Here is a 121,896-nt window from a genome sequence, read left to right as displayed (position 1 = left end):
ACCTGAAAGTCCTTACCCCTGCGTAGGAAATTGAATCCAGCACTTTCCTGAACAGCGTAGAAAACATCTGGATTCTGGAAAAGAACTCGGGTCATAGTAACTTAAATATTCGCGAGCACAGAGAAGTAAGATATATGTGCTTCGTATTATGTATGTGACTACTCTGAGTTCGCGATTTATTTATTATTTGAGAGCACATGCTTCACAGCATGTGAAGCATGTGCTCTCAAATAATAAATAAATAAAATAATAAAATAAAATAAATAAAAATTAATAATTATAATAATAAAATAAATAAAAAACCTAATTCTCATTGACATCTCAACTTGCTTTTAGCGCCCTCTATCCACCATAACAGAATTGCGTGCTTTTCTTTAAGTATGTAGTTTGTGGATGTATTTACGGTCAAGTTGCTTTCAGTTATGGCTAGTGATATCGAAATTCCTGAGGATTCTGTTATTGAAGAAGTGTCATTTAAATCCTTGGTACGTATTGATTGTACACTGTCAACAAATTATCATGATGTGCAGATAAAGTCCAGTATTTTAGAAGTTTTTTTGCAGTTATGTGTAGTATAAATAACACACGTGTATAAAACGTTTTCGAGTAAAATTTGCCTGTCAAATTATGGGGACTATTTCCGGTTGATTTAAGTTGAAATATTTAAGTGGCTATGAGCATACGTGTTTCGTTCGCGATACCGTATTACATATATGATCTCATTTTAGGTGACCCCAACTTTTCTTGTTGACTGAGCACGATATATTTATTTTTGAATGATCCGATATGTTATTATTATTATTAGCCATACGGTGCAAGGAAGCCTGAGGCTTTTGCTGCACCAGCGAAAAAAAAAAAAAAAAATTCGGAGTTACCCTGAGAGAGAGAGAGAGAGAACAAGACTCAGAAGTAGAAGGGACTCACCAGGAAAGAGAAGAATGATGATATCCTGCTCAGGACCCTGGGTGTGCCAAGCCCACACCCACCAGACATGGGCGAAGCATTAATTTTTTTATTGGTGGCCCGTTCATTCACTCTCGGGAACTGTTTTTAAATTTTTAATGGAAGCATTTAGGATGTGCAGCTTTGCATTATGTGTAATAATTTTAATTTTGGGATTTTATATAGTGGGCAAACATAATACTGTATATGGCATTATTATATATGATCAGGTTTTAATTTCTATTTAATATTTTTAATTTGTTTCCCCCCCCCCATTTATTTATTTTTTGTTACCTTTTCGCAATATAAATAATTTTTTCCAAATATATACCTGACTTTATGTACCAACTAAGAAATATTGTTCAAGGTTTAGGCCTAAATTGATGTCAGATAAACTAATCAGACATGGCAGAGAAGAAAAAAATGCATGGGATGCATATAAATTAACACATGACACAGAAGCCTATGATAGATATAAGTTGATCTGTAACCAAATTACAAAGGCGGTTAGGCAGGCAAAGGCAGATTACGAGAACTCCTTGGCAAAGAATGCAAAGAAAAACAGAAAACAGTTCTTTACTTATGTAAACTCGAGAAGGAAAGGGATGAATCAGATTGGTCCACTTGATATCGATGGTTCAACTGTTGATGATCCTACTCAGGTATCTAACAAACTAAATGAATATTTTGCATCAACATTCACACATGACAAGTTATTCAGCAAGGGGAATGCCAGAGGTGTATTCAACTCTGGCAGTAAGCTAGATAATCTTGTAATAACTGAGAGTAAAGTGGAGGAGAAATTGTTGAAGATAAACACAAGAAAGGCACCCGGGGTGGATGGGATATATCCAGTTATATTAAAGGAGGCAGCAAAGGAAGTAAGCAAATCCTTAGCCATAATTATGAGAGCTTCCTTGGACTCAGGGGAGGTACTCATAGACTGGAGATGTGAAAATGTGACCCCAATTCACAAAGGAGGATCAAAGGCTGACACAAGTAATTATAGACCTGTCAGTTACTTCTGTTCCAGGAAAATGAATGGAGGCACTGGTTAAAGAAGCACTGCAGGATCATCTAGACAAGACTTCAGTTATAGCTTGGACACAGCATGGTTTTGTTAAGGGAAAGTCTTGCCTGACCAATTTGATTGGATACTATGATGTGGTCACAAAGGAACTGGATGCAGCGAATAACTTTGATATCATCCATTTGGATCTTAGAAAGGCTTTTGGTACTGTTGCACATGGAAGACTGCTGCACAGATTGGAGCAGTGTGGCATTGGAGGCAAATTGCTGCTATGGATAAAGGGGTGGTTGAGGGGGAGAAGGCAGATAGTGGTAATGAATGGACACTGCTCATCGTGGACTAATGTTATTAGAGGAGTCCCTCAGGGTTCAGTGTTGGGTCCATTATTGTTTTCTGTATTTATCAATAATATTGATGATGGTATATCAAGCTTAATGTCCAAGTTTGCAGATGATACAAAGGTTGGCAGGGTTGTTAAGGACACTACTGATGCTATGCTGCTGCAACAGGATCTGGAAAGGTTGAGCAGATGGGCTGAGAGGTGGCAAATGAAGTTTAACATTGACAAATGTAAAGTACTACATATGGGAAACAGCAACCCCAGAGCATCGTACCAACTCTGTGGTACTACACTGACAGTGGTAGAGAATGAAAAGGACCTGGGGGTAATTGTGCAGGCAGATATGAAGTTCTCTGAGCAGTGCAGACGGGCTGCAAGAGTAGCTCATGGTGTCTTATCAATGATATACAGGAATTTTTCTAGCAGGGATAAGGAGGTGATTATTCCCTTGTATAAGGCAATGGTCAGGCCACACCTTGAGTACTCTATACAGGTCTGGAGGCCTCATTTCAAGAAGGATATAGAGATGCTGGAACGAGGACAGAGAAGGGCAACAAGATTAGTGAATGGAACAAAGGGTTGCTCTTACGAAGAAAGGCTTAAGTTTTGCAAATTACAGTGTCTGGAGACTAGGCACCGGCGAGGTGATCTAATAGAGGTGTTATAAACCCTTGAATGGTTTGAGCATGCTGAATGCTGATGGGATTCTACCTCTTGCTCAGAATAATCACCTGAGAGGGCATAAATTCAAATTGAGGAAAGAGATGTGGGATAGATGTGTGAAATTTGCCTTTAGCCAGCGGGTAGTTGGTTGGTGGAACAGACTTCCATCCCTTGTTGTGGAAGTTGATAGACTAAATAAATTTAAGGCTCAGCTGGACAGGTATTTGGAATGAATGGAGGGGTGAAGTGGAAGTTTTTTTTTTTTTTTTTTTTTTTTTGGCTGATGCTACATAAGCTTGCTTTCTTGCATCATATGCCTCTACTAATGCTAATATTAGGTAAAGTACCCATCCCCCAATCATATCCAAGGACTTTGTGTGTCTGCCTTCTTTTTAAATGGCCCTGTGTACACAGGGCCATTTAAAGTCCACTGCATGACACTGGACTCTAGAAAATTTTAATTTTAGATCCTCTTATAATGCTATTTTATTATAAGAGGATATAAGTTTATACTGTGAAAGTGTACATTTTTAAATTAAAGACAAAATTAAAGCATAAATAAATAAAAAGACTAAAGACTTGTCAATCTATGCAAAATCAGGTAAATCTCAGTTGTTCAGAGCTGTTTGCCCTGGATTAGAGAGAACCAAGTAAGGATGCATATAGTTGTACTACCATGAGATTGAACTCAAAGTCACTACCAGATGCAGTCTATTTTAGAAGTATAGAGATAATGGGATGATTAGGATTATTATTAAATAATTTTAATATTAAACAAAAGTAATGTTATGAATGTATATTGAAATAATGTATATAATCGATTCTGATCTTGGTAGGTGCCTCTGTAGCCAGGTGGGCAGGAGCAGCAGTGCGTAGCACACGCTTCTTGATAGACCGGGGTTCGAGCCCGTGACCACCAAATATGGAGGATGCGGAAAGGTCAGGGAATGACCACCGCATATCCCCGAAGCAATATGGCCTTAGTTGCTAATGCTCCTAAAAAACTAAATGACAAACAAACATCTGATCTTGGTTTATAACATAAATATAATATCTGCATTTCCCCTTTTTTAACTCTAGTTCACTGATCTTTCCATTTATTAGTAGACTGTGTGGTCAACCTTGAGTTCATTCTTGTAGTAGTAGAGCTATAGGTGTATCACTGTATAATTATAAGTTCTTGAGTCCCTCTCTATCCCTATTCCCTTTTACTCAACTGCTCTCATTGACACATTCTTTAGCTAAAATGTTCATTATTACAGGCAGTGTTTGAATTCCATCCACCAAAAGACAAAAAGGAATTCATTTACAAGATCTACTTATGTATAACTCTCAGAGGTAAAAGGAAAGGATTTTGCTGTAGTAAAGGTGACTACGGTGGTCTCTGACAGTTTTAAATTATGTTCAGTGGGACCAACTGATGATGTTACCAGTTGCAAATTACAAATGGAAGCATTCAGGGAATTAATCATACAAGCTATCAGGCTTTTCATATCAACTAAGAAATACCATTCCAGGCTTAGACCTAAATGGATGTCATGAACTGATGAGACCTCTGGCAGAAAAGAAAATGCACTTGATTCATATAATTTATCAGCTGATACAGAAGCTTATGGTAGATATAAACTAGGCTGTAATCAAGTCACAAAAGATGTCAGGCAGATTATGAGAAGGCTCTGCCAAAGAATGTAAAGAAAAGTAGCAAAGACTTCTTTACTTATGTTCACACTAGAAGGAAAGGGATGAATCGTATCGATCCGGTAGATGTGGATAGCGTAACAATTGATAATCCTGTTCTGGTTGCTGAAAACTGAATAAATATTTTTCATTTACATTTCACACTTGAGGAATTTTTTAGGAATGGGAATGGCAGAAGTATATCAAATTCTAACAGGGTGCTAAATAATTTTTTGATTACTGAGAGGCAAGTGGAAGAGAAATTGTTGAAGCTAGTGTAGTGTATAAGGAACCTGGCACAGATGGAATATATCCGTTTATACTAATAGAGGCAGCAAAAGAGGTAACCTTCAGCCATAATTACGAGAATGGAAGGAATGGACAGGTGATATGGGAAGTGTTTTGTTTTTTTTCTGCTGATGCTCTATAAGTCTGCTTCCTTGCTTTATTTACTGTGTTAATACTAATACAGAGACAAGTATGGCATTTGCACCATAAAACATAATTTAGATGAATGTACGTGTATGACCTTGAATTTTGAGTTCAAATTTTACATGTGTAGAGTACACCTTTTCACAAAACTACTATATATGCCTAGTGTATGTATGTGAACATATTTCACTGTATTTGATATAATTAAGTGAAATCTTTGTTTATAATTTACAGAATTAAAAATGTACTATTCTTTTTATCATTTATTGAATTATTTTTATTTTTATTCATCAACAATTTGATGAATTGTTGATTGAAAAATAAAAATAATTATAATAAATATCACTATATTAAATCTGTATTGTTAAAACTGTATCTGAATGGCTATCAGCCATTCTGTGTACTGTATATATGAATATCTGAAAGTTAGATTATAACTCCTGTAGCATTGAATAACAAGCATTTTTACCCACTTGATGTGTTTTAAAAGAATTGTCATTTTTTTATTTTGTATTTACATATTTGTAAATATAATAAAAATAAAAAAACAGAAAGAAAAAAAATTGTAATTCAATTCTAAGAAACGTTTAGGTTTTGATCTGAACCTATTCAAAGCTGAATGGATCTTTGATCTAGTCAATAAATTTTAAAATATATATTAGGGATATTTTTAATTTTTGATTATTAAATAGTTAAATATTAGAATTATATTAATTTCTTTTGTAAATTGATGTAGGCAAAATAGAACATAAGAAGGTTAACTGTTTCAAATTTAATTGCTCTAATAAAATTTACCTTGCATATTTAATAATGATTTGTAACAAATAGGATTTCTTTCAAATGATTAAATTAAAATAAATAAAATAACCAATTGTATAAATATGTATTTTTGTCCTTTATTCCTATCAGATTATTAAAAAATAAATAAAACTAAATAAAACCTAATCTCTAGGGAGTAGTTGATGTGTTATGTGAGGCCTGTGAACAGTTGAAATGGAAGACACCAACAAAAATTCAACAAGAAGCCCTACCAGTTGCATTGCAAGGTCAGTATAATATAATATTCACATGAAAAATGTATTTACATTTTGTGATTTCATGAACAGTAACAGTTAAAAATTGACAAATGAAAGAAATATATATTTATGGCTTACAGTAAGTTACAGTGCATACTGATGGCTATATTCTATGTAAAAACTTTTTTAAATAGCAGCTTAGCTTCACTGCTGGAGAATAGTTATTTACCATATACTCTATTAGATACACTTTTGTGCAGTTTACACACCAAAACCAGAAAAACTTAAAAATTAAAATATCTGTTAGAATTTGTCATTGTGAATTTTAGGATTCCACCAGTGTGCTGTTTTCTTTAATTAGTAACATTATTTTTTAATTGGAGAAGAGTAGTGCTAAAAAATTCTTTGCATTTTGGTTTTTGTACATGTACAGTGTGCCTACGCATCTGCAGATTTTTCTAGATCTTAGCATTAGTACAGGCATATCATGCAAGAAAGCAAGCTTATATAGCATCAGTCAAAAAAAAAAAAAGGCCTTTCCATTTTATCAATTCATTCAGTTCAAATGTTTGTCGAGTTCTGCTTTGAACTTATTTAAGTTGCTGACCTCCACTACAACAGATGGGAGGTTGTTCCAACTATCAGTCACCCGCTGGCTAAAGGCAAATTTCTGCACATCTATTCTATAATCGTCTTTGCTCAATTTGAATCTATGTCCTCTCAGGTGAGTAATTGGAAGAGGAGGAAGAATCCCATTAACATTGAGATTGCTCAAACCATTCAAGGCCTTATACAGTTTACTTAGATCACCTCGCAGGAACCTAATCTCCAGAAGCCGCAATTTGCAGAACTAAGCCTTTCTTGGTAACACCAACCCTTTGTTCCACTCGCCAATGTCGTTGCCCTTTTCTGTACTCGTTCCAGCAACTCTACATCTTTTCTAAAATGAGGCCTCTAGACCTGTATGCAGTACTCAAGATGTGGCCTGACCATTGCCTTATACAAGGGGACAATCACCTCCTTATTATCCCTGCTAGCAAAATTCCTGTATGTCATTGACAAGACACCATGAGCTACTCTTGCAGAACGTCTGCACTGCTCAGAAAACTTCATATCTGCCTGCACAATTACCTCCAGTTCCTTTTCACTCTCTACCATTATCGGTATAGTACCACACAGTTGATACGTTACTCTAGGGTTACTGCTTCCCATATGCAGTACTTTTATATTTGTCAATGTTAAACTTCAGTTGCCACCTCTCAGCCCATCTGCTCAACTTTTCTGGATCCTGTTGCAGCAGCGTACCGTCATTAACAACCCTACCGACCTTTGTATCGTCTGCAAACTTAGACATTAACTTGGATATACCTTCATCAATATCATTGATAAATACAGAAAACAACAATGGGCCCAATGCTGAACTCTGGGGGACTCCACTAATAACATTAGTCACAAAGAGCAGTGTCTATTGATAACCACTCTGTCTTCTCCCACTCAACCATCCTTTTATCCATTATAGCAACTTGCCTTTAATGCCATACTGCTCCAATTCGTACAGTAGCCTTCCATGTGCCACAGTATCAAAAGCTTTCCTAAAATCCAAGCGTGTGATATCAAAATTATTTTTTGCATCCAGTTCCTTTGTAACCACATCATAGCATTCAATCAAATTTTTGTCAGAGAAGACTTTCCCTTAACAAACCCATGCTATGTGTGAATTATTACTGCAGCCTTGTCTAGATGATCTTGCATCGCTTCCTTAACCAGTGACTCTATTATTTTCTGTGGAACAGAAGTTAGACTAACAGGTCTGTAATTACCTATGTCACCCTTGGATCCCCCTTTATGAATTGGGGACTCATTTGCACATCTACAGTCCATGGGGACCTTCCCTGAGTCCAAGAAAGCTTTCATAATTATAGCTGAGGGTTTGCTTACTTCATTTAATATAACTGGATAGATCTTATCCACCCCAGGTGCCTTTCTAATGTTCAATTTCAACAATTTCTCCTCCACTTTGCTCTCAGTTATTACAAAATTATTTAGCTCCCTGCCAGAGTTTGATAAGCTTCTGGCCTACACTTCCCTACAGACTTCCTCATGTGTGAATGTATATGCAAAATACTCATTCAGTTTGTCAGCTACCTCAGCAGGTTCATGAACAATTGAACCGTCAATGTCAAGTGGACCAATCTGATTTATCTCCTTCCTTCTGGTGTTTGCATAAGTAAAGAAGTCTATACTGTTTTTCTTTGCTTTGTTTGCCAAAGATTTCTTGTAATCTGCCTTTGCTTGCCTAGCATCCTTTGTGACTTGATTACAGACTGTCTTATATCCACTATAGACATCTGTGTCTCCTGATAATTTGTGTGTTCCATGCATTTTTCTTCTCTGCCATGAGTCTCATTAGATCATCTGACATCCATTTAGGCCTAAACCTTGAACAGTATTTCTTAGTTGATATGAAAAGCCTAGTAGCATCCAAGGTTAATTCCTTGAATGCTTCCCATTTAATCTTTAGTTTCAACTTTGTTTTTGCTCACTTTGTGGCACTGAGCATTGGAAGTGAAGTCAGTAGAAAATAATTTTTTTTTTTTTTGATAACAGGACTGCTATTAGTAAAGATATTATTTGACCTTGTAGGCTTTATTATTATTCTGTCCCTCAGAATAAATAATAAAATATAAAGGGCATCATTTTTGATTGTTTTTTTGCCTTTTATCAAAAAAAAGTTAAGTGGTGTATAAAATTTTCAATGTGCTGCTTTTGGAATTTTTTATGTGGTTGTTAGCAGATTAAATTTATGTGAATAATGAATACTAATAAACAACATGTTTTTTTTTTTTTTTTAACCAAAATGGTAATAAGTGATTAAATAGCAAAATTAATTCCATTAAAAATTAGTTTATAAATTGATACAGGTTTTTTTTTTATTATTAAAACTCCAAGCATGAGAAGTATTAGAACCTATAGTAATTAGTACCATGCGTGGATTGAAGGTTGAGAAGATGAAAGAAGATATTTGTTGACATTAGACTTGAACTTCTGTAGATTTTAAGCTTCAGGAAATTCATATGAAGGAAGGTCGTTCCAGAAAACGGAAGTTGAATGAATAAATGAGGAAGAAGAAATGTTGGTTCTGTGAGTTTGAAGTTGGACAGTAAAAAAATGCTGACTAGTTGCGGCGCATGTTCAGACTGTTTTGAAAAAGAGAGAGAGAGTGGGAATTATAGAAGCCAATTCAGAAGAACAGTGCCCATGAAAATATGTACAGAAAAGGCATGCAGCAGCAGTAGTAGAGCTTTCTTGCATGTGATGCAAGAAAACAAGTGTATGAGCTTATGCAGCATCAGCCAAAAAAAAAAAAAATCACACCATTCCCTCCAAATGCCTGTCCAGCTCCTCTTTAAATGTATTCAACCTATCAACTTCCACAACGACAGATTGAAGTTTGTTCCAGCAATTAACCACCCGCTGGCTAAAGGCAAATTTCCGCACATCTATTTTACATCTGTCTTTTCTTAATTTGAATTTATGCCCCCTTAGGTTCGTAATCTGAACAAGTGGAAGGATCCCCTCAGAATTCAGCATGCTCAACCCATTCAAGGCCTTATACACCTCAATCAGATCACTGTGCAGGTGCCTAGTCTCCGGCCACTGCAATTTGCAGAACTTAAGCCTCTCTTGGTAAGTGGATCCCTTCATTCCCCTCACCAATCTTGTTGCCTTTCTCTGTACACGCTCAAGCAAATCTACATCCTTCCCAAAATGAGCAGAAACAGAACATTTAGTGAGACAGAGAGTGGAGAGACACTGTTAGAGATGAGTCATTAATATACAGGTAAAAATTAATGAAAGAGGTAAAAATAGAACAGAGAATGTCTGTAGTCATCTTGTTGAGTAGGAGGGTTTGTTGTATATATTGTGATTTGTGCTAAGATAAGAGTACTAATTTCCATCCTGTAACAAAGGGAAACCCGTATGCCCAGGTTATGTTTTTGCAGGCTCTTTGTTTGACTCTCACAAGACTATTAAATTTTAAATTATTTACTGAGTTCCACAATGTATGGTGGAACTTCAGCGTGTTCATTGTAATTATACAATTAACAGCAGTTAGTAAACTGCTGTTAATTGTATGGTGGCACACTGAAGGTTGAAGCTAAAAGTGTTATAAATAGGTGTTAGTTCCAGCTGCGTACACTTCTGCAGGCATAATGGAGGATGATAATTTGAATTGAGAACCCATGAAAATGTGAATAACTTTGGATAAAAGAGTGTTGGAAACATAGTTAACAGCTCTGTTCTAAGATAATATTCCATCACAAACACATTCTCCTCTGTTGGACACCATGTTTATTTACTGCATGCACTATACATGTGCATTCATAGTTTTACAGGTTTTCAACAAACGGTAACACCATGCACAGAATATCAGTCACTTTTTAGGCACTGATTTAATTATCACTTATGTAATTAATTAACCCTTGATAGATATGGTACTTTTACTCAAACCAGTTAAAGTGTAATTACTGATAAAATAAAATACAATCTTTTGAAATAAAACATAGTCATCTCACCTTTTAGAAAATTACATATTCCTTTCATCAGAGACATTGGGATTTGCTGCATCTGATATTTTTATCTGCAGTAGGCACAAGTAAATGATAGTATACAAGATGTGGCAATGAAGTTCCCAGACTGGTGCTGTTGTGGTTATGTTCAATGAGTTTGAAAATAAACAGAAGTGGCATGTGGTAGTTCAAACTTCCTCCAACAGATGTGGTACAGAGATTGTTCAGTAGGCTGACAGGTTGCAAGTAACAACCAATTTCATTAGTAGTGTTAATATTCAGTGTTGCAATTTTGCGGTGGAGCAACAAACGAATATAAAATTTTACCCTAAACTGGAAAGATATGACATGTTAAAAACTGTTTCTGGTGATGAACTGTTAAGTTGTACCAATGTGTTTGAATGGTATAAGCGATTCAAAGACAGACGTGAGGATGTTTACGATGACCTAAGAAGTAGGCATCTGTCAACCTCTTGAAATGAGGCCAGAGTTGCAAAAGTTTGGGCAATTGTGGCAAGAGATTGTTGTTGGACCCTCAAAATGATGGCTGATGAGTTGGATATGAATAAGGAGACAATTATTCAAATTCTGCATGAAGATTTAGGGAAAAGGAAAGTCCATTAAATTTGGACTTTCCTTTATGATGACAGTCATGTGATGACAGTAATGTCATCATATGAGGACTTTCAGACTTGTCAAGACAATCCTAATTTCTTCAACTGTGTTGTCACTGGAGATGAGTGTTGGATGTTTCATTATAACCCAGAGACGAAGCATCAGGGCATGCAATGGACTTCAAAATCATCACCAAGGGCTAAAAAGTTTTGTTTACTCCAGGGTCAAGACTATGCTGATCATTTGACAAATGGTGGATTCACGTGGAATTTATACTTGAAGGGGAGAGTTAATGCTGAATTCTATGTACAGGTGCTTCAAAGACAATTGAAGTGCATATCCCAGGTGAGGCTGTAATTTCAAGAGAAAGGCAGCTGGTTCTTGTTGCAGGACAGTGCCCCTGCTCATTCTGCACTGGTTGTGAAGACATTTCTGATGAAACATGGCATTGTGCAGATCGACCATCTACCCTACTCTCCCGATCTAGCACCAGCAGACTTCTTCCTCTTTGCCAAGGTGAAAATTACCCTCAAAGGAAGAGATTTCAGAATGTTGAGGACATAAAGAAAAAGTAACCAAACTGACACCATCTCTTTGTACACCTTTTATGACTCTTCTTGGAAACTTTTTAGAATAGTGTAATTAGTGCATTCAATATGGTAGTGATTACTTTGAATAAAAATAAAGCCATTTTTGAACTCCACTTTGTGTTCTTTTTATTGCAATAGTCCCAGAACTTTATTGCCTCTTGTGTGGGCTTTAGTTAACATTGTATGAGATGTTGTACATTGGGACATCTTGATAATTAAACTACTTGATAATTAAATCTTGATAATTAAACTACTTAAAACAAACATATTTTAAAGACAGTGTGATTGAATTTATAGTGAAGTTTTTATTTATTTTTTTTTAATACTTATTTTTTGACAGGAAGGGATATTATTGGCCTGGCAGAAACTGGCTCTGGAAAGACAGCTGCTTTTGCACTGCCCATTCTGCAAGCATTATTAGAGAATCCACAGAGGCTTTTTGCTCTTATATTAACTCCTACACGTGAATTGGCCTTTCAGATTTCAGAACAATTTGAAGCATTGGGTTCAACAATAGGTGTGAAATGTGGTAAGTTTGCAGTTTATGTTCATTTATTATGATTCAAGTTGTTTTTCAAAATATATAGTGCATATTGAAAAAGTTGGTAACAAATTAGTACTTTGTAGTGTTGAAAATATGTATGAATTATACAGCTACAACAGGACAAAAGGTAGCTTTAACTTGTTGTCTATCCTACAACAGCAGTAGTATGTTAGTTTAGCTTTCTTTTGTTTTGACAGAGGGATTCTTACTAGGGTCCTGCACATATAAGAAGTTTGATATGCAACTGTAGATGTTTGTTGAATCAAGCAGTAGCTAATATCAGAGTATTTTCATGCATACAAGCATACTTGGTTTTTTGCTACTCTGCAAATAACTACTACTGGGTGTTTTATATTTCTTTTATTGGTTATATAGCTGACTTTAAGCTTAATTGATTAATTTTGTGGCCCAGACCAAATCTGTTATATGTTATGAAAACTATTCTTGAATATAAGATTTTCCATCATCTTACCCTTGAGTTTTTTATCTACAGAGCTTTATTATTCAAAAGGTCTAGATTTTTAATTACAAAATTACATAATCGAATAATCCCTTATTTCCAAATTGTGTGATATTCTGGCATGACAGTAGATCTCATTATGGTATTATAAGGTTTAATAATAAATAAAGCATGGCATGGTGCATAAATGAATTTTGTGATTCCATTGTTTTTAGATAAAACTAGGATGACATTTTATTTTACTTATTCCATTCATTTTTTAAATTTATTTTCCCATTAGTGTGATGCAACTAAAGCTTTGCTTCCTTTCATCATTCTGCCATTTTAATGCTAATTCTTCATATTATTGCCCACCCAGGTCAGTGTTTATAGACATATGACCAAAAGTATTTGGTCATATAATGTCTATAAACACATTTAATACCTTCTGCCAGAGTTTATGGATGTTAATAGCAATACCATTTGAAACACTGTTGTGCATTGGTACTCTACCATTGAAACCATTATTATTCAACTTCCAGTGGATGGGTTACATACTGGTACATGTTCCTGTGACCTCTTAGATGCCTGATGATGTTTTTTGCAAATGATGTGTGAGACACAAACTACCCTTTTTATGTTTCATCAAGTGAGGGCATCTAGACCTTTTTTTCATGAAGATATTACCCACTTTATGAAATCTGTCATAGTGGATTATGGGAAGTTAAGATGAGTTGGAGTTGTGTGCACAGAAACATTGCTGATGTAGCATGCAATCATTATCACATGTTGAAAGTGTGTAATTTTCAATATTTAACCCATAATTTTTCAAAAATGCTGCTATTGTTACCTAGGCAGATCTGCAGGGAGAAGGCTTTTGGTGGTACACAATATTCGTGGAGGAGTATCCAAACACTGTGTATATAGAATTCAACAGGAAGGTATTCGGTTGCATATTCAGACAAAATGTTGGAACAGTATTCCAGCACGATGACAACTTTAACAGTAGCACCATGGCTAACATGACTTCTTTGGTTGAAATCTGGTGGGAAATTTGACCTGTTCACATTGTTTCTGTGGATCTTAGGAGTCAGCATCCTAGGTTTGGTGGTGATTTGTCTAGCAAACACACAAACATAACAGAGTTGAGCAAAAGTAGGTATGTATATAGTTGCTTATTTATTTATAGGTTTCTTGTTTAAGTTTTAGTATAGCATCAGCCAAAACACTTAATTTTTAAAAAATCAAAATAAAACTATCAGAGTGAAATCAATGAGAATTTTTAGAATTCCTTCAGCATTATATATAAGCATCTTCCCTATTTAAAAATTGTAATTGGATTTATTCCTCAGCAGAAAAAATAAAATAGGAGTTATTACTTTTATTCCAATCTTCAGATTTTCTGGAATATTTAAAAAAAAAAAGATCAAAAATGCTGTTAAGCTTAAGTCATCCATTCGTATTTGTATGAATTTAAACTAGCTTATTATTATTTTTTTCTTGCTTCTGTCTTCAGCTGTACTGATTGGAGGGATAGACATGATAACTCAAGCATTAACCCTTGCAAAAAAGCCTCATATACTCATAGGTGAGTTCCTTTGTTTTTAATTTTTTTTGTATTATTATATATACAATATCTTTTCTTTTTAAATAAAATAAAAACATATATATTAATTAGAAGGAAATAATACTGTAGCTTAGATGTGCCCAGCCTGCTTTATGTGCACCATTGATGACAATGCTGATATGAAGTGCTACAAAAGAGAATAAAAAATGGTAGGATAATATCAGAGGTATTATCCTACCATTATCCAGGAAAAAAGGTAGGATAATAATATTATATAATATATAATAAGTAATTTATCCTGTTTAAAAAAATTTATAGCACAAGAAAATAATTTTTTTTAATATACACTCAGTAATCACAGAATTACGACCACTTCATCCTTAATGGACTGTGCTGAATAGTTCAGAGTATAAAAAGCTGAACAGCTTTTTATACAAAGCACAGTATAAAAAGCTGAACAGCTTGAATAATTGGACCAGTTCCAGAGGGTCCATGAAATGGACCCTCTGGAACTGGTCCAATTAAACCCAGTGTTCATATATATATATATATATATATATATATATACACACACACACACACACACACACACACACACAGAGAGAAACATGCATATACAGGTAGTTCTAGACTTTACGAGTTAATTCATTCCTAACGCACGCTCGTAAAGCGGGAATTTATTTCCCATAGACAATGTTAAAAATAGGGGTTATGTTCTAAACAATGAAATTAGTTAGCTAATTAGTTTGTTTAAACAATGATTGATTTATCCAAAGAAATGAAAACGTAGTAAAATTTAAACTTGTAAAAGCAAATTATAATAATAGAAAAATTATTTACGACTTACAATTGTTAAAGAATGTTTATTCTTCATCATTATCGACTAAATGCACACTCGTTGATCACTCATTATTGGCTCGGCACTCGTTGGTTTGTTGCACAAGGAGTAGTCTTCAGAAATGTTTTAAGAGGCATTTGTTTTCCAAGATAATCTCTTTTAATTATAAATTTCACGATTCCATGCATAAGCATTTTTTAACGGCACACACAAATTGCAACTAACACGATTCGTGTGGAGTAACAAGTTTATGAAGCTTAGAAAAAAAAGGAATGAAGAGAAGATTCTGAAAATTTATTTGTTTTTTTATACGATTGAAGATTTCACATTTCACCATAATAATGTAAAAAAGTACACAATTCCAGCTATCGTATTTTCACAAATGCAAGAAGATCGAGTTTACTACCCGTTTATAATTGCTTACAGTAGCAGAAAAGCCCAATAAACCGCAAAGTGCAAATTGTTTTTGTTTTATGGTCATGAATGTGCTTTAGAAAAATATCACAAAGGCATTTAAAATTGATTCTTATAACAGAACATATGATAACGATGAAAGTGTAGTGCATTTTAATGATTTGAATTGGTAACTAATACAATTTACAAACCATGCTCACGACCTTTTATATGGCTTTAAGGTCATGCTCGTGACCTTAAAAGTGACATTTTAGAGAGATAAATAAATAGCTTAGTTATACAGCGAAAATTGCAAGTTCCGAGATCTTGAAACGAATTACCAAAAAACAATGTGTTATTGGCTTCACGTTACGATGCTGTATTTTAACGATACGATGGTGTTTCTGGAACGGATTAATATCTTAAAGCTGGGTACACTGTATTGTATAGCTACGCATGTGGTTTGGAATGCGGTATTTATGAATGTTTAACATTAATTTTTTGCAATTTAATGTTCATATTTTCGATTTTGTTGATACTTGATACTTGGGAGAAAAAAACTCGTAAACCCAAGAACTCGTAAAGCGAGAACTGCATGTATACAGCCAGGCCTCACATAACGTAAGTTTGATTAACACATTTTTCAGTTACCGCTATTTGTAAAAATTATACCACTTTTCACTTTACATGATGCAAATTTCCAGTTAACATGATTTTTTTTATGTGATAGTTGAAAAAGTTTTGAATTGTGCTCTAAGCTTATCCCATGTCGGATGGGCAATAAACAAGCGTTTGCCCGCCTCATTGTGTTCCATGAACCATTGGAAGCAGACATGTTACTTGTTTGTCTCCTGCTAATAAAGTCACATGCAGACTTGCATTTAAAAATTCTAATTTTTAAATGCAAAAAAAATTTTAAATTTTAAATGAGCCAGATGAAAATGTTACCACAAAGGGGATAATGGTAAATTTTTTAAATGAGCCAGATGAAAATGTTACCCCAAAGGGGATAATGGTAAAAGAACTAGATGAAATCTTTCGTATTGCAGAGAACTTCAAACAAGAGGTTTGAAGTTCTCTGCGATATTTATTTCGCCAGGGCCTAGAGAAGATTGTTGTCGGCTGTCGGAAATTGAGTGATGAAAAAAATGCAAACACTGTTCAGATGACCCTGTTCAAATATTTCCATAACAAATAGTTTCTTTATTGTGTATTTTATGCAATAAACATTTAATTTTATAATTATTTTCATTATCTTTTACATGGTATACAGTTAAAAAATTATTTAAAAGGTATTTTTAAAATTCTTTATGGAAATTTCTGAAGATCACATACCTATTATAATTTTTCCTATTGATTATTATATTTGATTAACACGTTTCCGTTTTGCTAGATGCGCTCGCGGGACGAATTAATCACAGCAAGAATTGAGCTTTTTTTTTTTTGATTTTTGAAGGAGCCCGTAGATCTCAGTAGTTTGTGAACCATTGTGCTAGAGCATATAAATTACCTCCCTAATTTACATCTTGTCATGCCAGTCAAAGTGATAAAGTAGCAGTTATGAGATGTGCTAAAGATATTACAGAGTTCCAAAAGGGCATAATTGTGGGAGTGTGTGCATCAGGTGCTTCCATATCAGAAACAGCATGTCTTGTTGGTTGCTCAAGTCCCACTGCAGTTAAGGCATACAAAAATGGTGTTGAACAGGTCAAACCACCTCCTGCAGACAGAACTGCAAAAGATTATTCAAGGTGGATGGTTGTGGTGAGCAAAGGGTGCAACATTTTGTATGAGCTCAACGGCAGTCATTGTGTGACAACTGACATTGCAATACAATATGGTGAATGCAAGACAATATCTCAAATGATGATGCACTGCACACTCAGATGTATGTACTTATGAGCTTTCATTTATTTCTATGGGCATTTATTTCTATGTGCTATGGTACTCTATGGGCTTTCATTTATTTCCACTCAGTGGAAGAAAGTCATTAATATACAAGAGGAAAAAGTATGGGGAAAAAGAATTGAACTTTGAGGAATACAGCATTGGTTGAGAAGTTTGAAAATGCAATCATCTACTGTGACCTGCCATGAGCAGTCTAAGAAAAAATTGCCTACCCAATTGCAAAAAACAGTACACAATACAAAAGATTGTTTAGAATCCCTTTATGCCAATCCAAGGTGAGTAATATTAACCAATAGAACACCAATGGATTGACACATACAATCCTTATTGGTGATTGTTGATCAGGTGGAAGGTTTCTGGATGGTTTAAGGTTTAGTGGTTAATAGATTTCTTCATTACTTTGGAAAATATAGCAGGTGATAATTGGATGGTAGTTGAATGGGAGAGATTTGTTTCCCTTTTTAGAAACTGGCTGTATATCAGCAAATTTCTGTGTAGAAGTAAAAACACTAGTGGAATAGCCGACCAAGCTAGCCAGGTGGGTAAAGTGCCTGCCTGGCAACCCAAAGGTCGCGGGTTCGAATCCCGCCCCGGGCTTGGATCAGAGTAAAATGCAAAAACTTTGGGAGGTGCATTATGGCCACAGAAGCCGATGTGTCAACAACTAACAAAAAAAAAAAAAAAAAACCCCTAGTGGAATAAGAAATTGTAAAAATTGCAACACAAAACAGGAGCACAGGTTTTGAGAATAAGGGAGGGAATTGCCATCAGGACCCAATTATGACTTTCACACAGTATGAGAGGAAATATGTACTATATGAGGAATGCCAAATATGATTTATTATACCTTTTGGCATCTCTCATGTAGTGTGAATAAGTCACAACTGGGTCCTGCTCTTGCACCTTTGGTACCTATCCACCCAGTGATGAGAATTAAGTCAACTCTGAACCAGTGCCATCTGGGTGGTGGTAGTACTGAACCAAGAATAAGTAATCATAGACCTCTCTATTGGGAAGTGTACCTTATTTATAGTGTAAGAGATGGGCAGTTCAATGTGAAATCCTTCACATTGAGTTGCCTATTATTAGTTCCCATGATGCAAGTCAGGCAAGTCAAAAATTTGATACAATTTAGTTACTATATTTGCGAAAAGTTTGCCAGTAGTTTACCATTCTTAACGTTAACCACCAGCAAATTTTTTTTACAAATGTGGCAGCTAAATTAGGAAGTAAATAACCTCTTTAATACAACTTTCTCTTCATGCACGCATTGAACCAACTGATGAAATTTGCACAAATTCTGCATGAGAGAACCAAATTCTTGGTTCTCTCATGCTTCTTAAATAATCTTATTTTGGTTTTAAGATCAAATAAATTTAGAACCTTTGGAAGAAGATGCACTTTCTCCAGGGAATTCAGAGTTCTTAGTTATTTAAAATTTTAGTTTATTTAATTTTTCCATGTAATTCATTCTCAGTTTTTCATGCTTTAACCTAAACAGCAAGGAGGTAAGTTTCATTTCTTAAAAGTTATGCTATTCCAGAATTTAAAAATGGTGGTTAATATTTTATTAGTTATGAGCAGAAGCATGTTACAAGAAGATAACCTGATAAAACTTGTAACTAATGCTTGTTGGCAGTGATGAAAGAAGATAGACCAAAGATGGATAGGAAAAGTCTGACTTGATCTGATGAGATAGGAAAGTAGACAGGGAAACTAAAGATGGCTCTTTAGTTTTCTGTCTTACTGAGTGGTGAATTATCAGTTTACAAAAAGTTTTTGAGTGTGAAAGAAGCAGGGAATAGGTTTATTGAGCAATACTATGTCCTTTAGTAGACAGATCCTGCAGTTTGAGCAAGATGTTTATATACTTGTAATGAAACAATTACTTGAAAGAATTTTGTATGTTTAAACTCAGTAAATAGTGTCATGTTAATTACTGTAGCTACAATTACTGGTCTTCCACACTGTATGGAAAATGCTTGGGTTCAGATGCCATCTTAGCAGGAGGAACTTTTTTTTATGGGCTTTTTTTTTTTTTTTTTTTTTTTTTTTCTCATGCACCATGACCAACTTGGTCAGGTGAGGGAAAGTTGTGTGTTTTTTCTCCTAGAAATCAGAGTTATTCATCCCATAAAATGAACTGACTTAATATACACGATTTATGGACATTACATACTGACCCTATAGCCTTAAGTTCACTTTATTCTAAACAGTCACCACTGTTTAACTATTGATGAGGTTTCTGTTTATACCGTAGTAGAGCTGAAGCCATAAATTCCTTGGGGTTACAGTGTGCATGTGTAAGCTGAAGTTGTACCATAAAGCTTCAAAGACATGTGATAGCCATGTCATGTTGAGTTATATTTTATTCATATGTCAATTAACTTTTTAATTAGAATTAAATATCAGATTTGTAACTCTGATTTGTTTTGGCAGCTGTTGCATTTTTAAAATTATCTTAAAAAATATTTTAAGGTAATTTTCTAAGGTTCAAAGTTGATTTTATATTGGTGAATCTTTTTTTGATATTTAGCTTAGTTTCAATGTATTAATATTTTTAGCAACTCCTGGAAGATTAGTGGATCATCTTGAGAATACTAAAGGATTTAACTTAAAATCATTGAAATATTTGGTAAGTAACTTGATGTTTTATTCATCTTTATGAAACTGAATGTTAAATGCAATGTATTTTGCACTGTGCATGATTTACTTTAATTAGCATTACCATTAGTAGAGGCATATGATGCAAGAAAGCAAGCTTATATAACGTCAGCCAAAGAAAAAAAAAACCCTTCCCATTTCACCCATCCTTTCACTCCGGATGCTTATCTAGTTCTGCCTTGAACTTATTTAAGTTGTCGACCTCCACTACAGCAGATGGAAGTTTGCTCCAACATCAACCGCCCACTGGTTAGAGGCAAATTTCCACACATCTATTCTACAATTGTCTTTCCTCAATTTGAATTTGTCTCCTCAGGAGTAATCTGAGAAAGAGGAACAATCCCATCAGCATTGAGCTTGCTCAAACCATTCAAGGCCTTATATACCTCAGATCACTTCACAGGTGCCTAGTCCCCAGATGCTTAAATTTGCAGAACTTCAGCTTCTCTTGGTAACAGAAACCCTTTGTTCCATCCACCAATCTTGTTGCCCTTCTCTGTACTCGTTCCAGCAGCTCTACATCCTTCCTAAAATGAAGCCTTCAGACCTCTATGCAGTACTCAAGATGTGGCCTGACCATTGCCTTATACAAGGGGACAATCACCTCCTTATTATCCCTGCTACCAAAATTCCTGTATATCATTGACAAGACACGATGAGCTACTCTTGCAGACTGTCTGCACTGCTCAGAAAACTAACTTCATATCTGAGTGCACTATTACTCCAAAGTTCTTTTCATTCTCCCTTACCCTGAGCATAGTACCACACAGTTGGTATGTTACTCTGGTGTCACTGCTACCTGTATGCAGTACTTTACATTTGCCAATGTTAAACTTCAGTTGCTACCTCTCAGCCCATTTGCTCAACTTTTCTAGATCCTGTGCAGTAGTGTACTGTCATTAACAACCTTGCCAACCTTCATATTGTCTGTAATTTGGACAGTAACCCTGATATACCTTCATCAATATCATTGATAAATATGCAAAACAGCAATGGGCCCAACACCAAACCCTGGGGAACTCCACTAATAACATTTGTCCACAAAGAGCAGTGTCCATTGATTACCACCCTCTTTCGTCTCCCACTCAACCATCCCTTTATCCATTGTATCAACTTACCCTTAATGCCATACTTCTCCAATTTGTGCAGTAGTCTTCCATGTGCAACAGTATCAAAAGCTTTCCTGAAATCCAAGTATATGATATCAAAATTATTTTTTGCATTCAGTTCCTTTGTGACCACATCATAGTATCCAATCAAATTGGTCAGACAAGACCTCCCTTTAACAAACCCATGCTGTGTCTTAACTATTACTGCAGTCTTGGCTAGATGAGCCTGCAATGCTTCTTTAACCAGTGATTCCATTATTTTCCCCAGAACACAAGTTAAACTAACAGGTCTGTAGTTACTTGTGTCACCTTTTGAACCCCCTTTGTGGATTGGTGATACATTTGCACACCTCCAGTCCATGGGGACCGCCCCTGACTCCAAGGAAGCTCATAATTATGGCTAAAGATTTGCTTACTTCCTTTGCTACCTCCTTTAATATAACTGGAGAATGCTTAAGTACAGGCATCTTTATATGTGATACTAATGTAGACAACTTGTTTCACAAACTAATAAAAAAGCATAATTTGTTTTTATACTTTTTTATATATACATGTTGGAGCCTTAAAAAAACTGATATATATTTGCTTCCTAGCTGTTGACCAGAATCCTGTTTTGGAATAGAAAATTGACTAAATGGGTCATTAATTTGGCATCATTTTCAGAGTCATTGCAAAAAAAAAAAAGTATAAAAATGAACTGTAGTCTTATTAAATTTTTATTTAGTAAAATGTCAAAATCTGAATTACAAATTATGTTAGTGTTGAAAGTAGTGAAGCATTTTAAAAATAACAATTTTTTAGTAAAATGAAATGGGTAACATGGCAAATTTAGTAGGCTAGTCATCTGTGCATATTTTTTGATTGCAATCAGAATGGTCTTATCAGTGGTTATCTGGTACATTGTATTCAGATTCAGTGATTGCGGTTGAGAATCCATTTCTCTGTTGATAACACAGAAAAAGATTACAAAAACACAAATTTAAAAAAGGCACAAAACTTAGATAAACACAGACAATGTGTCTCACAGGTGACTAACAAACTGTTTTATAGCTGACATTCATATAAACTGCATTACCCCACAATAAGTGATTGGAAACAGTATAGCCTAATGTCATTTGAAGATAATAAGGTGGATTTAACTCAAAAACTAGCAAAGAGCAAGAGTGCAAAAAAATAACAGATGGGTAGTCTGTGAAATGACAGCAGTTTAGGGTTAATACACCTTCAGACTTACTTTAATAGGAAAAGGGAATAATCGTTTGAACATTAGTTAGCATAAAAAAAAAAAAACTGATGTTCTGTATTTACTTTAACTTAGCTGTTCTGTTCTTTTGAATACATTGGTTGATAAGTTATAATTATTGGCTATTATATTTAATTGATTTTAATTTTTGTGATTGATTTATATATAGGTAATGGATGAAGCAGACAGGATATTGAACATGGACTTTGAACAGGAAGTGAACAAAATTCTTAAGTCTGTTCCTAGGGAAAGACACACTTATTTATATTCTGCAACCATGACTAAAAAGGTAGAGAGTAGAACTTTTATATTGATTTAGGTTATAAAACTCTTAATCAATTCCCCCACCCCTGTTTTCATCTTGAATGTGTTTAACTATGCTAAGTATTCCGTTAGTTTTGATCACCAAATAGTTTTTGGTTATACTGCTTTTATTCATTTCCATGGGCGCCTCCATAGCCAGGTGGACAGGAGCAGCAGTGGTAGCACACACTTCTTGATTAGACTGCGGTTCGGGCCCGTGACCACTAAATACGGAGGATGCAGAAAGGTCAGGGAATGACCACCGCATATCCCCGGAGCACTATGGCCTTAGTTGCTAATGTTCCTAAAAACCAAATAACAATAACTCATTTCCATTTTTTCATGAAACTTTTTCAGTACCATATATGTAAACACTTGCACATCGATTGATGCTCATGTCAATGAAAGAAATAAGATAATTCTTTGGACCTTGAAATTATTTATTTTTATTTTAAAATAAATTATTTTTATTTTAACTTTGTGATAGCATACTTATGCACTTTGTTCATATTCAGTCCTAACTGTAATATCATGCTGATTGATTTATTTGGTTTATATATGGTTGTCCAATTTTGTGCTGAATTAAATATTTCATTATTTAGGGCAAAAACTTCAAGCTTTGAAAGCTATAAAAAGTCATTGTACATGTTAGAATTAGTCTATTTCTGCTCATAGCTATGAGCAAACTGACTTTTCTATTTAGTGCATTGGTCTCATGTTGTGGAGTTACTTTTCCACAAGTTTCTTTGGTGTTTCAATACTATAAATAAAATTCACTGCTCCAGTGAGTAAGTATAAGTATATTGCAATATACCGGGTGGCTATAAAATAAGTTAGGCTGTGTCTGACATGTACAATGATATTTCACCATCTTAAAAGTCACTTTTTATCACACTGATATTTTACTTCATCTTAAAGGTAATGCAACCACTGGCTTAGAATCATTAAACATGAACTAATTTTAGAGCCAATCAATGTATTAAAAAATATAAAATTTTTATATTTAAATATAAAATTGCATAGAATGCACACTTAACTGTAAGTGGAAGATGAAGACCCTTTTAAATGCTACCTGAATTCTTTATCAACAATGACTAGACATTAAGTGGAAAGCTGTGTGGAAAAGGTCTGGGTTCGTTTCTAATTGGAACCATAAACTTTGATGATATTAGTAAATGATACAAACTTCAAACTTGCATTATATCAGACCATGCGATTTTCCCTCTCTACTTAGGAAAATTCCCAGTTTGTGTGATCATTATATGAGATCTTTTTAAATCAGGGCCGAGAAGTTAGTCTTGAGAAAGGGTATAGGATTCCCCTCCTCCCCCCACACACTTTTTTTCTTTTTTTTTTTTAATGTTGCCAGAACACAATTTTAGGTGTAATACAGTTATTGTATATATTTGACTCTTTTTTTCAGACAACCCCTTCATACTATGGGCAAGGTAAGGTCAAAGGTCATGTAGTTTTTTCATGAAAACTCAGGTTTTTATTCATTCACCAAAACAAGCAAACTGATCATACAATATATCTAGTGTTTATAGACAGTACACTGATATATCTCATGGTATTAGTTGACTTGGCACAAAATCAGAAACAACCAGCAATCTGCCAAGTAGTCTAATAATTTAACCACTTATTTTAAGCATTCTATATTTTTGTGTAATGTCATGGTGTTTTGTTGAGATTCTAAACCATTATAATTATTCGTACTTTATTATATTGGAAACTATATGAAAAATTAAATCGATAACAATTACTTGTGTGAGTGAGTCACCATAATAATTTATTATTCACTAACAAAGTTAACAAGTAAAAACTTGCTGTATAATTTTTAAATAGCTGAGTTAATTTTCTTTACTCTAAATTTTTGTTATCATAGGTGCAAAAATTACAAAGAGCATCACTTCAGGATCCAGTTAAAGTTGAGGTTTCAAAAAAATATCAAACAGTTGATACCTTGCAGCAGTATTATCTTTTCATTCCTCTAAAACATAAGGTAATGTTTATTATTAATGAGTTTAATAATGACACCTCTGTATCAATTGAAATATGAATTTTATCTTGCACACTTTATTTCATTAAAAGTTATTAACTTTTAAGGATATATGTAAAGCCTTTGACACACGTAGAACATAATTTCTACACAATTTATTCATTTCTTGTAAAAAAATTTGTTACAACATTTTAGTATTCAAAATTGCATGTGATTTTGATTACATATGAGAATTCTGTGTTGGTAGGGAACATTCGAAAATAAGGATACCTGAAGTAACTTTGGTGCATTTATTCCAGAGTCTTCAGCTGTTCATTATTTAGATTTATAAGCAATGAATTATCTTCAAAGAAGTACAAGGAATTCCCTAATTTAGAGATTGAAAGACATTAATGTAATTAACTGAATGTTAATTCAGACAACACTAGTCACTGTGTTCAGGAACTAAGTTTATTTTGCATTGAAACAAACTGTATCATCATCATCCAAACATGTTACATCTAGTGAGTATGGAGGCACTGTAATAATAAATTAAATCTAAATGAATTTTAATTTTTTTCTACTACATGCTATTTTCCTGCTCATTTAGACTCGATGCATTATTCACAGTTTGGCATAAGGTTGCTAATAAAGGCGCTTGATATCTGCTTTTAATGCTTTTTCAAAAACATTAGGCTGAACTAAAATGTTTTTGTAGAACTACAAGAGGTACCTTTAATAGTCCTACTACAAGTTTTGTGTTTATTATTTCTTTTTCATTAAGTATCTGCAATTTCTTTCTTTATAATTTTGATATATTAATAATTATTAATAAAGAATTCTTATTTAAAAAATAACTTTACAAAATATACACTATAGTTTCTTAAGTAACTTTTTGAGCATGCCTTTACTACTTTTCTGGTAATAGTGGTAGTAGTAGAGACATGTGATGCAAGGAAGCAAGCTTATGTAGAATCAGCCAAAAAAAAAAAAAATCACACATCCATTCCCTCTAAATGTTTTGTCCAGTTTCTCCTTGAATTTATTTAAACTATCAACTTCCACAACAACAGATGGAAGTTTGTTCCAGCAATCAACTGCCTGCTGGCTAAAGGCAAATTTCCACACATCTTTTCTACAACTGTCTTTCCTTAATTTAAATTTATGCCCCCTCAGGTTCATAATTTGAGCAAGAGGAAGAATCCCGTCAGAATTGAGTCAGTTCAGCCCATTCAAGGCCTTGTGCACCTAAATCAGATCACCTCGCACATGCCTAGTCTCCAGAACTGCAATTTGCAGAACTTAAGCCTTTCTTGGTAAGACCACCCCATCGTTCCTCCTCACCAATCTTGTTGCCCTTCTCTGTACTCGCTCAAGCAACTCTACATCCTTCCTAAAATGAGGCCTCTAGACCTGAACATAGTACTCAAGGCATGGCCTGATCCATTGCCTTATACAATGGGATAATCACTCCCATTTCCCTACTAGCAAAATTCCTGTATATCATTAACAACACCCTATGACCGGCTCTGGCAGCATGTGTGCACTGCTCTGAAAATTTCATATCTGACTGCACAATTACTCCCAGGTCTTTTTCATTTTCTACCATCCTAAGTGTAGTGCCACACAGTTGATATGTTTCTCTGGGGTTACTTCTACTCGTATGCAGTACTTTGCATTTGTCAATGTTAAACTTCAATTGCCACTTCTCAGCCCATCTGCCCAAGTTTTCCAGATCCTGTTGCAGTAGCACACTGCCATGTTTTTGAAAAAGCATTAAGAGCAGATATAGAACAATTCAAAATTGATTATAAAATTTGGCATAAATGAACACCAACAAGGGAGCTGAACTGATTAAACATTTAACTAAAATGATTATCACCACTCCAGTTTAGAAAAAAAAAAAAGAGAGAGAGAGAGAAACTATCCTTTTCTTTCATTAATGATTATTCATAACTTTTGGATATCATATTGTATAAACTGTTGAATTTTTTCCGTTTTTTTTTTTTTTTTTTTTTTCTCCTCCAGGATGTTTACTTAGCATACATCTTGAATGAATTAAGTGGGAACTCCTTTATGGTATTTTGCAGTACATGTAACAATACTCAAAGAACTGCACTGATGTTAAGAAATTTGGGATTTACTGCAATTCCACTTCATGGACAAATGAGCCAGGTGAGATCAAAGTAGCTTAGAAAAATTTTGTTAAAAACACAGTGAAACTTCACACAATGTGGATTCAGTGTTTTGTGCAATATCCTAACATTGTGTTATGATTCACTTTTTTGCAGATATATGTTAAAATTTGTCTGAGCAATGAGTATGTACTTGAAACAGCAAAAACTGATCCAATAGTCTATTGAATTAGGAACAGAGAACTTTATTAGATCTTAAAGCTGGAGGAAGGATTATTCTCTCATAGATGTCACAGCTGAAAGTTGCTGATGTGTGTCCAATCATTTTCACATTGCATACAGCATTTTCCATCAGTCAGAATTGAGAGCCTTTAATACCCATAGATTAGATAGTATGAACCAGAGCTGTGATGCTCAATATGTTCTACGTTGATATCAATATTTGTAAAATAATAAGAGAAGTTTACCTCAATATAGTACGTAGAACACTTCCATATGATACTCTCCAGAAATTAAAAGAAAAAATCGAAAACTCTTACATTAGAGTAACAAATAATTAAAAAATAACTAGAAATCAATTTAACGCAATAAAACTCAATTTAACACAATTAAAAAAAAAAAAAAAATTCCTTCCTGAAGCTGACAATGCTTTTCGATCCTATGTCGTGATCACAGAAATGAATATTACTGAATAGGATTGTGCATGAAACTTAAATAGGGATTATTAGTCTTCGCGCAGGTGCGTAAAAGCCCACGAATCGGAAATTAGATATGGCCGACGAACATTAACAGAATTTTTGTGTAATTTAATTTCTGTGGTTTCTGCAATTAATAGTCGCGTATAATTATGTTGGACACTAAGTATTTTGGCCTCGTTAAATAAAAAAGTTTTTCGTTAACAGCGTGAGAGGCTAATTCTGACACTGCTGAATGAGAAGCACGAACTGAGGCCGCATGTTGATTAACACGAATATTTAAAGGAAAACGCGTCGAACCCTGGTAAGACGAGTCGCAATCACTGCAAGAAATGTTGTATACCAGGTCATTAATTTGTGTTGCGAACGAGGAAAAGACTGATCGATTGTTCAGTATAGTGTGTAATTTCTGCATTGGCCTGGCCACAATTTTAAATTCGGTATCTTTAAAGAATCTGTTAAGCTGTTTTTGCCACTGAAGTATTTTTTGATATTACTATTATTGGTTGGTGTAGTATTTTGTATCCTATCCTTAGTTTGTACCCTAATTCAGTTTATTGTAGCAAGGGGATAACCCCTGCTTAAGAATCTGCTGGTTAATATTTGTATTTCTGAGCCCAAAGCAGATTCCGTTGTTGAATATTTGTAGGCATTTAGAAATTGATTAAAGATAATCGATCTTTTCTAGATGAATGGGTGATAGCTGTTATAATGTAGAAGCATTCCAGTGTTTGTAGGTTTTCGATAGATGTTAAATTGGATTTTATGCGAGTCCCGAGTAAGCGTGAAATTTAGAAAATTTAATGACTTTGTATCTGTATCCTCCCTTTCCAATGTAAATTTGAGTCTAGAATGAATATTATTAAACAAATGTAAAATGTCTTGGATAGTACTACTATCGGTAATAACTAGAACATCGTCTAAATACCTCCCATGGTATGTGATACGGGTTTGGAAAGTCGTCAAATGTATATGCTCAATTGATGAGATAGATCTCCGATATTAAGCCGCTGAAGCTCAATCCCATTGGAAAACCAGATTGAGCCTAAGCGGCTTAATATCAGAGATCTATCTCTCATCGATCGAGCATATACATTTGACACCTTTTCGAGTGTTCTACGTACTATATTGAGGTAAACTTCTCTTATTATTTTACAAATAACTATAGATGTAGCAAATGCTGTTGTACATTGTTGGGGAGAGGAGTGTGCTTTTGGGTGGCCTGTTTGCATAGCTAGTATTGTGTAGAATAGTGTTCAAATTCTGATTCCCAGAATTTGAAGGCATGTAAATTTCTGGATACAGTATCATATTTATATCTTTCAGCAGTTGTACAATAATCTTGTTTGCAAAGAAGGTGCTGACACACTTGCCATCTTAAGCAGCCAGCCTTCACCGGGAGACACTTAAGCTTTGGGTCAAAGACCAATCCCAGCTCTGTGTTTCTTGACATCTGGAATAGCCATTCATCAAAAGCGGGCCGAATAAAAAGCATATACAGTCCCAAGGGAAAACACTGTTTATGAAGATTTGTGTAGATGAATTCTGAAATTAAATTATGATTTTGTGGGAAATGTACCACTATCATGCATAGGATAAGTTTGTCAGTAATGGTATTGCAATTTTATGTTGGTTTGATCTGGATGAGGAATTTCATATCGTGTCAGCATAACAGAGCAAATTTACAAGAGAAACTCTAATTTCATAATATAATTAATATTCAGTAAAAAGGTATGTGCATATAGCACATACTATATTTTTACTGAAAATTTTGCAAAAAATTATTTTTATTTTCAATCTCTGCCTTTTATAGAATAATTTCTCAAAGTGATTAGAAGCAATAAAAAACAATACAGGAACTCCCCGACTTATGTAAGGGTTGCGTTCCGTGGAACGCTACGTAAGTTGGAGAATTTCCCCCATGCTTGTGCAGCACTCGCAACTGTGCTCGCTGAATTTTTTGAATCAAAAAACAAATGTTCGACGAACATGTAAATAGAATTTTTTATTGTATTTATTCAATTTTTTATTTTATGCGCAGGAAAAATTACCAAAGCGTGCAATTTTTAAGCAAATTTCAAAATTATAAAATTACAAAAAAAGAGAGGAAACAGGCAGTTATGCCTGTAAGATTTACCTCTCGAGCATCGTTTCCAGAATTGATGTCTTCAACTAATAAGTACGCCACTGTGGAGATTTAGAAGGGGTCGGCCACTCAACGTTACGAAAGAACATATTAATGGATGACTGGATGGTGGCTTTTTTTCTTTTCATCATAGATTTATTTGTAGCAAGCAAGCATATCATTCACCCCTCTGCTAACTTTTAAGAATCGTTCGCTGTCAGGATCCATCTTCTGAAACCTTGCTGATGCCATTGCCATCTCTCTGGTGATGAAGCGTCTTGGCTCCTCATTTGGTTCATCTTGAGCTTAGGCCTGAAGTAGCCGAGTGGTCAGGAGCGAGACTGCATAGCACACGTTCCTTGAGTGGACTGGGGTTCAAGCCCATGACTACTAAATACGATAAATATTTGTATTGACGATTTATTGTAAACTCTACTGACTTGGTTGTCGTACTGGAGTATAAACAGAAAATCCTGAGATTCATCAGCATTTTCTTCTTTCACTATCCCTGCCTGCAAGTCAATAAGTTCTTCGTTAGATAATTCCTTCTCTAAGTCATGTTTGGCGGTAGAAATAAGACCCTCACATTCGAATTGAAATCATCTAGATGAGTAGGATATCCAGGAGCATTATCTAATAGAAGCAAAATCTTGAAAGGAACGTCATTGTCTGTACAATATTTTTCAACCTTGGCAATGAAGCAGCATTTGAACCAATCCTCAAAGAGAGATATTGTTATCCATGCTCTGTGGTTCGATCGGAAATGCACGGGTAGGGTGGCTTTATTGATGGCCTTAAATGCACGAGGATTTCCAGAATGGTACACGAGCAGTAGTTTTAATCTGTAATCTCTCACTGCATTAGCCTCAAGAAAGAGCATGGTCCTATCTTCTGACACCTTGAAACCTGGCAATGTTCGTTCAATCCGGCATATTTTTTCAATACAGAGCAGTCTCGTCAACATTAAAAATTTGCTGCATTGAATAGCTGCCTTCATCATTAATTTTTTCCAACACATCACAATTTCTCTGCAGCTGCAGAATCGGCACTGGCGACTTCACCGCATACTTTAATGTTGTGAAAACCAGCGCGATGCTTGAACCTATTAAACCACCTGTTGCTTGCCACGAATTTGGGTTGGGGCTCGCCATGCTTATCCTTAATATATTTATAAATGCTTGTTGCTTTTGCTTGAATGGCCATTGGGATTCAGGGGCACTTGCTTCTGAATCTGATTTTCCATCCATATTATTAACAGCTGTTCCAACTTCGATATTGCACCCGAATGCTGTTTTGTGGTCACTCTTGATCTTAAGTGCATTGATCCTTTGACATGTTCTTTTATACGCACACTGTACTTTAAAATAGTATTCACTGTTGAAGCAGTGAGACTTAATTCCCTTGCAGTAGATGACAAACTTTGTACTTAATCATTTTCATCTTCATTTCTAAATTAATTTTGTTTTGTTTCCTGGCACTGCCACCACTTGCACTTTTCGTTGGTCGCATAGAAATGAAAAGAAGTTTCAGAAAATTTGTTTTTTATATGATTGAAAATTTCGGTGAAGGAGAACTCATTTCGCCATAATACCATAACGTAAAACCCACAGAATTACAGTTATTGGTATTATTGCAAATGCAGTAAGATCGAGTTTGCTACCCATTTATAATTAGATGCACGAACAGAAAAGCCCAATAAACCGGAAAGTTCAAATTGTTTTTATGGTAGTGACCTCCAGAAATGTGTTTTTGAAAAATATCACAAAGGCGTTCAAAATTGATTCTTATAACAGGAACATACATGTATGATAATGATGAAAGGGTAGTGCAATTTCCATTATAAATATGACCTTTTAAAGAGATAAAAAGCTTAATAATATGGCGATATTTTAAAATTCCTAGGACTTAGAATGAATTACAAGAGAAAAAAAAAATCTGTGTTATTGGGTTCGCGATACCTCCATTTATTCCTACGGAATGCAAAATACGTTTCCATGATTTTTTTAAGTTTTCACCGGCCGGCAAAAACTTACGTAAAGTCGAATTTCCGTAAGTAGAGTATTGCGAAAGTTGGGAAGTTCCTGTAGTTGCCTTGCTTAAAATGATGTCATAAGCCTCATTACAGATGACAGTACTGTGGTTAGCAGGATGGTATTCATTTGAATTTTTCGATTTATTTATAGTACACGAGGAACTCGTATAAATATGAGCGGCGCCTCCGTAGCCAGGTGGGCAGGAGAAGCAGTGCGTGGCACACGCTTCTTGATTAGACTGGGGTTCGAGCCCGTGCCCACCAAATACGGAGGATGCGGAAAGGTCAGGGAATGACCACCGCATATCCCCAGAGCAATATGGCCTTAGTTGCTAATGCTCCTAAAAAAAAAAAAAAATCAAAATATAAATATGAATTAATACATAAAATATTTTAGAATGCTGAAATTTAGAAAACATTTCCTTCACCTAGCACCTTCAACATACAGTCTGTCCTCGTATAGCACGATAGTTGTGTTCCTAGAAACCCTCGTGCAATGCAAAATCGTGCAATATAAACAACAGGCCCTATGGGAAAAGTGGGGTTAGGTGCCGACTACCCAAGATTGAACACACATTTGGAACCAAAACATTACCAAACACAATAAATAATCGGGTAATTTTAATCGTTATAAAATACTTACGTATTTTATAACGATTAAAATACGTAATAAAAAATATAATATTTTTTATTATAATATAATAAAAAATAAATATTATTTATTATATTATAATAAAGTATTTTTAGTATTTTTAATACTAAAAAAGTATTTTTTACGAATAAAATACATATTTTATTCGTAAAAAATTTATTATATTAAATAAAATACTTATGTAATTATAATATGTAAGTCGTAATAAAATGCTTACATATTTTATTACTATTACGTAATAAAATATTGCTAATACTTTTGCTTCTATCGTAAGCAAACTTGTTTTTTGTTTGATTTTCTATCCAAACAGATGACAGCCGTTCCATCTCTTCCAATTCTTGTGTCTTAATCTAATGGATTTTAATTACACTTTGAGTTGTTCCTGCTATGAAAGTTGTTTTTATTTTCTCCGCATTCTTTGTAATTCTAGGCGTTGCCTCATTTTGGTCTGTAGCACGTGCAATATCACATGGTCTTTCATTTCGCTCAAAGCGTTTCACAATTTCATATTTTTTCTCTATCGACAGAGGCGGACTGGCCATAAGCCTTACCCGGGAAATCCCGGTGGGCCGAAGGCCGGTGTGATTTTGGCCATAAACCGTAGTATGAGGCCACTATAAATTTTCCCGGGTAAGAATTTTTGACCCAGTCCGCCTCTGTTTATCGATATTGCTTTTTTTTTTTCCTCTCTCTGAATCTGCAGTGTCTTCGCCAGGACGCTTCCTTTTCACACCTTTTAAGTATTTTACTAATTTTTAGGGAATAAAGCGCAATTACAAAACGAGGAGGCACGCTTAATACACATAAACAAAGCTGCTCGAGTGTAGCAACTGAATAAACAACACCGTAAAGGCTGAGATACACTATTAACACCTCACATTTTACTAAAGCACATTTCTGGGGGTTACTACCATAAAACAATAAAAACAATTTCCAGTTTCGTTTCTGCTAGTGGAATCTGTTATAAACTGGTAGTAAACTCCATCTAATTGCATTTGCGATTATACCGATAGCTGGAATTGTGTTGGTTTTTACATTATTATGGCGAAATGTGTTTCCCCTTCACTGATATAAAACACATAAATACATTTTTAGAATCTTCTTCATTCCTATCGTGTTGCGTTCAATTGGGGTGATTCCGTGTTCGACTGCCATTTCTTGTAAACACAAAGGCGAATCGTGCATAAGCGAATTCGGTTCGTGTTATATAAGATAACGTTCCCCTATTTATAAATCATGTATGATCGAATTCGTGTAATGTAAACACGTTATACGAGGACCGACTGTACTAACTTATTTGCTTACATAGACAATATTTGTGAAGATACTTTGGGATTTTGTCATAAGGTCTGAAGGTGATATGCAGCCAGCTGTAGTGAGGAAAGTATAAGAAAATAGATGTTTTATACTGTATAGAAATTGACACTATTTTTATTTGTGAAAGCTGATTGCATATCACTTTCAGACTTGAACAGAACTCCAAATGACATAAATTCTGTCTGTGTAAAGAAATAATTAAAATTGAAGGGTCTGGATCTTTGAGAAGTTCCCCATATTTCTTACTCAGTAAATTTAAATTTTTGCAGTATTTGTGGTATGCTTATGCTAGGAAACATTAGAATTTAGGGTTATTTTCCTTCATATCTAATGAAGATATCTAAAAAAATGTATGATATCTAAAATCTGAGTATTGAAGATGAGCATGGGAGCTAGACTTTGTTTTGTAAAAAATAAGACATGGCTGGCTTTTAGAGAATTGAACTTAAGTTTTTTTTTCTCTGCACTGGACAGTTTCAGAGTAAGACAGATACGGCAAACTTAATCCAATTTTTATATTAGGTAAGTATTATAGTCCTTAAGAAAGTGCTATATTAAATAATCACAGTTAATAAACTTTTTTCAAAAATGAGGTTTTGTGGTCAAAGATTACATTTTTGAATTCATAGTTGGACTGAAATTTTTTTTTAGTTTTATTATTTGAATTTTAATTATTGTAAATTATTATTAAAGAAATAAAATTACATTTAATAAGTATTATTCCTTAAAATTCTGCTTGGTACACTACAGATAGAATTTTGTGTGTGTAATTAATAAGTTTTGTTTCTTTTTTTTCCATTGAAAATAACATGTAAAAATATTTTTTAATTTTTCATTAAAAACAAAATTTACATTAATAAGTATTTAAAATAACTAAACGCACAAGGCATAATACGTTAAGAGTTTATTATCTATATAATATCGGTGTATTATATAGATAATAAATAGACAACCATAGACAACTCTTAAGAAACTAAGAAGTAGTTGTTGTAGGCAACATTTGCTCTGTTTCTCATATTGTGCTCTGCCTTCACGACGAGTTGCCATGATATTGCACTACCTCGAATAAGTAACGCTTCAATAGTGAAGACTGTTGTTACTTATTCTCGGTGAGTACCACCACCCAGACGACACCGTTTCAAGGCTATTGGCCTATCATCAGTGGATGGGCAGGTACCCTGGTTTTGCAGACATGATGACCCAGTTGTGAAGATAATCACACAATATGAGAGATGCCAAAAGGTGTATATGACAACATTTAAAATAACTAAATGCACAAGGCATAATACGTTAAGAGTTTATTATCTATATAATATCGGTGTATAGATACACCATAGACAACTCTTAAGAAGTAGTTGTTATAGGCAACATTTGCTCTGTTTTGTTAGTTTCTTAAGAGTTGTCTATGGTGTATCTATACACCGATATTATATAATTAATAAACTGGACTGTTCAGAGATGCATCTAGTTGTACCAAGCATGTCACTGGATGTGTAACAAATATCTAGATGATTTCAAACAATCAGCTTGGAATGAGTGCTGGAGCAAGCTGTTTCCTGATGTGGTGAAAGACCTGTAAAGCATTGGTAGAAGTGATGTGGAAGGAGAAGGTTACTAGAATCTCAAGAAAACAAAGTGAAAGCTCGAGGAAAAAGAGTGATGTAATTCAAAAACTTCAGCTGTCACGTAACACTTTCACTGCCAACTTTTCCAACGACCTTCTTTACCTGGGATTGAGTCAATCTGGATTGAAAAGGGCAGACATTTTTGGGCTTTCTTCTTACTATGACTGCCTTCTAGTGAATTAATCAGCTGCCAGTGAAGGTTGCCTAACAAAAATATTCGTTTTTTCTTCTTTCAAGTTGGAAAAAAAAGTTCTAAAAGTAGGATAATTTCCCTCCAAGTGGATTAAAATCCGAAGCCACATACTTGCTTGAGAAAACAGTGAACGTGTTAAGGCACATGGAGATTTTATACATGTCTAAGGCTCTGGCTGACATTGTGTTTGAAATGGACTCTCTGTTAGAGTATACTCTAAAATTTAAAAGAAGATTGGACTTTACAGCCCAGTACATGGAGATCTTCAGGAATTTTCAGTGAAAGATAACACAGACGTCTATCCATAAAGTTCAGGAACATTGCAACTGCACCTTCTTCCTCTGCAGACACTTGTAAGTTGCCATCATTCACCTTCCTAGAAAGGCCTTCAGGAGGACCCTAATCTGTAATCCATCATCCTGTTCACCACCCTTATTAACACCATTAACATGGTATTTATTTTTATTATAATAAGCATGGTTATTGCATTTTATGTGTTATTTCTTATTGAGAAATAATATGTAAAGCGTGCCTTGATTTTCAGAAGAAAGAGCTGCCTAATCCCCTTTTTCCCATAAGGCTTTGGTTTAAATATTTGAGTGATTCCTAGGAACATATTCCCTACAAACATGAAGGATTTACTGCATCACAATTCTTTAGCAAAAAGCTAAGCATTGGTATACTTCAAGAAGAATTCAAAAAAACCGAAAACTTTATTTAGAACTCAAAAATAAAACCAAGAAGTCCGACCTGTTGCCAGTATCTTTTTTGAGATTGAGAGTGCCAGTACCACTGGGTTAAGAACCAGAATTTACCTATATTTTTTAAATTCATTGCTCAGTTTTTTATCGATACAATTAATTTATAAAAAAATTTAAAAACATTTACCGCTTTACATATCTTTATCTCTGTTTTCAATTTTATTCCAGGCCAAAAGGTTGGGGTCTCTTAATAAGTTTAAGGCAAAAGATAGATCTATACTTATTGCAACAGATGTAGCTAGCAGGTATGTTAAAAGTTTATTTTGATTTAATGATCATAGTGGCTTTTAGTTCTAAACTTAATTGGAAAACCAAATATGGAAGATTATAAGAATATTTTATGGTTGCAGGGGTCTTGATATTCCTCATGTCGATATTGTCATCAACTTTGAAATTCCTACACATTCCAAAGATTACATTCACAGAGTTGGGAGGACTGCCAGAGCTGGTCGAAGCGGAAGAGCCATCACATTTGTCTCCCAGTAAGTTTTCCAATTTTTTAAAAAATATTTTATTGCTATTGTGTGTACATTGTTAAGAGACATAGGATACAAAATTTATTAAGAAAGAAATTGGCATGTTGTTCTCGTGTACTGGTATATAATAAAATCTTGGTACCTGTAAAGTTTAATGATCACTTATTAAGCATGTCAGCTTATAGGTGCTACAGAAATAAATTCTAAATTCTTCCTTCTCATACAGATTAGATAAAATTGCTGGATTGGCTACGTAAAGCTTATTGTAAATGCAGTGCATATAGTATGCAAGGTCAAACTAATATGCAGAACAGTTAACATAGGGGAAAAATGGGCGAAAGTAAAGAAAGACGACATGAAAAAAGTCGGATAACTTATGCGGAAAATTAGTTTCCCTATACGGCACTCTAGCGCTGCTCGCTCGGTAAACAGACGGTAGGTGTTATTGGTCTGAAGCAAAGTCAAGAATGATATATTGATTGACAGGTAGGCATGGCAAATGATGTGCTGATTGGTGCGCGAACACAACACATGATAACATCATTTTAGTAGCACTAACGGTAATTTGTCCTAATAAACGCTTTCCATAATTGTGCAAAAAAGATCAGGTTACCTCCACTTAAATCCCATGGGAGCTTGAACCCCTCCCGAAGTGAAGGGGGTAACCTAACCTTCTTTCTTTAGAATCACAGTCATATTTAGAAATAAATTTTTTTATGACTATATTTTTATTTTCTTGTTCAATAATATGCCCTAATGGTGAAAAGGGGTCGTTTTAATAATGAGAAAAAAACATAATGAAGAACATAAAAATGAATGGAACGAAACTTTTATTTAGTTTTCATCAAAAAATGAACCAACGTTTTATTTTCCTTACAAATTTCTTCCATCCTTAAAAGATTCATTGCTGCTATTACCTGTTTATCGTTCATCACAAAACTATTATGCACCGTTCTTTACTCATAAATACACATTATACTGCCAACCAATGACTACACAGTAGCTTGTTGTCTGTCGCGCCCACCACCAATTATTTCATCGTTTGTCACGCCTACCTGTCAATCAATATATTTTCTCGATTTCGGCTCCAGACTGATAACACCTACCGTCTGTTTACCTAGTGAGCAGTGCTAGAATCCGGTGTCGGGAAACTAATTTTCCGCGTAAGTTATCCGATGTTTCTCTTCGTTATCGTGTTGGCTTTCTTTACCTTACCCCAAAAAAAAAAAAAAAAAAACTGTAAATTACAAAAAAATAAAATAAAATAAACCTATAAAAAAGGTAAACTGCAGCCATTATCAATCCACTGCAGGATGGAAGCCTCCTCGGCAATTCATGTTGAGGGAAATGGACCACACTGGTCCAGTGCAGGTTGGCAGATTGACCATATTTAGTAGTCAGGGGCTTGAACCCTGGTTGACTCAAAAAGCGTGTGCTACTGCACTCTCTCTCCTGACCACTCAGTTGCGGGGACTGTTCGATAAACCTATATTGTGTGTAAATGTTAATAATAAGATCCAATTACATATTTTTGTAGAAAATAAGGTTATGTTATTTTAGTAAGGCATGGCAAGTCACAGCAAGCAATATACACATAGTTAAATTAAAATGGCCACTGACTGAACAAAAGAGATGGTGACAGTATGCATAGCAACAGAAAGTCACGAACCAAATTAAAAGGCAGTCATCTGTCTTGCTCAATGATTTTTAAAGTAAAAGCAGTATTACAGGCAAAAGAGTATAGAAAGGGAACTGTATCCAGACTTGACTGTAGTGAATTTTGTAAAAAGTGATGTTGGAAAACATTTATGCGTGTAAATTTGAAGCATTGTTGTTGTATTAAAAAAGATTATTTTTGTTCTCTGAGAAAATTGGCTGACAACCTTAGAAAAACAGAACAATTAGGCAAGCTGTTACCAGCACAAGCTCCAGACTTCTGTTTTACTTGAATAAAACTTATTATACAAATATGACTTGTCTTTCAACAGTTGGGGTATTTCAAGTTTGATAGTACAAAGGTTGGTACAGTGGTTAATAACAGTAATAACCCATCTTACCACAGCAACACACAACACCAGTGGCCAAAGCAATGAATTCAACCAATTTTCAACCCTAATGCATTAAAGAACTGATTTTCACCATTAAAATGATAGCTGGGAGAATCTCGGTGCCCAACATTTGGAACTTCATTGTGCTAGAGGTTCCCCCAACCAGCTCTCTACTCCACTTGCAAACTTCTTGCTTTTCCTTCTAGATTACACTTAATCAATCACTTCCTATCTTATCAAAATCTCTAACCAGCTCAATCCTTGAATGTTGACCTGTGTAAATTCATAGATGACAAAAAGTATAGGCACCACATCCTTGATCCACACACATCCTCCAGAACCATCAACTTCAGCTGATCTGAGATCATTACCGGCTTGGCAACAATTTGTCAGGAAACTGTTATGTCCATTTGCAGATTTGTTTGGACTTTCATTTATTTTTTTTAAAAATTAACTTACTCTTATTTATTTTTATTTATACGTTGTTTTTTCTTTAATTTTATTTTATTATAGCTCTTATATGTTGCCTGTGTAATACTTCTGGTGCAGTAGCACTGCTGCTGCTGTGTTTGTTAACCCCTGGCTTGCTGCTATGAACGGTTTTGGGAAGTCATGGTACTTGCACGTATCTTTGTACCTATGAAGATCATTTAATCATGGTAGACTGCTTCGAAATTTAGATAAACTAGATCAAATGGGTTGAAAAATGCAAGGTACTACATTTCAGTAGCAAAGATCCCAGAAAAGCATACTGTTTGTGTGGTATCAATATTTTTTTACACTGTTCTAGAGAAGAAAAGACCTAGCAGTAATTGTCCAATCTGACATGGAGTTGTCCAAACAGTGCAGATAGACAGCTAGAACAGTGTATGACGTTCTGTCAGTCATATATACAGGCTGGCCTTGATTAACGCGATTAATTCGTCCCGCGAGCACATCGTGCAAAACGGAAACACGTTAATCAAATATAATATACAATAGGAAAAATTATAATTGGTCCTTGACCTTCTGGAATGTCCATAAAGAATTTTAAAAATACCTTTTAAATAACTTTTTAACTGTATACAATGTAAAAGATAATGAAAATAATTATGTAATTAAGTGTTTATTGCATAAAACAGCAGTTCCCAAATTGTGCACTGCGGAATATTTTAAATTTTCGAGGGAAACACGGCGATACTCGACATCTGTCGGACACCGCGCAAACTATTAGCTCGAGGTAGTTCACAGTTTCAACATTTCTTATTAAGTTGTTTGGACCTAACTACTTAATAAACGGAACCGTTAGGTATTTCTTTTGGTCTAGGTGTGCTGTGAAAAAATTACTGAGACACTAAGAGCGCCGTGAACTGAGAAAATTTGGGAACCCCTGACATAAAATGCACAATGAAGAAATGACTGTTGCGGAAATATTTGAACAGTGTTCACTTTCTCTTTTCGTCAGTCAATTTTCGATAGCCAACAACAATCTTCTTTGGGCCCTGGAGAAATAAATATCGCAGAGAACCTCAAAAACCTTTTTTTTGAGGTTCTCTGTGATATGAAAGATTTCATCTAATTCTTTTACCATTATCTCCTTCGCCGTAACATTTTCTTCTGGCTCATTTAAAAATTTGAATTTTTAAATGCAAGTCTGCATTGACTTTATTAGCGGGAGGCAAACAAGTAACACGTCTTCTTCCGATGGTTGATGGAACACACTGAGGTGGGAAGCAGGCAAACGTTTGTTTATTATCCGTCCGACGTGTGATTCAAATCTTTTTCAACTATCGCATTAAAAAAAAGATCGCGTTAACTGGAAATTTGCATCGTGTAAAGTGAAACGTGGTATAATTTTTTTCAAATAGCGGTAACTGAAAAACGCGTTAATCGAACTCTCGTTATGCGAGGCCTGGCTGTAGTAGTTTTGTCTGCAGGAACAAACAAAAATGTGATTATCCTGTTGTATACAGTAGTAGTCAGGCTACATCATGAATGCTGCATATGGGTTTGGAAGCTTATTTTAAGAAGGATGTAGATTTATTGGAATGGACAAAGAGAAGAAGGGCAACAAGATTAGTTCGTGGGGACAGGGACACACAAAAGAGTACTCTTACCAAGAAGACTTGGATTCTGTAAATTGCAGCATCTGGAAACTAGGCACCTGCAAGGAGACCTAATTGACTTTTTTAAGGCTTTAGATGGGGGCAAGTAAACTAAATGTTGATGGCATCCTTAATCTTTCATGGATGGTTACAGGATGTACAAAAATTTTACTTTTGGCCAGAGAGTAATTGATTTTTGGAATAAACTTCTATCTGGTGTTGTGGAAGAAGTAGTTTGAATAAATCTAGAGGAGAATTAGGCAAATTATTATAGGGGATGAACAAATTTGCCAATGATAATACACACTATAGCTGACATTGATAAGTTTAATATATGGAAACCTTTGCCAAGCGGATGGTAACGTACTCAATTCAGGAAAGACCAAGCATATATAATAGTAATAGAGGCATGTGATTCAAGAAAGCAAGTGCATCAGCCAAAAAAAAAAAAATTTACACAACTATTCCCTCTAAAAGTTTGTCCAGTTCCTCCTTGAATTTATTTAAGCTATCAACTTCTACAACAGATGAAAGTTTGTTCCAGCAATTAACCACCCGCTGGTTAAAGGGAAATTTTGGAACAACTGTCTTTCCTCAATTTGAATTTATGTCCCGTCAGGTTCATAATCTGAGCAACCGGAAAAATCCCATCAGAATTCAGTGTGCTAAACCCATTCAAGGCCTTATACACCCCAATCAGATTACCTTGCAGGTGCCTAGACTCCAGTCGCTTCAATTTGCAGAACTTATGCCTGTCTTGATAAGAGAACCCCTTTGTTCCCCTCACCAATCTTGTTGCCCTTCTCTGTATATGCTCAGGCAACTCTACATCCTTCCTAAAATGAGGCCTCCAGACCTGTATGCAGACTCAAGATGTGGCTTGACCATTGCTTTATACAAAGGGATAATTACCTCCTTTTCCCTGCTAGCAAAATTCCTCTACATCATTGACAATACCCCATGACCCACTCTGGCAGCCTGTCTGCATTGCTCAGAAAACTTCAAATCTGACTGCACAATCACTCCCAAATCTTTTTCATTTTCTACCACACAGTCGGTATGTTCCTCTGGGGTTACTTCTACCCATATGTAGTACTTTGCATTTGTCAATGTTAAACTTCAGTTGTCACTTCTCAGCCCATCTACCCAAATTTTCTAGATCCTGTTGCAGTAGCACACTGCCATTATTGTCATTAACAACCCTGCCAATCTTTGTATCATCTGCAGACTTCGACACTAAGCCTGATCATCATTGATAAATATACAAAAATAACAGTAGGCCCAACGCCGAACCCTGGAGAACTCCACTAATAACATTTGTCCACAAAGAGCAGTGTCCATTGATTATCATCCTCTGCCATCTCCCACTCAACCATTCCTTTATCCATTGTAGCAACTTACCCTTAATGCCATACTTCTCCAATTTGTGCAGCAGTCTTCCATGCGCAACAATGTCAAAAGCTTTCTTAATATCCAATTATATGACATCAAAATTAATTTTTGCATCCATTTCCTTTGTAACCACATCATAGTATCCAATAAAATTTGTCAGACAAGACTATCCCTTAACAAACCCATTCTGTGTCTGAATTATTACTGCAGTCTTGTCTAGATGATCCTGCAATGCATCTTTAACCAGTGACTCCATTATTATCCCCAGAAGAGAAGTTAAACTAACTGGTCTGTAATTACTCATGTCACCCTTTGATCCCCCTTTGTGAATTGGAGATACATTTGCACATTTCCATTCCGTGGGAACTTCCAAAGATACTCTCATAACTATGACTAAGGGTTTGCTTTCTTCTTTTGCTGCCTCCTTTAATATAACTGGATAGATCCCATCCACCCCAGGTTCCTTTCTTATGTTTAACTTCAACAATTTCTCCTCCACTTTGCTCTCAGTTATAACAAAATCATTAAGCACCCTGTTACAGTTTGATAAACTTGTGGCATTTTCCTCCCTTGATAACTCACCATGTGCGAATGTAGATGCAAAATAGTCATTCAGATTATCAGTTATCTGAGCAGGATCATCAACAGTCGAACCACCATATTCAACATGCAATAGGATTATGTTTGTAGGATAGCATAATGTACTGCCATTTCACCATATAAATTGTTGAATACTGATGGCCACAGTGTTTTTGCTCTGAAAAACTTGTCAGAATGAGTTGTTAGAGGATGATAAACTGAAACCCTGCTTATCAATTAACACATTCACTGCTTCCCTCATGCAAATATGCAGCTTCAGATTTTTAATCCACTTGGAGGGGGAACCACCCTACTTTTAGAACTTCCAGTTTGATAGAACTGGATATTTTTGTCAAGCAACCTTCCCTAGAGGCTGATTAATTCAGCCACGGTGAGAAGAAAGTGCAAAAATGTCTTGGCTCTTTTCAATCCAGATTGACTCTCCTGCGGTTTTCAATCCCAGGTCAAAATAGTCAACAGCAAAAGTGTTGTGTGGTAGTAAAATTAATCAAACCCTAAAACCCCTGTCGTTCTGTAAAGATCTGCTGTACTAAAAGTTTGTCTTACAAAATCCATTGCGTTATTGGATAGTAATGATTATTCATAAACACAGAAGCCGAAAACAGTTCTGAACAAGTATACCTTTAAAGATTCGAAAATATTCTAGCTATTTTATTCATTATGACCCGTTAGAACAGAGCTGGTGAAATATCCTAGAGCCCGTTATCAAAGCAAAATTTTCAGTCGTCTATTTAGGGGTATAAGTGTGTTAGTAGCTATAATTTATCAGTAGTTGCGATTCATTTTAATACATTTATTTCATGGTTTTTTTTAGTAACATTCCAATTTGATGTTATTAAATATGCAACTTTCTCAATCAGGTATGATGTAGAGTTGTATCAGAGGATTGAACAACTAATTTCAAAAGAGCTGCCACTCTATAAAACAGATCATGAAGAGGTCATGATGTTGATGGAAAGGGTGACTGAGGCCCAGCGTCGTGCTAGACTGGTAAGTGAATATTTTGATTGCTGAAATGTTAAGACAAAACAGCTATATCGTTTCCCTTATGTCTGAATCTGTATTGTTGATTGCAGTGTAACCAAAGTATAAAACTATTTTGTTAAGTATACTAAAATCTCCATGAGCGTTACTTATATCTAATAAGTCTGTAGTTTAGCAGCAAGAATACATGTTGATGAGAAATGTGTGTTGGTTTGAAAAATTAAGATAACAGCACATTACACGAGAAAAGTGTTTTATAGGTGAGTTTCACCAAGCATCTGGTATGTAGGCTGTTACTTCATACGACCAAATGCAGGCCATATCATCACATCATCAGTTGAAAGATGGCAGGACTAATTGAAGCATGCTTTAAACATAGAGGTGTACAATGTAATTCAATTTCTGCATGTCAAGGGTACAAGACTGATGGATGTGTAGAAACCAAATGTGTCTTGTCACAGAAACAAGTTTGATTTTTGGTTCAACACCCTTGTTGTCGGCAGTGCATGATATGTATGATTGTGTAGTGTGGTGTAAGATTATCATTTGTGTTGAGTGATTAGCCTCTTCGCCTGGTATGTGGCAGGCTATGCTACACACTGGTTTTCATAGAGGCAGCCCTTCAACTATTGTCATACTAAAACTTTGTACTGATAAGCAAATCCCATCCTGTGTTCCATGGAGACAGGGTTGGCAAAAAAAAAAAAATGCCCAGAAATTAGTCAAGTCTGAGAGTTTGGGATTGTAAGGGTGTTGATTTGCTTAACTGAATACTACTGCCACGTGTAAAATAATCTAAAGTCACATGCTATCAGCCACTCACTATACACCCTCATCATGCATCAAGCAATTTTTATCTGTTTAGATGCCTTTAGGAGCCTGGCTGATACGTGATAGCTGATGCAGCATGCTCTCATTTTCTGGGATCCATGTTTATGCATTTGTTGCAAATTTGTGGGAAAAAAAGTCTTATATACATGAATATTTTGTAAGAATAAAGTCTGATATAGGAATGTTTTGCTAAATTTCTGAAACAGCATCTTGTTTAATGGGCAGCAACACTTCAATACTTTTTTTATGTAAACCCCAAACACGAGAGGTATTATAACCTATAGTACTTAGTACCATGCTTGGTTTGGAGGTTGAGAAGACAAAGATATTTGTTGACATTGGACTTGAACTTCTGTAGACTGTAATTTTCAGGAAATAAGTATGAAGGAAGGTTGTTCCAGAAAACGGCAGTTGAATGAATAAACTAGGAAAATGAAAAGTTGGTTCTGTGAGTTTGAAGTTGGACAGTAAATGGATGTTGGCTGGTGGCGGCACTTGTTTGGACTGTTTTGAAAGAGAGTGGGAATTATAGAAGCCAATTCAAAAGAACAGTGCCCATGGAAGTATCTGTAGAAGAGGCATGCAGCAGAAACAGTACGTCTGAGACAGCGAGTGGAGAGACTCTGTTAGAGATGAGTCATTGATTAACCTAACTGCCCTCTTCTGAATGAAATCAAGAAGCCTGAGAGGTTTTGGGGGCATCACCCCAGATGTGGGAACAATATTCCATGGCAGGGCGGATTTGCGATTTATAGAGTCAGCAGCTATTTGAAAGAAAAGTAACACCGGGAGCGAAAGAGAAAACCAAGTTTTTTAGATGCAGAGGAAGAAATATTTGTAATGTGCTTGTGCCAAGAGAGATTAGAAGTCAGGGTAATCCCCAAAAGAGATATATCATTTTGCCTGGAAATCAGAGTGTCATTAAAATAAGCATAGGAGCAGAAGAATCCTTTTTGCAAGATATAAGACAAGACTGACTTTTAGAAGGGTTGAAATTAACTAAGTTGTCTTTGCCCCACTGGAGAATTACCTGAAGATTGGCATTTAAGGAATTGGTAGCAGATTTTCGAGAAGTTGAAGCTGACTGAGCAGGGCAAGGTTTCTCCAAATGGAAAGTATAATGCAATGTGCTATCATCGGCAAAACTATGGATAGGATTTCCAGTCAATGGAAGGTCATTAATATACAAGAGGAAAAGAACTGAACCTTGGGGGACACTGGCATTAGTGGAGAAGTTAGAAGACAGAGAGCCATCTACCGTCACCCTCAGTGAGTGATCAGAGAGAAAACTGGACCAATTACTAAAAACAGTTAGCAAAGACTAAGATGGAAGCTTGTTTAGAAGACCTTTATGCCAAACACGACCGAAAGCCTTTGAGATGTCAAGAGCAACTACTTGTGTTTCACCGAATCTTTCCATTGAATTAGTCCATAAATGGGTAACATAAGCCAGAATATCACCAGTGGATCGACACTGACGGAAGGTTTCTAGGTAGTTTAAGATTTGGCGGTTAATTGATTTCTCCATTACTTTAGAAAGAGTAGAAGTAATTGCAATGGGACGATAATTGGATGGGAGGGATTTGTCACCCTTTTTAGGAACTGGCTGGATATGAGTAAATTTTCAAGCAGAAGGAAAAACACATTTGGAATAAGAAAATGAAAAAAGGCGGCAAAGAATAGGAGTAAGTTCAGGAGCACAGATTTTGAGAACAAGTGGATAAATACCATCGGGACCTGGAGCTTTCTTAGCATCAAGATTTGTCAAAATCCTTTTGACGGAAGATCACAGGAGGCATTGAATGGAGTGTGTTGGGAATGGTGGTAGTTACCAAAATCATTAATACATGAGTTGGAAGAAAAATGGGATGCTAGCAGGTCAGCTTTATCCTTGGCTGAAGTGACAACAGAACCATCTGGTTTGGACAGAAGTGGGAGCAGAGATGGGCAAAAGTTGCAGCCAATAGCTTTGGCAAGGGACCAGAATGCTTGGCTACCATTAGGGCAAGAAGCAAGTTTAACATAAAACTAATCTGAGAGATCACAAATGAATAAGAAAGAACATTAAGAAATGAACGTTTGCTTCATTTTACAGGGATAGGCGATTCTTGTGGAGGGTTCACCACACAAGGCTAGACTAGCTGGATGGTATGTTTTATGATCCTTTCTGTTTTGCTGCATTCACAGGGCATGGGAATAGTTGCAATTCACAATCATTGGAATGGAAATTCCAGTGACCTTTGACCTCTCACGGTTGAAGGTTCATACCTTCACACTAATCACTAGTTTTTTAATGGTGGTTAGTTTTTTAATGATGTTATGCTTGGCTTGGGCAAAGTTCTGTCATGCTATATGCTCTTCTCCACTTGTAAGCCATCTAAATGGGTTTTTTTTTTTTTTTTTTTTGGAAAATGTTTCATAAGTTGGGTGTTGAGAGATTTCTCAAAATTTCAATCGGGTCAGTGCAATTCAGTAAGTTGACAACACCATATTTTAAAAGGAATTTTTTTATTCTTCAATAGGAAATGAAAGAACTAGAAGACAGAACAAGAAGGGGAAAAAAGAGGATGGCTAAAGAAGAAGAGGCAGATGTTGATGATACTGAAGAAGCCATTGGTGTAAAAGATAGAATTAAAAAGAAAAAAAATTTTAAGACAAAAATTAAATAAATTATTAAAATTGTTTATGAATAATAGTTTGTTTGGTTTTCATTTAATTTGGAGTAGTGCTTTGGTTTTAGTCTATGTTAAATAACATCAAAATTCATGTTTCATAGAGAATGGGGTTGAAATGTGTGGTAGTATCTCACTGCAGGGGATGCTATCATCTTGTAGTTTGGGAAAGAGCTAGCAGATAATTACATAACTACCTATGTTTACAAATTGTAATCTGTAAAACTTCAGATTAATCTTCTACAGAACAATGTCCCAGAATGTTTCTTCCACACTAACAAAAACAGTTGATGCAATCATATGGCAAAATTAGAAAATTATGTTATGTCATTATGAAATGCAATAAACTTAATTCACTTTTTTTATATATATGTTCAAGCACTTCATTTTTTGTTCAGCTATGCAATTATTGGCTTTTGTAAACTTGAGCTTTCTAGAATCTTAGGTTAGCAAATACAAGATGATTTGATCAAAAAGTTCAGTGAATAATCTTATAATTATTAAATGCACAACAGCAGCTAAAAGATTGGGAGCAGGGGATATATCTTTTGAGCATGTGCACATGTCTAGTGGAAAGCTGCTTCCTACTAGAGTGGAATATGTTTTTCATTTGTCATATTTGAAAATGACAAGATTTGAACAGTTTATTTAGTAAAAAATCAATTTTGACCACCATTTCCACTGTGCAACACCCACCTGTTACCTGATTTGGCACCATACAACTATGGGCTATTTCCAAAATTAAAACAGGACAAAAAGAAAACAATGAGTCACTTCAAGAAATCCAAACGTGGCATATCACTTACAAGCATTCAAGAAAGACCTAAAATTTTTTTGACCAGTGGCAGGCACGACGGAATGAGCATAGTTGCAAGAGAAAATATTGAAGAATATTTATCATTGAATAAAAAAAAAATTTTTTGCAACATTCACCGAACTTTTGATTAAACCTTATGTGTGTGCATGCTATATATATACTTATGCTCAACGATGGTTTCATTTTTATTCAAAGTAATCAACACCTGACTGAATGCACTTATTACACTACTCTAGAAGTTTCTGAAAAGATTCAGCAAATGTATACGAAGAGTTGATGTTCAGTTCTGCAGTTATATCTTTCCTTTGAGGACAGTTTTCACCTTGGAAAAAAGAGGAAGAAGTCCACTGTGATAGTTTGAGAGTAATGTGGCATAGGCAGGGGCACTGTCGTGCAACAAGAACCAGTTGCCCTTTTCTCAAAATTTCAGCCTCACCTGGGAAATGCAGTTCAGTGGTCTCTGAAGCACCTATATGTGGAATGCAGCATTGACTCTCTCCCATTCAGGTAAAAATTCCTTGTGAATCACATGTTTCTCAAAAAACATGATCAGCATTGTCTGCAAACAAAACTGTTTGGGCCACCTTGATGATGATTTAAGTCAACTGCATGCCCTGAGTCTGTTTCTGGTTATACTGAAACACCCAACACTCATTTCCAGTGACAATACAGTCAAGGATTAGGATTGTCTTGACAAGTCTGGATGAAGTCTTCGTTGCCTCTACTTATCTGTGAGGCTGTGCAGCAAATTTTTTTACAGACCTTCCTTTTCCTAAATCTTCATACAGAATTTGATGAATTGCCTTCTTATTCAGCCATCATTCTGAGAGCCAAATGACAATCTGCCATAGTTTCCTGAACTTTTTGGAACTCTGTCCCCATTTCAAGAGGTTGCAGACATCCCCATGTCCATCTTTGAACCACTTCTACCATTAAGGCATACTGGTATGACAATGTTTCATTACCATAAAAATATTTTACATTTCATACATTTGTTGCAGATGTTCCCAGTTTTTAAAGCAAAATTTGATGTTGCTCAATTGCAAAATCATGACATGGAATGTTGACACTACTTATAAAACTGGTTGCTACTTGCAACCTGGCAGCCTACTGGGCAATATCTGTGCCACCATCTGTTGGAGGCAGTTTGAACTACAGCATACCATTTCTGTTTGTTTTGAAACTCATTGAACATGGTCACAACAGCACCAGTCCAGGGCTTTTATTGCCACACCTCGTACATTAACATGTAAAAAGACCAAAATGATTAATTTTAGTTATAAAAACAAACAATCAAAATTGGAACTACCACATAAATATATGTAGCTATCAAATCATGTTACTTGACCTAATCTTGATATAAAACATCGGAAAATAGCAGTTTTTTTTTTAAATCAGCACAGAATCTGTTTAGATAATTTGTTTTTAAAATTTTTTTTACATGTTTTTGACAAGGTGCAACACCTGCATGCATTAGATAGTTTTCTATTTATCTGCTCCTCCAAATACTGGACAACCTAGCCCGTTCTATCTCAAACATATATTCTATGTGATAATGAGCAAATTAAGAGAAATGCTGGTGTTTAAAGTAGTTAAAACACTACCCTTAGGATTTTATAATGAATGACAATTACTAAAATGAAATGGTTCTTTTTACATTTATTTACAATAAGTTAGAGCCTTCTTTTTTTATCATGCACACTCTCAGAAATGTCTTTCGCTTTTCTTTTGACTGAATTGATCAGCCGTGATGTTTCTTCAGACCTAAATTGTGTTTTGCTCTGGGAATCCAGTTCTTCTTTTGAGGTGTCCTCAGACAAATTTGATCTCAGCCGTTGTTTCTCTTCAATGATAGCCTTCATCCCTTTAGTATCTTTATAATGTGGGTCTGATGGATCAATGTTGAAGAGATGAGAAGTGAAGATGGCAGAAAAACGAGGATCTTTTACATTAACCTAAATAAAATACAATATCATAGTCTGTTACTGCCAAAATTTTACTACAGGTTACAGTAAGAGAAATTTTCAAACATTATGAGAAGGATAGATATTGGTATGTTGTGCTCTGAAACCAAAATTTGATGGAGTGTTACCTTATAATTTCTAGGAAATAATGATTAAGACATTTAATGCCATATGGATTAGAAAAAACAAAATAAGTTTTTAGTGATATATTTACAAACAAAACATTAATAACTAGATTGTTACTTGGTGACATTTCATCATTCTTTCTGATGGATAAAACGGTAGTGGACTTGATCTTACACTCGCAGACACAAATCTGGTTAAAAAAAATATGTACAAAATGGAGTCAAATGATTCATGGTATTTCCTTACCACTTTGCTGACAGCTGTCTTTACGAAAGATTACTTCAGTCACAAGAACTTCTTGTGGCCAAAGTGACCTTTTGTGATGGTGATATTGCAAACACAGCTGTCACTAAAGAAGTGATAAGAAAATACCATGAAGTGTTTGACTCCATTATGTACATATATCCAGTTCAGAAGTAAACATTTCTATATCAATGCAGATTTGAGTGCTTTATTATTATATTCAAACAACACAGTTTACTTGCACACCATGTCGCTCAAAGAATATCTTAGAATATATTATTATTCAAGTCCGTTCATAAATAAAAACAAGCAAATTTAGGCATGATCCAACATACATATGTTCATTTAGATTGTATCAGAACAAGAAAAAGGAATACAAGAATTCAAATAGAACAACATAAATAATACAATTTCTTAAATGTTAATAACTGTAAATGGTCCCTCCCAAGTCGTACTGTTTTTTTAAGAGATCGGGAAAATTTTTTTTGGTTGAGTAAAGTTCCTATATAGTACTGACATTTAATTCTTTGTGCCATAATTTTATTTTTTTACGAAGTGTACAAATTCCATTCTGTTCTGGAAAAAAAAGTTAAATGTAGAAATTGCATGTGTCAGTTCTGCAACTTTTTTTTATGGTATGGCAACTTTTTTTATTATTTATGTAAAATCACTATATACAAAATGTATCTAGAAATGAAAATGTGGGAAGTATCCCATAAAACTTTGTGTGAACTGATGTATAACTTGTATCTCATGGCAAGTTCTGATGGGTGTAAAAATAAATCTGCAGCCACTGCAGGATGGAGGCCTTCTCAGCAAGCTATGTTGATAGAACGGGCCACATTCTGCCATGCTGGTCCAGTGCAGGTTGGCAGATCGATCGTATTTAGCAGTCAGGGGCTTGAACCCTGGTCTACTCAGAGCTTGTGCTGTTTGCACTCTCGCTCCTGACCATTCAGCTACAGAGGCCATCTCTGATATGTATCCAGATGTAAATGTTTTAGAGGGTTAAATAGTAAAGCAAGCAAAATATGCAGTAGTTTTTCATATTACTTTAAATTAATCATGGTGGTGACATTTACAGTATAGACAAAAAGAAGCTTTCAGAGGAGATACTCTCGCTAAAGTTTAAACTTTATAATGTAGCAACAGATTTTGGGAAAAATCTCTAGAGAAGTGTACAAGAAGCAGGTAATATTGCTGCCACGAGCATAATTCACTGTAATCCCAGGAAATTTGTTCATCTTTTGGCCATGTCAGTGAATCGCTAATGGATATTTGTTGATCAAAGACAAGGAATGTTTGGACTTCTTTAAGGAGAGGTCATTTCTCAACATCTGAAAACATTGAACTAGCAAAATCAATATGAATTTATAAATACAGAAGCCAGCCTATAATGAAGTCAAAAGTAAAGACTAAACTGAGAAATACACTATAATGAGCATTATTTAATGTACTCAAATGTGATAATATTAAATACAGGTTTGTCTACTGAAATTCTATAGTAATGACAAACTATGTGCAACTATTAAACTTCCTAATAAAGTGGCAAATCTTCAATTTTTTATACGCATTTCAGAAAATAAACAGTGCTATCTGTAAAGATAAACAAATGATGGGAAATCAACAGTCATACAATTCTTTGCAGGCAATTGAGCACTGTAATTAGACTGATGAGGAATAGCACCACATGCACTTCACAAATGTGAATCCAGATACAGCCTGCAGTTTGCTTCTCATTCAGTCCTAGCATAGATGAAGAGCTCAAAAAACTTACATACAAAAACACAATCTGGCAGTGGTGGGTTGCTGGTACAGTGTGATATTAGTTTCTGTTAGGTCACATAGACAGACCTGTGAATCATCGGAAAGGGACTGTGACTGCATACATGTATTGAGATGAGATCCTACAATGCATAATCCTTCCCTCTGTTGGTATTGTAGAAAAGGAGTTTTTTCTAATAGATGACAATCCTCAACCTCATTAAGCCACAACTGATCAATAATATGCGGGAATCTCAGCCATGTGAACTGGCCTGCTTGCTCCCAACTGGAATTCCAACAAGCACATCTAGGATGACTTAGGGAGATATATTTTAGATCATCTATTGTTGTTGTTTGTAGTTTTGTGGCGCAAAAGCTGCTTCGGCTATATTGCACCTTAGCTCATCTGAACTGCCTGACAACACTTAAATCAGTAAATGGCATTTACAGTAACCGATGCTGTGACAATTCATTGACACCTTGATGGTGCAAAATGTGTCTAGCAGCCTAGCATGCACCATACTAAAGGTGTTTTAGGAAGGGGCATATGCCTCTTCTGATATGTCAAGTTCCAATAAAGCCACAGTACAGGCTGGCCTCGATTAACGCGATTCATTCGTCCTGCGAGCACATCGCACAAAACGTAAACGCATTAATCGAATATAATAATAGGAAAAATTATAATTGGTCCTTGACCTTCTGGAATGTCCATAAAGAATTTTAAAAATAACTTTTTAACTGTATACAATGTAAAAGATAATGAAAATAATAATGGAATTAAATGTTTATTACATAAAACAGCGGTTCCCAAACTGTGCGCTGCGGAATATTTTAAATTTTCAAGGGAAACACAGCGATACTCGACATCTGTCGGACACCGCGCGAACTACTAGCTTGAGGTAGTTCACAGTTTCAGCATTTCTTAGGACCTAACTACTAAACAGAACTGTTAGGTATTTCTTTTGGTCTGGGTGCGCCTTGAAAAAATTACTGAGACACTAAGAGCGCCGTGAACCGCTGACATAAAATACACAATGAAGAAATGACTGTTGCAGAAATATTTGAACAGTGTCGACTTTCTCTTTTCACAATCAATTTCCGATAGCCGACAACAATCTTCTCTGGGCCCTGGCGAAATAAATATCACAGAGAACCTCAAACCTTTTGTTTCAGGTTCTCTGTGATACAAAAGATTTCATCTAATTCTTTTACTGTTATCTCCTTCGCGGTAACATTTTCATCTGGCTCATTTAAAAATTCGAATTTTTATGCAAGTGTGCATTAACTTTATTAGCAGGAGACAAACAATTAACATGTCTTCTTCTGATGGAACACACCGAGGCGGGCAGCAGGCAAACGTTTGTTTATTGACCGTATGACTCGCGGTAAGCTTAACGTGCAATTCAAATCTTTCAACTATCGCATAAAAAAAAAAAAAAAAAAATCGCATTAACTGGAAATTTGCATTGTGTAAAGTGAAAACTGATATAATTTTTCAAGTAGCGTTAACTGAAAATCGCATTAATCGAATTCGTGTTATGCGAGGCCTGGCTGTATAAAATTCATTTTGGAGTTTCTTTGAACATTTCAGTCATACTTATTAGAATTACAATGTATGTGTCATTTATATATAAAAAAGCATTGTTTGCACATGCTGTGATCCCCTAATTGTTTTTACAAATGTATACAACACTTTCTCAATTCCTTGTACGTCATTCAGCAATCCACTATTATTGTGTTTTTATGAAATTTCTCAACTGTCATAGCAGACTTTCATTGCAAATAATAAAATACTTGTGCATTTGTATCAACCTATTTTCATATCAATATTTACATGGCCTCAAGATAGATGGAACACCATTTTATTATGACTGTAAGATACTAATGTATAGAGCAAGGCAATTACAAATTTACTTTCAATGTTATGAAATGAAATGTTTTGTCCAATTCATGTGTATGATTAAATATACTGCACCAGTAGTAATTGAATTAGACTAATTAGCTTAAAAGGAAGTAGTAATAGTATTTGCCATATAGTGAAAGGCAGCCATAGGCTCCTCACACAGGTAAACTAGACCTTTGAATTTATTCAAACTGTCAGCCTCAACTACCTATGCGGGCAACTTGTTCCAGCAATCAATGATTCACTGGCTAAAAGAAAACTTCCTACAATCTAAGCTACACCCCAACCCCTCTAATTTGAATATATGTCCCCTAGTTCTGGAATTCTTTATAACAGTGAGAATTCCATCTTCATTCGTTTTACTAATCCATCTCAACCATTAGTAACAATATTTTTAAGGTATTAGCACAGAAAAGTTCACACTAGTCAATTCCTGATATAGTACATGGTGGCCCCATGCCCATTCAAAGGAGGTGGGCTCTTTCTGCTTTGTCTTCAGATGCAAAATCAAGGTGAATACTTCCCTTGCCACTAGTGCAGGTTCCGACAGTATCTACATTTGTGATCTCACCATAATATTGATATGCCATGATTTTATCACTTGCTCACCTCTACATATCCTAACTACAAATTGTGCAAGGATTAATTGGCATGTTTCCTTACTTATCTTTCTCTTGACCGTATCCAGGCAGTTAACTGAAGAAGAGGAAATACTGACTACTAAAATTTAGAAATTGTAACAATGCTGTCACTGGTGTACTGAAATGACCAATACATCATTAGTGTATACTTACTTTTAATTTTTGAGTTTCACAGTTGAATGTTACCAAATTCCTCTTTCCTTTAACATGCAGGACTTTGCAAAAATTATAACAAACAGAATGTTTATACCATTATGATCAGCTAGAGCTTTTTTGTTTTGCAAGCTGGCTACAGTAAATTCATTCCCAGAGCTCAACTGCTACATTTTGTATGCATTTGCATATATAATATGCAAACTGCTTGCATGAGGATCCAGTTATATTAAAGACTTTAAGTTATTTGAAGGGAAAAAACTTTCACCGCTAGAAAATTTATAGTTACAGAAAAACAAAATAATTTACCTCAAAATCATCAGCTTTCTCTTCTTTACGCTGCTGCTTCTTTTTCTTCTTCTTCTGTTTTTTATCAGCAATTTCTTCATCTTGTTTTTTACCTTCTCCAGCCACAAGAAGCTCTAATTCAGCCTAAAGCAGTGGGTAAGAAGAAATATAAAGAAAATAAAATATTTTATTGATTTCAAAAAAAGTGCAATACTTGGGGGGGGGGGGAGCTTATATAATAAAAAGCTGTATCACGTCCAAAATGTTTGCACTACAAATTTGTTTTTAATAACAGTGTAAAAAAAGTGCTACTTTTTTTATTCGTATACTATTTTGCAACAATGCACCTAGCATCAGCAATATGTACTACCAGTTATTAATGGCTGTAATACCATTTAGTATGAGAAAACAATTTAGCTAGAAAAAAGCCAACTCAGAAGAACTATAGAAAAGGCATGCAGCAGAAACAGAATATCTATTAGTCAGAGAGTGGAGAGACTGTCAGAGATGGATCATTAACTGCCTTCCTTTGGTATCTAGAAGCTTGGGAGAGGTTGTGGGACACCACTCCAGATGTGGGACCAATATTCCATGGTTGGGTGGATTTGCAATTTGTACAGAGTGTGCAGCTATTTGGAAGAAAAACAATGCCAAGAGTAAAAGAAAAAATTGAGTTTTTTTTAGATACAGAGGAAGCAATATTTGTGATGTGCTTACACCAGGAGAGAGATTAGAAGTCACAGTAATTCCTAATAGAGATATGTGATCACATCTATAAATCTGAGTGTCATCGAAGATAAGCATAGGAGCAGAAGAAGCCTTTTTGTGAGAGATAAGATAGGACAGTTTTAGAAGGATTGAAATCAACTAAGTTGTCTCTGCCCCACTGGAGACTTACCTGGATATCAGCATTTAGGGAATTGGTTGTAGATATTCGAGAAGTTGAAGCTGTTTGTGCAGGGCAAGGTTTCTCAAACTGGAAGGTGGAATGCAATGTGCTATCATTAGCAAAACTATGGATAGGATTTCCAGTCAATAGGTCATTAATATACAAGAAAAGAGTGGGAGAAAGAACTGAACCTTGGGAACACCTGCATTAATGGAGAAGTCAGAAGACAGGGAGCCATATACCATCATCCACAGTGAACAGTCAGAGAAAAGTGGAAACCCAATTACAAAAAATAGTTGGGAAACGAAAAAAAGATAGAAGCTTATTTAAAAGACCTTTATGCCAAACACAATCAAAATCCTTAGAATTGTCAAGAGAAACTGCTTGAGTTTCACCAAACTTTTCCATTGAATTTGCTCACAGATGGGTAACATAAGCCAGTATATCGCCAATGGATTGACACTGATAAGAGTCCATACTGGCAATCATTGATCAGGTTTCTAGATAGTTATATGAGTTTGCAGTTAATAGATTTCTCAATTAAAGGGTAGAAGTAAGTGCAATGGAACGATAATTAAATGAAAAGGATTTGCCATGAAAAAGACATCAATCATACTACATGATGGAAGAGATGGAGGGGGATTGCCTGAGCTTTGCTTTGGAGACTAAACATGGGTTTCACCATTTCAAGCCTCCAATAAGCAAAGTGATGGTATTATGCTGGTTGATGATAGTCATCTACCATCTAATACTGGCTGGTAATAGAGAGGGATAGCATTCCTCTGTGTGGTGTGGATGGCACACCTCAATTCTTGCTTATTGTTGGTTTGCATCTGGGTGGTCATTTCCAGTATACTAGTGCCGTATTTCAGGACTTGCACATGGGGGTTATACCCAGGGTTACTAATAGTCCTACCATCGTGAAGGTGCAAGCAGAGGATTTTGTTGTCATAGAACAACTGGACTTCACTGAAATTTGGTCCACATTACTTCAGTGTCTCCTGAATATCAGTTCCACCAGTGTTTTAGACTGAAGTAACAAGCCAAGCCTGACATACTTGAGAGAATGTCTGTGACAGGCTCAAGTACCAAGTTTTGTGTTGCCGTTTTACACTTTCTTATTCCATTTCTACACAGAAATATGCCCATATTCAGCAAATTCTTAAACATGGGGACAAATCCCTCTCTACTACCTATCATCCCACTGTACTTAACTCTAATCTTTTTAGAGTAATGGAGAACTCTATCACTCACCAACTTTTAACAACTTTCTAAACCTTCCATCTAATGAATGCTGATATGGATTCCATCGGCGATCGGTCCATTGGTGATATAATGGCTATTAGTATTAGTAATGGCCACATAGTATAGGGAAGCCTATGGCTTATGCTGCACAGGCCAAAAAAAATAAATAATAATAATAAAATAAAATATTAAGAATAAAAACAAATTATTATATTTTTCTTACTATGCGACACAGAGTGAAAAATAAAATAACAAGTTGCAGTTAAAACAGGTATAATGTTAAAATGTGTACAGTAAACAGTAATACAAAAAGAGCTTTCAGACAGTATGTTGCCCTTCATCAGTTTTTTTAACCGTTAATGTAAAAGTCTAGGAATACAGAACCTATGTGCGTGCGATGGCAGTCATGTATGGTGAACTGCATGATGCAACAATTAGCTGCTAGAAGGTAAAGCTTATGGCTGTGATGTATGGGAACGTGAATGCCAACTTTTGTCAGCCATAAGGATGGTTGCTTCAGTAATAGGATGGACATGACATCATGGCATGGGTCAACCAGAAGTGCTCAGCAATGGCCGAGTGCTCTATGTCCGCTAAACGAATGCCGTTTTAGTGTTCAGAAACACGTTTGCAGAGTATTCTGCCAGTTTCCCCGACATAGCAACTAGTGCAGTCACGGCAAGAAATGCAGTAGACTAGTCAACTCTGCAGCAAGGTGCGAACTGGTGTTTTTACTTTTTGGAGATGAGGGATCGCAACTTCCTACCTGGGATTTGTAAGCATTTTATCCCATGAGATTTTAAAGACCCTAGAAACCCTAGTATGGGTTAAAGGCATTTTCGGTGGAGTCCTTACTGTGAACAGCCCTGTGGGTTGCTACGTGGTCACGGGCCTGTAGGTCGCACCTATGTAGGGTACTAGTGGGGTAGCTGCACCTCGCAAGATGTCTTGATCCTAGCAATCTCAGTACGCCTCTCATCTGCAGAACTAGAGTGGGTCCAGGCACGGGTTAACAGGGCTCGTGCAGTGCCGAGAAGATGGCTGGACGTGTGTGCTGACCTGTAGTTGGTAAATTAGCCAGCACACATCAGTTTGCATTAGACTGTTGTCCTCAAATGAGTGCCCTCACGTCGAACAAGGGTATCCAAGTATGGAGGGGTATTGTCTGACTCCAGTTCGATGGTGAATTTTATGAAAGGCGACAGAAAGTTAGGGTGGTCCAAGTGTCAGATGCCCAACTCTTATTCCCCGAATCCTGGGGAATAACCACAAACACATCATCCACATAGCAACACAAAAAGGTAATGGGTTCTGGTAGACCCGTAAATGCATGACCCTCCAATTCTTCCACTGCGATGTTTGCCATGACTGAACTTTCGTTTAGCAGACACAGAACACTCGGTCATTGCTGAGCACTTCTGGTCGAACCAGCACAACATTGACCCATGTGGCGATGTCATGGTTATTGATTAGTCCCACCATTACCGGCACCGTGCCTGGTTGGAGTCGCTGCACATCTCGTGCTCTAATCCTTCCTTTAAAAGAAGCAGAGGATGTTGCGTCCATCCCATTACTGAAGCAACCATCCTTATGGCTGACAAACGTTGGCATTCACGTTCCCATACGTCACAGCCACAAGCTTTACCTTCTAGCAGCTAATTGTTGCATCATGCAGTTCACCATACATAACCGCCATCGCATGCACATAGGTTCTGTATTCCTAGACTTTTACATTTAACAGTTAAAAAAACCTGATGAAGGGCAACACACTGACTGAAAGCTCTTTTTGTATTACTGTTTACTGTATGTATTTTACATTAAACCTGTTTTAACTGCAACTTATTTTATTTTCCGTTCCATTCTGCGTCGCATAGTAATAAAATATAAGAATAATGAATTCAGAGTGCATAGGTATTTTCAAATTAATAATAAGAAAAAAAAAAAAGAACAAATTAAAAAATAATAATTAATAAGAGAAAAGGAAATGGACAATTATGCATTTCCCTCCTCCCTTAGGTAATTATTCAACTGATCTTTGAATTTCTCCAAACTGTCAGCCTCTAATATCCACGTAGGCAACTGATTCCAGTAATTTTATAACTCGCTGGCTAAAATAAAACTTCCTGCAATCCAATCTAAACAACTCCCCCCCGTAACTTGAAATTATGGCCCTCTGTTCTAGGTTTTTCACGGTTATCATTTATAACTGTGAAAATTTTGTCCTTATTCATTTTGCTTATGCCTCTCAGAGCCTTAAACACCTCAATCAAGTTTCCTCTAAGGTGCCTAGTTTCCAAGCTCTGCAACCCACATATTTGAAGTCTTTCCTCATATGGATGCCCTTCTGCAAATCTCACCCGTCTTTGGACCCTTTCAAGAATAACAATGTCTTTCTTTAGGTGCGGTCTCCATACCTGAACACAGTATCCCAAGTGTGGTCTTACCAGTGCTTTTTTTGTAAAAGAATAGGTGCCGGCACTCATTCTTTGCTATCAGGAAAAATTGAAAATTAAAAGGACATGAAAAGTACAGTACTCTGAAAAATTATTTCCTAATATTGCTACTTTAGTAGTAATGTTTTTGGAATAAGAACAAATTAAGTATATTAACACACAGTTTATTATTCAAGTACATATACAGTCAGTCCTCGTATAACACGTGTTTGCACAACACGAATTCGATCATACACGATTTATAAATAGGGGAACGATATCTTATATAACACGAACCGAATTCGCTTATGCACGATTCGCCTTTGTGTTTACAAGAAATGGCAGTCGAACAGAATCACCCCAACCGAACACAACATGATAGGAATGAAGAGAAGATTCTGAAAATGTATTTATGTTTTTTATATCAGTGAAGGGGAAACACATTTCACCTCACCATAATAACGTAAAAACCAACACAATTCCAGCTATCGGTATTATCGCAAATGCAATTAGATCGAGTTTACTACCAGTTTATAACAGATTCCACTAGCAGGAAATTTGAGCCCGTCACCACCAAATACGGAGGATGCGGAAAGGTCAGGGAATGACCACTGCATATCCCGGAGCAATATGGCCTTAGTTGCTAATGCTCCTAAAAACCAAATAACAACAACAACTAGCAGAAATGCAACTGGAAATTGTTTTTATTGTTTTATGGTAGTAACCCCTAGAAATGTACTTTAGTAAAATATGAGGTGTTAATAGTGTATCTCTGACTTTACGGTGTTGTTTATTCAGTTGCTACACGTGCACAGCTTTGTTTATGTGTATTAAGCGTGCCTCCTCATTTTGTAATTGTGCTTTATTCCCTAAAAATGAGTAAAATTAAAATGTGAAAAGGAAGCATCCTGGTGAAGACACTGCAGATTCAGAGAGAAAAAGAAAAGCAATATCGATAAACAGAGGCGGACTGGGTCAAAAATTCCTACCCGGGAAAATTTATAGTGGCCTCATACTATGGTTTATGGCCAAAATCACACTGTTCTCCGGCCACCAGGGTTTCCCGGTAAGGCTTATGGCCAGTCCGCCTCTGTCGATAGAGAAAAAATATGAAGTTGTGAAACGCTTTGAGCGAAATGAGAGACCATGTGATATTGCACGTATTACAGACCTAAATGAGGTAACGCCTAGAATTACAAAGAATGCAGAGAAAATAAAAACAACTTTCATAGCAGGAACAACTCAAACTGTAATTAAAATCCATTAGATTAAGACACAAAGAATTGGAAGAGATGGAACGGCTGTCATCTGTTTGGATAGAAAACCAAACAAAAAACAAGTTTGCTTACGATAAAAGCAAAAGCATTAGCAATATTTTATTACGTAATAGTTGTAATAAAATGCGCAAGTATTTTATTAAGATTATTTATTGTGTTTGGTAATGTTTTAGTTACAAATGTGTGTTCAATCTTGGGTGGTCGGCACCTAACCCTATTTTTCCCATAGGGCCTGTTGTTTATATTGCACGAGGGTTTCTAGGAACACAACTATCGTGCTATACGAGGACTGATTGTACTAGGGGGCTTTATCCACTGCTCGCTTCTTTAGATAAAAAAATAATAATAAAATAAAATACTTAACAGAAGCTTTCGACACTGTGTGTGTCCCTTCCTTAGCTATGAATAAATAAATACGCTACATATGGAAATCAAGAATGGTACCGCATGGTCATGTTGGATAAACAAAGCGCGTACACGAGGTTTATCTAGAATGTACACGCTTAAGCAGAAGCTTGTTTTACCACAATAAAACAAGCTTCCGTTAAGTATTTCAGTATTTGTTGCATATTGCTGTGTAACCCACATCTCTCTCTTCCCATTGGCTGAATAAATATCACTAGAAGGAAAATTATTTTAATGTATAGAAAGATAAAAAAATAAGTAATAAGTAAAAAATAATAAGCAAAAATTAGTAAAAAAAATTTCACAATAAAGTTTTTATAGAATATTCCAAATTTTTATTGAGTTGTCATCCACCACATCATGCAGATTTCTTTTCTTTTTTTTTTTTTTTTTTTATGAAAACCCCAAACACGAAAGGTATCAAAACCTATAGTACTTAGTACCGTTCATGGGTTGAAGGAGGGGGATGCCGGAAACTTTGCTCTAGAGACTAAACATGGGTTTCACCACTTCAAGCCTCCAATAAGCAAAGTGGTGGTATTTCACCGGTTGATGAAAGTCATCTACCACCTATCTTGTTTGTGTCTGTTGCTTAATGACATTTCCGAAGCAGCCACGAATCGACATATTTTGCTGCATCGAAGTGTGTCGGCGGTGGGCCTACAATTTTAAGAAACAGTAGTGAAGAAACTGTTTTTGTCATCAACGAAGCTCTGGTTGGGCTGGCGATTCAGATTCATGAAAATCCTCTTTCACATTCACTCAAATTTCATCGAGTGAAAGACAGAACGTCCATCAAATGCTTCAATTCTTTTGAAACCATCTTTTCAATTAAGTATTCCTGAAATCCACGAATTGTATTTCATTCATTTAACTGTAACCTCGTTGACAATTTTCTAGATTCATTTTCACCAAATGCCAACAATTCATGTTTAGAAGGTTTAATACCTTTGTTGTCCTCGTTTCCCTTCTCTCGTCATCAGTATTGTCACTAGTTCTTAAATTTGAATTTTTTCTTTTCTTTTTTTTTTTTTAATTGTCCAAAATGTCATTGTCATTCAGATATTCAGCTACTGCGACCAATTCAATTCTTTCGAAACCATCTTTTCAATTAAGTATTCCTGAAATCCACGAATTGTATTTCATTCATTTAACTGTAACCTCGTTGACAATTTTCTAGATTCATTTTCACCAAATGCCAACAATTCATGTTTAGAAGGTTTAATACCTTCGTTGTCCTCGTTTCCCTTCTCTCGTCATCAGTATTGTCACTAGTTCTTAAATTTGAATTTTTTCTTTTCTTTTTTTTTTTTTAATTGTCCAAAATGTCATTGTCATTCAGATATTCAGCTACTGCGACCATGTAAACAGAGAAAGGGAAGATTTACGGAAAAATGTGGATAACGCACTTCTGCGAAACAACAGATGATTATTTGTTGGGGTAAAAGAAAATCATTCTCCCCTAATTCTCAGAGGGGGTGCTTACAGTTGATTCACAGCGGTGTCCGAGGTGTGGCCCGCGCGAAAAGTGAATTAAAACAGCATCTTAAATTTTGCTAATTATCGAAAAATTTGTCTCATTAAATGTTTTGTTTAGTAAATGTAATCATGTATTATACTTAATAAAATTTTCGAATATTTTCAATTTCAGGTGTATCATTATTTTTATTTACTCACTTTAATATTCACTTTATATTCATCTTAAGCAGTGATCCTTTCAGGTTGTAAAAATAGTAGCTAAACATGTGAAAAAATTTACGGAATATTACAAATTTCGAAGTGTACTGCATGCAAATGTCACAAGCCACTGTTAATGAAGGTGCCGGTACGCTGTACCATCCCAAAAAAGCACTGTGTCTTACAATAACCTTATATAATGGGATTATGACGTCCTTATCTCTACTAGCGATTGTTCAATAAATCGATAGGACACCATGGGCCCTCCTTCCAACCAGTCTACAATGCTCGGAAAATTTCATATCTGATAGCATCGTAATATCCAAGTCTCTTTCTCCACTACTGGCTTTAGTTCAACTCCCCCAAGTGTATAAGTTATTTTGGGGTTACTGTTCCCCAGGTGCAATACCTTACACTTTGCTGGATTAAAGCATAGCTGGCATTTTTCTGACCATCCCTGAAGACTATCTAGGTCATTCTGAAGTTCTGCTTGGCGGCAATCATTAACTACTCTACCAATCTTTACATCATCTGAAAATTCAGACATCACGCCCTCTATCCCTTCATCGATGTCATTTATGAAAATCAAACACAACAGTAGTCCTAATACTGATCCTTGGGAAACACCACTTCTTACATCAACCCAATCTGAGGAATAACCATTTATCACAACCCTCTGCCTCCTGCCCTGAAGCCATCCAGCTATCCATCTAATGATTTTCCCTGTGATTCCAACCTGTTCGAGCTTATAAAGTAACCGCTCATGTGGCAATGAGTCAAATGCTTTGCTGAAATCCAAATAAACAACATTGAAATTATTTCCTAAGTCCAGCTCTTGAGTGACCCTGACAAAATAGCTAACCAGATTAGTTAAACATGATTTTCCCTTTACAAAAACATGCTGAGTATCCTTCAGAATTCCATTTCTATTTAAATGATCCTGAATTCCACCCCTGATTTTCCCTACTACTGAAGTTAGACTAACCGGCCGGTAATTTCCCACTTCACTCTTAGAACCGCCCTTATGTATTGGAGATACACTGGCACTTTTCCAATCCAACAGAATCATTCCTGAGTCCAGCGATGCTCTCATGGTTATTAATCTTTGCACAAATATGATAGAAAAACATGTGAGACTCGTGCAGTTGTTCTTGATAATTCCAAGGCTTTTGGATTGTGTTTAGCATAAAGTTCTGCCAAACAAGCATCCACCTTATGGATTGCTATCTGTTTTTTCGAAACTGGTTAGACAGTTTTCAAACTGCCCAATGCAGTTGATGGTAGATGGCTCTCCCTCTTAACTTCAACTAATGCTGGTGTTCCTAAAGGTTCAGTTTTTGATAGTCATTCTCCTAATCTTTTCCTTTTGTATATTAATGACCTTCTTCCACTGAGTGAAAATCCAATTCACAATTTTGCTGATGACAGCATGCCACATTTCACCTTACAATTTGAAAAACTATTCCCAGCAGAAACAGCTTCAACTTCTCGAATATCCACTGGTTCTTCAAATGCCAATCGCCAGATAATTCTCAAATGGGGCAAAGAAAACAATTAATTTCAATCCTTCTAAAATTCAGTCCTGTCGATGATGCTCAGATTTATAGAGAAAATTACATATTTCTATTGGGGCTCACACTGACTTCTAACCTCTCTTAGAATAAGAACATCGCAAATATTACTTTCTTTGTATCAAAAGTAGCTAGTTTTCTTCTTCCCCCCCATCTCAGCATTATTCTTCTTCTAAGTAGCTACTGACTTTACAAATTCCAAGTTCATCCTACCATGGCATATTGCTCACATTTGCAGTGGTGCCCCCCCAAACCTCTTTCAAGCTTCTTGACTCCATTTAAAAGAGGACAGCCAGATTAATTAACAACTTCTCTTACAAAGTCGTTCCAATCTTTGTCTCACAGACATTCAGTTTCTGCTGCATGCCTTATCTATAGACACTTCCATGAACTCTGTTCTTCTGAAATGGAATTGGTAACTCCACCATTCTATTTCAAACCAATCCAAACATGTGCCTCAATCAGTCAATATCCATTCAACTCCAAACTCACAGCACTAACTTTCCCTCTTCCTGATTTATCCATTCTATGTAACAGCTTTCCTTTGCATGTATTTCCCAAAAATTTAACTACAGAACAGAAATGCAAATTTAATGTCAACAATTATATAATGTCTTCTCAACCCTTAACCCATGCAAAGTACAAGTACTATAGATTCTAATACCTTTCACGTTTGGGGTTTTCATAATAAATTTAAAAAAAAAAAAAACACACAGAAAAAAACTTAGTCTATAGCAGTCTTTGTTGCATTTAGTGTAAAAAAACTACATCCTATTTTATCATTATTTTAAGGATTTTTTTAATTTGAAAGCTTAAAAAGTTAATTAAGTGATTTTTTTTAAATTTAATTATATAAATAAAGAGGAGATCGTATTAAGTTTTTCTTTCATGTAAGAACATGATAATGACTTCCAAATTAAACTAAAATGAATTAAAGTAAAAAGATCTAACTCGCTTACCATACTGGTCTTTTCTTTCAGTGCACTATCTTTCTTGCTCATATTTTTCTTTGTCTTACCTTGAAAAAATTTTAATGCCAGCAAAAAGTAAATAAATAAAAATAATATCTCTAGGTTAGTTAATGCTGCTTAAAGTAGAAATTTAAGCTGTTTTACAAATGACAGAAAAATCATAGTTGTAGTCTTATAAACGTTTAGAGAATAACAGTATGACAAAGAGCCAAGTTATTAATTGAAATGAAATTCTTCACGTTATATATAAAAAATTCAGCATTAAAAATAAATATCTCAAGTATTTCAATAAATTACCAAAATTACTGTGGCAATACCCTCAAAATGGCTACTATGGTACATCCCCTATAATAAGTTTAGAAGCTATCATATTTTAGTTATTTTATTTCTCTTTTCAATTTTTCATTCAATATTTTCCCATTAACTACCACGTAAAAATTTAATAGATTTTATTACCCAAGTATTAGCTTATTTATTTACAAATTTTTCAGGTAGATATCCCATATTAACTCTATGTTAGCACTGCTAACGTAGCATCTGACAGATGCCACTTCCTTAATTTTTTTTAAACTTGTAAATAAATATTACACCATGTCAGATAACTTTAAACACTAACACTCTTTAAATGATTATACAATATTATCTATTTTCATTTTGATATACTAACAATTACAAGAAATCGATTTTTTGTTTGGCATTAAACAGATGCCAGGTGAGCAACAGCATTTACGTTTCTTGTATTCAACCTCATACTCAAATGGCATCTCTGAAACACCAGCAACAGCAGTCTAACTTTAACACAGAGCTTTAGTTTTACTTGCTTTGCATAAACAAAACACAAACAGCTCATAAAACATACATGTTCACATGGTGTTTATCAGATACCATGTAAGCATCTGTGTTTCAATCTAGGGAATGAGTGGCATTGAAAATTCAAAGAAATATGATAAACACATTCTTTATTATCTTAAAGTAGTTTATTTTTGTTTGATGCATTCTAATTGAATTTAGCAAATCACAGTTAATAGAACACAGCTTTCAATTAAATAAAAAAGTTAATTATTTATTATAATTTAAAAAAAATATGTTGCACAGATGATGTGCAAGCATATTTGTTCCATTTAGGGTATGAATCACAGAAGAGAAAGTACAATACAAATAGCAAATACCTTTTTTCTGTTTGGATTCAACACGTGGTGAAATGGAATGATCAAGTTCAGTTTCGAAATCATCATTATCTTCTTCCTGCTCTTCTGAATCTTCAGACTGTTCCTGATCAACAATAAAAAAATAAATAAACTGAAACTAAAAATAAAACAGATTGATATGTGGCTACATTCCTTTTATCGAAAATAAATAAAATAACAGAAATTATAACTATCAATGTGCATACTTGCTAACTTTTAGAAAATGAAATTCAAAAAACTTTTAACACAGAATCACTTTTTTTGTTGGAATACACCAGAATGATATTCAGGAATGTATCTTCCAAATAAATAATAATCAAGCACCAAAGAAAAATTGCATATATCATTGTTAAAAGCAATAAATCATATTTTAAAAGGTATTTGATTCATTTATGTATTCTAAAAATACTTCAGCTGCCTCTCTCACCCAACCTCTCATTGTAGAGGTTGATAGCTTGAATAGATTCAAGGTAGAACTAGACAAACATTTTGAATGAGTGGATGGGTGAAATTAGTTTTTTTTTTTTTTTTTTTTGGCTGATGCTATATAAGCTTGCTTTCTTGCATCATGTGCCTTTACTAATGCTAAAATAAATACTATCCTGCCAGAGCATTATATTCCTTACTAATTCCAAATTCAGAAATGTTTTTCAGAAGTGACTAGCATGATTTGCTACAGTTATAGGAAGATTGTGTTCTACCAAAAAATGAAGTGAAAAGACACTTATTAGTGGAGTCCCACAGGGTTCTGTGTTAGGTCCACTGTTGTTTTGTATATTTATCAATGATACTGATGAAGATATATCAGGCTTAATGTCGAAGTTTGCAGATGATACAAAGGTTGGCAGGGTTGTTAATGACAGTAATGGAGTGCTACTGTAACAGGATCTAGATAATTTGGGCAGATGGGCTAAGAAGTGGCAACTGAAGTTTAACCTTGACAGATGCAAAGTACTACATATGGGTAGAAGTAACCCCGGAGAAACGTACCAACTGTGTGGTACTACACTTAAGGTGGTAGAAAATGAAAAAGACCTGGGAGTAATTGTGCAGTCAGATATCAAGTTCTCTGAGCAATGTAGACAGGCTGCCAGGGCAGGTCATGGGGTTTTGTCAATGATATATAGGAATTTTGCTAGCAGGGAAAAGGAGGTGATTATCCCTCTGTATAAGGCAATGGTCAGGCCACGCCTTGAGTACTGTGTACAGGTCTGGAGGCCTCATTTCAGGAAGGATGTAGATCTACTTGAGCATGTACAGAGAAGGGCAACAAGATTGGTGAGGGGAATGAAGGGATCCTCTTACCAAGAGAGGCTTAAGTTCTGCAAATTGCAGGGGCTGGAGACTAGGCATCTGCGCGGTGATCTGATTGAGGTATATAAGGCCTTGAATGGGTTGAGCACGCTGAATTCTGATGGGATCCTTCCACTTGTTCAGATTACGAACCTAAGGGGGCATAAATTCAAATTAAGAAAAGACAGATGTAGAATAGATGTGCGGAAATTTGCCTTTAGCCAGCGGGTGGTTAATTGCTGGAACAAACTTCCATCTGTCGTTGTGGAAGTTGATAGGTTGAATAAATTTAAGGAGGAACTGGACAGGCATTTGGAGGGAATGGTGTGATTTTTTTTTTTTTTTTTTTGGCTGATGCTGCATAAGCTCATACATTTGCTTTCTTGCATCATATGCCACTACATTCAAACCCACAGTTTCCACTTTTAACAAAAAAAAAAAAAAAAAAAAATTGTTTTTTTTTGTTGCTTTCTTTACTTTAATTATGCTCTAGTTCAAGTAAACTTCAAAGTATTGGCTTCCAAGACTTTCTTTTTATTAGTAAAAAATAATAATACTCTTCACATTTCACAAAATGATTTACTAATGCTAATTATAAATCCAAGTGATGAAATTACAAGATACTAAAATCTTCAGTAAAATGTCTTCAGTATAAAAATATGCACATATATCATTATATTTCTTTTATTTTTTATATTGGAAAAATTTCATTAAAATCAGTCAAGGCCAAGGTGTATTTATTTTAATTGCAGTCTCCACTATATGCCACTTTGGTTTTTGGTTTTTTTTTTTTAGGAGCATTAGCAACTAAGGCCATATTGCTCCGGGATATGCGGTGGTCATTCCCTGACCTTTCCACATCCTCTGTATTTGGTGGTGACGGGCTCGAACCCCGGTCTAATCGAGAAGCGTGTGCTACGCACTGCTGCTCCTTCCCACCTGGCTACGGAGGCGGCCTACTACTATATGCCACTGTAGCATCTGAAAAGGCATAAGGCCAAGGCTGGCAAGTGTATGTATGTAAGTGTGTAAGTATGTGTGTTGTTATGGTGAGTGTCGAGTGCCGGCACCTGGTAACTTTGCAGCCAGGGGACACCTGGTTGCCTGCTCCCTGACTCTCAACCTTGGGCACGTGGAGGCCAGGGACCAGTTCCTAGATGAGGCTCTTACTGGGGCTATCAGGCAAGCCTGGGAGCCCTAAGTTATTGAAGGAACAGAAAAGGAGAAGTATGGGAGTAGGAAGGAAGGAAAGTAAACAGAAAGCAAGGGGATGAAAGAAGGAGGAAACCCCAGAAACAGAAGAATAGGACTGAGATAGAGTAAAGCAGAATGGGGATGAGAGAGAAGAATTAAGAACAAAAGAACAAATAGAAAGAGTAACCTACTGGACAAAAATTCTCTATTCAAAACTTAAGGCTAACACTTAAATCTAGTATTTACACAAAACTATCTTTGAGTAGAAAACCACTAAAACTAGTGGAAAGCAACAAGGCTTCCAAAGAAATTTAACATTTACAATAATCATATTTATACACTGCATCCCATCTTAGGAGTAGCAAGAAGGATAAACAACATTTGACCTATTCAATTCAATATATAACCTTTTACATGTTAAAACCTCAATATATCTAAATTTGGTTTCTTAAGGTTTCTTACAACTAGAAGCATAACAAAATTCTATGAAACTTATTTAACATAAGAGTTGTTTTTACAACAGAAACCAATTATTCCCATATTGAGGAACATACACAAAGGTTGTCAAAGCACATGTATATCAACTCGTGCACAAACCCAACATACAACTTTGAGAACTCCCACACTTCGGGGAAGTAAACATAACATACATCTCAGTCAAGGATTTGAAATTACAGTCAATTTCACCAAAACAGTGAAATACTTCATAATCCAGGTTAGGAGCCAATATGAATAATATCCACATTCGATTCACTAAGAATAGTCCAAAGGGTTCATGCTCACCAGTTCCAACAGAACCTAGTACAACAGGCAGTATCCCTTTCCTTAAGAGAACATCAGACATGTGAATATCCATCTTATAAACATGTTTTGCCTAAAGACATTACTTTGTTAATATTACCATTATCAATCTTATGACATCTTTCCTTAGTCCAAGACACCAGTACAGAACTATAAAGTGCAAGACTTAGAATTAAATCATCAAGGTTCACACTGATTCATGCACAACCAGATCAACAGTTAATTAAAAAAAAGAAAAAAAAAAAAAAACCTTGCTTCCAAGGGAACCATTCTTAAATCCAAACTTGCAAGTATGACAGCAGCCCCTTCTATTAAAATCGGACAAACTGAAATCTATCAATTATTATTATGTTTTCTCTCTGTTTTTTCATACACAATCACATAGGCTATCCATATGCTATACACTGTAGCTGAAGAGCGCACCACATATTGTTTGTTGTCATGTGTTGAGTTGAAGGAATGAACAGAAAATATGGTAAATGCACAAAAACAAAATGTTTTTGGTTCATGCATAAAGGCCATTGCTCATTACATATATACATCATCATAAGTTATGTTATTAGGTAGAATATTTGTGAAGTATGTGCAGCGAAGTAAAAACAATTACTTTTATATATTATTAGTTAATCAATAAATTAAAAAAAAAAAAAAAATCTGACTCTAAGCAGAAGTAATATTTATGTTATACAAAGCTTGAAGCCTTTTTATAGTCTTGATTTGAATTTGCAGTGGCCATCTGTAACTTTCTAACCCCTGCACCACTCTCTCCCATCATATAAAGTAGACAGCAATCTGAACCCTTTTCATTTATATAATTAAAAGATTCAATCCAGCTTTTAACCATGAAAAAGAATACTACCTTTAAAAGTTCTTTTCTTTCTTTCTTTCTCTCCTTCTTCTTTCTTTTTTTCTTTTCTAAGAACTGCTCCCAAGGAGTTTGTGTTTTGGTTTCATTTTGTGTTTTGGTTTTCACAAGTTCTTCTGCAGTTTCTTTCAAACCTAAAATAATAAACAAGAATAGGGCATACACTATTCAAGTATCATACATATCACTTAACCTAGAAATGTATATAAGTTAGCATAACTACACAATCTGAAAAGCAAAGGGATGGACAAAATATAAAGTTGTTCTATACAGAACTTTGTTGACTGCCACATACAAACAAAAGTAAACAGGCACATCATTTCTTATTAAATGCACTTAAAAAGGAAAAAATATGTGAAATACATATAAGCATTTATTTACCAAATGACTTTATTTTTATTTATAACTCACCTGGCTCCCATGTAAACTCCATTTCCACATCACTTCCATTTTGTTTTTCTTCATTTTCCAGAGAAAGCAAAAGGGATTTGTATTTGGCAATTCTTTCCTTCATAGAAGCCTTTTCATTTCCAGGTTCAATATCTGTAGAAAAATTACATAAGAAATTAGGATTAAGATAACAGTGAAATAAATAGTTAACAAAATCAAGCTTGAGAAGTATACACACCTTAAAAGAAAGCAGCAGAAAAAAAAAGGGTAAATGTAAGCTACAAAATTTATATATATTCATTACAAATACTTGTAATTATATTACTGAAAAGAAAAGGTCCTCCAATAACAGTATACTGAGTTCACCAAATTTTTAAAGACCTTGTTAGTAAAGGCTGAAGTAAACCAATATCAGGCAGAAGGATTATGGTTCCTCCAGAAGTTATTCTGAGTTTGGCCTGCACAATGTGCAAATCAGCTTGTGAACAAAAACTTGTACAGATATCACACACAATAAAAAAATAAGGCCACAGGAATTACTACACCATGTGAGCTGGTACAATATGATCGAGTAGCTGATATGTCAAAAACCCTCAACAACAGTAATGACTGAGTTAAATTCATTAACATATAGGTACAATTTATGCAGAAAAGTTGCTTTTGGCAGTGCATTTCCCAAAATGCCATCTATATACCAAATGGACTACTTATTCTTCTTGATGAGATAACATATAGTATATATGTTAAAAGTACTATTTCATGATATAAGCTAGTATTTTGCCACGCAAAATATTAGCATGTAGATATTAGCACTAATAGATTAACTATTGTTAATCTATTAGTCTGTGTATCCCTCCCCCTAATGCCAGCAGTTTTCCGATTCACCTAACACTGCCTTGATAGCATCAGCAAATATTCTTACACCCTTTCTATTTAAGTGTATCCCTGTAGAAGCACAGAGCATGCTGAGAAAAATTCTATCCCATGAGCCTTGCACAATCTCTCTCCCTCCAGGGCTGAACTGATTGACAAGGCTCTCTCATCATGTACTTCCTCCTTTCATGTCTGGGCAGAATTGCAGGCCCTTTCAAATTTAACCCTACTCGCAACATTTTTCTAACGTTGCCCTGTACTTGTTTAGTAAGTGTGCAGAACTCCTACTCTTAATGTCATTATTGCCAATGTGTACAACAATATCATCTTTTGTGCTTTTAAAATATGATATCTGCTATATAACATCAACTTTTGCTACTAGCAGACATACCCTGATCTTATTCTACCTATCCTTTTTGCACAATATATTTCCTGTTTCCCTGACAATACAGTCACTGACAACAACTAGCTCCTGTGGGACTAGTGCATTCTGCCTTGGGATTGCTGCTGTGTTGCCTGATGATCAAGTGCAAGTTATGGAGTTGCTGTGGGCAGCTGAGAGCTTGATAAGTCCATTTTAATTCCTTCGACGGCATTCATCCTATTCTTCAAGCTCTCATAAAGGTTCATAACAACACTGAGTTGTTGCCTAATATTCTCACATGCCTTAAAGTGAGCACACACAAAGACGTACATTTCCCCCCTTAGCAATATCATGTTCTATTCTTGATTGCTCTGCAAACATCAAACAAGCTGTACACTTCATGAAGCCATGATTCGGACAACTGCAACCCTCAGTTCTCCCCAGAGCCATGGCACTCACACTAGCTTCAGCCCTTTGCTTTGCTACTCTGGTCTGAGGCATAATTTTCATTCAAATTCAATATAATTAAAAATACTCTACTAATGCCATGCAGACCCAATAGTTGAAGTGGTATGGGTGGGAGGATTTAGTACATCAGTAACAGTCCAATGTCAAGGACCTGACATATTTTAAGGGAAAGAAAACCCGTGAAGCAGTTAATTTTTTTTTTATTCACTTCTTTTTTTTTTTGCATATTCTTGCTCTCTTTGAAGTGAAAAGCATACAGAGTTTGCAAAGATTTTAGTCTTAAGCTATTTTGTCGCTCTTATAGTGACTCCATGTGCATATATGATTAGGCTATGGGCAAACTTTACTGACAATGGCCAAAAGTCAATGTATCAACAAGAACGTGTTGCCAGAATTCCAGTACACAGTACTATTGACTTAGTCTGTCTTATTTGAGTTTACATTATTCTGCATTCCTTATTATGAAATCGCCTACAAAGTGATACTATATACTTGCTGAGACTCATCTCTTTTGATGGCTAAGCACAATTGAAAAGTGCATGCTTTTTTTTTGTTTTTTGAAACACATTAAAAGAATATTTTATGAACCTGCCAAGACAATTTCATCTCTTCTTACCAATTACGAAAAACGCTTGATCAGTGCACAATCTGAAACTGCATGCCAAGCCTAATTTGCCAGATGACAAAAGGCTTCAGTGACCCTGATGTGTGGCACCTATGCCCACTGGTGGATGAAATTCTCTTTCAAATTCTTAGAGAAATTATTAGCTTAACTATGTGAAGAATTTAATAGAGAAGAGTGGTGAAACTAAATTAGCTGCTTGGCAATTTAATAGGTTTATTACCATGAATGACATGAAGAAATGTATTTATCCAAGTATTTGTCTAACGTCACATATGAAGATTGATATCCTAAGGCCTTCTCTACAACTGAAATGATGAATTAGATCTATTTATGTTCAGGTGACGCAAGGAGTAAAGATGTTACTACTGTTATGTTATTTTTCATTTGGAATGATACCACATTATGTAATGTCTATTTTACAATTTTCATGTTTGCAATTCTCACTCAGATGTATAAAAACTGCAAATCAACTCTGCAATTAAAATAAATGGCCCCAATGAGATGTAACTGGGAAATTTTGACTGCTAATTTTATGCACAGTCTTCTTTTAATTTTACCTAACATTCTGTTGCCATTGACTCAACATATGAATTTCACTTAATAATTTCCTACCTTCATTTTCGCTCTCTGTAGATGATGGTGTTGCAAGATATGCATGCAAATCCTTTTCCATACTTTCTGGTTCATTAAATGCTTTCTGCATAGCCTGTGTTCGTTGTGGGTCAGTTTCATCCCAAGTGAGATCCACTTTAGCCTGTTGCAAGGCTGAGGTTATAAATATCTGTGGGTTGTAGGATGCCATGTCTGGTAGAGAATCTGCTATACTGGTTGGTTCCTATACATATACACAGATATTTATTATTAATAAAAATTTGTTCATATGCTAATCCACCCAAAAATTCATCAACATATATATATACTTTACTGTTCAAGTCAACTTCTGATATTCAAGTTATTTGTATAAAACAAAAATATTTTAATTCATATATAAGTATGAATTTATTGACATACTGAAGCACACAATGCTCAATGGAGGCACCCTGGGCTACGGTCATTAAAGAAACCAGGATGGTTTTATCTTTACATTTCTAAGAACAATTAATTACTAGATTTATAGGCAATGTCGCAGTGTAGAAGGAAAAATTCCTTCCAGCTTTGCAGCAGAAGTACCCACATATTTCATTAATCATCTTCACTTCCAAAACAACAATGCCCTACCTTATCATGCTGCTCAGACACAAAAATGTTTTAGGGAAAAGAAATCTAAGGTCATTCCACACTCTCCATACTGCACACCAAGTGACTTCTAGTTATTTGCAACAATAACTTTGTGGCATAAACAACTGTCTTGAAAATTGCCAATGGAGAGAAATCAAGGAGTGGCAAAATAGGGCATCAGGATGACCATGCAGCTAAATCACAATATCGTCTCTATTTATCTCTGACGTTCTTATGTAACCACTTTCTGATTACAAAAACAAACTGAAGAGAAAGGAGCATAACTTTGCTTGCACCAAAAATGCTGAGGGTTTTAAATTACTGCCTTTTTTAATAGCTATATTAAATTTTTAATTACAGAAATAGTACCAAATTATTTGCAATATATTATTATAACATTTATTTAGAATTTGACTCAGGGAAGCCATAACAGCATGTGTACATGTCTTGATGCCTAATAACTTACCAAGCCTCATAAAAATCAGGGAGATAAAATAAGATTGTGAGCCTTACTGAAGTGACATGGAATTAATTATAGGTATATAGGTAGTGAATTAGTGAGGGAACATTTTCTAAACCAGACAGGTTAGGCCTCATAAAGAGACTTAACAGAACTATAAATCCTATTAGACATGCAGTCTTATCATTTACTGAGCTAATAAAATAACATCTAGAGATGTACAGGGAGTGCAGAACATCAAATTTAGTAATAACTGGAATAAATATTACAAAATTAAATTAATTTGATAATATTTATGTCAGTGGAAATTTTCTGACGACCATTTTTAGAGTGTATTTAAGCAGGTGTTTCAGTTTATCAGATTTTCTCAGTCATGTAGTCACATAGACTTCTTCTCAGCCACAATTCATGTTTCTTTTTCTGTAAGCAGGCCATGACTGAAATATAACAGTTTGGGATTCACAGCTGATGCTCTTCACCTCCATAACAAAGCAGAGCAGTTACTGTATTTTCCAAAAAATGTTAATTTTATGTTAATGTCTTCTTGGAGTGTATGTCACATTAGTTTTTGCATTTATGCATGGTTGTAGGGTCCTTGCCTTATTCTAGTGCAGTTGCACCATTTCTTACAGGGTTCTATACTGCAAGATATGGAATACCTCATAAACATGACCTGTTTTAGTTAGCAGCCAATTTCCTTGTGGTAAAAGGGTGTTAATTTAATTTGGTAATCTTTAATTGATTACACTACATACAGTTTCATGCTTTTAATTAACCACAGGCATTTTTCTTTGCTGAGATGCCAACAAAATAACAAAGTGTAAAACTTCTAAGTTTGATGTCACTGTTTAATATTTTCAATTTATATTCCAATGATGGTAATAACAGCTTAGTTAAAAAACAAATAATAACATAATATACTGTTTTCACATTTGACAACAAAACACAGAGAACCCTCCGTTATTAAATTTATATTTATCTACAACTATATTTACCAAACAGGTTTCTTGCCTGGCCTACTCACTCTTTCAAAAGTCATATTGTCTGGTATAAATCTGATGTCTAAATGAGAAGAACTGCTCTCATATTCCATGTTGTCTAGTTGTTCATATAAAACATTAGCTGTTTTTGGTGAGTCGCATTCCACAACAGCATAGTAATACTTAAGCCTGTTTAGCTGATATTTTCGCAACTTCTCCATATGATACTGACTACCCTCATTATTATCATCTGAACCTTCAATATCTGAACCTTCATTTTCTGAGCTTTCATTTTCTGAGTCAATCTTTTCCTCTACTAGTTCTGCTGGTCCATGCAACTCTTCATCTTTCATTCTCTGCAGGCCATATTCAGATGGATATATCTGAAATGAAATGAAAAATACAAATTAAAATGCAAGCAATCATAATTATCTTTGCAAAGAGCAATACTTTAATATCAGTTTTATAATTCATCTTCTAATTAAAAAAAAAAAAAAAAAAAAAAAAATATATATATATATATATATATATATATATATATATATATATATATATATATATATTAAAAGTATGTGAACTAATACAGCAAATAAAGTGAACACTATTCCACTTTTAGCTAACATTCCTTTAGTTGTTCATGTATCTTGTTTTTTTTTTCTTGTTCTCCTTTTATTATTAAAAAAAACAAAAAAACAAACAGTCTCTTTGTAGCAACATTGGTATTTGAAGGAAAGCTGAAAGTTCATTCCATACAGTATAAAAACCTAAACAAATATTAAAATTTTTTTACAAAGGTTCTGGTTTACAACTACTAATTTGTTACAAAAATCATTTACTGAATAATAATAGCAGCTATTTATTTATTTATGCATACAAATTCTTAAAGAATTTATTTTTTGATATTTCCATAATATGCAGAACAATAGACAGTAGTACTTTTTCATTTTTCTAAAAAATTATAAGAACTTATTTTAAGTCCCAAAACAGGGTTATATTTCAAAATAGATGTTGAAATAATTTTATGATAAATGATTCACTGCATTATATTTTTCTGTCATGGGAAGCTTTGTTCCTTTACGTGACTGCAACAGGTTTAAACTTAAGTGAACTTTAGAAACAACATAGTCTTACTGCCATAAGAATGAATTCAAGGTCAAAACTATATTTAAGCAGCACAGGGATTAGCGAAAAGGAGGGTGAATGGAGGTATTATATTTATGTTACAGATCAAGATCAAAATGAGATCAGAATGATTATTTGCATTATTTCATTATACATTTATATGATTACTTTTGTTTAAAATTAAAATTAATCTAAAAACCAAAGAGCACTAATCACCCCATTACCCCCTTGTTTATAAAATAGACTACATCTGGTGGACCTTGAATTCATTCTCACAGCAGTATGATTATAGTTATCCTTTGGTCAACCTAATGTTTCGAGTCTTATCTGATGCTCATCAAAAAATGGTAGCCTCAATTAGCAGCACTTTTAATTAAGTAAATTAAGTGTGTGTGTGTGTGTGTGTGTGTGTGTGTGTGTGTGTGTGTGTGTGTGTGTGTGTGTGTGTGTGTGTGTGTGTGTGTTATTTGGTTTTCAGGAGCATTAGTAACTAAGGCCATATTGCTCCAGGGATATGTGGTGGTTATTCCCTGACCTTTCTGCATCCTCCGTATTTGGTGGGCATGAGCTCGAACTCCGGTCTAATCAAGAAGCATGTGCTACACACTGCTGCTCCTGCCCACCTGGCTACGGAGGTGCCTGTGTGTGCGCGCGCGTGTGTGTGTGTCTGTGTGGAGTGAGTGAGAGAAAGTGAGAGCCTTCAAGGATGGTCAGAAAATGGCAACTACATTTTAAGTGTAGTTGCCATTACCCTGTAAAATGTAATGTTTTACCCTTCGGAAATAACCCCAAAATAATTTATACACTTGAAGGAGTGAAATTAAAAACAATACAAAAATAAAGGGGATTTGGAGAATCACAATACAGGCAGACATGAAATTCTCTGTGTCTCATATGGCAAGGGGACTCTGTAGTCCTGTTGATGATTTATTAGACAATTGCTTATACAGCCAGGTAAGTTATAATTCCATTGTGTAAGGCAATTATGAGACTGCACTTGAGATTTGTGATGGGCAAAATTCAATTATTCATAATTGATTATTTCAATAATTGAATGATTCCCATAATCGATTATGGAATTAAATCAAAAGTTAAAAGAAGAGTAATGCCAGTGAATGGAACTGAATCTAATCTTATCAAAAGTACACTGAGTGGACAGAAATCATGATACCTACCTAGTAACGGGTAGGCCCACCTTTTGCCTGGATAGGGGCAATCACACAGCAAGGAATTGAGTCCATTAGTTCACGAAAGCGTTCCACAGATATTTCCATCCACGGTTGCTGCACCGCCGTCCATAATTCTGTCGCATTCCTGGGTGGAGGATCCAAAGCTCGAATGGACCTTTTCATAGCATCCCAAAGATGCTCCACAGGGTTCATGTCCGGTTGTTGTTGTTGTTGTAGTTAATTGGTTTTTAGGAGCATTAGCAACTAAGGCCATATTGCTCTGGGGATATGCAGTGGTCATTCTCTGACTTTTCCGCATCCTCCATATTTGGTGGCTCACGGGCTCGAACCCCGGTCTAATCAAGAAGCATATGCTACGCACTGCTGCTCCTGCCCACCTGGCTACGGAGGCACCAGTTCATGTCCGGTGAACAGGGAAGACAATACATGGTGGTAAAATCTGCGGAATGTTCTTCGAACCACGTTCTAGTCGCCATTGCTCTGTGGGGAGGTGTACTGCCCTACTGGAAGAGTTCAGTGCCCTGTGAGTGCATGATGACCGTGAAAGGATGCAGATGGTCTGCAAGGATGGATATGTAACCTGGACCATTCAGAGATGCATCTAGACATACCAGAGGTCCCAACGTGTGCCAGTTGAACACGCCTCAGACCATTACCGACCGTCCACCTGCCTGAACAGTTCCTTGTTGACATGACAGGTGCATAGCTTTGTGCAGTTTCTGTTAGATATGCACCCTCTCATTCATTCAAAATAACTGGAAATGGGACTCATCAGACAAGGAGACCAGTCTCCAATCATCCAAGGTCCAGTGCCAATGTTCTTTTGCTCAGAGATGTAGAGTTCTGTGTCATGGTGTTAGCAATGGAACTATGGTGGGTCGGCAGTTCCCATAACCTATTGCAGCTAATGATCACGTGATGGTCTTGGTGGAGACATTTCTGGCACCTCCCTTATTGAAGTCAGCAGTGATTTGTGCCACTGTCTCTCTCTGGTTGACTGAAACAATGCGAGACAGACGCTGATGGCCACATTCATCCACCACTTTTATCCACCCACAGCACTGTCCACAATAAGATATTCCACAATAAGATATAAGATATTCTGGAAATGGCGTATTCCCGATACACTCATGATACTGTTAAATGGGGATAGTGCAATTTCTGTACCACTTAAGCGATATGCGGGCACTCACTATCATCCCTCTTTCAAAGACGGTTAACTCAACGTTTATCCATACTGACATCGAATTACCATCTAGATGAACACACTTGGCAGGTATATAGGTACATACCTATATACCTGCCAAGTGTGGGTTCATTCACTAGTGAGAAGGGTGACAGCGTCACTTTGCCCAGGAACCAGGTATCCCACGAATGCTGTCCTTTCAGTGAAAGCTTAATTTTAACACTGCATAATACAACACAGCTTCTGTCTCTTTCTCTCTAATCAATATTTGAAACAATATTTCAAGTAGTCCATGACTACTTGAAATATTGTGTCCAGATATGGCATCAATACCTATAAAAAAAAAAAAAAAAAAAACGAAAAAAAAAAAAAAACGAAAAGAAAAAAAAGACAATGAATTTCTTGAAAAAGTCAAAATATGGGAAATATACCCAGTGAGATCAGAAAAAAGGTACGCATATGAGGAGACGTTGAATATGTGCATTAAAAGCTTAGTAATTAGGCGAAAGAAGATCTAAATGAGGTTTATAAGGCTCTGGAATAAGATAGTAAAACGACTGAAGGAGAAACGTTTGTGGAATTAAATGATGCCAAAATGAAGGGACATAAATTCAAACTAAGGGGGAATAATTATAGACTGAACTGCAGAAAGTTTTCTTTTAGCCAGCAAGCTGTATTATTATTGGAATAAGTTTCCTCCATGGACAACTCGTGGGCAGTTGAAGCTGATGGTTTAGGAAAATACAAAGACCTGCAGGGGATAGGTACCTATGGGAGGAGGGAATTTTTTTTTTTCTAACTGGTGCAGCAAAAGCCTCTGGTTTTCTTGCATGGCATGACCAATACTATACCATTTTTATTATTTTAAATAGTGCTGTTTCTACAGTTTCTAATAAAGATACAGTACTGACAGGAGTAAATGAATTCCACATCTTGAACAAAATTAAGTATACTCAGAGAAAGCATGTTTGCCTTCAGCCAGTGGGTGGATGATTGCTGGAACAAGCTTCCATCCATTGTTGTGAAGTGGATAGTTTGAATAAATTCAAAGAACTAAAACTATTGGAGGGGATGAATAAGTGAAATGATTTTTTTTTCTTTTTTTTTGGCTGATGTTATATAAGCTTGCTTTCTTGCATCATTTTCCACTACTAATACTAAATACTAATGTTAAATAAAAAGAAAACTGATAGCAAGAAGCCATGTATATATTACTGAAAAAAGCAAATATGTAAAAGTTAAAATTTTAAAATACTGCAAACACACAAAGCAGTTATAAGTAAAAAAAATTAGAACAAACTGTATAAAAAATACATCTGAAATATAAATTTCAAAATACTATAAACACACAAGCATTTAACTAACAGACAATTCTGAATGCAGTAGTTTTAAGTGAAAATATTGGAACAAACTGTACAAAAAATATCAGTAAATTAAATATTTAAGAAATTCAATATAATAGATAGTTAGATAAGGAATTATACCTTGACAGAATAAACTGTTCCCTCAGTTGGCTTAAAAGAATTAAAAAGGACCAAGAGGTCTGATGCTTTGATACGATCCCAGTCAATGTTGCAAACAGCTAGCCTTTTTGAGATTTCATTACTGGTTTCAGCTTCTGTTAGCAGTTCTCCCCATTTGTGGTCATATTCATCTTTGTCTAAAAGTATTTGTGAGAAAAATACAAATTATATAAACAAATACTATCCTCACAAAAGTATTCAGAAAGCCTGTTACAAATAGAGAACAAAGTAGGCTAGACATATGCAGATATGTAACAGGTAAAAAAGAATGATAAATATTTGTGATATGAGTAGTAGACAGTATAAGTCATGGAATATATGTCATGAAATAAACTATTAAATTTAAAAAGTATGAATACAAATATGAATGTTGGATGGCAGGTCAGTAATTTTTGTTATTTGCTACAGCTGAGGGATTGAACCCTTCAGAAGTCAGCAGTACTGATGTGAAAAGATGGAGGATCAAAGATGATATAACAATTACATTATAATCTGATAGGCCAAGAAAGTTGATGAATAGGGTGGTACCAAGGGTAGTAAATTCTGAAGAGAACAGTTACATCATCTCTGAAGACTTCCCTATAAAACTTTTTTTTTTTTTTAATTTTAATTTTGTTTTAAAGCTTACTTTTTACTTTTTAAAATCTATGATCATATTCAGAATATCAGCATAGCCAAATTCATAAAGCAGATAAACAGAACCTTTTTGAAAATTATCATGGTCCATAAGTGAGGAAAGTATTTTGAATAACTGCTGGTGTAAATATGTATAAGTTATTTGAAAAACAGTTTATAATCTTTCTTTTGACTTGTTTCAGAATAATTTTAAAATAGGAAAAGTACCATAAGCCTTACAATGGAGGGGACTGAACCAGCAAAGTGGCATACAAAATATGAATATACTGCAGAAGTTGAGAGCCAGTTCAAGAAGTTTTTTTGGATATAAAACCACCCACAATAAAGCAAATTATCAAAAGTTTGAAGTGGGAAAGCGCACAATCTACCAAAATTTGGTAGGTCTTGTAACTCAAAGATATCTGCCAATTTAGAATTTGAGAGAGGATATCAAAAGAAGTCTGAAAAAAATCTTAAAGAAAGCAAAGTTTAGAACTTAAAGAAACTTATAAAGGAACTTAAATAAGTTTTATCATCTCATGCTGCTATAAAATTTGAATGAGGATGACTCAGATAGAAGACTAGAATTTTCTGAACAGTTTTTGCCACAAATGTTACGAACCCAGATGGCACCTCAGTAGCCAGGAGTGGCAGTGCGTAGCACACGCTTCTTGATTAGACCAGGGTTCGAGCCCGTGACCACCAAATACAGAGGATGCGGAAAGGTCCAGGAATGACCACAGCGTATCCCCAGAGAAATATGGCCTTAGTTGCTAATGCTCCTAAAAATCAAATAAATAACGAACCCAGATACTGCTGACAATGTTTTGTGAACTGAGAAAGCCACATTTAAATTAAATGGAATTGTTAGCTGCCATAACTGTGTTTATTACTCTATTAACAACTCCCACTTATTCTTTCACAAGGATTTAAATGCTGCTAGTTTAACAGTCCTAAGCTGAAATTTGGCCAGGAGGTGTTTCTAAGCCTTTCTTTAAGGGAAAATGACAGAATAAAGCTACCTGGGACTGCTAAAAGACAAAATAATTCATTAATTCAATCCAAAATTAATTCTCAGCACTGCTTTTTTTATGCAGAGGCTTATTAATAAATACTTTATTCTTTAAGAATTCCACAAAAAGTAATCACACTGTGTTAAATCTAGGGAGCACGGTGCCATCCAATGGAACTTGACTGCATGATACACTGATCAGTGCAAAATGTTCCTAGATCAAGGTATCACACAGCAAAGTTCCACTGGATTTCTGATAATTACAACCTACAGAAATAGCTAATCTCAAAATATTTGGCTATTCAGTTGTATCCAGAATATATTTTTAAGGTATTCAAAATTTAAATATATATTTATCTTTACCTTCCTCTGAATCACTTTCATCTGAAGAAGAGGTCTGAGATGCCTCCTCTTCGTCATCTTTCTCATCACTTTCCAGTTGTTTATCATTAATTTTTGCTTCTTTGTCTAACTTGATGACTGGTATACCTAGAATTAAAATATAATCTCCAGTCAGAATTCTTTATTATCATAGTCTATTTAATTATATTAAACTCTGTCTCAATAATATACCAACGCACAATTCTGCAATTAGGAATGGAAAACTTTATAATTTTAAAATTTAACAAGGTTAAATATTATTTAATTTAATATTTATTTAAATTTATTTTCCAATGTACTGATTTATTTAAATATTAATATGTCATTCCCGAAGGCTGTTTTTTAAAATAAATCATGTTTACAGTTCCTTCTGTTGTAACTGCTTTACAGCATGAGAATATGTTACTTATTGGTTTTAGCCTATGTTTTCTGTAAGTGATTAGTGGCTATTTTATAAATGGCACATAATGAAAAATTATAGAGCTATATCTTCCTTATAATCCACTATAATAACCATTCATGAGTGAGTTCCGCAGATGAGGGTGAACTTAGGAAGTGAGTTTCCTGATGTCGTGGCTGGCTCTGTGAAGTGAGAAGAATTCTCCTGGAATTCTGAAAATTTGTAAAAATGAAAGCTGTATACATAAATATCTTTAAAATTTCATTTTTTCTAATTTTCACTTGGCTGTCCAATATTAAAGTGAAATTATAGCGAAAATCAAATCAGAATTAAAAATAATTTAAAAAAAAAAAATGTAAAAACTCCTTGTAACTTCATTTTTAATGCATTAATATTCCTATAGGTATTTATCCATCACTCATTAAATTTCATCGACTTCTGGAACTGTATTTCAGAAAATTTCGGCTTCCGTAAGCAAAAATTGGGCAGAAATGGTCTAAATATGTTATCTCCTCCTCCTCTTCTGACTTTCAAAGCTATTTTTATTCTACCATCTATAACAAACTGTATCACAATTACTATATTTGAAAACAAAGGTAAGAAACTGCAGCACTTATCAGAAGATTTCAAGACAATTCATACATAAAGGGACAAATTATTTGAAGAATACTTGAAAACAAGAATATACATATACATACTACTGGGAGCTAACCTGAACATATACATACAGATTTGTGAAAGGGTTAATTATTTTCAATGAAAATTTCTTCTCCCCAGCCTGTTACAAGTCACATGAATTTCCAACTGACAAGATGGGCAGTACGTATTTTGGTAAAATATCTACAGGACTGTATATTTTGTCTGTAAATTGCAAAGATTTAAAGGCTGGTTTGCAATCTTTGACAAAATCAGGAATGATATGATTAGGGAGAGAATTCAGATTGAAAAACTCCAGAATAGGATTGAAAGGTCCCATTTGAAATGATTTGGATATGTCAAGAGGATGAACGAGAGGCACTGGCCAAGAAGAATATTTGATTTACAATTAAGGGACAAAAGACTAAGGGGGAGACCAAGAATGAGGTGGCAGGACATGATAAAGACCGAAGTCATTAAGACAGGAGGAAAGTGAAGTTAAATCAATGACGGAGAGAAGTACACGGACAGGGCAGGCTTCATACATCGGCCTGTGGAATAGCGGAATGATGACAGATGACGATTTGCAATCTTCTGGGATGAAAAACTTGGAACAAATTTGAGAAGGAACCCTGGACATCTACCATTATTTGAAATTATCTGTATTTAATATGATTAAACACAGCACACAAATGAAAAATATTATAAAATTCCTCCAATCAGCAACAGGAATTAAATCCAGACATCCAACTCATTCATAAGAAACCAACAACAACAACAAATGGACTTTATCAAAGAAGCCCATTTTACTGCAAAAAATTTGGAAATGTGAATTTTCTGAAAGCTATAGATTTAAAGCTGGTAAGGCAGCAAAAGTGAGTTTCCCATTCTATTCACTGCACTTGTTCCAACAGATCTGTTTCCTAAAATGAGGCTTCCAGATAAGCACTCATTATTCAAGATGGCCTAATCTTTGTCTTTTACAGCAGCATAATTACCTAGGTGTCCTTGCTGGCAAAATTCCTGTACATCACTGACAAAACCATATGAGCTGTTTGCACCCTATTTGCACTGCTTTGGGAAAATTTAACCATATCTGCACAAATCATAAGGTTCTTATATAACTTAGCTTCATAATAATTTTAGATACAATTTTCAGCATTAATTTTTACAAACATTATAGAATTAATCTAACTATTTGAATTTAATAATATTTATTCATATAGAATGAATGTTTAAGTATCCTGCACCACAGACTATCTATTAGTGAGATGATAGTGTGATAGTGTCCCCCTTTATAACGTGACAAAATTTAGTAGTCTATGCAAATCATAAATTGCCCACATATTTGTCAGGTTTAGCATTAGAAGAGGTGTATGATACAAGAAAGTAAGCTTATACAGTATCAACCAAAAGAAAAAAAAAGAAAAACCTTCCCATTTTACCAATCCATTCACTCCAAATGTTTGTCTAGTTCTGCCTTGAATTTATTTAAGTTGTCAACTTCCACAATGACAGATGGAAGTTTGTTACAGCATTCAACCACCTGCTGACTAAAGGCAAATTTTTGAACATCTATTCTACAACCTACTTTCCTCAATTTGAATTTTTGCCCCCTCAGGAGATTAATGTGGGCAAGAGAAAGAATCCCATTAGCATTGAGCTTGCTCAAACCATTCAAGACCTTATACACCTCAATCATCTCACCTCGCAGGTGCCTAGTCTCCAGATGCTGCAATTTGCAGCACTTAAGTCCTTTTTCCTAAGAGCAACCCTTTGTTACACTCACCAATCTCGTTGCCCTCCTCTCTACTCGTACCAGCAGCTCTACATCCTTTAAAATGAGGCCTCCAGACCTGTATGCAGTACTGAAAGGTGTGGCCTGAGTGTTGCCTTATACAAGGGGATAATCATCTTCTTATCCCTGCTAGCAAAATACCTGTATATCATTGACAAGACACCATGAGCTACTCTTGCAGATTGTCCGTACTGCTCAGAAAACTAACTTCATATCTGACTGCACAATTACCCCAGGTCCTTTTCATTCTCTACCACACTGAGTGTAGTACCACACAATTGATACATTATTCTGGGGTTACTGCTACCCATATACAGTACTTTGCATTTCTCAATATTACACTTCAGTTGCCACCTCTCAGCCGATCTGCTCAATTTCTCTGTTATTAGTGTCCTTAACAACCCTGCCAACCTTCGTGTCATCTTCAAACTTGGATATTAAGTGTGATATACGTTCATCAATATCATTAATAAATACAGAAAACAGAAATGAGCCCAACACTGAATCCTGGGGGACTCCACTAATAGAATTAGTCCACAAAGAGCAGTGTCCATTTATTACCACTGTCTTCTCCCACTCACCCATCCCTTTATCTGTAGCAGCAATTTGCCCTTAATGCCATACTGCTCCAATTTGTACAGTAGCCTTCCATGTGCAACAGTATCAAAAGCTTTCTTAAGATCCAAGTATATGACATCAAAATTATTTTTTGCATCCAGTTCCTTTGTGACCACATCATAGCATCCAAACAAACTGGTAAGACAAAACTTCCCCTTAACAAACCCATGCTGTGTCTGAACTATAGCTGCAGTCTTGTTTAGATGATCCAGCAGTGCTGCTTTAACCAGTGCCTCCATTAAAATTCCTGGAACAGAAATTAAACTAACAGGTCTGTAATTACTCATGTCACCCTTTGATCTCCCTTTGTGAATTGAGGACATATTTTCACATCTCCAGTCCATGGGGGTCCTCCCCCGAGTCCAAGGAAGCTCTCATAATTATGGTGAGAGTTTGCTTACTTCCTCTGCTGCCTCCTTTAATATAACTGGATAGATTCCATCCACCCCAGGTGCTTTTCTTATGTTTAACTTCAACAATTTCTCCTCCACTTTGCTCCTAGTTATTACAAAATTATTTAGCTCCCTGCCAGAGTTTGATAAACTTCTAGCATTCCACTCCCTGAATACCATCTCATGTGTGAGTGTAGATGCAAAATACTCATTTAGTCTGTCAACTACCTGAGCAGGATCATCAACAGTTGAACCATTAATAGCAAGTGGATGAATCTGATTCATTCCCTTCCTTTTAAAGTTTGCATAAGTAAAATAAAGAACTCTTAGCTGTTTCTCTGCATCTTTTGCAAAGGATTTCTCGTAATCTGTCTTTGCCTGTCTAACTTCCTTTGTAACTTGTTTACAGACCAGCTTATATCTACCATAAACGTCTGTCACCCGATATTTTATATGCATCCCATGCACTTTTCTTCTCTGCCATGAGTCTCATTAGTTCATTTGACATCCATTTAGGTCTAAACCTTGAACAATATTTCTTAGTTGTTATGAAAAGCCTAGTAGCTTCCAAGATTACCTTCTTGAATGCTTCCCATTTAGAATTTGCTGTTGGTAACATCATCAGTTGGTACCACTATATAGAATTTAAAAACTGACTGAGACCACTGCAGTCACCTTTACAAAAGCAAAAACCCTTCCCCCTGATAGTAGTTACATCTTTGAGTAAATCCTACATCAGCAATCAGCACACTGTGATCACTGCCACCTAGCAGTTCCTTTATTTTCAGATTTTTAACGCATGAAGAATCACTGCTGATAACTAGATCAAGAGTATTACCCTTTCTGGTTGTCTCTCATACATAATGCTGCAGAAAACAATCATCCAATAAATTCACAAAAGCCTTGCTAGTGTGCAAGTGATTAACCCACAACTTCTAGTCAATATCCAGGATGTTAAAATCTCCCATTATAATATAATCTGATTTACTTGCCCACTCTATTTCCCTGTGCACTTGTTCATTGTAATCATCAGAGTCATAAGGCCTATATCACACTCCTACTCAATTTTGCTTTCCCAGTGCTTATGTCACACCAAACTGACTCAACACTGCACTGTCCACCCATGTCAACTGGATGCACTTCCTTAGATTTTATGTGTTTCTTAACTAACAGCATAACTCCTCTCTTCCTGTCTATCCTTTCTGTATACATTGTACTCCCCAAATTCCAATTCTAGATTCCTTATATCTGTGTGACACCACATCTCTGATATCTCAACAATATCTGCCTTTGATGTTTTGACCAGCACCTCAAATTCATCAAATTTACAGAGACTGCTAGCATTAGTGTACATGCAAGTATACATGCACCCGTTCTTACTCTTAGTTACCCTAACACAGCCCATGTATTTACTTGTTCCACTATGACTCCCAGCAGTCCTTGAAATCCCCAGCATCTTGTTTTTTCAGTCTATAACTGAGAACTGATGAATTCAGACCATCACTTGCAATGCAGAATCTAGATAGTCTAAGGCCCAAGAACATTTTTAAGGCCCTAAAATAAGGTTTTGGGGATGGCCTTGGAGAAGCTGTGCACTGCACTGCATCTCAGTAAATCTAGCCTTCTATGAGAGTTGAATCGTTATAGAATTAACTTTCCATAGATGCTTAATATGAAAGCAAGATGCAAATTAGAATAGAAATATTCCTTAAATTCTTTCACTGTTTACAGAATAAGTAAAATAAGCATGAAATGACAATATTTACAATGAAATGGAACAGTACATTTTTTCTTTGCTGAGATGATATTTATGAAATTATTCCATAACCCAACTATAATATTCAGACAAAATTTCATCATAAAATGTAAACTGTCAGCAAGAAAACTGTAATGAACTTCATACTGGTAAATTATGCATTTATGCCATTAATAAAAAGTATACACATAAATTGAAGCAAATTATAATAATTAATGTATGTACACTACACTATTCCACTGAACTGATTGTTAAAGATAAAGCAATGATGAAAAGATACATGCAATGATGAAAAGATAAAGCAATGATGAAAAGATAATGAATTCTAATGGCATGAAATTTTTGCAAAATAAAATAAATGACACTAAAAATAAAACAAATGTGAGTTACCATGAGAACACCCTGACTTACTATTCTCTTTGAAGATGATTCAGAGATATTCTCTCAGTCTTGGGTAGGGGGATTAGTCCTTGCCAATAAGACTTACCTTTGTTATTTTGCTTCCTTTCTGTTTGTGATGTCAGTAAAACTTCTTTCCTCTCATTTTTCTTTAAAACTGTGAGTTTTTTAGCACTTTTTATACTAGAACAAGTGCTTTCTTCGTCACTATGTGATAAATATGATTTTTGATTTTCTAATGTTTCAGATTCACTTACATCAGACAATCCAGTTTTATCAATCTGAGCCCCTCTTATGCTTTTTCCCATTTGTGAACTATTTTGTTCTATTTCATCCTCTGAAGAAATAACTTCGTCTAATGGATTCTCTCCTTCTGAATCAGATAATTCATAAAATTTTTTAAAATCCTCTGAAGTGGTCTTATTTACTGGACGACCATACTTGTCCATTACATATTTTACCTTAAAATCTTTGTCTGTGAACATAGCTTGAAATCGTTTATCAATTTTAACTTTCCTTTCCTTGTTCGGTACCCTCCTGAAGCGTGGATCCGTCCATATGGAGGAAAACCTTTCATCATTGATTATATTATCCATTTTGAAATCTTCAAGTCACCCTATGAGGGAAAAATATTCATATATTGAATACCATAAATCATTGCTACTTTATATACATAAAATTAAAACTCAGATCAATTTACTCAGGCAACCAATAAATTAATAGTTATAGAAAACACACACACATACTCACCATAATAAAGATATTATTTCTGAAAGATGCTATAATACGAATTAAGAAGAATAATGGGAACAGTGAAATGAGTTTAATGGAGTTATCAATTTTAATACTCAATTTTCAAAATTAATAAATCTGTAAACTATTATAACTGACTGAGCACATCAAATAAACAATCTTAGTTTTACAAGAGGCCGGTTAGAATGGTATTTTAACTAAGCAAGTTTGACATACATTAATAAGACATGTAATAAAGGTGATAAACTTTGTTATAAAAATTTATCGTGCAAATTTTTATAATAAACTTTGTTATAAAAATTTACAATGGATATCCAACCAACATTTTACTGGATGGATATCCAATATTTCACTGCATTAACCCATCTCAAAATTGTAAATTTTGAGATAAGTTAATGCAATGCCTTTGGTAATGCAATCTCAAAACTGTCAAACCTAAGTTCAGTTTCTGCACCATAAAATATATTAAGGGTTAGGAATACAGCACAGCAAAGTCTATTGTACTTTGTCAAGTGACAAGCAAAAGCCTTACAACTGTCAGACAGAAGAATCCAATAAATTGTGAACATCAATTTGCATTTTCACCTATACAAGACATAGGCTGCAGCCGAAAAGTAACTCATCCAAATTTTTTCAGTTTATGGTAGTTTTGGATGGAATTCTAAATGCTTTAAACTGTTATGTTTATGTCAAATGAAGCGCACTGGCATCTTAAAGGTTACTGGATTGAAGAGAATCTTTTGCAGCTACGTTAGAGACCAATACACAGAATCTCATTGGGGGGAAACAGTTTTTGTCTGGAAATTATTCAAGGATTTTCAGCCTGCACAATATAAAAATTGGCTGGTTGACATACACACACATTATACAGACAAAATACATGAAACCAATCTATTACTATCATAAGAAATAGTATACTATGACTACTGAAGTTGACGTCAGCTTTTCCAATAATTAGTCCATATTTTTTTCATGGAATGAGAATAACCAGACTGTTAGAATCAGCTCATTCAATATGTAAACATATTACAAAATTTTTCAGATGGTCAGGATGATTAATGGCTCCAATAACATGGTGAAATTAAGAATGTTAAGTGAAATGAAGGTTATTTACAAATTGTTACTTACAAACACAGACATGGACTGGCTCAAAAAATCTTACCAGGGAAAACTTGTAGTGGCCTCGGAACGTATCAGAGGTCAGAGTGTAATAATGAAAATCACACCAGTCTCCATCAGCTTCCGGCCCACTGGGGTTTCCCCCAGTAAGTCTGCCTCTGTACAAACGTATGTAAATTTAATGGCACTGATTGCTTTAACTGATCAGTTTTATTTATTTTGCCACATAAACATCAAGTTACAACAGGGTGTTGAAAACTGTAACATACTATGACTACCTTCTGTAATAACATGTTTCCTATGAGAAGTTCAAAAAACATGAAGCACTACTATGTTTGTAAATAGGGCCGGCCACAAGCAAGTTCAACCAGTTCTGTTGAACAGGGACCCACACTCAAATGGTCTAAATAATAATTTCATCTGCATCTTTTCCAAATTTCTATCAACGAGCCTACCACTGTCATAATGTCTAGTTGCCCACATTATAGAGCGCTTGCGCGAGCCGACTTGAAAATTTGCATAAGTAGAGCATCACTTGAATGGGTTGAGCACGCTGAATTCTGATGGGATCCTTCCACTTGTTCAGATTACGAACCTAAGGGGGGCATAAATTCAAATTAAGAAAAGACAGATGTAGAATAGATGTGCGGAAATTTGCCTTTAGCCAGCGGGTGGTTAATTGCTGGAACAAACTTCCATCTGTCGTTGTGGAAGTTGATAGGTTGAATAAATTTAAGGAGGAACTGGACAGGCATTTGGAGGGAATGGTGTGATTTTTTTTTTTTTTGGCTGATGCTGCATAAGCTCATACACTTGCTTTCTTGCATCACATGCCACTACTACTACTACTTCATTCGCAACGTGTATGTTTCGTTTGACTTCGAACATAGGACTTTATTTGAAAATATTATTTTTGTTATACTCACTTTCGATAATATCTGTATTGTTTTTAACTTCTGGAGGTAAGGAAATAACAAACAGGGGCCGCAAGTAATTCTTGAATAGGGTTCCACAAATTTTGGGGCCGCCCTGGTTGTACACACAAATTTAACTTCGGAACAAATTATTATTTTACGTTTGTTATGATCTGGTGATATAGGAGAGCCTAATAATACATATTCTTACAGATTAAATAAATTCAATCATCTGCACTTTGGTGAATTTTCAAACCAGTACTTGTTTAAACAGTGTAAATATTTAGGCATAAGAAAAGTGACCCGGAAAAATTGTAATTCACAAGTTCCTTACTTTTTGCTTCAATAATTTAATTTCGACAAACACTGCTTTTAATAAACTTCTTTATCCAAAGTTGGAAATCACGACCACAAACATCTTTTATAAACCAGCAGATATACGATAGCTACCATGCTGTTCACAATTATATCAACTGGAGCGCCATCTAGCGTAAACAGGTATATATTATGAAAGTAAACAATTCTAAGAAAACCAAATACTGTATTTCCCTTGTTGAGGACCGGAGTGAATTAAATATACCGTCTAACGTTATTGTTGTCTTTCTGCTGACAAAAAGGGAAAATACCACTGGAAAATCGCCAAGTCGGTAGGTCCCATTATTTACTAAAGTATAAAAGATGACTCGAAGAAATTGGAGAAGAGGAAACTCCAAAATGCCAGTGAGATGGTACACTGCCCGGCCATCAATATCCGGACACGCCTCCGTTGATCACGTCCTACCCAAGCATCACGTCTCAGACACAACTATAAAATATACTCGTAGGCCATCGAAAAGACTTTAGCACGATTGCGAATGCAAGATATTGCGATCGATGGACTTAAGAGATTTCCAGCCAAAATGATAATAGGTGCTACATAAAGAATCGACCTATATGTGACATTTCAACGTCAATGCGGATCTCTAGATTGATGATTGGTGATGTGATCTACAAATGAAAGCGGACTTGTGCTAAAACCGTCACGAAACCAGAAAGAAACTGAAGCTGACAGATTGTGAAAGCAAAGCCCTATAGAGAATCGCTCACTTGAAATCAGATTGTTTTTGTTGTTGTTATTGGGTTTTAGCAACATCAGCAACTAAGGTCATGTTGCTCCGTGTATATTGTCTGTAAATCGCGTGTGTTCTGAGATCGATTTTCTCTTTGCTGCACCCTAATGCTTCAAGGCCAAATGCCCTCGTGGATAGCACAATTGGTAGGATCGCCGTTCTCCCCACACTGGGTGGGAAAGACCTGAGTTCGAACCCCATCGATGACGGGAGGAATTTTTATGGGACTTTTTCACAACGGGCATTTGAACTTGGACCATTATTGATTTGGCCAAAACCATGAATGCCAAGTGTCGCTAGATGTCCTGGAGAGTCTGCGTGGGTGGCACAGTGGTATCGTCCTGGAGAGTCTGCGCTGGTAGCACAGTGGTATCGTGACCGTACTCCCCACACCGGGTGGAAAAGGCCCGGGTTCGAATCCCATCGATGACGCGAGGAACTTTAATGGACTTTTTTTGACTCCGTGGCTGAGTTAGTCGGTCTCACGCGTAGATAGTGAGGTTTTTTCCCCAGAAACTCTGGGGTTTTTCGTCCAGCAAACAGAAAAATCGACCATAGAACACACGCAATTAACAGACAGAAGACAGAGCTCGACTGATAAATTGAATTATTCGGGTTGCCTAAATATAATAGTTTTTTTTTTTTTTTTTTTTTTTTAAGATGTCCTGGAGAACAGGTGTTTTTTTTTTTTTTTTTTTGTTAGTTGTTGGCGCATTGGCTTCTGTGGCCATAATGCACCTCCCAAAGTTTTTGCATTTTACTCTGATCCAAGCCCGAGGCACGATTCGAACCAGCGACCTTTGGGTTGCCAGGCAGGCACTTTACCCACCTGGCTAGCCCAGTCGGCAGAATAGGTGTTACCTATGTTGTGGCATCATGTCGGGGAAAATCCATACCTGTATCAGTAGGACAACGCTCCATATCATACTGCTCGCATTGTGACAGAATGGTTTGAGAAAATAACCGTTGAAAAGTTGGAATGGCCAGCGAAGAGCCCTGACCAAACTTTTATAGAAAACCTCTGGGATGAATTGTATCATTCAGTGCATGTGAGAAGAGACTGTTCAAAAAACCGAGCTGGACTTGTTGCCGCTTTGAAAGCCGAATGGCGGAAAATATCGGAGGACATCTACAAAAATTTGGTGGAGTGTGTTATATGGAGACCAGAAGCGTTTAAAGGCTAAAGGTTTCGGTATACGTTATCAGTTTTCCTGTAGGTAGAACAGTGTCTACTTGATATCCTGTGATTAAATTTAACGGAAATTCGTTCTCTTTCATTGTAACTCGTACACATTTAGGAATCTTTATTGACGATCGTTTTGCATTTCATCCTTATATGGAAGCCTAGTCAATAAAATCAAAAGAAAATTTCTGCTATGGTTTTAACAATTTCCAGAAACGTTTGGAGATTAAAGAAAATAACTCTTAAATTGCTTTCTACAATACTGATTTTATTCTAATACTGACGTATAGTAATAGCATATGGTTGAAGAAAGCTTTCCTTCTAACTATACAATCAAAGCTTCAGGTCATCATTAGTTTCTTCTGGCTATACTTAGAACCTGTTGAACCGAGACATTACAAGTCATCGCAGCAACAATCCCATTAGATCTCCATGTTATACACATATAAAAGTATTTGCTACTACATAAGAAAGAACATTCCTTTTGCCCTCTTGGGTAGCATAGTTGGTAGAATTGCTGTCCTTCCCATACCAGGTAGAAAAGACCTGAGTTCAAATTCCGTCATGGCATAAGGGATTTTTATGATTTCTTTCCACAAAGTGAATGCTGAGTTAGTTGGCCTCAGAAGAGAGTAGGTAATAGAGTTTTTTTTGTCTCGGAAACTTGGGTTTTTTTTTCCAGCAAACAGCAAATCGATAACACAACACACGCAATTTACAAGCAAATTATATACGGCACAATATGGCCTAAGTTACTAATGCGCTTAAAACTCTAGACCAACCAACCAACCAATGTTCCTTTCCGATTTGCTATCATAATTATTGATAATACCGTGGATCCTGTTCAAGAAAAGCAAGTCATGGGATGAACTGATTCTTCTGCGGCGATGTAATTGTTGTTGTTTTAGTAGTGTTTTAGGAACATCAGCGACTAAGGCCATATTTTCCGTATATACTGTCCGTAAAAGAATTGAGTGGGTTCTGTATTCGATTTTTTCTTTGCTGGACGAAAAACTTCAGTTTCCGGGAGAAAAAACCATGCTACCCTCACCTGAGACAGACTAATTCAACAAAGTAATGAAAAAGGCCAATAAAAAAATCTTCTTATCATCGATGGGACTAGAAATTAGGTCTTTTCCATCCAGTGTGGGGAGGATGGCGATTCTACCAGCTGTGCTACCCATGAGGGTGTTTCTTTCATGCTGATTAGCGATCGCAATGTGTTGTAAAGCAATGTTCTGAAGTTTGCACTGGCAATAAAGTTTTCTGTTAGCCAATTTCATAGTCCTCTTTTTTGGTTTGTTTGAGGGCTTGGAATCGACATTAGAACGCCGGTTGGTCACATGCATCGATAATATCCTCTACATGACTTAAACTGCCTTCTGCATAAAGTTATCCTAACGAGCGTTCTGCTTCGAAAAATATTTCCATTTCTATGTATTCTGCAAAATTCAGCATACAGAAATTCGAACAATGCAATGTCTCACGTATGGTATAAATAAATAAGTGATGTTCAATATTCATTTGAATATCATTTGTTCAAATAAACATATCTGGAACTTAGCCGTAATATAGAAATATAGTAAAATTCCGTTAAGGAAAATCTTTCGGGAGTTCAGGAATCATTTCGTTCTACTGAACTTTCGTTATAACGAATATCGCTGAAAATTGTTTTAAAAGAAGCACCATTGTTCAAATGAATGAACAATGGTAGTGTAATGTCTGATAATCGATTTTAAATGCAGTCTGTCTATAGTATAATGTAAGCAGGAAAAAAATTTAACGTGAGTCAATTGTAGTAATTGAAGTAATATTCATTATTTACACACTACGGACCACAGAGTATCTACTACTCTGTGCTATGGACAACACCTGCCTATACAGCCTTAAAATAATTGCCAATGTTTTAAATGTGTTAATCTGATTTTACGCTAAAAAATTCTATATTTTCTTCGAACACATTCGTTCCTTTGCATTCAATTCATTTTGCCGCTTGGCCCATCTACACTGTGCTGCTACTTTAATAGATACACCCCTGCTGTGCACACAAATGTTTTGTCCCGCAGCATTGCAAGTCACATGAACACAGTTGTGGAGCCGAACAACCTTTCTAGTATCAGTTAAGCATACAAACTGCAGCAAGAATGGGGAAAAGGAGGGATCTAACGGACTTCCAACGTGGCATGGTAGTAGGTGCAAGACGTGCTGGACAAAGCATCTCTGAAACGACAGTTCTCTTGAACTTTTCACGCACCACAGTTTCACGGGTGTATCGAGAATGGTGCAACGAACAGAAAATATCCTCTCAACGGCATTCCTGTGAAAGAAAATCGCTTGTTGATGAGAGAGGAGGATGGCCAGAATTGTGCAAGCAAACAGACGGGCCACAATGTCGCACATCACGTCAGAATACAACCTTGGTGTGCAGAACAAAATATCGCAACGGACCTCTAGTCGCACTTTGTCCCGAATGGGCTACAACAGCCGACGGCCACATCGCGTACCTTTGTTATCAATGAAGAGCAAGAGAGCACACCTCCTGTGGGCACAGCAACGCCAGCACTGGACTATCGAGGATTGGAAAACAGTTGCTTGGTCTGACGAGTCGACGTTCCTGGTGCATCATGTTGATGGAAGGCTCAGAATTTGGAGAAAACAACATGACTCCATGGACCCGTCATTTCTGACGACTACAGTGCAAGGTGGTGGGGGCAGTGTTATGGTGTGGGTTTTTTTGGCACACATTAGGTCCATTGATATCCATAGATTCACGTCTGAATGCCACATCGTACCTCAACATCGTTGCTGACCAAGTGCATCCATTCATAGTGACAGTTTATCCTCAGTCAGATAGTTACTTCCAGCAGGATAATGCGCCAGTGCACAAAGCTCGAATCACTATGGAATGATTCCTGGAACATGACAGCGTAAAGTAAAGTGTATCCGTCTCTAACGGCACCAGGGGTTTCCCCCATCTCCGCATTACTTTCATTGTGGGTGTGACAGTTCACTGCAAAGGCCAGAGATTTAAGAGTGTATGAATATTGTATGAGTGTAGTGTTGTGTATCGTTTTTCTTCTGGCCACTTAGCCGCTAGACCCCTGCTGGATCCCAACGTTGCCCACACTTGGCCTCGTCGAGGCAGACCAGGTACACAGTAGTTTGAAATTTTTACTCTGGCAGGCCCTGCCACCTAGTTTCCTGGGATTTCAGTGGCTAGGGCCTAAAAAAAAATCATCGTAGAGATAAATATTAGGTTACGTAAGGCCTAGAAGTTTGCATAGTTAGTTCAATTTAGACATCGTTAGAATTTTACAGTGTGGGACATGTGCTGGCGTATAGATAGAGTGGGGAGGAGATTGAAGGCTGGGGAGTGAAAGGCAGAAGTATGGGACCGATAGAGAAGGCATCCCCAGATTGTCAGTGAGGCAGGCCCATGCTTCCCCAGAAGAAGAACGGGAATGCAGAAGGGGAGGGAAGAGACAGCAGAAACCATCTCCTCCCACCCTTCTGCAAGGGGGAGGGGAAAGATAGGACCACACAAGGGGTGCGGTCAGGAAGGCCAATTTGGCCATTCAGCAACGCTGCTTCACTCTTTTGCCACCATGCTGTTCCTATCCGGGTCACCATAATTTGGGAGTCACTCATGGGGCCAGATTCCTGTCCAGTGTGGTCAAGGCCATATACACTTTTGTTGCACTTGAGGTGCAGTCTCATCCATTTGTAGATGGAGTCATCTTCGTCTGTGTGGACGTATTGTGGTAGGTGAGGCCTGGGAGTTTCTTTGTCCTCATGCTGATGCCCTCCCCATCTAGTTGTCACTTGGAGTGGGTGGAGGTCAGAACTCTGATATTGCTCAGTGAAAGACAAAGTTCAGTGAGGGTCAGTCTTGTGGGCGCTCCTGTGACCTTTTTCCTTTTTCCTATGACTCTAACCAGAGCAGCAAAGCAAAAGGCTCAAGCTAATGGGAGTGCTGTGGTTCAGGGGAGAACTGAGGGGGCCAGTTGCCCTCTGAATCACAGTCTATTAAAATGCACTGTTTGCTTGATGTTTGCGGAGCAGTTGGGTACGGGACATGATACTGCCAAGGGGGATGTCTTTGTGTGTGCACGATGTAAGGAGTGCAAGGAAATCAGGCGACAACTCAGCGTTGTTATGGGCCTTTATGAGAGCTTGAAGGACAGGGTGGATGCCCTCGAAGGAAATAAATTGAGGGGCCCATCAAGCTCTCAGCTGCCCACATCAACGCCAGAGCTTGCACTTGGTCATCAGGCAACACAGAAGCAGCCCCCTAGGCAGAATGCGCTGGTCCCACAGGAACTAGTAGTTGTTGGTGACTCTATTGTCAGGGAAACGGGGAACATGCTTTGTAAAAAGGATAGGTGGAATAGGACCAGGGTATGTCTGCCAGGGGCAAAGGTTGATGACATTGTAGAGCGGATATCATCTTTTAAGGGCACAAAAGGTGATATAGTTGTACACGTTGGCACTAATGATATTAAGAGTAGGAGACCGGCAGAATTACTCAACAAGTACAGGTCACTGTTGAAAAAAAGCCGAGAATTAGGGTTGCATTTGAAAGTGTCTGCAATTCTGCCCAGACACGATAGGAGGGAGTATATGATGAGAGCCTTGTCGATCAATTCGGCCCTGGAAAGATTGTGCAAGGCTCAAGGGGTAGAATTTTTTTCAGCCTGGACTGTACTTGTTAACAGGAGAGATTGCTTCTACAGGGATGGGATACACTTAAATAGAAAGGGTGCAAGAATTTTTGCTGATGCTGTCGAGGCAGTGTTAGGTGGGTCGGAAAACTGCTAGTTGGGGGGGATACAAGGACTAATAGATTAACAGTAGCCACTGGCAGAGGTGGAAGTGATTCTTGCACTGCTTCTATTGAAATGAGCAGAAGTCTGAAAAACAAGATGCAGGATATTTCAGAGACTGCTGGTAGTCATTGCGTTACAGGTAAACACATGGGTTGTGTTAGGGTAGCTAAGAATAGAAACAGGTGCATGTATACCTGCGTGTACACCAATGCTAGGAGTTTGGTAAATAAATTTGATGAATTTGAGGTATTGCTCAAAACATCAAAGGCAGATATTGTTGGGATATCAGAGACGTGGTGTCACACAGATATAAGTAATGCGGAACTGGAATTTGGGGAATACAATGTGTATAGAAAGGATAGACAGGACAGGAGGGGAGGAGGGGTTATGCTATTAATTAAGAAACACATAAAGTCCAAGGAAGTGAAGCCAGTCGACATCGATGGACAGGGCAGTGCCGAATCAGTTTGGTGTGACATAAGCATTGGGAAATCAAAATTGAGAGTAGGAGTGTGCTATAGGCCTAATGACTCTGATGAGTATAATAAGATATTGTACAGGGAAATAGAGTGGGCCAGTAAATCAGAGAGTCTTATAATGGGGGATTTTAATTTCCCAGATATTGACTGGAATTTGTGGGTTGGTCACTCGCACACTAGCAAGGCTTTTGTGGATTTATTGGATGATTGTTTTCTACACCAGCATGTTCGTGAGGCAACAAGAGGGAGCAATACTCTTGATCTGATTATCAGTAGTGACTCTTCATGCATTAAGAACCTGCAGATAAATGAACCACTAGGTGGCAGTGATCACAGTGTGTTGAAGTGGGATTTACTCAAGGAGGTAACTACCATCAGAGGTAAAGGGAAGGGTTTTTGTTTTCGTAAAGGCGACTATGATGGTCTGAGACAGTATTTAAATTCTATACAGTGGGACCAACTGATGATGTTACCAACAGCAAACTCAAAATGGGAAGCATTCAAGGAACTAATCTTGGAGGCTACCAGGCTTTACATACCAACTAAGAAATATTGTTCAAGGTTTAGGCCTAAATGGTTGTCAGATGAACTAATGAGACATGTGGCAGAGAAGAAAAATGCATGGGATACATATAAATTAATGGGTGACATGGAAGCCTATGATAGATATAAGTTGGTCTGTAACCAAGTCACAAAGGAGATTAGGCAGGCAAAGGCAGACTACGAAAAATCCTTGGCAAAGGATGCAAAGAAAAACAGAAAAGAGTTCTTTACATACTTGAACTCGAGAAGGAAAGGGATGAATCAGATTGGTCCACTGGATATTGATGGTTCAACAGTTGAGGATCCTGCTCAGGTGGCTAACAATCTAAACGAGTATTTTGCATCTACATTCACGCATGAGGAGTTATTCAGGAAGGAGAATGATGTAGGTAAAGTAAACATTGGCAGTGAGCTGGATGATTTTGTAATAACTGAGAGGAAAGTGGAGGAGAGATTGTTGAGGATAAACATAAAAAAGGCACCTGGGGTGGATGGGATCTATCCAGTTATATTAAAGGAGGCAGCAAAGGAAGTATGCAAACCCCTAGCCATAATTATGAGAGCTTCTTTGGACTCAGGGGAGGTACCCATAGACTGGAGATGTGCAAATGTAACCCCAATTCACAAAGGAGGATCAAAGGCTGACACAAGTAATTATAGACCTGTTAGTTTAACTTCTGTTCCAGGTAAATTAATGGAGGCACTGGTTAAAGAAGCACTGCAGGATCATCTAGACAAGAATTCAGTTATAGCTCAGACGCAGCATGGTTTTGTTAAGGGCAGGTCTTGCCTGACCAATTTGATTGGATACTATGATGTAGTCACAAAAGAACTGGATGCAGGGAATAACTTTGATATTATATATTTGGATCTTAGAAAGGCTTTTGATACTGTTGCACATGGAAGACTGCTGCACAAATTGGAGCAGTGTGGCATTGGAGGCAAATTGCTGCTATGGATAAGGGGATGGTTGAGTGGCAGAAGACAGAGAGTGGTAATCAATGGACACTGCTCAACGTGGACTAATGTTATTAGTGGAGTTCCTCAAGGTTCAGTGTTGGGTCCGTTGTTGTTTTCGGTGTTTATGAATGATATTGATGATGGGATATCAAGTTTAATGTCCAAGTTTGCAGATGATACAAAGGTTGGCAGGGTCGTCAAGGACACTACTGACGCTATGCTGCTGCAACAGGATCTGGAAAGGTTGAACAGATGGGCTGAGAGGTGGCAAATGAAGTTTAACATTGACAAATGTAAAGTACTGCATATGGGAAACAGTAACCCCAGAGCAACGTATCAACTCTGCGGTACCACACTGACAGTGGTGGAGAATGAAAAGGACCTGGGGGTAATTGTGCAGGGAGATATGAAGTTCTCTGAGCAGTGCAGACGAGCTGCAAGAGTAGCTCATGGTGTCTTGTCAATGATATACAGGAATTTTTCTAGCAGGGATAAGGAGGTGATTATTCCCTTGTATAAGGCAATGGTTAGGCCACATCTTGAGTACTGTATACAGGTCTGGAGGCCTCATTTCAAGAAGGATGTAGAGCTGCTGGAACGGGTACAGAGAAGGGCAACAAGATTAGTAAATGGAACAAAGGGTTGCTCTTACGAAGAAAGGCTTAAGTTTTGCAAATTACAGAGTCTGGAGACTAGGCACCGGCGAGGTGATCTGATAGAGGTGTATAAGGCCTTGAATGGTTTGAGCATGCTCAATGCCAATGGGATTCTTCATCTTTCTCAGAATAATCACCTCAGAGGGCATAAATTCAAATTGAGGAAGGACGGATGTCGGATAGATGTGCGGAAATTTGCCTTTGGCCAGCGGGTGGTTGGTTGGTGGAACCGACTTCCATCACTTGTTGTTGAAGTTGATAGCCTAAACAAATTTAAAGCTCAACTGGACAGGTATTTCGAACGAACGGAGGGGTGAAATGGGAGAGGGTTTTTTTTTTTTTTTTTTTTTGGCTGATGCTGAATAAGCTTGCTTTCTTGCATCGTATGCCTCTACTAATGCTAATGCTAATGCTAATGCTTTCAGTTCATTAGTGTTTTGTCAACGGAGTGGGTGCACTTTAATCTTTAGTCTTTGGGTTTTTAGTTCTGATTTGTGGTTCCCTGCGTCATCAGGTAGCAGCTTATGTCAGCTTCATGATTCTATCCCCTTTACTTGACTGTGTCCGTCTGTGAGCTGGTAGCACGTTCTGTGTGTTGTTTTACGTGACCGCTCGCTGTCTTCTTCTTGCAAATAGTTTTTGTGCATATTTGCTGAAGGCTTTGTATTCATCCTCGGATTCAAGGAGTTGGTATTCCCGGTTTTTAGGCAAGTACATAATTTGCATAATAAGTATACATCATAGCTCTTCATATAATGTGCATTCGTACATCAAGTGTTTCCATGATTCTTCTTCGCCGCAGGTGCAAGCCCCATCTTCAATTATCCCAAGCGCTGTAAGTTTGGCCTTTATCGATCCGTGCCCTCAGTAAGAAGGTTGCATTTAGCCCTGGGGAAAAAAACAGGGGGGGGAGAATTGGGATACATTCTGTCTACGTGTATGAATTTTTTCGTTACTTCTTCCTTCGTAGATGCGGCCCAACGGTTCTGCCACACGTGCTGTAAATGCGTCAACAGTCGCTTCTTTTCTTTATTGCAAGCATTTGCCGGGTCTATGATATATCCAATCAGGTTTGTTGTTTTCCCTTTGGAAAGGTGGTATAACATACCGCAGCGCACGACCTCCAGGTCCAGCAGCAGGGCCCCAGCCAGGATTTGCAAGGCGTGCGTGCTCACTGTTCTGCAGGCTCTTGTTATGGTAAGGAGTATGGTTCGCTATATAGCGTCGAGAAGTTTTCTATTAACCACTGTGATCACCTTCCTGTACCAGATGGGTGCTCCGTAGGTGATCACAGGGATGAAAACCGCCTTGTAGTACAAAGACAGGATGCGTCTTTTTAGCCGCCAGTCTCGCCTTGACACCCTGGCAATCATGGTCGCGTATTTCCTTATTTTTTTCTTTTAAGTATAGGAGGTGCGGTTTAAAGGACAGGTTGTTGTCTATGATAAGTCCGAGATATTTCACTTGCTTCATCAGTTTTATCATGTTCCCTTGGAGCTTAATTTGGGGTGGTCTTCTGATATCAAGAGTGCCCTTCAGTAGGATTGAGCAAGTCTTCGTCGTTGATATCTTTAGGCAGTGAGTCGTCATCCATTCCTGCAGGATCACCAGCGCGTGGTTGGCCAGGGCGTTCACCAGTCCTGCCCTTGAGTCCGCCGCCACAGTCAGGACTAGGTCATCACCAAAGGTCTGGGAACCAACCTCCCCCAGGTCCACTGCAAGAAATTCATCAAAGACAATGTTCCACAGGAGCGGCCCCAGGACCGATCCCTGTGGGCAGCCCCTGTGGATGCTCTTGGCCACTTTCTGGAATGGTGTGACTACCTCTATCCTCCTATCCTTCAGGTAGGTCATTATGCTCTGGTAGAGGTTAATGGGGGTCTCTGCCACCCGGAGTCTGGCGAAGACGCTCGGCCACCAAAGTGAGTCGAACGCCACAGCGAAGTCGACTAGGATGGCGAGGAAGTATTTCTTGGTACATTGTTGTGCCTCAGTCTGAAGTTTCTGGATGGCTTCAATGGTTGACAGACCAGGTCTGATCCAAACTGATTAGATTTTTTTGTGAAGTTTGCTGCAGTGTAGTGGGCTAGTATCCTGCTGTGAAGTAATCTTTCGTACAATTTACTTAGAGTTGAGAGAAAGGCTATAGGACGGTTTGATTCCGGTTGGTCAGGTTGTTTAGCAGGATTTTTTAAGATCAGCTTCAGGTTAGATGTCTTCCAGTGTGTTGGATATTTCCCTGCTTGTATGCAGGTGTTAAAGAGATAGAGGAGGAGTTCAGGCTCATAGTCTACAGTCTTTTTGAGTATCTCTGGTTCTATCAATTCTGGGCCAGGGCATCTTTTGTTCCTAATTTTCAGTGCTGCGGCCTGTAGCTCATCCATAGTGAAGGGATGGTCCTGACGTTGCGTTGTTTAATTGTGATTTGCATCACATATTTCCTGCTGCTTAGGCAAAATTAGTGTAGGTGGTTCCTAGAATATTACATTTAGAATATTGATGGTGGACTCCCTCCATGTCTTCGTTATTGTGCCTTGCGGCGTCTTTTTGGCATTGTTCACTTCCCCCCTAGGGAACTTATTTGTGGTGATTTTGTACACCACTCCCCAGGAATCAGTGTTGCCTGTTGTGGAGACGAGATTCTCCCACGTTTGCCTCTTATTTTTCATGATTTTTTCGGTGTAAGCATTTCTCTTTTCTCGATAGCGCTGTCCATGTACTTTATTGACATTCAGGACAATGAAGATGACAGTAGAAAGAAATCACTCTTTCTACTTTGCTGCCAGTGTAGCAACAGTGGTCATGCTACATAGCGCTCTTAGTGACAGTTTTATGACAATGAATTTCTTTGCTGCATTGGACCGCTCAGTCGCGAGTCTCAATCCTATTGAACATCTTTGGGATGAGCTGGAAAGAGCTGTTCGCTGCAGGCCTACACCTCCGTCGAATCTCAAGGAACTGCGTGACACACTCATGTCTGCATGGTACTCCATTTCTGCACAACGTTTTCAGCATCTTGTTTAATCCATGCCAAGACGAATTCAGGCTGTTTTGAAGGCTAAAGGAGGCTCGACACGCTACTAGGTAGGTGTACCTAATAAAGTGGCAGCACAGTGTATAACATAATGTTTATTTGCAGCAGTTTATGTAAAGGTAAATTTTCTAATTTTTGTTATTAATTTTTCATTATTATTTTTGACGGCGAAATCGTTAAGCATAATAGCAAGGTAATTGGTATTATTCTCTGGCTGGATAAAAATGTAGAATGTAGAACTCTTTTAAATATTCTTTTAGTGGCATGGTTCACAGGTATATCAAGAACTGGAAATTGGAGATATATAATGAGCACTTAAACCTGTGTGGAGTGTAATCTGCCTTTAATTTCTTAGAGAATTACAGATTACTTCCAGATGCTTCGTGATACTTCCGCGGTACTGTCTAATCCTACAACATCTAAATCCCCACTCTCGTTCTAAATATCCTCAACCTCAGCTACAACCTAACCTAAGGTTGACCTCAGAACTTTACTGGAGTTTTAATTCTAAACTTTCTTAGTTTAACAGTATATATAAACATAATGAATTGTAAACCACTGTCTTTGTATGTGAGGCTGATGATATCCTAAGGACAAAATTACAGGAATGTAAGTATTCATATTTATCCATTTACTTAATGTTAATTGAATTATTAATCTTATTAACCAAATTAATAACTAATGTAAAATTATTTAAAACTGTCAAAACTTAATTCGTTACAATCTCCTGCCTTTACAATCACTCATGCAGTGGTACAGGAAGTACCACGAACCGTCTGAGAATAATCTGTAATTCTTTAAGAAATTAAAGGTAGATTACACTCCATGCAGCTTTAAGTGCTCATTATTTCACCAATTTAAAATTAGAACTTTATTCAATGTCTACATCTTTTTCCCAAATTATATCCTGTACACATCCTGAATTTGATTCCACTAGGTATCTGAGGGCATCTAGCTGCTGTACTGTGCTCGGTATAGAACTGCGAAGTCAAACCGCCCTTTTCAACATCTACCAGATATTCTCAGTTCGATTCAGATCTGGGGAATGGCGGCCAGGGTATATGTTGAAAATCTTAGGAATATTTCGAGAACCATTCAGATACAATTTTTGCATAGTAGAGAGTTGCATTGTCCTCTTGAAAGAATCCATTGCATTCCGGGCAATTATATGACAAAAAGGTATTCACTGGGGGCAGCACGAACCTCTAGCGATATGAGCGGACCCAGTTCGTACCAAAAGAACATGTCCCATACCATGATACTATCGCTCGCTTGAGTAGCGAACACGAGAGTCTGGATGCATGACTTCATGAAGTTGACGACGTACTTTCACCTTAGTATTCGTACAAAAAAATGTAAATCGAGACTTGTCAGACCACATGATCTTTTTACACTGTTCCACAGTCCAGTTGTGGCGTTGGTGGCACCACTCCAGTCGAACTTTCTATTTTTTTTTTTAACAGAAAGAAATGGCTTTTGTATGGGCACATTACCAAATCCCAGATTCTTCAACTCCCGCTGTGTAATTCGGTTGTAGATTAATTTTTCTTGCCTAAATAAAGTTTTCAGCTATTTGCTGAACATTAAACTTTCCATTCTAACTCAAAATTCGCTTAAAATTGCTGTTGTTTCGTTCTTGGAGTACAGACTTTCTGCAGCATTTCTTTCTTTTAGAGTTCATTCTCCTTCCGTCTTCCACTCATTATATACTTTTGAGATTGTTGCGTTCGACACGCCAGGGATTTCTTTTTTCTCAATATTGGGTCCTGCTAAACGTGCTCCATCAATAACATCTTTCTGAAAATCGAAAAGTTGACCTAGCTTCCCCATGAACGGATCGACTAAGACATTCCAAGAAAGGATAATGTATTTATCTGATACTATAGAACTTGTGATGATACCATGTGACAACAACTTACATTTCTGTAGCCTACATTTAATTATGTGTTGACACAAATTGCAAAAGGTTTTGACCAGTGAGGGTACAAGAAGTGACAGTTGGTATACATGAAGAAAGTTCATAATGCTTTATATTCGTGTGATTTCTTTCTGTTTCTTGTAGTTAAATATTAAATTTTCCATATAATATCACTACCGAGAGTGAAATTATGTGGAAAATTTTATACTTTGAACTTACATTTAATACTTTATTATTTTTTTAATACAAAATAAAAGTTTGTATATCTAGTTTCGTATATATGATATACACAAAGTTGTTTCGAAGAAATTTTGTCGATTAAATCATCTATAATTCAGCGGTTCCGAACATTTTTTGATTCGTGAACCCCTTTCAACGTTATATTTTTTATCGCGAACCCCTTTCAACACAGTATTTTTAATGGGAACCACTAACTTGCAGCTCCTGAGATATATAGTTCTGTTTACTCTAACGGAAGTCTGACTACTGATTGGCTCTCCACGGTTGAAGCTATTATAGAGAGACTTTTCCCTGATGATCACCCAGAGCAAGACACAACCGAACAAGCTCACATAAGGTTCGTTAACGGATCTTACAAGGGATCAAATGACACAGAACTATTTAGTCTAGATGAACTTGCACTTGCAATTTCTAAAATCAATCAGTCAAAATGTCCTGGAATGGACTTAGTTGAAAATGTGGCAATCAAAAGATTTCACCAATATTTTCCACATATATTGTTGAATGTTTTCAACAAATGCCTATTAGAGGGGACTTTTCCAAATTTTTGGAAGATTGCATTAGTAAAGATGCTCAGAAAGCCTGGAAAATTGGCAACGGATCCCAAGGCATATCGCCCAATATCCCTTCTAGGAAATCTTGGAAAGCTTTATGAGAGATTATTAGCGCCTAGGATGCAGAAGGTTTTGGCTGCAAGTAATATGAGTTCTAATTCACAATTCGGCTTTAAAAAAGGCTCCTCCACTGAAGATGCCATCAGAAATTTGGTGAATCTATGCAAAACTACAGACAAAAAATACATGATGGTTGTTTTTATCGACTTTGAGGGCGCTTTCGATACACTCTGGTGGGAGAGCGCCCTCAGGTCACTTCGAGAGGCAGAATGTGATGATTTACTATATCAGGTTATGAGATCTTATTTTTCAAATAGGCAGATAAAAGTCATCTCACAACACTTGGTATTTTCAAAATTCATCTCCAGAGGATGCCCACAAGGCTCGGTCCTTGGGCCTCTCGTCTGGAATTCTGTTTTAGACCAGTGGTTACTAAAAGAAAGTCAAATTTGCAATAAAATAGCATTTGCCGACGATTTAGCGTTGTGCATACCAGGCAGGTCAAGACTTATGCTAGAAACACATGGGAAAGAAATCCTGGATGATTTGCTGGAATGGTCTAGAATAAACAAATTAAAAATTTCTCAGACGAAAACTAAAATGATGATCTTCAACAATAAACTGGATTATAACAGACCTCCTAAACTCCATATTAACAATGTCCAAATTCCTTATGTTTCTCAAAATAAATACCTTGGTCTCTTAATTGATGATAAATTTTCTTTTATCCCCCACGTAAAGAATTTAGCTGAAAAGATTAGCAAGTTTACTGCCAATGTGATTAGGCTCTCAAGAGCAGAATGGGGTATAAAGCACAAAACTTTGGCATTATATTATAAGGCTATATTTTTGCCAATTGTAGTATATGCGGCTGCCATATGGTTTCCTAGGGTTACTCACGTCACAGTGAAGGCCAAACTCTTATCATTGCAGAGAAAGATGATATTGGCAACACACAGATGCTGCAGAACGACATCAACCAATGCTTTACAAGTGATCTCAGGTTGTATTCCGATTGACCTTTATGTGGCATACCGAGGCATGATTTCTAACTTAAAGAAAGGTTCGGCAACTCAAATCCTCGACATTGCAAGTAATCCGGCCACGGACATTCGGCAGGAGAAAATTAATCTTTGGACAAAATTCACTGAGAAGTGGAAATACAGATGGCAATCCAGTGAAACAGGACTCACTACCAGGGAGTTCATTGAAGATGCAACATTTGCTGTAAATAAGAAAGTTATGGGATGGTTTTATCCTTCTATGACAACGTCGTATTTAATTACTGGACATGGTTCACTACGGGATAAATTGTGTAAATTTGGACTTGAACCTGACCCTTTGTGTTTTTGTGGGGCTGTAGAAGATTGGAGGCATGTTCTGCTTTACTGCCCGGCTTATGACGACTTCAGACAAGAACTATTTAACAGCACTCAACTATTAGGACTGACAACCTCGATATTTTGATTCAAGATGCCAAGAGCTTTGCAGCATTCCAATCCTTTTCTGACAAGGTGTTTAAAAGAAGACGCACCTTGTTTACTAACTCTAGAAGTGGACAGTAGAGTGATGTATTCATGAACTTATATTTCTACCTTACTAGGTCAAACAGCTGTTAACTTAGAAACTAACTGTTGTGTTCTTAAATTAGTAGCAACATTCAATGTATATAATGGTATTAACTATACATATTTTTATTTTATTTTAACTTTTTTTTTTTATTATTATATTACTATTATTTATTTATTTTTTTTTTTTTTTATTTATTTTTTTTTATTATTATTTTTTTTTATTATTATTATTATTATTATTTTTTTTTTCCCCTCGGGTTGGGCAGCCTGAGAGCTCCTGTCCTTTGGTATTGCACTCCTTCCACTGGACGACAAATTGGTGCAGCAGCACTAGATAATAGAAGCAGGCACAACTACTCATGCTTAGAAATGGGCAGTGATTGACAGGGTGTTGATCGCTGTAGAGTGTCGACAGTTTCTCTCTCTATCAACACAGATTTTCCAAGGTGGAGTTCGACTAAACGTCTAGGTGCCACCCAAAACAAGTACATCCGCATACATACATACACTCCATACCGCATGAACCACTAAGCCTATATTCTCTGAAATCATATAATATTTTTTATTATAATTTCTTGTCCAAATGATAGCGGAGCATTCTCGTCTCTTGCCAAAGCTATTGGTCACGATTTTTGCCCATCTCCCTTCCCACCTCTGTCAAAACCAAATGGTTCTGTTGTCACATCAGCCAAAGATAAAGCTGACCTGTTGACATCTTATTTTTCTTCCAAATCATGTGTTGATGATCTTGGTAAATCACTCACCTCAAACAGTTTCCAGTACACTCCATTCAATGCCTCCTGTGGTCGTCCGTCAAAAGGATGTCAGAAGGATTTTGATGAATCTGATGCTAAGAAAGCTTCAGGTCCTGTTGGTATTTCTCCACTTGTTTTGAAAACCTGTGCCCCTGAACTTAATCCTGTTTTCTGTCGTTTTGTTTCACTTTCTTATTCCAAAGGTGTTTTTCCTTCTGCTTGGAAATTTGCTCATATCCAGCCAGTTCCTAAAAAAGGTTAACAAACCGCTTCCATCCAATTATCGTCCCATTGCAATTACTTCGATTCTTTCCAAAGTAATGGAGAACAATTAACTGCCAACTCATAAACTATCTGGAAATCTTGCATCTGATCAACGACCGCCAGTATGGATTCCGTCAATGTTGTTCCACTGGTGATATTCTGGCTTATGTTACCAATCTATGGACAAATTCAATGGAAAAGTTTAGTGAAACTCAAGCCATTGCTCTTGACATGTCAAAGGCTTTTGATCGTGTTTGGCATAAAGGTCTTCTAAATAAGCTTCCATCCTATGGTTTTCCAGCTGTTCTTTGTAATTGGGTAACCAGTTTTCTCTTTGACCACTCACTGAAGGTGATGGTAGACGGCTCTCTGTCTTCTAACTTCTCCACTAATTCTAATGTTCTCCAAGGTTCAGTTCTTTCTCCCACTCTTTTCCTCTTGTATATTAATAACCTTCTTCCATTGACTGGAAATCCTATCCAAAAATTTTGCTGATGATAGCACATTGCATTCCACCTTCCAGTTTGAGAAACCTTGCCCTGCTCAAACAGCTTCAACTTCTCGAGGATCCACTGTCAAATCCTTAAATGCTGATCTCCAGGTAATTTTCCAGTGAGGGAAAGATGACTTCATTTCTTAATTTCAATCCTTCTAAAACTCAGTCCTGTCATATATCTCGCAAAAAGGATTCTTCTGCTTCTATGCTTATCTTCGATGACGCTCAGATTTCTAGGCAAGATCTTGGGGATTACCCTGAATTCTAATCTCTCTCTTGGTATAAAGCACATTACAAACATTGCTTCCTCTGCATCTAAAAAACTGGGTTTTCTGTTTCGCCCTCGGCGTTGCTTTTCTTTCAAACAAATCCCAAATCCGGCCTACCATGGAATATTATTCCCACATCTGGGGCAGTGCCCCCAAGACCCTTTCTCGGGCTTCTAGATCAGATGCCATTCAAAAGAGGGCAGTTAGGTTAATTAATGTCTCATCTGTAACAGAGTCTCTCCACTCTCTGTCTCATAGACTTTCTGTTTCTGTTGCATGCCTTTTCTATAGATACTTGCATGTGCACTGTTCTTCTGAATTCGCTTCTATAATTCCCGCTCTCTCTTTTAAATCAGTCCGAGCATGTACCGCAACTAGTCAACGTCCTTTTACTGTCCAAGTTCAATCCCAGAACCAAAATTTCTTCTTCCTCATTTATTCATTCAACTTCTGCTTTCTTGAACAACCTTCCTTCATACGTATTTCCTGAAAATTACAATCTACAGAAGATGAAGTCAACAAGTATCTTCTTTCATCTTTTCAACCTTCAACCACTGTACTAAGTATTATAGGTTCTAAAAAAAAAGTACTGATGATATTCTGTAAGGTAGTAAAGTAATTATACGGAATTGTGGACTATGTGGTTTCTTCTTTTGGAAATTCTTTACTTTTTATTTTACTTTATTGTTTATTATTAGTTATATTTTTTAGTTTACAATAATATACCTGTGTAAATCTAATCAGACACCATTACAGAATTTTTTTGTGTGAACCCCCTGAAACACTTTCGCGTACCACCTGTTGGGAACCGCTGAATTCTATATTTTATTTTAAAAAGAAATGGTTTCGAGAAAAAGATTCTGATTGGACGATTGAAATAATCCCCTCACTTCTTCCTCACATGGTAAATGTTTAACTGAAAATGAAATATTAAAATATGTGATTTTTAATTAACGATTTACATTTTAAATACAGATAACTATACCGCAAAAATTGTAAATATTATCCAAAAAAGTCAGCTACATGCATTTTTAAATACACAGGATAGTATAGCAAAATTTTTCGTTTCCTGTGTGGGAAATACTTGGCGGATGGATACAAAGCCATCATGACGTGCCATGTAGTTGCCAAATAACAACTTCCGGAAAATATATTGTTAGATGAGATGTGCTTTACATGAATATTGATCATTCATCGTGTTATTTGTATGGTTACTTTGTACGGATTATTTTAAACGAGATTTACAAAGCATTAATAATAATGAAAGATGGAAATATTTTCTTTAGAGTGAAAATTTTGTTAAATATTTAATTAATTATATATATATAAACTTATACATTATTTAACTGCTACTACATATTGACTTATTACCTATGATTATGCTGCCATCTCTTGGAAAAAAAAGGAAGTATATTCAAATAGCAAAGAAATTAACGTCTCCTTTGAATAAGAATTAAATAAATGTAATTATGAATGAATTTATTTAATTAATAATTAAACAAATAAAATTAGAATTATATTTTCGTATTAATTAATAATTTTCATTATTTAATTGTAATATCGCTTATATTATAAAAATAAATTAATTAGAATTATTAACTTGAAATTTATAACTAATTAATTAAATATTTAAAAAAAATATATATATATATAAACTTATGCATTATTAAATTATACCTTATGTCATGCAATAATTATTAAATTAAACATGTCAATTTAATAATGCATTACCAGGTTAATTCGTTATGACCACAAAGTTTGTTCTGTTTGGTTAATGGTAAGACCATTGCTTTTACTAAGCAGTTTAGATCCTGTTGGCTATAAATAAAATGTGAAAGGATAGGAAAGTGCTAATTTCTTACAATTTTAACGAGGCCAAATTATTATTTAATGTCTGTAGTTTTATATATTGTTATAGGGCAAATTGCGTGTGTACAGTGGTTGATTTGCTTGATTTCTGGATGAAAAATTCGAGTATTTGTGAGAAAAACCACGCATTCCTGGTGGGGAGGGAACTGTTGCTGTTGTTGGGATTTAGGTGCATCAGTAACTTAGGCCATATTGCGCAGTATATATATCTTTAAATTGCGTATGTTCTGTGGTCAATTTGCTCATTGCTGGAAGAAAAACCAGACTTTCCAGGAGGAAAAATCATGCTACCCTTGTCTGAAACCGCCTTACTGAACCACGTTGTGAAAAAAAAAAAGCCATAAACAATCGTCGCGTCATATATAGGATTCAAACCGAGGCTTTTTCAACCTGTGTGGGGAGAACGGTAATTATAACCACTGTGCCTTCCACGAAGGCGTAGTTTTATATAAAAGATATGAAGATTTTGGTAAAGGATAATGGCCTGAAAAGAGATTAGGGTAAAGTACGTGATGATTTGCAGTTATTCAGTCTTCTTTTCCGGAACACATTCATAAAATCGGAGACATTCGAAGGTAACTAATCAAGCAAAAAGAGTTATGAGGTTAATAATTTAAGTGTATTAAATAGTTGAATTACGAACACCCATGCAATATTATATTTCGTAAAATTTTCACACCATCCATAGCTTACTTGCGTGATGTTGGGGATGTCATTCGAACATGAGAAGAACCTTTCAATATACCCCTATATTATTATTTTATTATTTTTTTCTTTACTTCTTTTTTCCATTTATTCTCCTTTTTTTAACCGTTGCCTTAGAAAACAATTATCATAGAACAGTGCTATTTTTGGATAATAGTTCCCTCAATGAACTAAGTCCCAAAATGGAACCTGACTGTTGTAAATTCTCAATATGATTAGAAGTTCCAATAATTAAAGGTTATTTATTTATTTATTTATTTTTAAATATGTGTTTTAGGTAGAATTATGTTTATCATAAATAATTGGGCTGAACACACGAAAAATGACAAAACAGTTATAATATAACAAGATTTTTTACACATATACATGCATACGAGGAGTTAAAATGTACTGAGAACAGGGTATGCAAAACATATTAATAAAATATGGAATAAGTTATTTGTATGGATTAATATCTTTTAAATTACCATGAAAAAATATTGTGTATGTGTCTTATGCAGTTTCTAAAATTTAATTTTTATGTTGGTATTTGGAAGAAGAATGAAGATCCAACAAATCGATCTTTATTCCGTAATCAGATTTTTTAACAAAGACTGCAGAAATGCTAAAGATATCCATAGAAGAATGACCGAGTGTTTGGAGAAGTATCCAGTTAAGAAGTATCCGGTTATGCCACCGTTGCAAGAAGGTTGGCAGAGTTCAAAAGATGATGGGAGTCAGTTGAGGATAATCCAAGGTCTTGTCGGCCATTTGAAGCAGTCAATTCTGCAATTGCCATTGTCAAGAAAAAATATTAGAAAATAGAAAAATTAGGTCTCTGCACTTGAAAAGTGCAAGTACTTAATACAGTATTTCCGCAAGTATTTTAGCAATAATACATAATCATTTCTGAATGTCCAGAGTTTGTTCCAGGTACCTTTCTATTCATAACAAACGGCACAGGGTGGAATCATCAAAATAGAATTTTAAATTAGTTCTTGCTGTTCCAGATAGATTTTTATCCCGTTTGCTGACTTGTGATGAAACTTGAGTACATTTATTTTTGATCCTGAAATTAAAAATAATGCAGTGGAAGCACAAGAGATCTCCAATCCTAAAAAAATTTCGAACCCAGCAATAAGCTGGAAAAGTGCTGACCCCAACTTTCTGATACACAAAATATTGTTGTTAATTGATTACCTCGCCCGTAAACCGCAATAACAACGGGGATTACTATACCAGCTCAACGGAAATTTTTGAATCAAGACGATGCAGTTTGATTATCGGGTTTTGCTTCTTCATGACAATGCAACTGCACACAAAGTCTGGGTTGCATTAGCTAAAATTCATGACTAAGGATTTGAACGATTAAGACATTTCCTCATACAGCCAAGATCACCTCAAGTCACCATTATTTGTTCAGAAATATCAGATCTCATCTTTATGGTATTCATTAAAAGATAAGGAAAAGTTAAAAGCAGCTGTGGATGCCTGGTTTGATGTCCTACCTGAAGAAATTTTTTGAACGATTAAAAGCTTTGCAGATTGAATACAATAAGCGCTTTGCACATTCGCGTGAATACATTTAAAAAAAATACATTAAAAAAAACAAAAAAAACAGAATTTTGTACCAGTCTTTTATACTCCATTCTCAGAACTTTTTGACCACCCTTCGTATGCACATAAAGGAGAACCATTACCGATTTTTCAATCTGTTATATTTCTTTTTTTTAATACAAAGTATGCTCTTAATCAATATTAAGAGAATTAATCTTAATCAACGATATGCAACCTTGCCGTCAGGGGCGTGTATTCAGGGATGGGCAGAGAGGGAATATGCCCCTCCCCCCCTAACCATGCGTATAAGTGTTCCTATGTCTATCTTAAAAAACCCTCATAACTGGTCGTCATGCCCCCTTAAGATGATAGCTGGTTGTGATACTGCTAATCATAATAACTTTGAATGAAACAGATTTTCAGATAAGGACAACACAAAAACTTAAATTGGCGAAAATTTAAATTTTGACAAACAGAATATCACCTAGGATTCAGCTACTCCCAAACTGAAGCCTTGCAGTATGCTTAAACGCGACTACATATCAGCATTTTGCAAATTTTCGGAGGTTGTTGTTGTTGTTGTAGAGCATGAGCGACTAAGGCCATATTGCTCCGTGTATACGGTCTGTAAATTGCGTGTGTTCTGTGGTTGAGTTTCTATTTGCTGGACGAAAAACCCGGTTTCCAGGATCAAAACCATGCTACCCTCGCGTGGGACCGACTAACTCAGCCACATTGTGAAGAAGGCCCATAAAAAATCCTCCTGTCATCGACGGGACACTCGAACTCGGGTCTTTTCCACCCGGTGTGGGGAAGGACGGCGATTCTACCAACTGTGCTACCCACGAGGGCACTTTTCAGAGGAAAACAACGATAACAGAGGCTTTCCTTAATTCTGTTTTGGGTGGTTATTGTTTTATATTAATTATTACATCTTGTAATTTGATATCTTCTCGCGAGTAACACAGTGGACTGTAATTTGATATCCCCTGATGAATCGACCACAGAATGCACCCAATTTACGTACACAGTATATTGACATCTCATAGTCTTAGTTTTTCTCTTTTGCCTTTGATATTTCATGAAACAGATGAAAGCAAGAAAAGTAAGCTAATTAAAAAAAAGAAGAAAAATCTTTTTATGATATTAGCTTTCTTGGTTTCTGTCGTATCTTTGTAGAGCTAAACTATATCTTAATTATATCGAAGGTAAAATTCAGAATACTCAAGTAGAGTATTTTTATATGAAGAATGAATAAAATATTCAAATGATCCATCGTGGAGTTCATAGAATCCATTTATGAAGTGAAAAGTGGGAAAATACAATCGGAATCAGTTATCTTCTTTTGCACTGCCCTCACTCAAGAAAGAATTCCAAGAAAATGGATAACTAAGCCATACGGCCCGTTGCATTATAGATGGTAACAGTAGTCGGATATGGGGCAATCTCCCCCACTGAAGCTGGCATCGAGAGCCATCCGGCCGTTTTGTACCTTGAACAGTGGGCGTATGGAAACTGATCCTTCAAAGAGACACTTTAGGATTCTCTGTTATTATGGAGTGAGAGATTACTAGCCCGGAAAGCAGAGAATGAGTAAGGTCTCCTAACTTAAGGATGTCATCTATTGTGGATACTGGTAAGCCTTTGGAGGACTCTTCTGTAGTGGAAGCCTTGGACAAGCGTTGTATTTCTCTATGTATTCAAAGCGACTTTAAAGAATAATTTTAGTATTGCAAAAATATCTGTTCATAATTTTACTACACTTTGGCAAAGTAAGGTCCTGGTACCTATATAATCTACTGCGTTTTAATCAGACATATCAAGTAATGAATTACAAAGTTGACAGTAAATATACAAGTTATCGTTTTTGGTAACTTTTAACTGAACTATGTTTATTATTTTTTTTAACCCAAATAAAGTAATAAGTTGGAAGTCATTATGAGAGAATTAGCTGGGCCTTCCTGGAGTACAAATATTCTAGAGTTGTAATATTAATTCCCATGATTTTTTTAGCAGCAGCAATCAGGAATTAAAACGTTTTCAAAATAGATTCAGTTGTTCTTTACTAAAACAACTAGTATTCGGTTTTTCAGTACAGCAAGGATACTAGTTAGCTGCACTTCTCTTTGAAATCATCGGATTGCATATTTTCTGTCTAATATTAACGCATCTCTTAAGAGATGAAGAGAATTTGCTATTTTTAATGTGGTACCAGTCCCCAATAACCTTCCGTGTTTGGAGTCATCTTAAATAATATATAAATAATATAAATCTCTGGAAAACTGTTATTGTCAATTAAAAAATTATATATATCTAATGGAGTTGCTGTGTATAAAAATACAAACTTCGATTACCATACTACCCAAAAGAAAAGAGATTCCATACCGAGCTGTTTTGTGTTTTGACATCCGTTATGAAAACAAGCAAATTTTTTACCTCATTAAAGAAAACTCATGATACGTGTTTTTTTTTTTTTTTTCAGATCCTTGACCCAATAAAACTAAAGTCATTAGGCTGCTTAGAAGTTACGAGTTCAGAAACTTCTTATACTAAAGCGCACTCCTGTATCGCTAGTAAAGAAAAATCCATTCCATTTCCTTGACGGCGACATTGTGCTAGCAACGAATAACTTACCAGGAACTTGTCTTTTATTAGTTTCTTTTGCAAACAACATTACTGAAGCGTTATCGAGCTTAAAATTTCATTGTACCATTGCTACCCATTCAGGTGACGGTCTGGGCTTCTTTTATATTAAAATCTGTTATTAAAAAAAGTATGAAATAAGATTTACGACTCCTGCTAGGGGACGTTGCAAATAGAGCAACTTTTACATAATATGCCTTGCACTATTGCTTTTCTTTTCCCCGATTTTCTCCCCAGTTAAACTGAATCGCAATTTCAGAATTTCACTGTTGGTGAGTATAACATTACGTCTAATGTTAATAATAATGCATAGTGCTTTCTTAGAAAATTACTGCAATATTTACTTGTTTACATGTGCTGTTTACATCGTGTCTTCTAGACCATAAAGCCATTGCCCCAGATATATTGTCGGTTCATTTATAAAGCAATGGGTTTTACAACGTCTCTGATATGTAGAAAGAGAGATGGGAGATTTTTTACTGTCACTGTTCTGCAATACGGATATTTCCATCTTTTATTTGGTGAATTTAAATTTCTCCAGAAGGCTTTTATAGCGTACCATCTTATTTTTCACTTTTTATTATTATTAGAGTCATTTTACGATGCGGGGAAACAGCTCATTAAAGTGAATTAAATGGCCCATTCTACGCGTATAGATAATAAGTGTCCGTTGAGAATCAGTCCATATTTTGTTGTAGTTAATTTTTAAAAATAATTCGTTGGGCTGGAATTAAAATAGCCGAATGGGTTTATGTTATGGCTGAAAATTTTTAATTTGCCACTGTTCCCTGTTACATTAAGTAAGAATTCGTGTTTTTTTTTTAAATTTTTAATTAAAATATCAAGTTGCATTTTGACGCTTATTTGAGTTATTATATCGGGGATACATATTATTTATTTTTTTTCTACTTTGTTATTTTCTTTCGATATGTGACGCTGCAATCGAGCTTGAGTGAGCGCGAGGCACCATGGCAACAGTGTCATTACTTGCAGAACGTTTCTCGTTACTAACGAGAATTGGAAGAGTAAATGTTTTTGGCTGTCTGGAGATTGTATGAAACTATACAAAAAAATTAGAAATTTGAAGGATATTATTTGTTACCATTATTATGTATTTATTTTTCAATATTTCATGTACAAAGTTGCTAGAAATATTCTAATTTTTTAAAGAATTATTTATTCTAATTTAAAGTTTGTGGCATTTTGTAACATTACCGAATTTTATTTCTCTCATACACTGAGTGGACAGAAATCATGGGATACCTAACTAGTAACGTCTAGGCCCATCTTTCGCCTGGATAAGGGCAATGACACGGTGAGGCATTGAGTCCACGAAAGCGTTCCACAGATATTTTCATCCATGCTTGCTGCACAGCTCTCCATAATTCCGTCGCATTCCTGGGTGGAGGATCCAAAGCTCGAAGGACATTCCCACAGTATCCCAAAGATGCTCCACAGGGTTCATGTCCAGTGAACGAGGAGGCCATCCATGGTAATAAAATTTGCGGAATGCTCTTCGAACCATGTTCTAGTCACCGCACCCTCTGTGGGGAGGCGCATTGTCCTGCTGGAAAAGTCCATTGCCCTGTGGATGCAGATGGTCTGCAGGATGGACATGTAACGTGAACCGTTCAGAGATACGTCGAGACGTACCAGAGGCCCCAACGTGTGCCAGTTAAACACGCCCCCAGACCATTATCGACCGTCCACCTGCCTGAACAGTTCCTTATTGACATGACCGTGCATAGCTTCATGCGGTTTCCGCTAGATACGCACCCTCCCATCCTCTCGAAATAACTGAAAATGGAATTCATCGGACCAGAAGACCCGTCTCCAATCATCCAAGGTCCGGTGCCGATGTTCTTTTGTCCAGTTTGGGCGTAGAGTCCTGTGTCATGGTGTTAGCAATGGGACTTTTGTGAGTTTAGGGCTCCCATAACCTATTGCAGCTAATGATCTCCTGATGGTCTTGGTGGGGACGTTTCTGGCACCTCCCTCGTTGAAGTCGGCGTTGATTTGTGCCACTGTCGCTCTCGGGTTGGCTGAAACAATGCGAGACAGACATCGACGGCCACGTTTATCCAACACCTTTCTCCGCCCACAGCGCTGTCCACGATGAAATATTATTCTGGAAATGGCGTATTCTTGATACTGTCAAACGGGGACAGTGCAATTTTTGTACCACCTCCGCGATAGAGTGACCCATGTGTCGGGCACCCACTATTATCTCTCTTTCAAAGTCGGTTAACTCACGATGTTTATCCATACTGACATCGAATGACCATCTACGTGAATGCATTGATGCAGTGTACCTACACTGTGCTCCCACTTTACCTACCTAGTAGCGTGTTGATCTTCCTTTAACCTTGAAAACAGCCTGAATTGGGTTAGGCATGGATTAAACAATATGCTCAAAACGTTGTGCAAGAATGGAGTACCATGCAGTCATTAGTGTGTCACGCAGTTCTTTGACATTCGACGGAGGTGCAGGCTGCCGCAAACAGCCCTTTCCAGCTCATCCCAAAAATGTTTAATAGGATTTAGATCCGCGGAATGAGCGGGCCACTGCAGCAAAGAAAAGTCATTGTCATGTTCCTGGAACCATTCCATAGTGATTCAGGTTTTGTGTACAGGCGCATTATCCTGTTGGAAGTAACCATCTGACTGAGGATAAACTATCAACATGAACGGATGCAGTCAGCAACGATGTTTAGGTACGATGTGGCATCTGGACGTGAATCTATGGGTATCAATGGACCCAAGATGTGACAAGAAAACATTTCCCACACCATAACACAGCCCCCATCACCTTGCACTGTATTCGTCAGACATGATGGGTCAATGGATTCATGTTGTTGTCGCCAAATTCTCAACCTTCCATCAACATGATGCACCAAGAACTTCTACTCGTCAGACCAAGCAACTGTTTTCCAATCCTCGATAGTCTAGTGCTGGTGTTGCTGTGCCCACAGGAGGCATGTTCTCTTGTTCTTCATTGATAACAAAGGTACGTGATGTAGCCGTCGGCTGTTGTAGCTCATTCGCGACAAAATGCGACTAGTGATCCGTTGCGATATTTTGTTCTACGCACCAAGGTTGTATTCTGACGTGTTGTGCAACCTTGTGGCCCGTCTGTTTGCTTGCACAATTCTAGCCATCCTCCTCTGACCTCTTTCATCAACAAGCGATTTCTTCCACAGGAGTGCCATTCAGAGGATGTTTTCTATTCGTTGCACCATTCTCGACACACCCTTGAAAGTGTGGTGCGTGAAAGGTTCAGGAGGATTGTCGTTTCATAGATGCTTTGTCCAGCACGTCTTGCACCAACTACCATGCCACATTCAAAGTCTGTTAGATCACTCCTTTTGCCCATTCTTTCTACGGTTTTGTGCACAACTGTGGTCATGTGACTTGCAACGTTGTGGGACAAACCATTTGTGTGCACAGCAGGGGTGCACCTAATAAAGTGGCAGCACAGTGAAACAAAGATAATTACTTATATATATTAGTAGTTAATCAATTAGTCATTATTGGTAACAATAATGCACTTGGTCAGCAACGATTCATTCATTTTTAGTCTTTATTAATTACAGAAAAAGAAAAAACCCAATTAACGTAGAAATTAAAATCTAACGCGCCTGAAATGTAACACTCTAAGTACTTGTTTTGTTTTCTCAAAATCTTAAAATTCTTTGTAGCATTCTTATATTTATGTAACAAATTTAAGATACATTTTGAAAAACTTCTCTCTTCCATAACTCTCGCTCAAAATAATTTCCTTTTCCAAATTTCGTTCTAAACAAACGGAATTTTCGATCCCTTGACCTCCAAATTACAAAAAGTA

At 36.2% G+C, this 121,896-nt stretch overlaps 2 protein-coding genes across 2 annotated transcripts; one reads left to right on the top strand and one right to left on the bottom strand.

Annotated features, from left to right (window-relative positions):
• Nucleotides 1-370: 370 nt before the first annotated feature.
• pths (probable ATP-dependent RNA helicase DDX47) lies at nucleotides 371-47,481 on the top strand. The gene is made up of 12 exons (XM_090380466.1): nucleotides 371-485; nucleotides 6,037-6,130; nucleotides 12,217-12,405; nucleotides 14,376-14,447; nucleotides 20,130-20,200; nucleotides 22,751-22,870; nucleotides 24,770-24,886; nucleotides 26,891-27,037; nucleotides 36,566-36,642; nucleotides 36,748-36,879; nucleotides 43,858-43,987; nucleotides 47,335-47,481. Exons 1-12 carry the CDS (start codon nucleotides 423-425, stop codon nucleotides 47,479-47,481), a joined length of 1,359 nt encoding a protein of 452 aa, XP_090236592.1. The 5' UTR covers nucleotides 371-422.
• Nucleotides 47,482-49,942: 2,461 nt separating this feature from the next.
• On the bottom strand, nucleotides 49,943-92,816 carry LOC150082271 (ESF1 homolog). The gene is made up of 12 exons (XM_090380088.1): nucleotides 92,717-92,816; nucleotides 89,685-90,212; nucleotides 83,580-83,705; nucleotides 81,551-81,726; nucleotides 76,613-76,951; nucleotides 74,523-74,745; nucleotides 71,602-71,733; nucleotides 71,185-71,324; nucleotides 67,020-67,122; nucleotides 65,839-65,897; nucleotides 55,405-55,527; nucleotides 49,943-50,256 (listed from the first exon to the last, which is right to left on the bottom strand). Exons 2-12 carry the CDS (start codon nucleotides 90,190-90,192, stop codon nucleotides 49,975-49,977), a joined length of 2,211 nt encoding a protein of 736 aa, XP_090236214.1. The 5' UTR covers nucleotides 90,193-90,212; nucleotides 92,717-92,816; the 3' UTR covers nucleotides 49,943-49,974.
• Nucleotides 92,817-121,896: the final 29,080 nt, after the last annotated feature.

This window comes from Mastigoproctus giganteus, chromosome 8, assembly GCF_048544385.1.
Source record: "Mastigoproctus giganteus isolate SK-2022 chromosome 8, ASM4854438v1, whole genome shotgun sequence".
NCBI lineage: Eukaryota > Metazoa > Arthropoda > Arachnida > Uropygi > Thelyphonidae > Mastigoproctus > Mastigoproctus giganteus.
This window is presented reverse-complemented; position numbering and strand designations above follow the sequence as displayed.

What these genes read in the sequence shown, in the direction of transcription:
- pths (XM_090380466.1), top strand. Translation starts at nt 423, where the DNA reads ATGGCTAGTGATATCGAAATTCCTGAGGATTCTGTTATTGAAGAAGTG. An exon ending in AAGTGTCATTTAAATCCTTG is followed by an intron (nt 486 to 6,036) that starts GTACGTATTGAT and finishes CCTAATCTCTAG; the next exon opens with GGAGTAGTTGATGTGTTATG. An exon ending in CTGCAACCATGACTAAAAAG is followed by an intron (nt 22,871 to 24,769) that starts GTAGAGAGTAGA and finishes TTGTTATCATAG; the next exon opens with GTGCAAAAATTACAAAGAGC.
- LOC150082271 (XM_090380088.1), bottom strand. Translation starts at nt 90,192, where the DNA reads ATGGATAATATAATCAATGATGAAAGGTTTTCCTCCATATGGACGGAT. An exon ending in TACAGAGAGCGAAAATGAAG is followed by an intron (nt 71,734 to 74,522) that starts GTAGGAAATTAT and finishes ATTTTTCTACAG; the next exon opens with ATATTGAACCTGGAAATGAA. An exon ending in TGAAAGAAAAGACCAGTATG is followed by an intron (nt 55,528 to 65,838) that starts GTAAGCGAGTTA and finishes CCACTGCTTTAG; the next exon opens with GCTGAATTAGAGCTTCTTGT.